Source organism: Lepus europaeus, unplaced genomic scaffold (assembly GCF_033115175.1).
Source record: "Lepus europaeus isolate LE1 unplaced genomic scaffold, mLepTim1.pri SCAFFOLD_41, whole genome shotgun sequence".
NCBI classification, from domain to species: Eukaryota; Metazoa; Chordata; class Mammalia; order Lagomorpha; family Leporidae; genus Lepus; species Lepus europaeus.
Window position 1 is genome coordinate 38648 of NW_026909285.1, and position 144179 is coordinate 182826.

Genomic DNA, 144179 nt, shown 5'->3' on the forward strand with positions numbered 1-144179 from the left:
GAGAAAAGAAAGTCTTTTGGTTAGGCAAGTGCATAAAATGTCATCTATACAAACAGAAATATCATCTTTGTTTGCTGCAATTCCTCTAGCTTTCGCCTAGAAAATACAAATATGTAGAGCTGGTGTATCCATGTGGAAACAATGAGTGTCCCCAAGCACAAAATTAAATGTTCCCTGATAAAAAATATTCAAAACCATAAAGTCTGTGGATAATATCAGGAATACACAAACACAGAGGCTGTAGCAATATCTGGGATTGAATTAGAAAAATGAAAGCGGATATTTCCGGTTTTATCCAGTCATATCCGGAAAAAGTATTGTGGAATTCGTATGCAAAGGACCGAGAAAATCTCAGTAAAAATGGTTTTGGGGAACAGCAAATTATTTTCGTTAGGCAAGTGCATAAAATGTCATCTATACAAACAGAAATGCCATGTTTGTTTGTCGCAGTTCCTCTAGATGTCATCTATACAAACAGAAATATCATGTTTGTTTGCCACAGTTCCTCTAGCTTTCTCCATAGAAAATACGAATGTGTAGAGCTGGTTTCCCCATGATGAACCAATTAGTGTTTCTACGGTACAAAATTAAATGTTCCCTGATAAAAACATTCAAAACAATAAAATCCATCCATAACATCCAGAAAACACAAACGCAGAAATTTTCACAGTATTTCACATTGAGTTAGCCAAAAGACAACCGGATATTTCTGGTTTCATCTAGTCATTTCCGGACAAAGTGGTGTGGAATTCGTATGCAATGGACTGAGAAAATCACAGTAAAAATGGTTTTGGAGAAAAGCAAAGGCTTTTCGTTAGGCAAGTGCATCAAATGTCATCGATATAAACAAAAATATCATGTTTGTTTGCCGCAGTTCCTCTAGCTTTCTCCCTAGAAAATACGAATGTGTAGAGCTGGTGTCCACATGATGAACAAATTAGTGTTTCCAAAAACAAAATTAAATGTTCCCTGAAAAAAAAAAACATTCAAAAAAATAAAGTCCGTTGATAATATTAGGAATGAACAAACACAGTGGCTGTAGCTATATATGGGATTGAGTTAGGCAAAACAAAATCAGACATTTCCGGCTTCATGCAGTCATATCTGGACAAACTGGTGTGGAATTTGTATGAAATGGACCGAGAAAATCACAGTAAAAATGGTTTTGGAGAAAAGCAAAGTCTTTTCATTAGGCAAGTACATAAAATATCATCGATACAAACAGAAATATCATTTTTGCTTGCCGCAGTTCCTCTAGCTTTCTCCCTAGAAAATACGAATGTGTAGAGCTGGTGTCTCCATGTGGAAACAATTAGTGTTTCAACGGTACAAAATTAAATGTTCCTTGATAAAAAACATTCAAAACAATAAAGACCATCGATAAATCCAGAAAACACAAACACAGAGCCTGTAGCAATATCTGTGATTGAGTTAGCCAGAAGAAAACTGGATATTTCCGGTTTCATCCAGTCATATCCGGACAAACTGGTGTGGAATTCGTATGCAATGGACCGAGAAAATCACAGTAGAAATGGTTTTGGAGAAATGCAAAGTCTTTTCATTAGGCAAGTACATAAAATATCATCGATACAAACAGAAATATCATGTTTGTTTGCCGCCGCACCTGTACGATTCTCACTAGAAAATACGAATGTGTAGAGCTGGTGTCCCCATGATGAACCAATTAGTGTTTCCACGGTACAAAATTAAATGTTCCCTGATAAAAACATTCAAAACAATAAAGTCCAGAGATAATATCCAGAAAACCCAAACACAGATGCTGTAGCAATATTTGGGATTGAGTTAGCAAAAAAAAAAAAATAAATAAAAACCAGATATATCCGGTTTCATCCAGTCATATCCGGAGAAACTGGTGTGGAATTCGTATGCAATGGGCTGAGAATATCACAGTAAAAATGGTTTTGGAGAAAAGCAAAGTCTCTTCATCGCATAAATGCATAAAATGTCATCGATACACACAGAAATATCATGTTTGTTTGTAGCAGTTCCTCTAGCTTTCTCCCTAGAAAATACGAATGTGTAGAGCTGGTGTCTCCATTTGGAACCAATTTGTGTTTCGCAGCACAAAATTAAATGTTCCCTGATAAAAACATTCAAAACAATAAAGTCCATTGATAATATCCGGAAAGCACAAACACAGAGGCTTTCACAATATTTCGGATTGAGTTAGCGAAAACACAACTGGATATATCCGGTTTCATCCAGTCATACCCGGACAAAGTGGTGTGGAATTCGTATGCAATGGACCGAGAAAATCACAGGAAAAGTGGTTTGGAGAAAAGCAAAGTCTTTTTATTAGGCAAGTGCATAAAATATCATCCATACAAAGAGAAATATCATGTTTGTTTGCCGTAGTTCCTCTAGGTTTCTCCCTAGAAAATACGAATGTGTAGAGCTGGTGTCCCCATGATGAACCAATTAGTATTTTTGCAGCACAAAATTAAATGTTCCCTGATAAAAACATTCAAAACAATAAAGTCCGTTGATAATATTAAGAACACAAACACAGAGGCTTTCGCAATATTTCGGATTGAGTTAGCCAAAACACAACCGGATATTTCTCTTTTTATCCAGTCATATCTAGACAAAGTGGTGTGGAATTCATATGCAATGGACCGAGAAAATCACAGTAAAAATGGTTTTGCAGAAAAGCAAAGTATTTTCGCTAGGCAAGTGCATAAAATGTCATCGATACAAATAGAAATATCATGTTTGTTTGCTGCAGTTCCTCTAGCTTTCTATCTAGAAAATACAAATGTGTAGAACTCGTGTCCCCATGTGGAACCAATTAGTGTTTCTAATGTAGAAAATTATATATTCCCTAAGGAAAACATTGAAAACAATAATGTACATCGATAATATCCAGAAAACACAAACACAGAGGCTTTCATAATATTTCGGATTGAGTTAGCCAAAACACAACAGGATATTTCTGTTTTCATCCAGTCATACCAGATAAAGTGGTGTGGAATTTGTACAAAATGGACCGAGAAAATCACAGTAAAAATGGTTTTGGAGAAAAGCAAAGTCTTTTGGTTAGGCAAGTGCATAAAATGTCATCTATACAAACAGAAATATCATCTTTGTTTGCCACAGTTCCTCTAGATTTCTCCCTAGAAAATATGAATGTGTAGAGCTGGTGTCCCAGGGATGAACCAATTAGTGTTTCTACGGTAAAAAATGAAATGTTCCCTGAAAAAAATATTCAAAACAATAAAGTCTATCGATAATATCCAGAAAACACAAACACAGAGGCTTTCAGAATATTTCGATTTGAGTTAGCCAAAACAAAACCGGATATTTCCGGTTTCATCCAGTCATATCCGGAAAAAGTTGTTTGGAATTCAGATGCATTGGACTCAGAAAATCACAGTAAAAATGTTTTTGGAAAAAGCAATGTCTTTTCGTTAGGCAACTGCATAAAATGTCATCTACACAAACAGAAACATGATGTTTGTTTTCCGCAGTTCCTCTAGCTTTCTCCCTAGAACATAGGAATGTGAGGATCTGGTGTCTCCATGTGGAACCAATTAGTGTTTCCAAGCACAAATTAAATGTTCACTGATAAAAAACATTCAAAACAATAAAGTCCATTTATAATATTAGGAATATACAAACACAGAGGCTGTAGCAATATCTGGGATTGAGTTAGCCAAAACGAAACCAGATATTTTCGGTTTCCTCCAGTCATATCCCGTAACCTGGTGTGGAATTCATATGCAATGCACCGAGAAAATCACAGTAAAAATGGTTTTGGTGAAAAACAAAATCTTTTCATTAGAAAAGTACATAAAATGTCATCAATACAAACAGAAATATCATGTTTCTTTGCCGCAGTTCCTCTAGCTTCTCCCTAGAAAATACGAATTTGTAGAGCTGGTGTCCCCATGATGAACAAATTAGTGTTTCTAAGGTACAAAATCAAATGATCCCTGATAAAAAACATTCAAAACAATAAAGTCCGTGGATAATATCAGGAATACACAAACACAGAGGCTGTAGCAATATCTGGGATTGAGTTAGCCAAAACAAAACTGGATTTTTCCGGTTTCTTCCAGTGATATCCACAGAAACTGTTGTGGAATTCGTAGACATTAGACCGAGAAACTCACAGTAAAAATGGCTTTCGAGTAATCCAATATCTCTTCATTAGGCAGCAGCATAAAATGTCATCTATAGAAACAGAAATATCATGTTTGTTTGCCACAGTTCCTCTAGCCTTCTACCTAGAAAATACGAATATGTACAGCTGGTGTCTCCATGTGGAACCAATTACTGTATCCAAGCTCAAAATAAAACATTCCCCGATAAAAAACATTGAAAGCAGTAAGTCCATCGATAATATCCAGAAAACACAAACACAGAGGCTTTCACAATATTTCGGATTGAGTTAGCCAAAACAAAACTGGATTTTTCCGGTTTCTTCCAGTGATATCCACAGAAACTGTTGTGGAATTCGTAGACATTAGACCGAGAAACTCACAGTAAAAATGGCTTTCGAGTAATCCAATATCTCTTCATTAGGCAGCAGCATAAAATGTCATCTATAGAAACAGAAATATCATGTTTGTTTGCCACAGTTCCTCTAGCCTTCTACCTAGAAAATACGAATATGTACAGCTGGTGTCTCCATGTGGAACCAATTACTGTATCCAAGCTCAAAATAAAACATTCCCCGATAAAAAACATTGAAAGCAGTAAGTCCATCGATAATATCCAGAAAACACAAACACAGAGGCTTTCACAATATTTCGGATTGAGTTAGCCTAAACAAAACCGGTAATTTCCGGTTTCATCCTGTCATATCCGGTAAACTTATGTGGAATTCGTATGCAATGGACCGAGAAAATCACACTACAAATGATTTTGGAGAAAAGCAAAGTTTTTTCATTAGGCAAGTGCATAAAATGTCATCTATACAACCAGAAATATCATGTTTGTTTGCCACAGTTCCTCTAGCTTTATCCCAAGAAAATACGGATGTATAGAGCTGGTTTCTCCATGTGGAACCAATTAGTGTTTCCAAGCACAAAATTACATGTTCCCTGATAAAAAACATTCAAAACAATAAACTCGGTGGTTAATATCAGGAATACACATACAGAGAGGCTGTAGCAATATCTGGGATTGAGTTAGCCAAAACAAAGTGGATATTTCCGGTTTCATCCAGTCTTTCCGGACAAACTGCTGTTGAATTCGTATGCAATGGATTGAGAAAATCACAGTAAAAATGGTTTTGAGAATACCAAAGTCTTTTCGTTAGGGAAGTGCATAAAATGTCATCTATACAAACAGAAATATCAAGTTTGTTTGCCGCAGTTCCTCTAGCTTTCTGCCTAGAAAATACGAATGTGTAGAGCTGGTGTCTCCATGTGGAAGCAACTACTGTATCCAAGCTCAAAATAAAATGTTTTCTGATAAAAAACATCCAAAACAATCAAGTCCGTGGATAACCTCAGGAATACACAAACACAGTGGGTGTGGCCATATCTGGAATTGAGTTAGCCAAAACAAAGTGGATATTTCCGGTTTCATCCAGTCATATCCGGACAAACTGGTGTGGAGTTCATATGCAGTGTATCAAGAGAATCACAGAAAAATTGTTTGGGAGAAAAGGAAAGTCTCTTTGTTAGGCAAGTGCATAAAATGTCATCTATACAAACAGAAATATCATGTTTGTTTGCCGCAGTTCCTCTAGCTTTCTCCCTAGAAAATGGGAATGTGTAGAGCTGGTGTCCCCATGATGAACCAATTAGTGATTCTATGTTACAAAATTAAATGATCCCTGAGAAAAACATTCAAAACAATAAAATCCATTCATAATATCGTGAATACACACACACATAATCTTTCACAATATTTCACAGTGTGTTAGCCAAAACACAACCGGATATTTCTGGTTGTATCCAGTCATATGAGGACAATGTGGTATGGAATTCCTATGCAATGGAACGAGAAAATCACAGTAAAAACGGTTTTGGAGAAAAGCAATGTCTTTTGGTTCGGCAACTGCATAAAATGTCATCTATACAAACAGAAATATCATGTTTGTTTGCCGCAGTTCCTCTAGCTTTATCCGTAGAAAATACGATTGTGTAGAGCTGGTGTATCCATGTGGAACCAATTAGTGATTCCAAGCACAAAATTAAATATTCCCTGATAAAAAAACATTCAAAACAATTAACTTCGTTGATAATGTCCAGAAAACACAAACACAGAGGCTGTAGCAATATCTGGGATTCAGCTAGCCAAAAGAAAACCGGATATTGCCGGTTTCATCCAGTAATATCCAGACAAACTGGTGTGCAATTCGTATGCAATGGACCGAGAAAATCACAGTAAAAATGGTTTTGATGAAAAGCAAAGTCTTTACGTTAGGCAAGTGCATAAAATGTCATCTACACAAATGAAATATCAAATTTGTTTGCCACAGTTCCCCTAGCTTTCTCCCTAGAAAATACGAATGTGTAGAGCTGGTGTCTCCATGTGGAACCAATTAGTCTATCACAGCACAAAATTAAATGTTCCCTGATACAAACATTCAAAACTATAAAGTCCTTGGATAATATCAGGAATACACAAACAAAGAGGCTATAGCAATATTTCAGATTGAGTTAGCCAAAAGACAACCAGATATTTCTTGTTTCTTCCTGTCATATCCGGACAAAGTGGTGTGGAATTCGTATGCAATGGACCGAGAAAATCACAGTACAAATGTTTTGGAGAAAAGCAAGTATTTTCGTTAGGCAAGTGCATAAAATGTCATCTATACAAACAGAAATATCATGTTTGTTTGCTGCAATTCCTCTAGCTTTCTCCGTAGAAAATAGGGATGTGTAGAGCTGGTGTCCCCATGATGAACCAATTAGCGGTTACAAGAACAAAATTAAATATCCCTGATAAAAAACATTCAAAACAATAAATTCCGTGGATAATATAAGGAATACACAAACACAGAGGCTGTAGCAATGTCTGGGATTTAGTTAATCAAAACACAACAGGATATTTCTGTTTTCATCCAGTCATATACGGACAAAGTGTTTTGGAATTCCTATGCAATGGACGGAGAAAATCACAGTAAAAATGGTTTTGGAGAAAAGCATTCTTTTCGTTAGGCAAGTGCATAAAATATCATCTATACAAACAGCAATATCATGTTTCTTTGCCTCAGTTCCTCTCGCTTTTTCCCTAGAAAATACGAATGTGTATAGCTGGTGTCTCCATGTGGAAACAGTTAGTATTTAGCAGAACAAAATTAAATGTTCCCTGAAAAAAAATAACATTCAAAACACTAAAGTCCATCGATAATAACCAGAAAACACAAACACAGAGGCTGTAACAATATCTGGGATTCAGTTAGCCAAAATACAATCAGATGTGTCCCGTTTCATCCAGTTATATCTGGACAAACTGGTGTGGATTTCGTATGCAATTTAGCGAGAGAATCAGATTAAAAATGGTTTTGGAGAAAAGCAAAGTCTTTTTGTTAGGCAAGTGCATAAAATGTCATCTATACAAACAGAAATATCATGTTTCGTTGCCGCATTTCCTCTAGCTTTCTACCTAGAAAGTACAAATATGTACAGCTGGTGTCTCCTTTTGCAACCAGTTAGTGTTTCCAAGCACAAAGTTAAATTTTCCCTGATAAAAAACATTCAAAGCAATAAGGTCCGTTGATAATATCCAGAAAACACAAACACTGAGTCTGTAGCAATATCTGGGATTGAGTTAGCCCAAAGAACACTGGATATTTCCAGTTCCATCTAGTTATATCAGGAATACACAAACACAGTGGGTGTGGCAATATCTGGAATTGAGTTAGCCAAAACAAAGTGGATATTTCCGGTTTCATCCAGTCATATCCGGACAAACTGGTGTGGAGTTCATATGCAGTGTATCGAGAAAAATCACAGAAAAATGGTTTTGGAGAAAAGCAAAGTCTCTTTGTTAGGCAAGTGCATAAAATGTCATCTATACAAACAGAAATATCATGTTTGTTTGCCAAATTCCGCTAGCTTTCTCCCTAGAAAATACGAATGTGTAGAGCTGGTGTGTCCATGATGAACGAATTAGGGTTTCAACGGTACAAAATTAAATGTTCCCTGATAAAGAACATTCAAAACAATAAAGTCTGTGGATAATATAAGGAAGACACAAACACAGAGGCTTTTACTATATTTCGCATTTTGTTAGGCAAAACAAAACCAGATATTTCCGGTTTCATCCAGTCATATCCAAACAAACTGGTGTGGAATTCGTATGTAATGAATCGAGAAAATCACAGTTAAAATTGTTTTGGAGAAAAGCAAAGTGTTTTTCTTAGCCAAGTGCATAAAATTTCATCTATACAAACAGAAATATCATGTTTGTTTGCCACAGTTCCTCTAGCTTTCTCCCTGGAAAATACAAATGTGTAGAGCTGGTGTCTCCATGTGGAAACAATTAGTATTTCAATGGTACAAAATTAAATGTTCCCTGATAAAAAACATTCAACTCAATAAACTCTGTGGATAACATCAGGAATTCACAAACAAAGAGGCTTTAGCAATATCTGGGATTGAGTTAGCCAAAACACAACCAGATATTTCTCGTATCATCCAGTCATATCTGGACAAAGTGGTGTGGAATTCGTATGCAATGGAATGAGAAAATCACAGTAAAAATGGTTTTGGAGAAAAGGAAAGTCTTTTCATTAGGCAAGTGCATAAAATATCATCGATACAAATAGAAATATCATGTTTGATTGTCACTGTTCCTCTAGCTTTCTCCCTAGAAAATACGAATATGTAGAGCTGATATCTCCATGTGGAACCAATTAGTGTTTACAAGCACAAAATTAAATATACCCTAAAATAATCATTCAAAACAATAAAGTCCGTGGATAATATCAGGGATACACAAACACAGAGGCTGTAGCAATATCTGGGATTGAGTTAGCCAAAACAAAACCAGATATTTCTGGTTTCATCCAGTCATATGCGGACAAAGTGGTGTGGCATTCGTATGAAATGGAACGAGAAAATCAGAGTAAAAATGGTTTTGGAGAAAAGCAGTCTTTTCGTTAGGCAAGTGCACAAAATGTCATTACACAAACAGAAATATCATGTTTTTTTTGTCGCAATTCCTCTTGCTTTATCCCTAGAATATATGAATGTGTAGAGCTAGTGTCTCCATGTATAACCTATTACTCTATCAAAGCTCAAAATAAAGTAATCCCCGATAAAAAAAATTCAAAATAAAAAAGTCCATGGATAATATCAGAAAACATAAACACAGAAACTTTCACAATATTTCTGATTGAGTTAGCCAAAACACAACCAGATATTTCTGGTTTCATCCAGTCATATCTAAACAAACTGGTGTGGAATTCGTATGTAATGAATCGAGAAAATCACAGTTAAAATTGTTTTGGAGAAAAGCAAACTGTTTTTCTTAGGCAAGTGCATAAAATGTCATTTATACAAACAGAAATATCATGTTTGTTTGCCACAGTTCCTCTAGCTTTCTCCCTGGAAAATACAAATGTGTAGAGCTGGTGTCTCCATGTGGAAACAATTAGTGTTTCAACGGTACAAAATTAAATGTTCCCTGATATAAAACATGCAACTCAATAAACTCTGTGGATAATATCAGGAATTCACAAACACAGAGGCTGTAGCAATATCTGGGGTTGAGTTAGCCAAAACACAACCAGATATTTCTCGTATCATCCAGTCATATCCGGACAAAGTGGTGTGGAATTCGTATGCAATGGAACGAGAAAATCAGAGAAAAAATTGTTTTGGAGAAAAGCAGTCTTTTCGTTAGGCAAGTGCACAAAATGTCATTACACAAACAGAAATATCATGTTTTTTTGTCGCAATTCCTCTTGCTTTCTCCCTAGAATATATGAATGCGTAGAGCTAGTGTATCCGTGTATAACCTATTACTGCATCAAAGCTCAAAATAAAGTAATCCCCGATAAAAAAATTCAAAATAAAAAAGTCCATGGATAATATCAGAAAACATAAACACAGAAACTTTCACAATATTTCTGATTGAGTTAGCCAAAACACAACCAGATATTTCTGGTTTCATCCAGTCATATCCGGACAAACTGGTGGGGAATTAGTATGCAATGGACTGAGAAAATCACAGTAAAAATGGTTTTGGAGAAAAGCAATGTCTTTTCGTTAGGTAAGTGCATAAAATGTCTTTGATACAAACAAAAATAACATGTTTGTTTGCCGTAGTTCCTGAGCTTTCTCCCTAGATCATACGCATGTGTAGAGCAGGTGTCCCCATGATGAAGCAATTAGTGCTTCAACAGTACAAAATGAAAAGTTCCCTGATAAAACATTCAAAACAATAAAGTCCATCAATAATCTCCAGAAAACACAAACACAGTGGCTGTAGCAATATTTCGGATTGAGTTAGCCAAACACACAACCGGATATTTCTGGTTCCATCCAGTGATATCCAGACAAAGTGGTGTGGAATTCGTATTCAATGGAACGAGAAAATCACAGTGAAAATGGTTTTGGAGAAAAGCAAAGTCTTTTCGTTAGGCAAGTGCATAAAATGTCATCTAAAAAAACAGAAATATCACGTGTGTCTGCCGCAGTTCCTCTAGCTTTCTCCCTAGAAAATACGAATGTGTAGAGCTGGTGTCTCCATGTGGAACCAATTAGTGATTCAAGGCACAAAATTAAATATTCCCTGATAAAAAACATTCAAAACAATAAGGTCCGTTGATAATATCCACAAAACACAAACACTGAGTCTGTAGCAATATCTGGGATTGAGTTAGCCCAAAGAACACTGGATATTTCCAGTTCCATCTAGTTATATCGGGACAAACTGGTGTAGAAATCGTATGCAATGAGCCTAGAAAATCACAGTAAATATGGTTCTGGTCATAAGCAAAGTCTTTTCGTTAGGCAAGTGCATCAAATGTCATCTACACAAACAGAAATATCATGTTTGTTTGCGTAGTTCCAATAGCTTTCTACCTAGAAAATACGAATGTGTATTCTGTTGTACCCATGATGAACCAATGAGTGTTTCAATGGTACAAAATGAAATGTTCCCTGATAAAAACATTTAAAACAATAAAGTCCATCGATAATATCCAGAAAAAACAAACACAGAGGCTGTAGCAATATTTCGGATTGTGTTGGCCAAAACACAATCAGATATTTATGGTTTCATCCAGTCATATCCGGACAAACTGGTGTGGAATTCATATGCAATGGACCGAGAAAATCACAGGACAAATGGTTTTTCAGAAAGGCAAAGACTTTTCGTTAAGCAAGTGCATAAAATGTCATCTATACAAACAGAAATATCATGTTTGTTTGCCACAGTTCCTCTAGATTTCCCCCTAGAAAATACGAATGTGTAGAGATGGTGTCTCCATGTGGAACCAATTAGTGATTCCAAGATAAATTAAATTTTCCCTGATAAAAAACATTCAAAACTGTTAAGTCCGTGGATAATATCAGGAATACACCAACGCAGAGGCTGTAGCAATATCTGGGATTGAGTTAGCGAAAAAAAAAACCAGAATTTTGCGGTTTCATCCAGTCATATCCGGACAAAGTGGTGTGGAATTTGTATGCAATGGAGCGAGAAAATCACAGTAAAAATGGTTTTGGAGAAAAGCAACGTCTTTTCTTTAGGCAACTGCATAAAATATCATCTATACAAACAGAAATAACATGTTTGTTTGCCGCAGTTCCTCTAGCTTTCTCCCTAGAAAATAAGAATGTGTAGAGCTGGTGTCTCCATGTGGAACCAATTAGTGTTTCCAAGCACAAAATAAGGTGTTCCCTGATGTAAAACATTCAAAAAAATAAAGTCTGTGGATAATATCAGGAATACACAAACACAGAGGCTGTTGCAAAATCTGGGATTGAGTTCGCCAAAACAAAACCGGATATTTCCGGTTTCATCTTGTCATATCCGGACAAACTGGTGTGGAATTCGTATGCAATGGACCAAGAAAATCACAGTAAAATGTTTTTCGAGAAAAGCAAAGTCTTTTTGTTAGGCAAGTGCATAAAATGTCAATAATACAAACAGAAATATTATGTATGTTTATGGCAGTTCCTCTAGGTTTCTACCTAGAAAGTACGAATGTGTAGAGATGGTGTCCCCATGCTGAACCAATTACTGTTTCTATGGTAAAAAATTAAATGTTCCCTGATAAAAATATTGAAATCAATAAAGTCCATCAATAATATCCAGAAAACACAAACACAGAATCTTTCACAATACTTCGGATTGAGTTAGCCAAAACACAACCGTATATTTCTGTTTTCATCCAGTCATATCCGGACTAAGTGGTGTGAAATTCGTATGCAATGGACCGAGAAAATCAGAGTAAAAATGGTTTTGGAGAAAAGCAGTCTTTTCGTTAGGCAAGTGCATAAAATGTCATTATACAAACAGAAATATCATGTTTATTTCTCGCAATTCCTCTTGCTTTCTCCCTTGAAAATATGAATGCGTAGAGCTAGCGTCTCCGTATATAACCTATTACTAAATCAAAGCTCAAAATAAAATAATCCCTAATAAAAAAATTCAAAACAATAAATTCCATCGTTAATATCAGAAAACACAAACACAGAAACTTTCACAATATTTCTGATTGAGTTAGCCAAAACACAACCAGATATTTCTGGTTTCATCCAGTCATATCCGGACAAACTGGTGTGGAATTCGTATGCAATGGACCGAGAAAATCACAGTAAAAATGGTTTTGGAAAAAACAAAGTCTTTTCGTTAGGCAAGTGCATAAAGTGTCATCCATACAAACAGAAATATCATGTTTGTTTGCCGCAGTTACCCAGCTTTCTCCCTAGAAAATACGAATGTGTAGAGCAGGTGTCCCCATGATGAAGCAATTAGTTTTTCAACGGTACAAAATGAAATGTTCCCTGATAAAACATTCAAAACATTAAAGTCCATCGATAATATCCAGAAAACACAAACACAGAGGCTGTAGCAATATTTCGGATTGAGTTAGCCAAACACAAGCGGATATATCTGGTTTCATCCAGCGATATCCAGACTAAGTGGTGTGGAATTCGTATGCAATGGACCGAGAAAATCACAGTGAAAATGCTTTTGGAGAAAAGCAAAGTCTTTTCGTAGGGAAGTGCATAAAATGTCAACTATACAAACAGAAATATCATGTTTGTTTGCCGCAGTTCCTCTAGTTTCTCCCGAGAAAATACGAATGTGCAGAGCTGGTTTCTCCATGATGAACCAATTAGTGTTTCCAAGCACAAAGTTAAATTTCCCTGAAAAATAAACATTCAGAAAAATAAAAGCCGTGGGTAATATCAGGGCTACACAAACACAGAGGTTGTAGCAATATTTTGGATTGAGTTATCCAAAACACAACCAGATATTTCTGGTTTCATCCAGTCATATCCGGACATACTGGTGTGGAATTCATATGCAATGGACCCAGAAAACCACATATTAATGGTTTTGGAGAAAAGCAAAGTCTTTTCATAAGGCAAGTGCATAAAATGTCATCGATACAAACAGAAATATCATGTGTTATTGCCGCAGTTCCTCTAGCTTTCTCCCTAGAAAATACGAATGTGTAGAGCTGGTGTCTCCACGTAGAAACAATTAGTGTTTCAACCATACAAAATTAAATGTTCCCTGATAATAAACATTCAAAACAATAAAGTCTGTGGATAATATCAGGAATACACAAACACACAGGCTGTAGCAATATTTAGGATTGAGTTAGCCAAAACACAACCAGATATTTCTCGTTTCATCCAGTCATATCTGGACAAAGCTGTGTGGAATTCGTATACAATGGACCGAGAAAATCACAGTACAAATGATTTTGGAGATAAGCAAAGTCTTTTAATTAGGCAAAGTGATAAAGTATCATCGATACAAACAGAAATATCATGTTTGTTTGCCGCAGTTCCTCTAGCTTTCTCCCTAAAAAATACGAAACTCTAGAGCTGGTGTCTCCATGTGGAACTAATTAGTGTTTCCAAGCACAAAATTAAATGTTCCCTGATAAAGAATATTCAAAACAATAAAGTCTGTGGATAATATCAGGAATGCGCAAACACAGAGGCTGTAGCAATATCTGGGATTGAGTTATCGAAAACAAAACCAGATATTTCCGGGTTCATCCAGTCATATATGGACAAAGTGGTGTGGAATTCATATGCAATGGACCGAGAAAATCACAGTACAAACGGTTTTGGAGAAAAGCAAAGTCTTTTTGTTAGGCAAGTGCATAAAATGTCATTTACACAAACAGAAATATCATGTTTGTTTGCCGCAGTTCCTCTAGATTTCCCCCTAGAAAATACGAATGTGTAGAGATGGTGTCTCCATGTGGAACCAATTAGTGATTCCAAGATAAATTAAATTTTCCCTGATAAAAAACATTCAAAACTGTTAAGTCCGTGGATAATATCAGGAATACACCAACGCAGAGGCTGTAGCAATATCTGGGATTGAGTTAGCGAAAAAAAAAACCAGAATTTTGCGGTTTCATCCAGTCATATCCGGACAAAGTGGTGTGGAATTTGTATGCAATGGAGCGAGAAAATCACAGTAAAAATGGTTTTGGAGAAAAGCAACGTCTTTTCTTTAGGCAACTGCATAAAATATCATCTATACAAACAGAAATAACATGTTTGTTTGCCGCAGTTCCTCTAGCTTTCTCCCTAGAAAATAAGAATGTGTAGAGCTGGTGTCTCCATGTGGAACCAATTAGTGTTTCCAAGCACAAAATAAGGTGTTCCCTGATGTAAAACATTCAAAAAAATAAAGTCTGTGGATAATATCAGGAATACACAAACACAGAGGCTGTTGCAAAATCTGGGATTGAGTTCGCCAAAACAAAACCGGATATTTCCGGTTTCATCTTGTCATATCCGGACAAACTGGTGTGGAATTCGTATGCAATGGACCAAGAAAATCACAGTAAAATGTTTTTCGAGAAAAGCAAAGTCTTTTTGTTAGGCAAGTGCATAAAATGTCAATAATACAAACAGAAATATTATGTATGTTTATGGCAGTTCCTCTAGGTTTCTACCTAGAAAGTACGAATGTGTAGAGATGGTGTCCCCATGCTGAACCAATTACTGTTTCTATGGTAAAAAATTAAATGTTCCCTGATAAAAATATTGAAATCAATAAAGTCCATCAATAATATCCAGAAAACACAAACACAGAATCTTTCACAATACTTCGGATTGAGTTAGCCAAAACACAACCGTATATTTCTGTTTTCATCCAGTCATATCCGGACTAAGTGGTGTGAAATTCGTATGCAATGGACCGAGAAAATCAGAGTAAAAATGGTTTTGGAGAAAAGCAGTCTTTTCGTTAGGCAAGTGCATAAAATGTCATTATACAAACAGAAATATCATGTTTATTTCTCGCAATTCCTCTTGCTTTCTCCCTTGAAAATATGAATGCGTAGAGCTAGCGTCTCCGTATATAACCTATTACTGAATCAAAGCTCAAAATAAAATAATCCCTAATAAAAAAATTCAAAACAATAAATTCCATCGTTAATATCAGAAAACACAAACACAGAAACTTTCACAATATTTCTGATTGAGTTAGCCAAAACACAACCAGATATTTCTGGTTTCATCCAGTCATATCCGGACATACTGGTGTGGAATTCATATGCAATGGACCCAGAAAACCACATATTAATGGTTTTGGAGAAAAGCAAAGTCTTTTCATAAGGCAAGTGCATAAAATGTCATTATACAAACAGAAATATCATGTTTATTTCTCGCAATTCCTCTTGCTTTCTCCCTTGAAAATATGAATGCGTAGAGCTAGCGTCTCCGTATATAACCTATTACTGAATCAAAGCTCAAAATAAAATAATCCCTAATAAAAAAATTCAAAACAATAAATTCCATCGTTAATATCAGAAAACACAAACACAGAAACTTTCACAATATTTCTGATTGAGTTAGCCAAAACACAACCAGATATTTCTGGTTTCATCCAGTCATATCCGGACATACTGGTGTGGAATTCATATGCAATGGACCCAGAAAACCACATATTAATGGTTTTGGAGAAAAGCAAAGTCTTTTCATAAGGCAAGTGCATAAAATGTCATCGATACAAACAGAAATATCATGTGTTATTGCCGCAGTTCCTCTAGCTTTCTCCCTAGAAAATACGAATGTGTAGAGCTGGTGTCTCCACGTAGAAACAATTAGTGTTTCAACCGTACAAAATTAAATGTTCCCTGATAATAAACATTCAAAACAATAAAGTCTGTGGATAATATCAGGAATACACAAACACACAGGCTGTAGCAATATTTAGGATTGAGTTAGCCAAAACACAACCAGATATTTCTCGTTTCATCCAGTCATATCTGGACAAAGCTGTGTGGAATTCGTATACAATGGACCGAGAAAATCACAGTACAAATGATTTTGGAGATAAGCAAAGTCTTTTAATTAGGCAAAGTGATAAAGTATCATCGATACAAACAGAAATATCATGTTTGTTTGCCGCAGTTCCTCTAGCTTTCTCCCTAAAAAATACGAAACTCTAGAGCTGGTGTCTCCATGTGGAACTAATTAGTGTTTCCAAGCACAAAATTAAATGTTCCCTGATAAAGAATATTCAAAACAATAAAGTCTGTGGATAATATCAGGAATGCGCAAACACAGAGGCTGTAGCAATATCTGGGATTGAGTTATCGAAAACAAAACCAGATATTTCCGGGTTCATCCAGTCATATATGGACAAAGTGGTGTGGAATTCATATGCAATGGACCGAGAAAATCACAGTACAAACGGTTTTGGAGAAAAGCAAAGTCTTTTTGTTAGGCAAGTGCATAAAATGTCATTTACACAAACAGAAATATCATGTTTGTTTGCCGCAGTTCCTCTAGATTTCCCCCTAGAAAATACGAATGTGTAGAGATGGTGTCTCCATGTGGAACCAATTAGTGATTCCAAGATAAATTAAATTTTCCCTGATAAAAAACATTCAAAACTGTTAAGTCCGTGGATAATATCAGGAATACACCAACGCAGAGGCTGTAGCAATATCTGGGATTGAGTTAGCGAAAAAAAAAACCAGAATTTTGCGGTTTCATCCAATCATATCCGGACAAAGTGGTGTGGAATTTGTATGCAATGGAGCGAGAAAATCACAGTAAAAATGGTTTTGGAGAAAAGCAACGTCTTTTCTTTAGGCAACTGCATAAAATATCATCTATACAAACAGAAATAACATGTTTGTTTGCCGCAGTTCCTCTAGCTTTCTCCCTAGAAAATAAGAATGTGTAGAGCTGGTGTCTCCATGTGGAACCAATTAGTGTTTCCAAGCACAAAATAAGATGTTCCCTGATGTAAAACATTCAAAAAAATAAAGTCTGTGGATAATATCAGGAATACACAAACACAGAGGCTGTTGCAAAATCTGGGATTGAGTTCGCCAAAACAAAACCGGATATTTCCGGTTTCATCTTGTCATATCCGGACAAACTGGTGTGGAATTCGTATGCAATGGACCAAGAAAATCACAGTAAAATGTTTTTCGAGAAAAGCAAAGTCTTTTTGTTAGGCAAGTGCATAAAATGTCAATAATACAAACAGAAATATTATGTATGTTTATGGCAGTTCCTCTAGGTTTCTACCTAGAAAGTACGAATGTGTAGAGATGGTGTCCCCATGCTGAACCAATTACTGTTTCTATGGTAAAAAATTAAATGTTCCCTGATAAAAATATTGAAATCAATAAAGTCCATCAATAATATCCAGAAAACACAAACACAGAATCTTTCACAATACTTCGGATTGAGTTAGCCAAAACACAACCGTATATTTCTGTTTTCATCCAGTCATATCCGGACTAAGTGGTGTGAAATTCGTATGCAATGGACCGAGAAAATCAGAGTAAAAATGGTTTTGGAGAAAAGCAGTCTTTTCGTTAGGCAAGTGCATAAAATGTCATTATACAAACAGAAATATCATGTTTATTTCTCGCAATTCCTCTTGCTTTCTCCCTTGAAAATATGAATGCGTAGAGCTAGCGTCTCCGTATATAACCTATTACTAAATCAAAGCTCAAAATAAAATAATCCCTAATAAAAAAATTCAAAACAATAAATTCCATCGTTAATATCAGAAAACACAAACACAGAAACTTTCACAATATTTCTGATTGAGTTAGCCAAAACACAACCAGATATTTCTGGTTTCATCCAGTCATATCCGGACAAACTGGTGTGGAATTCGTATGCAATGGACCGAGAAAATCACAGTAAAAATGGTTTTGGAAAAAACAAAGTCTTTTCGTTAGGCAAGTGCATAAAGTGTCATCCATACAAACAGAAATATCATGTTTGTTTGCCGCAGTTACCCAGCTTTCTCCCTAGAAAATACGAATGTGTAGAGCAGGTGTCCCCATGATGAAGCAATTAGTTTTTCAACGGTACAAAATGAAATGTTCCCTGATAAAACATTCAAAACATTAAAGTCCATCGATAATATCCAGAAAACACAAACACAGAGGCTGTAGCAATATTTCGGATTGAGTTAGCCAAACACAAGCGGATATATCTGGTTTCATCCAGCGATATCCAGACTAAGTGGTGTGGAATTCGTATGCAATGGACCGAGAAAATCACAGTGAAAATGCTTTTGGAGAAAAGCAAAGTCTTTTCGTAGGGAAGTGCATAAAATGTCAACTATACAAACAGAAATATCATGTTTGTTTGCCGCAGTTCCTCTAGTTTCTCCCGAGAAAATACGAATGTGCAGAGCTGGTTTCTCCATGATGAACCAATTAGTGTTTCCAAGCACAAAGTTAAATTTCCCTGAAAAATAAACATTCAGAAAAATAAAAGCCGTGGGTAATATCAGGGCTACACAAACACAGAGGTTGTAGCAATATTTTGGATTGAGTTATCCAAAACACAACCAGATATTTCTGGTTTCATCCAGTCATATCCGGACATACTGGTGTGGAATTCATATGCAATGGACCCAGAAAACCACATATTAATGGTTTTGGAGAAAAGCAAAGTCTTTTCATAAGGCAAGTGCATAAAATGTCATCGATACAAACAGAAATATCATGTGTTATTGCCGCAGTTCCTCTAGCTTTCTCCCTAGAAAATACGAATGTGTAGAGCTGGTGTCTCCACGTAGAAACAATTAGTGTTTCAACCATACAAAATTAAATGTTCCCTGATAATAAACATTCAAAACAATAAAGTCTGTGGATAATATCAGGAATACACAAACACACAGGCTGTAGCAATATTTAGGATTGAGTTAGCCAAAACACAACCAGATATTTCTCGTTTCATCCAGTCATATCTGGACAAAGCTGTGTGGAATTCGTATACAATGGACCGAGAAAATCACAGTACAAATGATTTTGGAGATAAGCAAAGTCTTTTAATTAGGCAAAGTGATAAAGTATCATCGATACAAACAGAAATATCATGTTTGTTTGCCGCAGTTCCTCTAGCTTTCTCCCTAAAAAATACGAAACTCTAGAGCTGGTGTCTCCATGTGGAACTAATTAGTGTTTCCAAGCACAAAATTAAATGTTCCCTGATAAAGAATATTCAAAACAATAAAGTCTGTGGATAATATCAGGAATGCGCAAACACAGAGGCTGTAGCAATATCTGGGATTGAGTTATCGAAAACAAAACCAGATATTTCCGGGTTCATCCAGTCATATATGGACAAAGTGGTGTGGAATTCATATGCAATGGACCGAGAAAATCACAGTACAAACGGTTTTGGAGAAAAGCAAAGTCTTTTTGTTAGGCAAGTGCATAAAATGTCATTTACACAAACAGAAATATCATGTTTGTTTGCCGCAGTTCCTCTAGATTTCCCCCTAGAAAATACGAATGTGTAGAGATGGTGTCTCCATGTGGAACCAATTAGTGATTCCAAGATAAATTAAATTTTCCCTGATAAAAAACATTCAAAACTGTTAAGTCCGTGGATAATATCAGGAATACACCAACGCAGAGGCTGTAGCAATATCTGGGATTGAGTTAGCGAAAAAAAAAACCAGAATTTTGCGGTTTCATCCAGTCATATCCGGACAAAGTGGTGTGGAATTTGTATGCAATGGAGCGAGAAAATCACAGTAAAAATGGTTTTGGAGAAAAGCAACGTCTTTTCTTTAGGCAACTGCATAAAATATCATCTATACAAACAGAAATAACATGTTTGTTTGCCGCAGTTCCTCTAGCTTTCTCCCTAGAAAATAAGAATGTGTAGAGCTGGTGTCTCCATGTGGAACCAATTAGTGTTTCCAAGCACAAAATAAGGTGTTCCCTGATGTAAAACATTCAAAAAAATAAAGTCTGTGGATAATATCAGGAATACACAAACACAGAGGCTGTTGCAAAATCTGGGATTGAGTTCGCCAAAACAAAACCGGATATTTCCGGTTTCATCTTGTCATATCCGGACAAACTGGTGTGGAATTCGTATGCAATGGACCAAGAAAATCACAGTAAAATGTTTTTCGAGAAAAGCAAAGTCTTTTTGTTAGGCAAGTGCATAAAATGTCAATAATACAAACAGAAATATTATGTATGTTTATGGCAGTTCCTCTAGGTTTCTACCTAGAAAGTACGAATGTGTAGAGATGGTGTCCCCATGCTGAACCAATTACTGTTTCTATGGTAAAAAATTAAATGTTCCCTGATAAAAATATTGAAATCAATAAAGTCCATCAATAATATCCAGAAAACACAAACACAGAATCTTTCACAATACTTCGGATTGAGTTAGCCAAAACACAACCGTATATTTCTGTTTTCATCCAGTCATATCCGGACTAAGTGGTGTGAAATTCGTATGCAATGGACCGAGAAAATCAGAGTAAAAATGGTTTTGGAGAAAAGCAGTCTTTTCGTTAGGCAAGTGCATAAAATGTCATTATACAAACAGAAATATCATGTTTATTTCTCGCAATTCCTCTTGCTTTCTCCCTTGAAAATATGAATGCGTAGAGCTAGCGTCTCCGTATATAACCTATTACTGAATCAAAGCTCAAAATAAAATAATCCCTAATAAAAAAATTCAAAACAATAAATTCCATCGTTAATATCAGAAAACACAAACACAGAAACTTTCACAATATTTCTGATTGAGTTAGCCAAAACACAACCAGATATTTCTGGTTTCATCCAGTCATATCCGGACAAACTGGTGTGGAATTCGTATGCAATGGACCGAGAAAATCACAGTAAAAATGGTTTTGGAAAAAACAAAGTCTTTTCGTTAGGCAAGTGCATAAAGTGTCATCCATACAAACAGAAATATCATGTTTGTTTGCCGCAGTTACCCAGCTTTCTCCCTAGAAAATACGAATGTGTAGAGCAGGTGTCCCCATGATGAAGCAATTAGTTTTTCAACGGTACAAAATGAAATGTTCCCTGATAAAACATTCAAAACATTAAAGTCCATCGATAATATCCAGAAAACACAAACACAGAGGCTGTAGCAATATTTCGGATTGAGTTAGCCAAACACAAGCGGATATATCTGGTTTCATCCAGCGATATCCAGACTAAGTGGTGTGGAATTCGTATGCAATGGACCGAGAAAATCACAGTGAAAATGCTTTTGGAGAAAAGCAAAGTCTTTTCGTAGGGAAGTGCATAAAATGTCAACTATACAAACAGAAATATCATGTTTGTTTGCCGCAGTTCCTCTAGTTTCTCCCGAGAAAATACGAATGTGCAGAGCTGGTTTCTCCATGATGAACCAATTAGTGTTTCCAAGCACAAAGTTAAATTTCCCTGAAAAATAAACATTCAGAAAAATAAAAGCCGTGGGTAATATCAGGGCTACACAAACACAGAGGTTGTAGCAATATTTTGGATTGAGTTATCCAAAACACAACCAGATATTTCTGGTTTCATCCAGTCATATCCGGACATACTGGTGTGGAATTCATATGCAATGGACCCAGAAAACCACATATTAATGGTTTTGGAGAAAAGCAAAGTCTTTTCATAAGGCAAGTGCATAAAATGTCATCGATACAAACAGAAATATCATGTGTTATTGCCGCAGTTCCTCTAGCTTTCTCCCTAGAAAATACGAATGTGTAGAGCTGGTGTCTCCACGTAGAAACAATTAGTGTTTCAACCATACAAAATTAAATGTTCCCTGATAATAAACATTCAAAACAATAAAGTCTGTGGATAATATCAGGAATACACAAACACACAGGCTGTAGCAATATTTAGGATTGAGTTAGCCAAAACACAACCAGATATTTCTCGTTTCATCCAGTCATATCTGGACAAAGCTGTGTGGAATTCGTATACAATGGACCGAGAAAATCACAGTACAAATGATTTTGGAGATAAGCAAAGTCTTTTAATTAGGCAAAGTGATAAAGTATCATCGATACAAACAGAAATATCATGTTTGTTTGCCGCAGTTCCTCTAGCTTTCTCCCTAAAAAATACGAAACTCTAGAGCTGGTGTCTCCATGTGGAACTAATTAGTGTTTCCAAGCACAAAATTAAATGTTCCCTGATAAAGAATATTCAAAACAATAAAGTCTGTGGATAATATCAGGAATGCGCAAACACAGAGGCTGTAGCAATATCTGGGATTGAGTTATCGAAAACAAAACCAGATATTTCCGGGTTCATCCAGTCATATATGGACAAAGTGGTGTGGAATTCATATGCAATGGACCGAGAAAATCACAGTACAAACGGTTTTGGAGAAAAGCAAAGTCTTTTTGTTAGGCAAGTGCATAAAATGTCATTTACACAAACAGAAATATCATGTTTGTTTGCCGCAGTTCCTCTAGATTTCCCCCTAGAAAATACGAATGTGTAGAGATGGTGTCTCCATGTGGAACCAATTAGTGATTCCAAGATAAATTAAATTTTCCCTGATAAAAAACATTCAAAACTGTTAAGTCCGTGGATAATATCAGGAATACACCAACGCAGAGGCTGTAGCAATATCTGGGATTGAGTTAGCGAAAAAAAAAACCAGAATTTTGCGGTTTCATCCAGTCATATCCGGACAAAGTGGTGTGGAATTTGTATGCAATGGAGCGAGAAAATCACAGTAAAAATGGTTTTGGAGAAAAGCAACGTCTTTTCTTTAGGCAACTGCATAAAATATCATCTATACAAACAGAAATAACATGTTTGTTTGCCGCAGTTCCTCTAGCTTTCTCCCTAGAAAATAAGAATGTGTAGAGCTGGTGTCTCCATGTGGAACCAATTAGTGTTTCCAAGCACAAAATAAGGTGTTCCCTGATGTAAAACATTCAAAAAAATAAAGTCTGTGGATAATATCAGGAATACACAAACACAGAGGCTGTTGCAAAATCTGGGATTGAGTTCGCCAAAACAAAACCGGATATTTCCGGTTTCATCTTGTCATATCCGGACAAACTGGTGTGGAATTCGTATGCAATGGACCAAGAAAATCACAGTAAAATGTTTTTCGAGAAAAGCAAAGTCTTTTTGTTAGGCAAGTGCATAAAATGTCAATAATACAAACAGAAATATTATGTATGTTTATGGCAGTTCCTCTAGGTTTCTACCTAGAAAGTACGAATGTGTAGAGATGGTGTCCCCATGCTGAACCAATTACTGTTTCTATGGTAAAAAATTAAATGTTCCCTGATAAAAATATTGAAATCAATAAAGTCCATCAATAATATCCAGAAAACACAAACACAGAATCTTTCACAATACTTCGGATTGAGTTAGCCAAAACACAACCGTATATTTCTGTTTTCATCCAGTCATATCCGGACTAAGTGGTGTGAAATTCGTATGAAATGGACCGAGAAAATCAGAGTAAAAATGGTTTTGGAGAAAAGCAGTCTTTTCGTTAGGCAAGTGCATAAAATGTCATTATACAAACAGAAATATCATGTTTATTTCTCGCAATTCCTCTTGCTTTCTCCCTTGAAAATATGAATGCGTAGAGCTAGCGTCTCCGTATATAACCTATTACTGAATCAAAGCTCAAAATAAAATAATCCCTAATAAAAAAATTCAAAACAATAAATTCCATCGTTAATATCAGAAAACACAAACACAGAAACTTTCACAATATTTCTGATTGAGTTAGCCAAAACACAACCAGATATTTCTGGTTTCATCCAGTCATATCCGGACATACTGGTGTGGAATTCATATGCAATGGACCCAGAAAACCACATATTAATGGTTTTGGAGAAAAGCAAAGTCTTTTCATAAGGCAAGTGCATAAAATGTCATCGATACAAACAGAAATATCATGTGTTATTGCCGCAGTTCCTCTAGCTTTCTCCCTAGAAAATACGAATGTGTAGAGCTGGTGTCTCCACGTAGAAACAATTAGTGTTTCAACCGTACAAAATTAAATGTTCCCTGATAATAAACATTCAAAACAATAAAGTCTGTGGATAATATCAGGAATACACAAACACACAGGCTGTAGCAATATTTAGGATTGAGTTAGCCAAAACACAACCAGATATTTCTCGTTTCATCCAGTCATATCTGGACAAAGCTGTGTGGAATTCGTATACAATGGACCGAGAAAATCACAGTACAAATGATTTTGGAGATAAGCAAAGTCTTTTAATTAGGCAAAGTGATAAAGTATCATCGATACAAACAGAAATATCATGTTTGTTTGCCGCAGTTCCTCTAGCTTTCTCCCTAAAAAATACGAAACTCTAGAGCTGGTGTCTCCATGTGGAACTAATTAGTGTTTCCAAGCACAAAATTAAATGTTCCCTGATAAAGAATATTCAAAACAATAAAGTCTGTGGATAATATCAGGAATGCGCAAACACAGAGGCTGTAGCAATATCTGGGATTGAGTTATCGAAAACAAAACCAGATATTTCCGGGTTCATCCAGTCATATATGGACAAAGTGGTGTGGAATTCATATGCAATGGACCGAGAAAATCACAGTACAAACGGTTTTGGAGAAAAGCAAAGTCTTTTTGTTAGGCAAGTGCATAAAATGTCATTTACACAAACAGAAATATCATGTTTGTTTGCCGCAGTTCCTCTAGATTTCCCCCTAGAAAATACGAATGTGTAGAGATGGTGTCTCCATGTGGAACCAATTAGTGATTCCAAGATAAATTAAATTTTCCCTGATAAAAAACATTCAAAACTGTTAAGTCCGTGGATAATATCAGGAATACACCAACGCAGAGGCTGTAGCAATATCTGGGATTGAGTTAGCGAAAAAAAAAACCAGAATTTTGCGGTTTCATCCAGTCATATCCGGACAAAGTGGTGTGGAATTTGTATGCAATGGAGCGAGAAAATCACAGTAAAAATGGTTTTGGAGAAAAGCAACGTCTTTTCTTTAGGCAACTGCATAAAATATCATCTATACAAACAGAAATAACATGTTTGTTTGCCGCAGTTCCTCTAGCTTTCTCCCTAGAAAATAAGAATGTGTAGAGCTGGTGTCTCCATGTGGAACCAATTAGTGTTTCCAAGCACAAAATAAGATGTTCCCTGATGTAAAACATTCAAAAAAATAAAGTCTGTGGATAATATCAGGAATACACAAACACAGAGGCTGTTGCAAAATCTGGGATTGAGTTCGCCAAAACAAAACCGGATATTTCCGGTTTCATCTTGTCATATCCGGACAAACTGGTGTGGAATTCGTATGCAATGGACCAAGAAAATCACAGTAAAATGTTTTTCGAGAAAAGCAAAGTCTTTTTGTTAGGCAAGTGCATAAAATGTCAATAATACAAACAGAAATATTATGTATGTTTATGGCAGTTCCTCTAGGTTTCTACCTAGAAAGTACGAATGTGTAGAGATGGTGTCCCCATGCTGAACCAATTACTGTTTCTATGGTAAAAAATTAAATGTTCCCTGATAAAAATATTGAAATCAATAAAGTCCATCAATAATATCCAGAAAACACAAACACAGAATCTTTCACAATACTTCGGATTGAGTTAGCCAAAACACAACCGTATATTTCTGTTTTCATCCAGTCATATCCGGACTAAGTGGTGTGAAATTCGTATGCAATGGACCGAGAAAATCAGAGTAAAAATGGTTTTGGAGAAAAGCAGTCTTTTTGTTAGGCAAGTGCATAAAATGTCATTATACAAACAGAAATATCATGTTTATTTCTCGCAATTCCTCTTGCTTTCTCCCTTGAAAATATGAATGCGTAGAGCTAGCGTCTCCGTATATAACCTATTACTGAATCAAAGCTCAAAATAAAATAATCCCTAATAAAAAAATTCAAAACAATAAATTCCATCGTTAATATCAGAAAACACAAACACAGAAACTTTCACAATATTTCTGATTGAGTTAGCCAAAACACAACCAGATATTTCTGGTTTCATCCAGTCATATCCGGACATACTGGTGTGGAATTCATATGCAATGGACCCAGAAAACCACATATTAATGGTTTTGGAGAAAAGCAAAGTCTTTTCATAAGGCAAGTGCATAAAATGTCATCGATACAAACAGAAATATCATGTGTTATTGCCGCAGTTCCTCTAGCTTTCTCCCTAGAAAATACGAATGTGTAGAGCTGGTGTCTCCACGTAGAAACAATTAGTGTTTCAACCGTACAAAATTAAATGTTCCCTGATAATAAACATTCAAAACAATAAAGTCTGTGGATAATATCAGGAATACACAAACACACAGGCTGTAGCAATATTTAGGATTGAGTTAGCCAAAACACAACCAGATATTTCTCGTTTCATCCAGTCATATCTGGACAAAGCTGTGTGGAATTCGTATACAATGGACCGAGAAAATCACAGTACAAATGATTTTGGAGATAAGCAAAGTCTTTTAATTAGGCAAAGTGATAAAGTATCATCGATACAAACAGAAATATCATGTTTGTTTGCCGCAGTTCCTCTAGCTTTCTCCCTAAAAAATACGAAACTCTAGAGCTGGTGTCTCCATGTGGAACTAATTAGTGTTTCCAAGCACAAAATTAAATGTTCCCTGATAAAGAATATTCAAAACAATAAAGTCTGTGGATAATATCAGGAATGCGCAAACACAGAGGCTGTAGCAATATCTGGGATTGAGTTATCGAAAACAAAACCAGATATTTCCGGGTTCATCCAGTCATATATGGACAAAGTGGTGTGGAATTCATATGCAATGGACCGAGAAAATCACAGTACAAACGGTTTTGGAGAAAAGCAAAGTCTTTTTGTTAGGCAAGTGCATAAAATGTCATTTACACAAACAGAAATATCATGTTTGTTTGCCGCAGTTCCTCTAGATTTCCCCCTAGAAAATACGAATGTGTAGAGATGGTGTCTCCATGTGGAACCAATTAGTGATTCCAAGATAAATTAAATTTTCCCTGATAAAAAACATTCAAAACTGTTAAGTCCGTGGATAATATCAGGAATACACCAACGCAGAGGCTGTAGCAATATCTGGGATTGAGTTAGCGAAAAAAAAAACCAGAATTTTGCGGTTTCATCCAGTCATATCCGGACAAAGTGGTGTGGAATTTGTATGCAATGGAGCGAGAAAATCACAGTAAAAATGGTTTTGGAGAAAAGCAACGTCTTTTCTTTAGGCAACTGCATAAAATATCATCTATACAAACAGAAATAACATGTTTGTTTGCCGCAGTTCCTCTAGCTTTCTCCCTAGAAAATAAGAATGTGTAGAGCTGGTGTCTCCATGTGGAACCAATTAGTGTTTCCAAGCACAAAATAAGATGTTCCCTGATGTAAAACATTCAAAAAAATAAAGTCTGTGGATAATATCAGGAATACACAAACACAGAGGCTGTTGCAAAATCTGGGATTGAGTTCGCCAAAACAAAACCGGATATTTCCGGTTTCATCTTGTCATATCCGGACAAACTGGTGTGGAATTCGTATGCAATGGACCAAGAAAATCACAGTAAAATGTTTTTCGAGAAAAGCAAAGTCTTTTTGTTAGGCAAGTGCATAAAATGTCAATAATACAAACAGAAATATTATGTATGTTTATGGCAGTTCCTCTAGGTTTCTACCTAGAAAGTACGAATGTGTAGAGATGGTGTCCCCATGCTGAACCAATTACTGTTTCTATGGTAAAAAATTAAATGTTCCCTGATAAAAATATTGAAATCAATAAAGTCCATCAATAATATCCAGAAAACACAAACACAGAATCTTTCACAATACTTCGGATTGAGTTAGCCAAAACACAACCGTATATTTCTGTTTTCATCCAGTCATATCCGGACTAAGTGGTGTGAAATTCGTATGCAATGGACCGAGAAAATCAGAGTAAAAATGGTTTTGGAGAAAAGCAGTCTTTTCGTTAGGCAAGTGCATAAAATGTCATTATACAAACAGAAATATCATGTTTATTTCTCGCAATTCCTCTTGCTTTCTCCCTTGAAAATATGAATGCGTAGAGCTAGCGTCTCCGTATATAACCTATTACTGAATCAAAGCTCAAAATAAAATAATCCCTAATAAAAAAATTCAAAACAATAAATTCCATCGTTAATATCAGAAAACACAAACACAGAAACTTTCACAATATTTCTGATTGAGTTAGCCAAAACACAACCAGATATTTCTGGTTTCATCCAGTCATATCCGGACATACTGGTGTGGAATTCATATGCAATGGACCCAGAAAATCACAGTAAAAATGGTTTTGGAGAAAAGCAGTCTTTTCGTTAGGCAAGTGCATAAAGTGTCATCCATACAAACAGAAATATCATGTTTGTTTGCCGCAGTTACCCAGCTTTCTCCCTAGAAAATACGAATGTGTAGAGCAGGTGTCCCCATGATGAAGCAATTAGTTTTTCAACGGTACAAAATGAAATGTTCCCTGATAAAACATTCAAAACATTAAAGTCCATCGATAATATACAGAAAACACAAACACAGAGGCTGTAGCAATATTTCGGATTGAGTTAGCCAAACACAAGCGGATATATCTGGTTTCATCCAGTGATATCCAGACTAAGTGGTGTGGAATTCGTATGCAATGGACCGAGAAAATCACAGTGAAAATGCTTTTGGAGAAAAGCAAAGTCTTTTCGTAGGGAAGTGCATAAAATGTCAACTATACAAACAGAAATATCATGTTTGTTTGCCGCAGTTCCTCTAGTTACTCCCGAGAAAATACGAATGTGCAGAGCTGGTTTCTCCATGATGAACCAATTAGTGTTTCCAAGCACAAAGTTAAATTTCCCTGAAAAATAAACATTCAGAAAAATAAAAGCCGTGGGTAATATCAGGGCTACACAAACACAGAGGTTGTAGCAATATTTTGGATTGAGTTATCCAAAACACAACCAGATATTTCTGGTTTCATCCAGTCATATCCGGACATACTGGTGTGGAATTCATATGCAATGGACCCAGAAAACCACATATTAATGGTTTTGGAGAAAAGCAAAGTCTTTTCATAAGGCAAGTGCATAAAATGTCATCGATACAAACAGAAATATCATGTGTTATTGCCGCAGTTCCTCTAGCTTTCTCCCTAGAAAATACGAATGTGTAGAGCTGGTGTCTCCACGTAGAAACAATTAGTGTTTCAACCGTACAAAATTAAATGTTCCCTGATAATAAACATTCAAAACAATAAAGTCTGTGGATAATATCAGGAATACACAAACACACAGGCTGTAGCAATATTTAGGATTGAGTTAGCCAAAACACAACCAGATATTTCTCGTTTCATCCAGTCATATCTGGACAAAGCTGTGTGGAATTCGTATACAATGGACCGAGAAAATCACAGTACAAATGATTTTGGAGATAAGCAAAGTCTTTTAATTAGGCAAAGTGATAAAGTATCATCGATACAAACAGAAATATCATGTTTGTTTGCCGCAGTTCCTCTAGCTTTCTCCCTAAAAAATACGAAACTCTAGAGCTGGTGTCTCCATGTGGAACTAATTAGTGTTTCCAAGCACAAAATTAAATGTTCCCTGATAAAGAATATTCAAAACAATAAAGTCTGTGGATAATATCAGGAATGCGCAAACACAGAGGCTGTAGCAATATCTGGGATTGAGTTATCGAAAACAAAACCAGATATTTCCGGGTTCATCCAGTCATATATGGACAAAGTGGTGTGGAATTCATATGCAATGGACCGAGAAAATCACAGTACAAACGGTTTTGGAGAAAAGCAAAGTCTTTTTGTTAGGCAAGTGCATAAAATGTCATTTACACAAACAGAAATATCATGTTTGTTTGCCGCAGTTCCTCTAGATTTCCCCCTAGAAAATACGAATGTGTAGAGATGGTGTCTCCATGTGGAACCAATTAGTGATTCCAAGATAAATTAAATTTTCCCTGATAAAAAACATTCAAAACTGTTAAGTCCGTGGATAATATCAGGAATACACCAACGCAGAGGCTGTAGCAATATCTGGGATTGAGTTAGCGAAAAAAAAAACCAGAATTTTGCGGTTTCATCCAGTCATATCCGGACAAAGTGGTGTGGAATTTGTATGCAATGGAGCGAGAAAATCACAGTAAAAATGGTTTTGGAGAAAAGCAACGTCTTTTCTTTAGGCAACTGCATAAAATATCATCTATACAAACAGAAATAACATGTTTGTTTGCCGCAGTTCCTCTAGCTTTCTCCCTAGAAAATAAGAATGTGTAGAGCTGGTGTCTCCATGTGGAACCAATTAGTGTTTCCAAGCACAAAATAAGATGTTCCCTGATGTAAAACATTCAAAAAAATAAAGTCTGTGGATAATATCAGGAATACACAAACACAGAGGCTGTTGCAAAATCTGGGATTGAGTTCGCCAAAACAAAACCAGATATTTCCGGTTTCATCTTGTCATATCCGGACAAACTGGTGTGGAATTCGTATGCAATGGACCAAGAAAATCACAGTAAAATGTTTTTCGAGAAAAGCAAAGTCTTTTTGTTAGGCAAGTGCATAAAATGTCAATAATACAAACAGAAATATTATGTATGTTTATGGCAGTTCCTCTAGGTTTCTACCTAGAAAGTACGAATGTGTAGAGATGGTGTCCCCATGCTGAACCAATTACTGTTTCTATGGTAAAAAATTAAATGTTCCCTGATAAAAATATTGAAATCAATAAAGTCCATCAATAATATCCAGAAAACACAAACACAGAATCTTTCACAATACTTCGGATTGAGTTAGCCAAAACACAACCGTATATTTCTGTTTTCATCCAGTCATATCCGGACTAAGTGGTGTGAAATTCGTATGCAATGGACCGAGAAAATCAGAGTAAAAATGGTTTTGGAGAAAAGCAGTCTTTTCGTTAGGCAAGTGCATAAAATGTCATTATACAAACAGAAATATCATGTTTATTTCTCGCAATTCCTCTTGCTTTCTCCCTTGAAAATATGAATGCGTAGAGCTAGCGTCTCCGTATATAACCTATTACTGAATCAAAGCTCAAAATAAAATAATCCCTAATAAAAAAATTCAAAACAATAAATTCCATCGTTAATATCAGAAAACACAAACACAGAAACTTTCACAATATTTCTGATTGAGTTAGCCAAAACACAACCAGATATTTCTGGTTTCATCCAGTCATATCCGGACATACTGGTGTGGAATTCATATGCAATGGACCCAGAAAACCACATATTAATGGTTTTGGAGAAAAGCAAAGTCTTTTCATAAGGCAAGTGCATAAAATGTCATCGATACAAACAGAAATATCATGTGTTATTGCCGCAGTTCCTCTAGCTTTCTCCCTAGAAAATACGAATGTGTAGAGCTGGTGTCTCCACGTAGAAACAATTAGTGTTTCAACCGTACAAAATTAAATGTTCCCTGATAATAAACATTCAAAACAATAAAGTCTGTGGATAATATCAGGAATACACAAACACACAGGCTGTAGCAATATTTAGGATTGAGTTAGCCAAAACACAACCAGATATTTCTCGTTTCATCCAGTCATATCTGGACAAAGCTGTGTGGAATTCGTATACAATGGACCGAGAAAATCACAGTACAAATGATTTTGGAGATAAGCAAAGTCTTTTAATTAGGCAAAGTGATAAAGTATCATCGATACAAACAGAAATATCATGTTTGTTTGCCGCAGTTCCTCTAGCTTTCTCCCTAAAAAATACGAAACTCTAGAGCTGGTGTCTCCATGTGGAACTAATTAGTGTTTCCAAGCACAAAATTAAATGTTCCCTGATAAAGAATATTCAAAACAATAAAGTCTGTGGATAATATCAGGAATGCGCAAACACAGAGGCTGTAGCAATATCTGGGATTGAGTTATCGAAAACAAAACCAGATATTTCCGGGTTCATCCAGTCATATATGGACAAAGTGGTGTGGAATTCATATGCAATGGACCGAGAAAATCACAGTACAAACGGTTTTGGAGAAAAGCAAAGTCTTTTTGTTAGGCAAGTGCATAAAATGTCATTTACACAAACAGAAATATCATGTTTGTTTGCCGCAGTTCCTCTAGATTTCCCCCTAGAAAATACGAATGTGTAGAGATGGTGTCTCCATGTGGAACCAATTAGTGATTCCAAGATAAATTAAATTTTCCCTGATAAAAAACATTCAAAACTGTTAAGTCCGTGGATAATATCAGGAATACACCAACGCAGAGGCTGTAGCAATATCTGGGATTGAGTTAGCGAAAAAAAAAACCAGAATTTTGCGGTTTCATCCAGTCATATCCGGACAAAGTGGTGTGGAATTTGTATGCAATGGAGCGAGAAAATCACAGTAAAAATGGTTTTGGAGAAAAGCAACGTCTTTTCTTTAGGCAACTGCATAAAATATCATCTATACAAACAGAAATAACATGTTTGTTTGCCGCAGTTCCTCTAGCTTTCTCCCTAGAAAATAAGAATGTGTAGAGCTGGTGTCTCCATGTGGAACCAATTAGTGTTTCCAAGCACAAAATAAGATGTTCCCTGATGTAAAACATTCAAAAAAATAAAGTCTGTGGATAATATCAGGAATACACAAACACAGAGGCTGTTGCAAAATCTGGGATTGAGTTCGCCAAAACAAAACCGGATATTTCCGGTTTCATCTTGTCATATCCGGACAAACTGGTGTGGAATTCGTATGCAATGGACCAAGAAAATCACAGTAAAATGTTTTTCGAGAAAAGCAAAGTCTTTTTGTTAGGCAAGTGCATAAAATGTCAATAATACAAACAGAAATATTATGTATGTTTATGGCAGTTCCTCTAGGTTTCTACCTAGAAAGTACGAATGTGTAGAGATGGTGTCCCCATGCTGAACCAATTACTGTTTCTATGGTAAAAAATTAAATGTTCCCTGATAAAAATATTGAAATCAATAAAGTCCATCAATAATATCCAGAAAACACAAACACAGAATCTTTCACAATACTTCGGATTGAGTTAGCCAAAACACAACCGTATATTTCTGTTTTCATCCAGTCATATCCGGACTAAGTGGTGTGAAATTCGTATGCAATGGACCGAGAAAATCAGAGTAAAAATGGTTTTGGAGAAAAGCAGTCTTTTCGTTAGGCAAGTGCATAAAATGTCATTATACAAACAGAAATATCATGTTTATTTCTCGCAATTCCTCTTGCTTTCTCCCTTGAAAATATGAATGCGTAGAGCTAGCGTCTCCGTATATAACCTATTACTGAATCAAAGCTCAAAATAAAATAATCCCTAATAAAAAAATTCAAAACAATAAATTCCATCGTTAATATCAGAAAACACAAACACAGAAACTTTCACAATATTTCTGATTGAGTTAGCCAAAACACAACCAGATATTTCTGGTTTCATCCAGTCATATCCGGACATACTGGTGTGGAATTCGTATGCAATGGACCCAGAAAACCACATATTAATGGTTTTGGAGAAAAGCAAAGTCTTTTCATAAGGCAAGTGCATAAAATGTCATCGATACAAACAGAAATATCATGTGTTATTGCCGCAGTTCCTCTAGCTTCCTCCCTAGAAAATACGAATGTGTAGAGCTGGTGTCTCCACGTAGAAACAATTAGTGTTTCAACCGTACAAAATTAAATGTTCCCTGATAATAAACATTCAAAACAATAAAGTCTGTGGATAATATCAGGAATACACAAACACACAGGCTGTAGCAATATTTAGGATTGAGTTAGCCAAAACACAACCAGATATTTCTCGTTTCATCCAGTCATATCTGGACAAAGCTGTGTGGAATTCGTATACAATGGACCGAGAAAATCACAGTACAAATGATTTTGGAGATAAGCAAAGTCTTTTAATTAGGCAAAGTGATAAAGTATCATCGATACAAACAGAAATATCATGTTTGTTTGCCGCAGTTCCTCTAGCTTTCTCCCTAAAAAATACGAAACTCTAGAGCTGGTGTCTCCATGTGGAACTAATTAGTGTTTCCAAGCACAAAATTAAATGTTCCCTGATAAAGAATATTCAAAACAATAAAGTCTGTGGATAATATCAGGAATGCGCAAACACAGAGGCTGTAGCAATATCTGGGATTGAGTTATCGAAAACAAAACCAGATATTTCCGGGTTCATCCAGTCATATATGGACAAAGTGGTGTGGAATTCATATGCAATGGACCGAGAAAATCACAGTACAAACGGTTTTGGAGAAAAGCAAAGTCTTTTTGTTAGGCAAGTGCATAAAATGTCATTTACACAAACAGAAATATCATGTTTGTTTGCCGCAGTTCCTCTAGATTTCCCCCTAGAAAATACGAATGTGTAGAGATGGTGTCTCCATGTGGAACCAATTAGTGATTCCAAGATAAATTAAATTTTCCCTGATAAAAAACATTCAAAACTGTTAAGTCCGTGGATAATATCAGGAATACACCAACGCAGAGGCTGTAGCAATATCTGGGATTGAGTTAGCGAAAAAAAAAACCAGAATTTTGCGGTTTCATCCAGTCATATCCGGACAAAGTGGTGTGGAATTTGTATGCAATGGAGCGAGAAAATCACAGTAAAAATGGTTTTGGAGAAAAGCAACGTCTTTTCTTTAGGCAACTGCATAAAATATCATCTATACAAACAGAAATAACATGTTTGTTTGCCGCAGTTCCTCTAGCTTTCTCCCTAGAAAATAAGAATGTGTAGAGCTGGTGTCTCCATGTGGAACCAATTAGTGTTTCCAAGCACAAAATAAGATGTTCCCTGATGTAAAACATTCAAAAAAATAAAGTCTGTGGATAATATCAGGAATACACAAACACAGAGGCTGTTGCAAAATCTGGGATTGAGTTCGCCAAAACAAAACCGGATATTTCCGGTTTCATCTTGTCATATCCGGACAAACTGGTGTGGAATTCGTATGCAATGGACCAAGAAAATCACAGTAAAATGTTTTTCGAGAAAAGCAAAGTCTTTTTGTTAGGCAAGTGCATAAAATGTCAATAATACAAACAGAAATATTATGTATGTTTATGGCAGTTCCTCTAGGTTTCTACCTAGAAAGTACGAATGTGTAGAGATGGTGTCCCCATGCTGAACCAATTACTGTTTCTATGGTAAAAAATTAAATGTTCCCTGATAAAAATATTGAAATCAATAAAGTCCATCAATAATATCCAGAAAACACAAACACAGAATCTTTCACAATACTTCGGATTGAGTTAGCCAAAACACAACCGTATATTTCTGTTTTCATCCAGTCATATCCGGACTAAGTGGTGTGAAATTCGTATGCAATGGACCGAGAAAATCAGAGTAAAAATGGTTTTGGAGAAAAGCAGTCTTTTCGTTAGGCAAGTGCATAAAATGTCATTATACAAACAGAAATATCATGTTTATTTCTCGCAATTCCTCTTGCTTTCTCCCTTGAAAATATGAATGCGTAGAGCTAGCGTCTCCGTATATAACCTATTACTGAATCAAAGCTCAAAATAAAATAATCCCTAATAAAAAAATTCAAAACAATAAATTCCATCGTTAATATCAGAAAACACAAACACAGAAACTTTCACAATATTTCTGATTGAGTTAGCCAAAACACAACCAGATATTTCTGGTTTCATCCAGTCATATCCGGACATACTGGTGTGGAATTCATATGCAATGGACCCAGAAAACCACATATTAATGGTTTTGGAGAAAAGCAAAGTCTTTTCATAAGGCAAGTGCATAAAATGTCATCGATACAAACAGAAATATCATGTGTTATTGCCGCAGTTCCTCTAGCTTTCTCCCTAGAAAATACGAATGTGTAGAGCTGGTGTCTCCACGTAGAAACAATTAGTGTTTCAACCGTACAAAATTAAATGTTCCCTGATAATAAACATTCAAAACAATAAAGTCTGTGGATAATATCAGGAATACACAAACACACAGGCTGTAGCAATATTTAGGATTGAGTTAGCCAAAACACAACCAGATATTTCTCGTTTCATCCAGTCATATCTGGACAAAGCTGTGTGGAATTCGTATACAATGGACCGAGAAAATCACAGTACAAATGATTTTGGAGATAAGCAAAGTCTTTTAATTAGGCAAAGTGATAAAGTATCATCGATACAAACAGAAATATCATGTTTGTTTGCCGCAGTTCCTCTAGCTTTCTCCCTAAAAAATACGAAACTCTAGAGCTGGTGTCTCCATGTGGAACTAATTAGTGTTTCCAAGCACAAAATTAAATGTTCCCTGATAAAGAATATTCAAAACAATAAAGTCTGTGGATAATATCAGGAATGCGCAAACACAGAGGCTGTAGCAATATCTGGGATTGAGTTATCGAAAACAAAACCAGATATTTCCGGGTTCATCCAGTCATATATGGACAAAGTGGTGTGGAATTCATATGCAATGGACCGAGAAAATCACAGTACAAACGGTTTTGGAGAAAAGCAAAGTCTTTTTGTTAGGCAAGTGCATAAAATGTCATTTACACAAACAGAAATATCATGTTTGTTTGCCGCAGTTCCTCTAGATTTCCCCCTAGAAAATACGAATGTGTAGAGATGGTGTCTCCATGTGGAACCAATTAGTGATTCCAAGATAAATTAAATTTTCCCTGATAAAAAACATTCAAAACTGTTAAGTCCGTGGATAATATCAGGAATACACCAACGCAGAGGCTGTAGCAATATCTGGGATTGAGTTAGCGAAAAAAAAAACCAGAATTTTGCGGTTTCATCCAGTCATATCCGGACAAAGTGGTGTGGAATTTGTATGCAATGGAGCGAGAAAATCACAGTAAAAATGGTTTTGGAGAAAAGCAACGTCTTTTCTTTAGGCAACTGCATAAAATATCATCTATACAAACAGAAATAACATGTTTGTTTGCCGCAGTTCCTCTAGCTTTCTCCCTAGAAAATAAGAATGTGTAGAGCTGGTGTCTCCATGTGGAACCAATTAGTGTTTCCAAGCACAAAATAAGATGTTCCCTGATGTAAAACATTCAAAAAAATAAAGTCTGTGGATAATATCAGGAATACACAAACACAGAGGCTGTTGCAAAATCTGGGATTGAGTTCGCCAAAACAAAACCGGATATTTCCGGTTTCATCTTGTCATATCCGGACAAACTGGTGTGGAATTCGTATGCAATGGACCAAGAAAATCACAGTAAAATGTTTTTCGAGAAAAGCAAAGTCTTTTTGTTAGGCAAGTGCATAAAATGTCAATAATACAAACAGAAATATTATGTATGTTTATGGCAGTTCCTCTAGGTTTCTACCTAGAAAGTACGAATGTGTAGAGATGGTGTCCCCATGCTGAACCAATTACTGTTTCTATGGTAAAAAATTAAATGTTCCCTGATAAAAATATTGAAATCAATAAAGTCCATCAATAATATCCAGAAAACACAAACACAGAATCTTTCACAATACTTCGGATTGAGTTAGCCAAAACACAACCGTATATTTCTGTTTTCATCCAGTCATATCCGGACTAAGTGGTGTGAAATTCGTATGCAATGGACCGAGAAAATCAGAGTAAAAATGGTTTTGGAGAAAAGCAGTCTTTTCGTTAGGCAAGTGCATAAAATGTCATTATACAAACAGAAATATCATGTTTATTTCTCGCAATTCCTCTTGCTTTCTCCCTTGAAAATATGAATGCGTAGAGCTAGCGTCTCCGTATATAACCTATTACTGAATCAAAGCTCAAAATAAAATAATCCCTAATAAAAAAATTCAAAACAATAAATTCCATCGTTAATATCAGAAAACACAAACACAGAAACTTTCACAATATTTCTGATTGAGTTAGCCAAAACACAACCAGATATTTCTGGTTTCATCCAGTCATATCCGGACTAAGTGGTGTGAAATTCGTATGCAATGGACCGAGAAAATCACAGTAAAAATGGTTTTGGAGAAAAGCAGTCTTTTCGTTAGGCAAGTGCATAAAGTGTCATCCATACAAACAGAAATATCATGTTTGTTTGCCGCAGTTACCCAGCTTTCTCCCTAGAAAATACGAATGTGTAGAGCAGGTGTCCCCATGATGAAGCAATTAGTTTTTCAACGGTACAAAATGAAATGTTCCCTGATAAAACATTCAAAACATTAAAGTCCATCGATAATATACAGAAAACACAAACACAGAGGCTGTAGCAATATTTCGGATTGAGTTAGCCAAACACAAGCGGATATATCTGGTTTCATCCAGTGATATCCAGACTAAGTGGTGTGGAATTCGTATGCAATGGACCGAGAAAATCACAGTGAAAATGCTTTTGGAGAAAAGCAAAGTCTTTTCGTAGGGAAGTGCATAAAATGTCAACTATACAAACAGAAATATCATGTTTGTTTGCCGCAGTTCCTCTAGTTACTCCCGAGAAAATACGAATGTGCAGAGCTGGTTTCTCCATGATGAACCAATTAGTGTTTCCAAGCACAAAGTTAAATTTCCCTGAAAAATAAACATTCAGAAAAATAAAAGCCGTGGGTAATATCAGGGCTACACAAACACAGAGGTTGTAGCAATATTTTGGATTGAGTTATCCAAAACACAACCAGATATTTCTGGTTTCATCCAGTCATATCCGGACATACTGGTGTGGAATTCATATGCAATGGACCCAGAAAACCACATATTAATGGTTTTGGAGAAAAGCAAAGTCTTTTCATAAGGCAAGTGCATAAAATGTCATCGATACAAACAGAAATATCATGTGTTATTGCCGCAGTTCCTCTAGCTTTCTCCCTAGAAAATAAGAATGTGTAGAGCTGGTGTCTCCATGTGGAACCAATTAGTGTTTCCAAGCACAAAATAAGATGTTCCCTGATGTAAAACATTCAAAAAAATAAAGTCTGTGGATAATATCAGGAATACACAAACACACAGGCTGTAGCAATATTTAGGATTGAGTTAGCCAAAACACAACCAGATATTTCTCGTTTCATCCAGTCATATCTGGACAAAGCTGTGTGGAATTCGTATACAATGGACCGAGAAAATCACAGTACAAATGATTTTGGAGATAAGCAAAGTCTTTTAATTAGGCAAAGTGATAAAGTATCATCGATACAAACAGAAATATCATGTTTGTTTGCCGCAGTTCCTCTAGCTTTCTCCCTAAAAAATACGAAACTCTAGAGCTGGTGTCTCCATGTGGAACTAATTAGTGTTTCCAAGCACAAAATTAAATGTTCCCTGATAAAGAATATTCAAAACAATAAAGTCTGTGGATAATATCAGGAATGCGCAAACACAGAGGCTGTAGCAATATCTGGGATTGAGTTATCGAAAACAAAACCAGATATTTCCGGGTTCATCCAGTCATATATGGACAAAGTGGTGTGGAATTCATATGCAATGGACCGAGAAAATCACAGTACAAACGGTTTTGGAGAAAAGCAAAGTCTTTTTGTTAGGCAAGTGCATAAAATGTCATTTACACAAACAGAAATATCATGTTTGTTTGCCGCAGTTCCTCTAGATTTCCCCCTAGAAAATACGAATGTGTAGAGATGGTGTCTCCATGTGGAACCAATTAGTGATTCCAAGATAAATTAAATTTTCCCTGATAAAAAACATTCAAAACTGTTAAGTCCGTGGATAATATCAGGAATACACCAACGCAGAGGCTGTAGCAATATCTGGGATTGAGTTAGCGAAAAAAAAAACCAGAATTTTGCGGTTTCATCCAGTCATATCCGGACAAAGTGGTGTGGAATTTGTATGCAATGGAGCGAGAAAATCACAGTAAAAATGGTTTTGGAGAAAAGCAACGTCTTTTCTTTAGGCAACTGCATAAAATATCATCTATACAAACAGAAATAACATGTTTGTTTGCCGCAGTTCCTCTAGCTTTCTCCCTAGAAAATAAGAATGTGTAGAGCTGGTGTCTCCATGTGGAACCAATTAGTGTTTCCAAGCACAAAATAAGATGTTCCCTGATGTAAAACATTCAAAAAAATAAAGTCTGTGGATAATATCAGGAATACACAAACACAGAGGCTGTTGCAAAATCTGGGATTGAGTTCGCCAAAACAAAACCGGATATTTCCGGTTTCATCTTGTCATATCCGGACAAACTGGTGTGGAATTCGTATGCAATGGACCAAGAAAATCACAGTAAAATGTTTTTCGAGAAAAGCAAAGTCTTTTTGTTAGGCAAGTGCATAAAATGTCAATAATACAAACAGAAATATTATGTATGTTTATGGCAGTTCCTCTAGGTTTCTACCTAGAAAGTACGAATGTGTAGAGATGGTGTCCCCATGCTGAACCAATTACTGTTTCTATGGTAAAAAATTAAATGTTCCCTGATAAAAATATTGAAATCAATAAAGTCCATCAATAATATCCAGAAAACACAAACACAGAATCTTTCACAATACTTCGGATTGAGTTAGCCAAAACACAACCGTATATTTCTGTTTTCATCCAGTCATATCCGGACTAAGTGGTGTGAAATTCGTATGCAATGGACCGAGAAAATCAGAGTAAAAATGGTTTTGGAGAAAAGCAGTCTTTTCGTTAGGCAAGTGCATAAAATGTCATTATACAAACAGAAATATCATGTTTATTTCTCGCAATTCCTCTTGCTTTCTCCCTTGAAAATATGAATGCGTAGAGCTAGCGTCTCCGTATATAACCTATTACTGAATCAAAGCTCAAAATAAAATAATCCCTAATAAAAAAATTCAAAACAATAAATTCCATCGTTAATATCAGAAAACACAAACACAGAAACTTTCACAATATTTCTGATTGAGTTAGCCAAAACACAACCAGATATTTCTGGTTTCATCCAGTCATATCCGGACTAAGTGGTGTGAAATTCGTATGCAATGGACCGAGAAAATCAGAGTAAAAATGGTTTTGGAGAAAAGCAGTCTTTTCGTTAGGCAAGTGCATAAAGTGTCATCCATACAAACAGAAATATCATGTTTGTTTGCCGCAGTTACCCAGCTTTCTCCCTAGAAAATACGAATGTGTAGAGCAGGTGTCCCCATGATGAAGCAATTAGTTTTTCAACGGTACAAAATGAAATGTTCCCTGATAAAACATTCAAAACATTAAAGTCCATCGATAATATCCAGAAAACACAAACACAGAGGCTGTAGCAATATTTCGGATTGAGTTAGCCAAACACAAGCGGATATATCTGGTTTCATCCAGTGATATCCAGACTAAGTGGTGTGGAATTCGTATGCAATGGACCGAGAAAATCACAGTGAAAATGCTTTTGGAGAAAAGCAAAGTCTTTTCGTAGGGAAGTGCATAAAATGTCAACTATACAAACAGAAATATCATGTTTGTTTGCCGCAGTTCCTCTAGTTACTCCCGAGAAAATACGAATGTGCAGAGCTGGTTTCTCCATGATGAACCAATTAGTGTTTCCAAGCACAAAGTTAAATTTCCCTGAAAAATAAACATTCAGAAAAATAAAAGCCGTGGGTAATATCAGGGCTACACAAACACAGAGGTTGTAGCAATATTTTGGATTGAGTTATCCAAAACACAACCAGATATTTCTGGTTTCATCCAGTCATATCCGGACATACTGGTGTGGAATTCATATGCAATGGACCCAGAAAACCACATATTAATGGTTTTGGAGAAAAGCAAAGTCTTTTCATAAGGCAAGTGCATAAAATGTCATCGATACAAACAGAAATATCATGTGTTATTGCCGCAGTTCCTCTAGCTTTCTCCCTAGAAAATAAGAATGTGTAGAGCTGGTGTCTCCATGTGGAACCAATTAGTGTTTCCAAGCACAAAATAAGATGTTCCCTGATGTAAAACATTCAAAAAAATAAAGTCTGTGGATAATATCAGGAATACACAAACACACAGGCTGTAGCAATATTTAGGATTGAGTTAGCCAAAACACAACCAGATATTTCTCGTTTCATCCAGTCATATCTGGACAAAGCTGTGTGGAATTCGTATACAATGGACCGAGAAAATCACAGTACAAATGATTTTGGAGATAAGCAAAGTCTTTTAATTAGGCAAAGTGATAAAGTATCATCGATACAAACAGAAATATCATGTTTGTTTGCCGCAGTTCCTCTAGCTTTCTCCCTAAAAAATACGAAACTCTAGAGCTGGTGTCTCCATGTGGAACTAATTAGTGTTTCCAAGCACAAAATTAAATGTTCCCTGATAAAGAATATTCAAAACAATAAAGTCTGTGGATAATATCAGGAATGCGCAAACACAGAGGCTGTAGCAATATCTGGGATTGAGTTATCGAAAACAAAACCAGATATTTCCGGGTTCATCCAGTCATATATGGACAAAGTGGTGTGGAATTCATATGCAATGGACCGAGAAAATCACAGTACAAACGGTTTTGGAGAAAAGCAAAGTCTTTTTGTTAGGCAAGTGCATAAAATGTCATTTACACAAACAGAAATATCATGTTTGTTTGCCGCAGTTCCTCTAGATTTCCCCCTAGAAAATACGAATGTGTAGAGATGGTGTCTCCATGTGGAACCAATTAGTGATTCCAAGATAAATTAAATTTTCCCTGATAAAAAACATTCAAAACTGTTAAGTCCGTGGATAATATCAGGAATACACCAACGCAGAGGCTGTAGCAATATCTGGGATTGAGTTAGCGAAAAAAAAAACCAGAATTTTGCGGTTTCATCCAGTCATATCTGGACAAAGTGGTGTGGAATTTGTATGCAATGGAGCGAGAAAATCACAGTAAAAATGGTTTTGGAGAAAAGCAACGTCTTTTCTTTAGGCAACTGCATAAAATATCATCTATACAAACAGAAATAACATGTTTGTTTGCCGCAGTTCCTCTAGCTTTCTCCCTAGAAAATAAGAATGTGTAGAGCTGGTGTCTCCATGTGGAACCAATTAGTGTTTCCAAGCACAAAATAAGATGTTCCCTGATGTAAAACATTCAAAAAAATAAAGTCTGTGGATAATATCAGGAATACACAAACACAGAGGCTGTTGCAAAATCTGGGATTGAGTTCGCCAAAACAAAACCGGATATTTCCGGTTTCATCTTGTCATATCCGGACAAACTGGTGTGGAATTCGTATGCAATGGACCAAGAAAATCACAGTAAAATGTTTTTCGAGAAAAGCAAAGTCTTTTTGTTAGGCAAGTGCATAAAATGTCAATAATACAAACAGAAATATTATGTATGTTTATGGCAGTTCCTCTAGGTTTCTACCTAGAAAGTACGAATGTGTAGAGATGGTGTCCCCATGCTGAACCAATTACTGTTTCTATGGTAAAAAATTAAATGTTCCCTGATAAAAATATTGAAATCAATAAAGTCCATCAATAATATCCAGAAAACACAAACACAGAATCTTTCACAATACTTCGGATTGAGTTAGCCAAAACACAACCGTATATTTCTGTTTTCATCCAGTCATATCCGGACTAAGTGGTGTGAAATTCGTATGCAATGGACCGAGAAAATCAGAGTAAAAATGGTTTTGGAGAAAAGCAGTCTTTTCGTTAGGCAAGTGCATAAAATGTCATTATACAAACAGAAATATCATGTTTATTTCTCGCAATTCCTCTTGCTTTCTCCCTTGAAAATATGAATGCGTAGAGCTAGCGTCTCCGTATATAACCTATTACTGAATCAAAGCTCAAAATAAAATAATCCCTAATAAAAAAATTCAAAACAATAAATTCCATCGTTAATATCAGAAAACACAAACACAGAAACTTTCACAATATTTCTGATTGAGTTAGCCAAAACACAACCAGATATTTCTGGTTTCATCCAGTCATATCCGGACTAAGTGGTGTGAAATTCGTATGCAATGGACCGAGAAAATCAGAGTAAAAATGGTTTTGGAGAAAAGCAGTCTTTTCGTTAGGCAAGTGCATAAAGTGTCATCCATACAAACAGAAATATCATGTTTGTTTGCCGCAGTTACCCAGCTTTCTCCCTAGAAAATACGAATGTGTAGAGCAGGTGTCCCCATGATGAAGCAATTAGTTTTTCAACGGTACAAAATGAAATGTTCCCTGATAAAACATTCAAAACATTAAAGTCCATCGATAATATACAGAAAACACAAACACAGAGGCTGTAGCAATATTTCGGATTGAGTTAGCCAAACACAAGCGGATATATCTGGTTTCATCCAGTGATATCCAGACTAAGTGGTGTGGAATTCGTATGCAATGGACCGAGAAAATCACAGTGAAAATGCTTTTGGAGAAAAGCAAAGTCTTTTCGTGAGGGAAGTGCATAAAATGTCAACTATACAAACAGAAATATCATGTTTGTTTGCCGCAGTTCCTCTAGTTTCTCCCGAGAAAATACGAATGTGCAGAGCTGGTTTCTCCATGATGAACCAATTAGTGTTTCCAAGCACAAAATTAAATTTCCCTGAAAAATAAACATTCAGAAAAATAAAAGCCGTGGGTAATATCAGGACTACACAAACACAGAGGTTGTAGCAATATTTTGGATTGAGTTATCCAAAACACAACCAGATATTTCTGGTTTCATCCAGTCATATCCGGACATACTGGTGTGGAATTCATATGCAATGGACCCAGAAAACCACATATTAATGGTTTTGCAGAAAAGCAAAGTCTTTTCATTAGGCAAGTGTATAAAATGTCATCGATACAAACAGAAATATCATGTGTTATTGCCGCAGTTCCTCTAGCTTTCTCCCTAGAAAATACGAATGTGTAGAGCTGGTGTCTTCACGTAGAAACAATTAGTGTTTCAACCGTACAAAATTAAATGTTCCCTGATAATAAACATTCAAAACAATAAAGTCTGTGGATAATATCAGGAATACACAAACACACAGGCTGTAGCAATATTTAGGATTGAGTTAGCCAAAACACAACCAGATATTTCTCGTTTCATCCAGTCATATCTGGACAATGCTGTGTGGAATTCGTATACAATGGACCGAGAAAATCACAGTACAAATGATTTTGGAGATAAGCAAAGTCTTTTAATTAGGCAAAGTGATAAAGTATCATCAATACAAACAGAAATATCATGTTTGTTTGCCGCAGTTCCTCTAGCTTTCTCCCTAAAAAATACGAAACTGTAGAGCTGGTGTCTCCATGTGGAACCAATTAATGTTTCCAAGCACAAAATTAAATGTTCCATGATAAAAAACATTCAAAACAATAAAGTCCATGGATAATATCCAGAAAAAAACAAACAGAGACCCTGTAGCAATATCTGGGATTGAGTTAGCCAAATCAAAACCGGATATTTCTGCTTTCATCCAGTGATATCCAGACTAAGTGGTGTGGAATTCGTATGCAATGGACCGAGAAAATCATAGTGAAAATGCTTTTGGAGAAAAGCAAAGTCTTTTCATTAGGCAAGTGCATAAAATGTCATCGATACAAACAGAAATATCATGTTTGTTTGCCGCAGTTCCTCTAGCTTTCTCCCTAGAAAATACGAATGTGTAGAGCTTGTGTCTCCATGTGGAACAAATTAGTGTTTCCAAGCACATAATAAAATGTTCCCTAAAAAAAATCATAAAAATTATGTCCGTGGATAATATCAGGAATACACAAACACAGAGTCTGTAGCAATATCTGGGATTGCGTTAGCCAAAAAAAACCTGGAATTTTGTGGTTTCATCCAGTCATATCCGGACAAAGTGGTGTGGAATTTACATGCAATGGAGCCAGAAAACCACATATTAATGGTTTTTGAGAAAAGAAAGTCTTTTCATTAGGCAAGTGCATAAAATGTCATCGATACAAACAGAAGTATCATGTGTTATTGCCGCAGTTCCTCTAGCTTTCTCCCTAGAAAATACGAATGTGTAGAGCTGGTGTCTCCATGTGGAAACAATTAGTGTTTCAACCGTACAAAATTAAATGTTCCCTGATAATAAACATTCAAAATAATAAAGTCTGTGGATAATATCAGGAATACACAAACACAGAGGCTGTAGTAATATTTAGGATTGAGTTAGCCAAAACACAACCAGATATTTCTCGTTTCATCCAATCATATCTGGACAAACTTGTGTGGAATTCGTATACAATGGGCCAAGAAAATCACAGTATAAATGATTTTGGAGAAAAGCAAAGTCTTTTAATTAGGCAAAGTGATAAATATCATTGATACAAACAGAAATATCATGTTTGTTTGCTGCAGTTCCTCTAGCTTTCTCCCTAGAAAATACGAATGTGTAGAGCTGGTGTCTCCATGTGGAACAAATTAGTGTTTCCAAGCACATAATAAAATGTTCCCTAAAAAAAAAATCATAAAAATTATGTCCGTGGATAATATCAGGAATACACAAACACAGAGTCTGTAGCAATATCTGGGATTGCGTTAGCCAAAAAAAACCTGGAATTTTGTGGTTTCATCCAGTCATATCCGGACAAAGTGGTGTGGAATTTACATGCAATGGAGCCAGAAAACCACATATTAATGGTTTTTGAGAAAAGAAAGTCTTTTCATTAGGCAAGTGCATAAAATGTCATCGATACAAACAGAAGTATCATGTGTTATTGCCGCAGTTCCTCTAGCTTTCTCCCTAGAAAATACGAATGTGTAGAGCTGGTGTCTCCATGTGGAAACAATTAGTGTTTCAACCGTACAAAATTAAATGTTCCCTGATAATAAACATTCAAAACAATAAAGTCTGTGGATAATATCAGGAATACACAAACACAGAGGCTGTAGCAATATTTAGGATTGAGTTAGCCAAAACACAACCAGATATTTCTCGTTTCATCCAATCATATCTGGACAAACTTGTGTGGAATTCGTATACAATGGGCCAAGAAAATCACAGTATAAATGATTTTGGAGAAAAGCAAAGTCTTTTAATTAGGCAAAGTGATAAATATCATTGATACAAACAGAAATATCATGTTTGTTTGCTGCAGTTCCTCTAGCTTTCTCCCTAGAAAATACGAATGTGTAGAGTTGGTGTCTCCATGTGGAACCAATTAGTGTTTCCAAGCACAAAATTAAATGTTCCCTGATAAAGAACATTCAAAACAAAAAAGTCTGTGGATAATATAAGGAATACACAAACACAGAGGCTTTTACAATATTTCGCATTGAGTTAACCAAAACATACCCAGATATTTCCGGTTTCATCCAGTCATATCCGGTCAAACTGGTGTGGAATTCATATGTAATGAACCCAGAAAATCACAGTAAAAACGGTTTTGGAGAAAAGCAAAGTGTTTTTGTTAGGCAAGTGCATAAAATGTCATCTATACAAACAGAAATATCATGTTTGTTTGCCGCAGTTCCTCTAGCTTTCTCCCTGGAAAATACGAATGTGTAAATGTGTAGAGCTGGTGTCCCCATGATGAACTAATTAGTGTTTCTAAGGTACAAAAATAAATGTTCTGTGATAAAAATATTGAAAACAATAAAGAACATCAATAATATCCAGAAAACACAAACAGATAGGCTTTGACAATATTTCAAATTGAGTTAGCCAAAACACAACCGGATATTTCTGTTTTCATCCAGTCATATCCGGGCAAACTGGTGTCGAATTCGTTTCAATGGACCAAGATTATCACAGTAAAAATGGTTTTGGAGAAAAGTAAAGTCTTTTCGATAGGCAAGTGCATAAAATGTCATCGATACAAACATTAATATCATGTTTTTGGCCGCAGTTCCTCTAGATTTCTCCCTAGAAAATACGAATATGTAGAGCTGGTGTCACCATGAATAAACAATTAGTGATTCCAAGCACAAAATATAATGTTCCAGATAAAAAATATTCAAAACAATAAAGTCCATGGATAATATCCAGAAAACACAAACACAGAGGCTGTAGAAATATCTGGGATTGAGTTATCCAAAACACAACCGGATATTTCCGGTTCCATCCAGTAATATCGGGACAAACTGGTGTGGAATTCGTATGCAATGGACCGAGAAAATCACAGTAAAAAAGTTTTTGGAGAAAAGCAAAGTCTTTTCGTTAGGCAAGTGCATAAAATGTCATCGATACAAACAGAAATATCATGTTTGTTGGCCGCAGTTCCTCTAGCTTTCTCCCTAGAAAATACGAATATGTAGAACTGTTGTCTCCACGTGGAACCAATTGCTGTATCCAAGCTCAAAATAAAATATTCGCCAATCAAAAACTTTCAGAACAATATAGTCCATTGATAATATCCAGAAAACACAAACACAGAAGCTGTAGCAATATCTCGGATTGAGTTATCCAAAACACAACCGGATATTTCCGCTTTCATCCAGTCATATGTGGACAAACCAGTGTGGAATTCGGATCCAATGGACTGAGAAAGCCACAGTAAAAATGATTTTGGAGAAAAGCAAAGTATTTTCGTTAGGCAAGTGCATAAAATGTCATCGATACAAACAGAAATATCATGTGTTATTGCCGCAGTACCTGTAGCTTTCTCGCTAGAAAATACGAATGTGTAGAGCTGTTGTTCCCATGATGAACCAATTAGTGTTTCAATGGTTCAAAATTAAATGTTCCCTGATAAAAATGTTCAAAGCAATAAAGTCCACCGATAATATCCAGAAAACACAAACACAGAGGCTGTAGCAATATCTGGGATTGAGTTAGCCAAAATAACCGGATATCTCTGGTTTCATCCAGTCATATATGGGCAAAATGGTGTGGAATTCGTGTGCAATGGACCGATAAAATCACAGTAAAAAAGTTTTTGGAGAAAAGCAAAGTCTTTTCGTTAGGCAAGTGCATAAAATGGCATCGATACAAACAGAAATATCATGTTTGTTTGCCACATTTCCTCTAGCTTTCTCCCTAGAATATAAGAATGTGTGGAGCTGGTGTTCGCATGATGAACCAATTAGTGTTTCAAGGCTACAAAATTATATGTTCCCTGATAAAAAACATTCAAAACAATAAAGTCCATGGATAATATCCAGAAAAAAACAAACACAGAGGCTGTAGAAATATCTGGGATTGAGTTATCCAAAACACAACCGGATATTTCCGCTTTCTTCCAGTCATATCCGGACAAAGTGGTGTGGAATTCGTATGCAATGGACCGAGAAAATCACAGTAAAAATGGTTTTGGAGAAAAGCAACGTATTTTCGTTAGGCAAGTGCATAAAATGTCATCTATAAAAAACAGAAATATCATGTTTGTTTGTCGCAGTTCCTCTAGCTTTCTCCCTAGAAAATACGAATGTGTAGAGCTGTTGTCCCCATGATGAACTAATTACTGTTTCAATGGTAGAAAATTAAATGTTCCCTGATAAAAACATTCAAAACAATAAAGTCCATCGATAATATCCAGAAAACACAAACACAGAGGCTTTCACAATATTTCGCATTGAGTTAGGCAAAATACAACCAGATATTTCTGGTTCCATCCAGTCATATGCGGACAAAGAGGTTTGGAATTCGTATGCAATGGACCGAGAAAACCAAGTAAAAATGGTTTTGGAGAAAAGCAAAGTCTTTTCGTTAGGCAAGTGCATAAAATGTCATCTATACAAACAGATGTATCATATTTGTTTGCCACATTTCTTCTAGCTTTCTCCCTAGAATATACGAATGTGTAGAGCTGGTGTCTCCGTGTGGAACCAATTAGTGTTTCCAAGAACAAAATTAAATGTTGCCCGATAAAAAACATTCAAAACAATAAAGTCCGTGGATAATATCAGGAGACCACAAACACATAGTCTGTAGCAATATCTGGGATTGAGTTAGCCAAAACAAAACCGGATATTTCCGGTTTCATCCAGTCATATCTGGACAAAGTGGTGTGGAATTCGTATGCAATGGACAGAGAAAATCACAGTAAAAATGGTTTTGGAGAAAAGCAAAGTCTTCTCGTTAGGCAAGTGCATAAAATGTCAACGATACAAACAGAAATATCATGTTTGTTTGCCGCAGTTCCTCTAGCTTTCTGCCTAGAAATTACGAACCTGTAGAGCTGGTGTCTCCATGTGGAACCAATTACTGTATCCAAGCTCAAAATAAAATGATCCCCGATAAAAACATTCAAAACAATAAAGTCTGTGGATAATATCCAGAAAAAACAAACACAGAGGCTGTAGCGATATCTGGGATTGAGTTAGCCAAAACAAAACCAGATATTTCCGGTTTCATCCAGTCATATCCGGACAAAGTGGTGTGGAATTCGTAAGCAATGGACCGAGAAAATCACAGTGAAAATGGTTTTGGAGAAAAGCAAAGTCTTTTCATTAGGGAAGTGCATAAAATGTCCTCTATAGAAACAGAAGTATCATGTTTGTTTGCCGCAGTTCCTCTAGCTTTCTCCCTAGAAAATACGAAGGTGCAGATCTGGTGTCTCCATGTGGAAACAATTAGTGTTTCAACGGTACAAAATTAAATGTTCCCTGATAACAAACATTGAAAACTTTAAATCTGTGGATAAGATAAGGAATACACAAACACAGAGTCTTTATCTATATTAGGGATTGAGTTAGGCAAAAGAAAACCGGATATTTCCGGTTTCATGCAGTCATATCCGCAAAAAGTTGTGTGGAATTCATATGCAATGGACCGAGAAAATCACAGTAAAAATGGTTTTGGAGAAAAGCAAAGTCTTTTTGTTAGGCAAGTGCATAAAATGTCATAGATACAAACAGAAATATCATGTTTGTTTGCCGCAGTTCCTCTAGCTTTCTCCCTAAAAAATACGAAACTGTAGAGCCGGTGTCTCCATGTGAAACCAATTAATGTTTCCAAGCACAAAATTAAATGTTCCATGATAAAAAACATTCAAAACAATAAAGTCCATGGATAATATCCAGAAAAAAACAAACAGAGAGTCTGCAGCAATATCTGGGATTGAGTTAGCCAAATCAAAACCGGATATTTCTGCTTTCATCCAGTGATATCCAGACTAAGTGGTGTGGAATTCATATGCAATGGACCGAGAAAATCATAGTGAAAATGCTTTTGGAGAAAAGCAAAGTCTTTTCGTTAGGCAAGTGCATAAAATGTCATCGATACAAACAGAAATATCATGTTTGTTTGCCGCAGTTCCTCTAGCTTTCTCCCTAGAAAATACGAATGTGTAGAGCTTGTGTCTCCATGTGGAACAAATTAGTGTTTCCAAGCACATAATTAAATGTTCCCTAAAAAAAATTCATAAAAATTATGTCCGTAGATAATATCAGGAATACACAAACACAGAGTCTGTAGCAATATCTGGGATTGCGTTAGCCAAAAAAAACCCGGAATTTTGTGGTTTCATCCAGTCATATCCGGACAAAGTGTTGTGGAATTTACATGCAATGGAGCCAGAAAACCACATATTAATGGTTTTTGAGAAAAGAAAGTCTTTTCATTAGGCAAGTGCATAAAATGTCATCGATACAAACAGAAGTATCATGTGTTATTGCCGCAGTTCCTCTAGCTTTCTCCCTAGAAAATATGAATGTGTAGAGCTGGTGTCTCCATGTGGAAACAATTAGTGTTTCAACCGTACAAAATTAAATGTTCCCTGATAATAAACATTCAAAACAATAAATTCTGTGGATAATATCAGGAATACACAAACACAGAGCCTGTAGTAATATTTAGGATTGAGTTAGCCAAAACACAACCAGATATTTCTCGTTTCATCCAATCATATCTGGACAAACTTGTGTGGAATTCGTATACAATGGGCCAAGAAAATCACAGTATAAATGATTTTGGAGAAAAGCAAAGTCTTTTAATTAGGCAAAGTGATAAAATATCATTGATACAAACAGAAATATCATGTTTGTTTGCCGCAGTTCCTCTAGCTTTCTCCCTAGAAAATACGAATGTGTAGAGCTGGTGTCTCCATGTGGAACCAATTAGTGTTTCCAAGCACAAAATTAAATGTTCCCTGATAAAGAACATTCAAAACAAAAAAGTCTGTGGATAATATAAGGAATACACAAACACAGAGGCTTTTACAATATTTCGCATTGAGTTAACCAAAACATACCCAGATATTTCCGGTTTCATCCAGTCATATCCGGTCAAACTGGTGTGGAATTCATATGTAATGAACCCAGAAAATCACAGTAAAAATGGTTTTGGAGAAAAGCAAAGTGTTTTTGTTAGGCAAGTGCATAAAATGTCATCTATACAAACAGAAATATCATGTTTGTTTGCCGCAGTTCCTCTAGCTTTCTCCCTGGAAAATACGAATGTGTAAATGTGTAGAGCTGGTGTCCCCATGATGAACTAATTAGTGTTTCTAAGGTACAAAAATAAATGTTCCGTGATAAAAATATTGAAAACAATAAAGAACATCAATAATATCCAGAAAACACAAACAGATAGGCTTTGACAATATTTCAAATTGAGTTAGCCAAAACACAACCGGATATTTCTGTTTTCATCCAGTCATATCCGGGCAAACTGGTGTCGAATTCGTTTCAATGGACCAAGATTATCACAGTAAAAATGGTTTTGGAGAAAAGTAAAGTCTTTTCGATAGGCAAGTGCATAAAATGTCATCGATACAAACATTAATATCATGTTTTTGGCCGCAGTTCCTCTAGATTTCTCCCTAGAAAATACGAATATGTAGAGCTGGTGTCACCATGAATAAACAATTAGTGATTCCAAGCAGAAAATAAAATGTTCCAGATAAAAAATATTCAAAACAATAAAGTCCATGGATAATATCCAGAAAACACAAACACAGAGGCTGTAGAAATATCTGGGATTGAGTTATCCAAAACACAACCGGATATTTCCGGTTCCATCCAGTAATATCGGGACAAACTGGTGTGGAATTCGTATGCAATGGACCGAGAAAATCACAGTAAAAAAGTTTTTGGAGAAAAGCAAAGTCTTTTCGATAGGCAAGTGCATAAAATGTCATCGATACAAACAGAAATATCATGTTTGTTGGCCGCAGTTCCTCTAGCTTTCTCCCTAGAAAATACGAATATGTAGAACTGTTGTCTCCACGTGGAACCAATTGCTGTATCCAAGCTCAAAATAAAATATTCGCCAATCAAAAACTTTCAGAACAATATAGTCCATTGATAATATCCAGAAAACACAAACACAGAAGCTGTAGCAATATCTCGGATTGAGTTATCCAAAACACAACCGGATATTTCCGCTTTCATCCAGTCATATGCGGACAAACCAGTGTGGAATTCGGATCCAATGGACTGAGAAAGCCACAGTAAAAATGATTTTGGAGAAAAGCAAAGTATTTTCGTTAGGCAAGTGCATAAAATGTCATCGATACAAACAGAAATATCATGTGTTATTGCCGCAGTTCCTGTAGCTTTCTCGCTAGAAAATACGAATGTGTAGAGCTGTTGTTCCCATGATGAACCAATTAGTGTTTCAATGGTTCAAAATTAAATGTTCCCTGATAAAAATGTTCAAAGCAATAAAGCCCACCGATAATATCCAGAAAACACAAACACAGAGGCTGTAGCAATATCTGGGATTGAGTTAGCCAAAATAACCGGATATCTCTGGTTTCATCCAGTCATATATGGGCAAAATGGTGTGGAATTCGTGTGCAATTGACCGAGAAAATCACAGTAAAAAAGTTTTTGGAGAAAAGCAAAGTCTTTTCGTTAGGCAAGTGCATAAAATGGCATCGATACAAACAGAAATATCATGTTTGTTTGCCACATTTCCTCTAGCTTTCTCCCTAGAATATAAGAATGTGTGGAGCTGGTGTTCGCATGATGAACCAATTAGTGTTTCAAGGCTACAAAATTATATGTTCCCTGATAAAAAACATTCAAAACAATAAAGTCCATCGATAATATCTAGAAAACACAAACACAGAGGCTGTAGAAATATCTGGGATTGAGTTATCCAAAACACAACCGGATATTTCCGCTTTCATCCAGTCATATCCGGACAAAGTGGTGTGGAATTCGTATGCAATGGACCGAGAAAATCACAGTAAAAATGGTTTTGGAGAAAAGCAACGTATTTTCGTTAGGCAAGTGCATAAAATGTCATCTATAAAAAACAGAAATATCATGTTTGTTTGTCGCAGTTCCTCTAGCTTTCTCCCTAGAAAATACGAATGTGTAGAGCTGTTGTCCCCATGATGAACTAATAACTGTTTCAATGGTAGAAAATTAAATGTTCCCTGATAAAAACATTCAAAACAATAAAGTCCATCGATAATATCCAGAAAACACAAACACAGAGGCTTTCACAATATTTCGCATTGAGTTAGGCAAAATACAACCAGATATTTCTGGTTCCATCCAGTCATATGCGGACAAAGAGGTTTGGAATTCGTATGCAATGGACCGAGAAAACCAAGTAAAAATGGTTTTGGAGAAAAGCAAAGTCTTTTCGTTAGGCAAGTGCATAAAATGTCATCTATACAAACAGATGTATCATATTTGTTTGCCGCAATTCCTCTAGCTTTCTCCCTAGAAAATACGAATGTGTAGAGCTGGTGTCTCCGTGTGGAACCAATTAGTGTTTCCAAGAACAAAATTAAATGTTGCCCGATAAAAAACATTCAAAACAATAAAGTCCGTGGATAATATCAGGAGACCACAAACACATAGTCTGTAGCAATATCTGGGATTGAGTTAGCCAAAACAAAACCGGATATTTCCGGTTTCATCCAGTCATATCTGGACAAAGTGGTGTGGAATTCGTATGCAATGGACAGAGAAAATCACAGTAAAAATGGTTTTGGAGAAAAGCAAAGTCTTCTTCTTAGGCAAGTGCATAAAATGTCAACGATACAAACAGAAATATCATGTTTGTTTGCCGCAGTTCCTCTAGCTTTCTGCCTAGAAATTACGAACCTGTAGATCTGGTGTCTCCATGTGGAACCAATTACTGTATCCAAGCTCAAAATAAAATGATCCCCGATAAAAACATTCAAAACAATAAAGTCTGTGGATAATATCCAGAAAAAACAAACACAGAGGCTGTAGCGATATCTGGGATTGAGTTAGCCAAAACAAAACCAGATATTTCCGGTTTCATCCAGTCATATCCGGACAAAGTGGTGTGGAATTCGTAAGCAATGGACCGAGAAAATCACAGTGAAAATGGTTTTGGAGAAAAGCAAAGTCTTTTCATTAGGGAAGTGCATAAAATGTCCTCTATATAAACAGAAGTATCATGTTTGTTTGCCGCAGTTCCTCTAGCTTTCACCCTAGAAAATACGAAGGTGCAGATCTGGTGTCTCCATGTGGAAACAATTAGTGTTTCAACGGTACAAAATTAAATGTTCCCTGATAACAAACATTGAAAACTTTAAATCTGTGGATAAGATAAGGAATACACAAACACAGAGTCTTTATCTATATTAGGGATTGAGTTAGGCAAAAGAAAACCGGATATTTCCGGTTTCATGCAGTCATATCCGCAAAAAGTTGTGTGGAATTCATATGCAATGGACCGAGAAAATCACAGTAAAAATGGTTTTGGAGAAAAGCAAAGTCTTTTTGTTAGGCAAGTGCATAAAATGTCATAGATACAAACAGAAATATCATGTTTGTTTGCCGCAGTTCCTCTAGCTTTCTCCCTAGAAAATACAAATATGTGGAGCTGGTGTCTCCATGTGGAACCAATTAGAGTTTAGAAGCACAAAATAAAATGTTCCCTGATAAAAACATTCAAAACAATAAAGTCCATCGATAATATCCAGAAAATGCAAACACAGAGGCTGCAGCAATATCTGGGATTGAGTTAGCCAAAACAAAACCGGATATTTCTTTTTTCATCCTGTCATATCCGTACAAAATGGTATGGAATTCGTATGCAATGGACTGAGAAAACCAAGTAAAAATGGTTTTGGAGGAAAGCACAGTCTTTTTGTTAGGCAAGTGCATAAAATGTCATCTATACAAACAGAAATATCAGGTTTGTTTGCCACAGTTCCTCTAGCTTTCTCCCTAGAAAATACGTATTGGTAGGGCTGGTGTCCCCTGCTGAACCAATTAGTGTTTCTACGGTAAAAATTGAATGTTCCCTGATAAAAAAATTCAAAATAATAAAGCCCATCAATAATATCCATAAAACACAAACACAGAGGCTGTAGCAATATCTGGGATTGAGTTAGCCAAAACAAAATCGGATGTTTCCAGTTTCATCCAGTCATATCCAATAAACTGGTGTGGAATTCGTGTGCAATGGACCGAGAAAATTACAGTAAAAATGGTTTTGGAGAATAGCAAAGTCTTTTTGTTAGGCAAGTGCATAAAATGTCATCTATACAAACAGAAATATCATGTTTGTATGCCACAGTTCCTCTATCTTTCTTCCTAGAAAATACGAATATGTTCAGCTGGTGTCTCCATGTGGGACTAATTACTGTATCCAAGCTCAAAATAAAATGTTCCCCGATAAAGAACATTCAAAAAATAAAGTCCGTTGATAATATCCAGAAAAGACAAATACAGAGGCTGTAGCAATATCTGGGATTGAGTTAGACAAAACAAAATGAGATATTTCCGGTTTCATCCCATCATTTCCAGACAAAATTGTTTGGAATTCGTATGAAGTGTACCGAGAAAATCACAGAAAAATGGTTTTGGAGAAAAGCAAAGTATTTTCGTTAGGCAAGTGCATAAAATGTCATTGATACAAACAGAAATATCAGGTTTGTTTTCCGCAGTTCCTCTACGTTTCTCCCTGGAAAATATGAATGTGTAGAGCTGGTGTCCCCATGCTGAACCAATTAGTGTTTCTAAGGTACAAAATTAAATGTTCCCTGATAAAAATATTTAAAACAATAAAGTCCATCGATAATATCCAGAAAACGCAAACACAGAGGCTTTCACAATATTTTGGATTGAGTTAGCCAAAACACAACTGGATATTTCTGTTTTCATCCACTCTTATCAGGACAAATTGGTGTGGAATTTGTATGGAATGGGCCGAGAAAGTCAGAGTAAAAATGGTTTTGGAGAAAAGCAAAGTCTTTTCGTTAGGGAAGTGCATAAAATGTCATCTATACAAACAGAAATATCATGTTTTTTTGCCGCAGTTCCTCTAGCTTTCTCCCTAGAAAATACGAATGTGTGGAGCTGGTGTTCCCATGATTAACCAATTAGTGTTTCAAAGGTACAAAATTAAATGTTCCCTCATAAAAACTTTCAAAACAATAAAGTCCATCGATAATATCCAGAAACAGAAACACAGAGGCTGCAGCAATATCTGGGATTGAGTTAGCCAAAACACAACTGGATATTTCTGTTTTCATCCAGTCATATCCGGACAAAGTGGTGTGGAATTCGTATGCAATGGGCCGAGAAAATCACAGTAAAAATGGTTTTGGAGAAAAGCAACGTATTTTTGTTAGGTAAGTGCATAAAATGTCATCTATACAAACAGAAATATCATGTTTGTTTGCCGCAGTTCCTCTAGCTTTCTCCCTAGAAAATTCGCATATGTTCAGCTGGTGTCTCCATGTGGAACCAATTACTGTATCCAAGCTCAAAATAAAATGTTCCCCGATAAAAAACATTCAAAAGAATAAAGTCCGGATATGAAATTAGGAGAGCGGCAAGATGGCGGAATAGGCAGGGAACACACTATTTGTCCGGGGGAGAGACAGTTTAATATAAATGGGGATACTGCAGGGAAAAGGAAGAGTAGGGGATGAAACAGCAGAGGAAACAGTTCCAGAACTAGTGATTCACAGTGGACATGCGTGGAGAGCGTGGGAGCCCAAGTTTGTGACACCAGCGGCAGACTCAACACACCATCGCTGGAACGTGAGGTGAGCTGAACCTCAATAGCCCGAGACACCAGCGGGCAAGTGGAAAGAGGAGGCTAGAGGGAACGAGGCTTGAAACTCCGTGGGGAAAAATTCACCAGGCTAACTAGAAGAGAGAGAGGAAAAAAATCAAAAAAGTGACCGATACGGACACAAGTTTCTGTCTCTCCGCTCACCTCTCAAAGGTGAGCAAGACAGAGCAGGCGCCATTTTGGACATACGTCATTAGCAGGGTGACCTCAGGTCTGCACTGGCCCGGAGCCTAGCAGAAACACCTGACTCTGGGGGGAGGGGTGAAATAACAGGAGGTTAGGATCTAACTTGGCAACCCAGTGGGAGACTGCAGGAGAATTGGAGCGCACATTGAGGGCAGCACAGATTCCCTGTGTGGTCCTTGGGAAAGAGCTTCCGATCTCTGGCTCCTGTGGGTATATCATTTGCCTGCTAACTACCTCCAATTATGTTCAGCTGTGCGGAATTACTTCCCTTTTGAATCAAAAAAAGAAAGAGACATTTGCCACACCAAACCTGGGAGTGTCATCTTTGACACACCCTCAGCCCTGAGGAACCAAACACAGCTCTCAGTCCACACTCATCTCAAGCCTCTAAGGCTCCACTGAAAGCAGACAGTCCACTTAATATAGAGCCATAGTGTAACAAGATAAAACACCACAGTGAAGAAACCAAATATCTCCAACATGCCAAACAACAAATGCAAAAACCGAGGTAACAAGAACAAGGAAGACACTATGATGCCCCCAAATGAAAAAGACACCCCAATGCAAGATTATGCAGATGATGAGATCGAAGAAATGCAAGAAGCGGATCTCAAAAAATTGATAAGAACATTAAGAAGTTCTCAAAAACAAATTCTTGAACTACAGAAATCCTTCATGGACAAGATAGAAAATCTCTCTCGTGAAAATGAAATATTAAGGAGGAATCAAAATGAAATGAAACAACTAGTGGAACAAGAAACTGTGATAGTGATGAGAAATCATAATGAAATGAAGAATTCAATAGATCAAATGGCAAACACATTAGAGAGCCTTAAAAACAGAATGGGCGAGGCAGAAGAGAGAATATCAGACTTAGAAGACGGAGAACAGGAAATTAAACAGCAAACCAAAGAAAAGAAGAAGAAATCAGAAATCTAAATAATATTGTCAGGAATCTACAGGATACTATTAAAAAAACCAACATTCGGGTTCTAGGAGTTCCTGAAGGCATGGAGAGGGAGAAAGGATTAGAAGGCATTTTCAGTGAGATACTAGCAGAAAATTTCCCATGTTTGGAGAAGGACAGAGGCATCTTAGTATAGGAAGCTTATAGAACCCCTAGTAAACATGACCAAAAGAGATCCTCACCACGACATGTTGTAATCAAACTCACCACATGAAACATAAAGAAAAGATCCTAAAATGTGCAAGAGAGAAACGTCAGATTATTCTTAGAGGATCTCCAATTAGACTCACAGCAGACTTCTCATCAGAAACCCTACAAGCTAGAAGGGAATGGCGAGACATAGCCCAGGTACTAAGAGAGAAAAACTGCCAGCTCAGAATACTATATCCTGCAAAGCTCTCATTTGTGAATGAAGGTGAAATTAAGACTTTTCATAGCAAACAGAAACTGAAAGAATTTGTTGCCACTCATACTGCCCTGCAAAAGATGCTTAAAGATGTGTTACACACAGAAACACAGAAACACGGTCACCAATATGAAAGAAGGTAAAGGAAGGAAACCTCACAGCAAAAGATCACAGGAAGCTCAGTTTCTCTTTGACATAGAATTAAACTCAGATGCTCTGTTAAAGCAATGTGTTAAAGTAATCTATTATGTGCTCTTGATGTCTGTTAAATTCGAATTGTTCAAAAACAGCTGAATTTTTATTAAGAGCTATGGGTTATTTAAATATGTGCTTATTTTCAAAGAGTGAATAGTCACCTTGTAACAATGATCAAATTTGGTCTATGTTATGTCATGCTTTTAAGGAATCTTATTTCAACCAGATATTTTGGATTTTGAGCCTTCTTGGCATTCTTGACAGGCATTCAAAAAATCAAAGTTTCAAACAATCTGGTCTCTAAAATTTCCAGTAAATCCTGGACTTTGGTTTGTCCAGTTTGGGCCCAACTGAAAAAATCGAAGGACCTATGTCTCTCATCTTATAGAGACACCAACTAAGCAGGCTATTTGGATTATATTAGAAGGACTGTCAGGATGTGATGTGGTACCAGACTTTAAGTTTCTATAATGGAAAATGCTATCAATACAAATGTTTGAGAATTAAAAAGTCTAATGATCTTGTTACTAGACATGATAGTTATCTTAATGAGAATGCCCCAGAGGCCTAAAGGGTTAAATACTTGTCAAATCCTACAGGTGCTTTCAAAAATACTGTGAAGTAAGCAAGTGCCTCCTGTTGGTTGATGAGTTTATAATTTTAAACATGGCGACTTAAAGTCTTTTGTCATCCACAGTTATATATGATGTGCTGCTCATAAAACTAAAGCATTGTTGGTTCTGTGTTTAGCTGTCCTCCTTTAGGTTCCTAAGGACTTTTTCCAGCTACTTTTATTGTATTCAGTACTTTGGGATGGCTCTGTAAACAGATGAAGCCAATAATGTATTAACAGTACCAACTGAGAGAAAGTATGGTTAACTGACGTTACTAAAAACAAAAAGCAATTCAAATCCGTTGGCAATCTAGAAAAAGAGTTAAAGATTTTAAAAGCTATTATTAAAATTGCTGTATTGGTCTATTATGCTATGTTATATGTGTGCACATATTGTACGTCCACATGGGGAAATTTTATGAAGAGTTTTATTTTAAATGGCTTATAGATAAGATTGTCCATAAATTTAAGCTGCTAAAATCAATCAAAGATACATTTTAATTGGTGTGACCTGAATCTCTGTATCATATGTTTTATACTTGTTGGTAGAAAGAAACTAAAAACATTTTAGATGGTTGTGCTTAAGTTTACTGGCTAAACAAACTACACCATGTTAGATATTTAAGAGGTGTTTTCAAATACATGATTCTTAAAATTTATAGAAGGCGTTGGACCTTCTGGTAAATGTTTTCTTAAGTTGTTATCTAATGGTTGAAACGGTTTGCTAAGTATTCATGTAATATTGCTATTGTCAGCAAGCGATCTAGGACTTGCTCCCTCATTTCTCTATTCTAAGCCCAACTTGTTCTTTCATTTCTCTATTCTCTTCAAGGTTGGAAACTAATTCTATTATAAAGGAATCTGTGGATGCACAATTTAATCTTTAGACCTTATAAAAGAGATGGCTAACATTTTTCTGTAATAGTATAGCCAAAATAAGAAATTAAATAATAATCTCATAGTAGATTCACTTTGCCATCAGTGAAGTATACAGTAAGTAGAAAAAACCTCCCTTTCACACCAAAGGGAAAGAAACTTCTAATGTGAGAACATAATTTTCCTCATGGGCATTGTCTACCTTAGAAAAACTACTGCAGAACATGCCTGTAACTATAGACTTGTAGTTCAGGCTGCAGAAGATTAGAGACGGGACTTGGGCACTCCCTTGACTTGCATCCTCAGGTCTGCTTTAACACAAACCAGGAGGAAAAGAAAGCTCGGCATCAGAAGCAATGGGTGGCAGGCCTATTAATGGCTGATCTGTACAGTGATCTGCCCTCAAGGAGACCCAACAGGCCAGTCCACTGCAGTGGCTTTCAATGTGGTAAGCCTGGGCTTCAGCAGAAGTCAGCCTGTGAAGAGCCCTGGTAGCTCTGCCAAGAGTTGCATCACTGGAAATGGACCTGCCCGGAGTCGAAGGATGCCCAGGTCAGAGCCACAGATCTTATTGGCTCTAAGCTGAAAAGCCCTTCACTCATCCCAGCTTCCAAAGTGACCACTGCAGCTGAGGGTATGGTCAAGTAGGGTCAGCAACATTGCAGGCAGAACTGTAAATTTCTTGTTAGAGATGCCCACTGCCTTTACCTGGCCAGCTCTCCTCCCAGGCCAGCCAAGTAATGAAAGTCAACAGAGTGCCTTCCCCTAGGAGGTTCACACCTCCCTTAGGATATACCCCATGTGAAGAGATAGATAGGTCTGGGCCTCTTAACTTACAAGGCCTAAAGCCCACCAGATTATTATCAAGCCCCTTCTATCAGGTTCTATTTGCCTCTAGATCAGAAAAATTACTTGTAGCTTAGACAGCACCTTTCTTAGCTCCTCTAAAAATGACTCTGTCCTTTGTTCTCTGCCCTGTCTTGCGTACTTGGGCCTCATTCCTTTGTAATCATAACCTCTACTCTACCACCATTGGCTCTACTCCCAACCTGTGTGTACTGATGGTCCTCTTCCCCACTTAATGCTGTATAATTGTTCAAACCTGGTAAATGCCACTCTTAGGATCCTTGGTTACTATCCTCACTCTATCTTTTATGACTTTGTCTAAATAGGATCAGAGTCGGTAAACTTGGAAGGCTTCCATAGCCTTGGCAACTCATGATGAGAGCCTAGGATGGTTACTGGCGCCATAAACTAGAGTGTCAATTTGTTGGGTCAACAACAGGAGCCACTGTGCACTTGCTCCTCATGTGGGATCTCTGTCCTTAATGTGCTGCACATTGTGATTTAATGCTATAACTAGTACTCCAACAGTATGTTTCACTTTGTGTTTCTATGTGGGTGCAAACTGTTGAACTTCTGTATATAAAGAGAATTGAAAATGAATCTTGATGTGAATAGAAAGGGAGAGGGAGCGGGAGACGGGAGGGTTGTGGGTGGGAGGAAAGTTTTGGGAGGGAGAAGCCATTGTAATCCATAAGCTGTACACTAGAAATTTATATTCATTAAATAAAAGTTAAAAAAAACAAAAAAAATAAATGTTCCCTGATAAAAACATTCAAAACAATATAGTCCATCGAAAAGATCCGGAAAACACAAACACAGAGGCTGTAGCAATATTGGGATTGAGTTAGCCAAAAAAAAACCAGATATTTCCGGTTTCATCCAGTCATATCCGGACAAAGTGGTGTGGAATTCATAGGCAATCGACCGAGAAAATCAGAGTAAAAATGGTTTTGGAGAAAAGCAAAGTCTTTTCATTAGGCAAGTGCATAAAATGTCATCTATACAAACAGAAATATCAAGTTTGTTTGCCACAATTCCTCTAGCTTTCTCCCGAGAAAATACGAATATGTAGAGGTGCTGTCTCCATGTGAAAACAATTACTGTATCAAAGATCAAAATGAAATGTTCCCCGATAAAACATATTCAAAAAAATAAAGTCCATTGATAGTATCCAAAAAAAAAAAAACAAACACAGAGGCTGTAGCAATATTTCAGATTGAGATAGCAAAAAAAAAAACCGGATATTTCTGGTTTTATCCAGTCATATCCGGACAAACTGGTGTGGAATTCGTATGCAATGGACCGAGAAAATCACAGTAGAAATGGTTTTGGAGAATAGCAAAGTCTTTTCATTTGGCAAGTGCATAAAATGTCATCTATACAAACTGAAATATCATGTTTCTTTGCCGCAGTTCCTCTAGCTTTCTCCCTAGAAAATAAGAATATGTAGATCTTGTGTCTCCATGTGAAACCAATTACTGTATCCAAGCTCAAAATAAAATGTTCCCCAATAAAAAACACTCAAAACAATAAAGTCTATGGATAATATCCAGAAGAAACAAACATAGAGCCTGTAGCAATATCTGGGATTGAGTTAGCCAAAACACAACCGGATATTTCCGGTTTCATCCATTCATTTCCGGACAACTCCTGTGGAATTCGTATGCAATGGACCGAGAAAATCAGAGTAAAAATGGTTTTGGAGAAAAGCAAAGTCTTTACGTTAGGCAAGTGCATAAAACGTCATCTATACAAACAGAAATATCATGTTTATTTGAAGCAGTTCCTCTAGCTTTCTCCTTAGAAAATACGAATGTGTAGAGCTGATGTCTCCATGTGGAACCAATTAGTGTTTCCAAGCACAAAATTAAATGTTCCCTGAAAAAAACATTCAAAATAATAAAGTCCGTGGATAATATCAGGAATACAAAAACCAGAGGCTCGTAGCAATATCTGGGATTGAGTTATCCAAAACACAACCAGATATTTCTGGTTTCATCCAGTCATATGTGGACAAAGTGGTGTGGAATTCGTATGCAATGGACCGAGAAAATCACAGTAAAAATGGTTTTGGAGAAAAGCAAAGTTTTTTCATTAGGCAAGTGCATAAAATGTCATTTATAGAAACAGAAAAATATGTTTGTTTGCTGCAGTTCCTCTAGCTCTCTCCTTAGAAAATATGAATGTGTAGATCTGGTGTTCCCATAATGAAACAATTAGTGTTTCAACAGTACAAAATTAAATGTTCCCTGATAAAAACATTGAAAACATTAAAGTCCATCGATAATATCCAGAAAACACAAACACAGAGGCTTTCACAATATTTCGGGTTGAGTTAGCCAAAACACAACCGGATATTTCCAGTTTCATCCAGTCATATCCGGACAAAGTGGTGTGGAATTCGTATGCAGTGGACCCAGAAAATCACAATAAAAATGGTTTTGTAGAAAAGCAAAGTCTTTTCGTTAGGCAAGTGCATAAAATGTCATCTATACAAACAGAAATATCATGTTTGTTTGCCGCAGTTCCTCTAGCTTTCTCCCTAGAAAGTACGAATGTGTAGAGCTGTTGTCTCCATGTGGAACCAAATAGTGATCCCAAGATAAATGAAATCTTCCCTGATAAAAAACATTCAAAACAATAAAGTCCGTGGATAATATCAGGAATACACAAACACAGAGGCTGTAGCAATATCTGGGATTGAGTTAGCCAAAAAAAAACCGGATATTTGCGGTTTCATCCAGTCATATCCGGACAAAGTGGTGTGGATTTCGTATACAATGGACCGAGAAAATCACATTAAAGATGGTTTTGGAGAAAACCAATGTCTTTTCATTAGGCAACTGCATAAAATGTCATCTATACAAACAGAAATATCATGTAGTTTGCCACACATCCTCTAGCTTTCTCCCTAGAAAATACGAATGTGTAGACCTGGTGTCTCCATGTGGAAACAATTAGTGTTTCAACCGTACAAAATTAAATGTTCCCCGATAAAGAACATTCAAAACAATAAAGTCCTTGGATAATATCAGGAATACACAAACACAGAGGCTGTAGCAATATTTGGGATTGAGTTAGCCAAACCAAACCGGATATTTCTGGTTTCAACCAGTCATATCCGGACAAAGTGGTGTGAAAATCGTATGCAATGGGCCAAAAAAATCAGAGTAAAAATGGTTTTGGAGAAAAGCAAAGTCTTTTCGTTGGCCAAGTGCATAAAATGTCATCTATACAAAAAGAAATATCATGTTTGTTTGCCGTAGTTCCTCTAGCTTTCTATCTAGAAAATACGAATGTGTAGAGCTGGTGTCTCCATGTGGAACCAATTAGTGTTTCCAAACACAAAATTAAATGTTCCCTGATAAAAAAATTCAAAACAATAGAGTCCATCAATCATATCCAGAAAACACAAACACGGAGGCTGTAGCAATATCTGGGATTGAGTTAGCCAAAACAAAACCGGATATTTCCGTTTTCATCCAGTCATATCCGCACAAAGTGGTGTGGAATTCGTATACAATGGACCGAGAAAATCACAGTAAAAATGGTTTTGAAGAAAAGCAAAGGCTTTTCGTTAGGCAAATGCATATAATGTCATCTATAAAAACAGAAATATCATGATTGTTTGCCACAGTTCCTCTAGCTTTCTCCCTAGAAAATAGGAATGTGTAGAGTTGGTGTTTCCATGTGGAACCAACTAGTGTTTCCAAGATCAAAATAAAATGTTCCCTGATAAAAAACATTCAAACAATAAAGTCCGTGGATAATATCAGGAATACACAAACAGGGAGGGTGTAGCAATATCTGGGATTGAGTTAGCCAAAACAAAACCGGATATTTACGGTTTCATCCAGTCATATCCGGACAAACTGATGTGGAATTCGTATGCAATGAACTGAAATATTCACAGTAAAAATGGTTTTGGAGAAAAGAAAAGTCTTTTTCTTAGGCAAGAGCATAAATTGTCATCAATACAAACAGAATTACCATGTTTGTTTGCGGCAGTTCCTCTAGCTTTCTCCCTAGAAAATACGAATGTGTAGAGCTGGTGTCTAATTGTGGAACCAATTAGGGCTTCAACAGTTCAAAATGAAATGTTCCCTGATCAAAATACTCAAAACAATAAAGTCCATCGATAATATCCAGAAACAACAAACACAGTGTCTTTCCAATATTTCCGATAGAGATAGCCAAAACACAACCGGATATTTCTGGTTTCATGCAGTCATTTCTGGAAAAAGTCTTTTGGGATTCGGATGCAATGGACCGAGAAAATCACAGTAAAAATGGTTTTCGAGAAAATCAAAGTCTTGTCCTTCGGCAAGTGCATAAAATGTCATCTATACAAACATAAATATCATGTTTGTTTGCCGCAGTTCCTCTAGCTTTCTCCCTAGAAAATAAGAATGTGTAGAGCTGGTGTCTTCATGTGGAACCAATTCCTGTGTCCAAGCTCAAAATAAAATATTCCCCGATAAAAGCTTTCAAAAAAATAAAGTCCGTTGATAATATCCAGAAAACACAAACACAGAGGCTGTAGCAATATTTGGGATTGAGTTAGCAAAAAAAAAAAAAAAAAAAACAATTTCCGATTTCATGCAGTCATATCCGGACAAACTGGTGTGGAATTCGTTTATAATGGACCGATAAAATCACAGTAAAAATGGTATTGGAGAATAGCAAAGTCTTTTCGTTAGGCTATTGCATGAAATGTCATCTATACAAACAGAAATATCATGTTTGTTTGCCGCAGTTCCTCTAGCTTTCTCCTAGAAAATATGAATGTGTAGAGCTGGTGCTCCCACGATGAACCAGTTAGTGTTTCAATGGTACAAAATTAAATGTTCCCTGATAAAAACATTCAAAACAGTAAAGTCTGTAAATAATATCTGGAAAACACAAACACAGAGGCTGTAGCAATATCTGGGATTGAGTTAGCCAAAACACAACCGGATATTTCTGTTTTCATCCAGTTATATCCGGACAAAGTGGTGTGGAATTCGTATGCAATGGACCGAGAAAATCACAGTAAAAATGGTTTTGGTGAAGCAAAGTCTTTTCTTTAGGCAAGTGCATAAAATGTAATCTATACACACAGAAATATCATGTTTGTTAGCCGCAGTTCCTCTAGCTTTCTCCCTATTAAATACGAATGTGTAGAGCTGGTGTCTCCATGTGGAACCAATTAGTGTTTCTACGGTACAAAATCAAATGTTCCCTGATAAAAAACATTCAAAACAATAAAGTCTGTCGATAATATCGGGAAAACAGAAACATAGAGCCTGTAGCAATATGTGGGATTGAGTTAGCCAAAACATACCCGGATATTTCTGTTTTCATCCAGTTATATCCGGACAAACTTGTGTGGAATTCGTATGCAATGGACGGAGAAAATCACAGTCAAAATGGTTTTGGAGAAAAGCAAAGTGTTTTCATTAGGCAAGTGCATGAAATGTCATCTAGACAAACAGAAATATCATGATTGTTTGCTGCAGTTGCTCTAGCTTTCTCCCTATAAAATACGAATGTGTAGAGCTGGTGTCTCCATGTGGAACCAATTAGTGTTTCCAAGCACAAAATTAAATGTTCCCCGATAAAAAACATTCAAAACAATAACGTCCGTGGATAATATCAGGAAAACACAAACACAGAGGCTGTAGCAATATCTGGGATTGAGTCAGCCAAAACAAAACCGGATATTTCTGTTTGCATCCAGTCATATCTGGACAAAGTGGTGTGGAATTCGTATGCAATGGACCGAGAAAATCACAGTAGAAATTGTTTTGGAGAAAAGCAAAGTCTTTTTGTTAGGCAAGTACATAAAATGTCATCGATACAAACAGAAATATCATGTTTGTTTTACGCAGTTCCTCTAGCTTTCTCCCTAGAAAATACGAATGAGTAGAGCTGGTGTCTCCATGTGGAACCAATTAGTGTTTCCAAGCACAAAATTAAATGTTCCCCGATAAAAAACATTCAAAACAATAACGTCCGTGGATAATATCAGGAAAACACAAACACAGAGGCTGTAGCAATATCTGGGATTGAGTTAGCCAAAACAAAACCGGATATTTCTGTTTGCATCTAGTCATATCTGGACAAAGTGGTGTGGAATTCGTATGCAATGGACCGAGAAAATCACAGTAGAAATTGTTTTGGAGAAAAGCAAAGTCTTTTTGTTAGGCAAGTACATAAAATGTCATCGATACAAACAGAAATATCATGTTTGTTTGCCGCAGTTCCTCTAGCTTTCTCCCTAGAAAATACGAATGAGTAGAGCTGGTGGCTCCATGATGAACTAATTAGTGTTTCAACGGTACAAAATTAAATGTTCCCTGATAAAAACATTCAAAACAGTAAAGTCTGTAAATAATATCTGGAAAACACAAACACAGAGGCTGTAGCAATATCTGGGATTGAGTTAGCCAAAACACAACCGGATATTTCTGTTTTCATCCAGTTATATCCGGACAAAGTGGTGTGGAATTCGTATGCAATGGACTGAGAAAATCACAGTAAAAATGGTTTTGGAGAAAAGCAAAGTCTTTTCTTTAGGCAAGTGCATAAAATGTAATCTATACACACAGAAATATCATGTTTGTTAGCCGCAGTTCCTCTAGCTTTCTCCCTATAAAATACGAATGTGTAGAGCTGGTGTCTCCATGTGGAACCAATTAGTGTTTCTACGGTACAAAATCAAATGTTCCCTGATAAAAAACATTCAAAACAATAAAGTCTGTGGATAATATCAGGAAAACAGAAACATAGAGCCTGTAGCAATATGTGGGATTGAGTTAGCCAAAACATACCCGGATATTTCTGTTTTCATCCAGTTATATCCGGACAAACTGGTGTGGAATTCGTATGCAATGGACGGAGAAAATCACAGTCAAAATGGTTTTCGAGAAAAGCAAAGTGTTTTCATTAGGCAAGTGCATGAAATGTCATCTAGACAAACAGAAATATCATGATTGTTTGCCGCAGTTGCTCTAGCTTTCTCCCTAGAAAATACGAATGTGTAGAGCTGGTGTCTCCATGTGGAACCAATTAGTGTTTCCAAGCACAAAATTAAATGTTCCCCGATAAAAAAAACATTCAAAACAATAAAGTCCATCGATAATATCAGGAAAACACAAACACAGAGGCTGTAGCAATATCTGGGATTGAGTTAGCCAAAGCAAAACTGGATATTTCCGGTTTCATCCAGTCATATCCTGAGATAATCCTGTGGAGTTCATATGCAATGGACCGAGAAAATCACAGTAAAAATGGTTTTGGAGAAAAGCAAAGTCATTTCTTTAGGCAAGTGCATAAAATGTCATCTATACAAACAGAAATATCACGTTTGTTTGTCGTAGTTCCTCTAGCTTTCTCCCTAGAAAATACGAATATGTAGAGCTGGTGTCCCCATGATGAACCAATTAGTGTTTCAAGTTACAAAATTAAATGTTCCCTGAAAAAACATTCAAAAAAATAAAGTCCATCGATAATATCAGGAAAACACAAACACAGAATCTTTCACAATATTTCGGATTGAGTGAGCCAAAACACAACCGGATATTTCTGTTTTCATCCAGTTATATCCGGACAAAGTGGTGTGGAATTCGGATGTAATGGACCGAGAAAATCACAGTAAAAATGGTTTTGGAGAAAAGCAAAGTCTTTTTGTTAGGCAAGTACATAAAATGTCATCGATACAAACAGAAATATCATGTTTGTTTTACGCAGTTCCTCTAGCTTTCTCCCTAGAAAATACGAATGAGTAGAGCTGGTGTCTCCATGTGGAACCAATTAGTGTTTCCAAGCACAAAATTAAATGTTCCCCGATAAAAAACATTCAAAACAATAACGTCCGTGGATAATATCAGGAAAACACAAACACAGAGGCTGTAGCAATATCTGGGATTGAGTTAGCCAAAACAAAACCGGATATTTCTGTTTGCATCTAGTCATATCTGGACAAAGTGGTGTGGAATTCGTATGCAATGGACCGAGAAAATCACAGTAGAAATTGTTTTGGAGAAAAGCAAAGTCTTTTTGTTAGGCAAGTACATAAAATGTCATCGATACAAACAGAAATATCATGTTTGTTTGCCGCAGTTCCTCTAGCTTTCTCCCTAGAAAATACGAATGAGTAGAGCTGGTGGCTCCATGATGAACTAATTAGTGTTTCAACGGTACAAAATTAAATGTTCCCTGATAAAAACATTCAAAACAGTAAAGTCTGTAAATAATATCTGGAAAACACAAACACAGAGGCTGTAGCAATATCTGGGATTGAGTTAGCCAAAACACAACCGGATATTTCTGTTTTCATCCAGTTATATCCGGACAAAGTGGTGTGGAATTCGTATGCAATGGACTGAGAAAATCACAGTAAAAATGGTTTTGGAGAAAAGCAAAGTCTTTTCTTTAGGCAAGTGCATAAAATGTAATCTATACACACAGAAATATCATGTTTGTTAGCCGCAGTTCCTCTAGCTTTCTCCCTATAAAATACGAATGTGTAGAGCTGGTGTCTCCATGTGGAACCAATTAGTGTTTCTACGGTACAAAATCAAATGTTCCCTGATAAAAAAACATTCAAAACAATAAAGTCTGTCGATAATATCAGGAAAACAGAAACATAGAGCCTGTAGCAATATGTGGGATTGAGTTAGCCAAAACATACCCGGATATTTCTGTTTTCATCCAGTTATATCCGGACAAACTTGTGTGGAATTCGTATGCAATGGACGGAGAAAATCACAGTCAAAATGGTTTTCGAGAAAAGCAAAGTGTTTTCATTAGGCAAGTGCATGAAATGTCATATAGACAAACAGAAATATCATGATTGTTTGCCGCAGTTGCTCTAGCTTTCTCCCTAGAAAATACGAATGTGTAGAGCTGGTGTCTCCATGTGGAACCAATTAGTGTTTCCAAGCACAAAATTAAATGTTCCCCGATAAAAAAACATTCAAAACAATAAAGTCCATCGATAATATCAGGAAAACACAAACACAGAGGCTGTAGCAATATCTGGGATTGAGTTAGCCAAAGCAAAACTGGATATTTCCGGTTTCATCCAGTCATATCCTGAGATAATCCTGTGGAGTTCATATGCAATGGACCGAGAAAATCACAGTAAAAATGGTTTTGGAGAAAAGCAAAGTCATTTCTTTAGGCAAGTGCATAAAATGTCATCTATACAAACAGAAATATCACGTTTGTTTGTCGTAGTTCCTCTAGCTTTCTCCCTAGAAAATACGAATATGTAGAGCTGGTGTCCCCATGATGAACCAATTAGTGTTTCAAGTTACAAAATTAAATGTTCCCTGAAAAAACATTCAAAAAAATAAAGTCCATCGATAATATCAGGAAAACACAAACACAGAATCTTTCACAATATTTCGGATTGAGTGAGCCAAAACACAACCGGATATTTCTGTTTTCATCCAGTTATATCCGGACAAAGTGGTGTGGAATTCGGATGTAATGGACCGAGAAAATCACAGTAAAAATGGTTTTGGAGAAAAGCAAAGTCTTTTTGTTAGGCAAGTACATAAAATGTCATCGATACAAACAGAAATATCATGTTTGTTTTACGCAGTTCCTCTAGCTTTCTCCCTAGAAAATACGAATGAGTAGAGCTGGTGTCTCCATGTGGAACCAATTAGTGTTTCCAAGCACAAAATTAAATGTTCCCCGATAAAAAACATTCAAAACAATAACGTCCGTGGATAATATCAGGAAAACACAAACACAGAGGCTGTAGCAATATCTGGGATTGAGTTAGCCAAAACAAAACCGGATATTTCTGTTTGCATCTAGTCATATCTGGACAAAGTGGTGTGGAATTCGTATGCAATGGACCGAGAAAATCACAGTAGAAATTGTTTTGGAGAAAAGCAAAGTCTTTTTGTTAGGCAAGTACATAAAATGTCATCGATACAAACAGAAATATCATGTTTGTTTGCCGCAGTTCCTCTAGCTTTCTCCCTAGAAAATACGAATGAGTAGAGCTGGTGGCTCCATGATGAACTAATTAGTGTTTCAACGGTACAAAATTAAATGTTCCCTGATAAAAACATTCAAAACAGTAAAGTCTGTAAATAATATCTGGAAAACACAAACACAGAGGCTGTAGCAATATCTGGGATTGAGTTAGCCAAAACACAACCGGATATTTCTGTTTTCATCCAGTTATATCCGGACAAAGTGGTGTGGAATTCGTATGCAATGGACTGAGAAAATCACAGTAAAAATGGTTTTGGAGAAAAGCAAAGTCTTTTCTTTAGGCAAGTGCATAAAATGTAATCTATACACACAGAAATATCATGTTTGTTAGCCGCAGTTCCTCTAGCTTTCTCCCTATAAAATACGAATGTGTAGAGCTGGTGTCTCCATGTGGAACCAATTAGTGTTTCTACGGTACAAAATCAAATGTTCCCTGATAAAAAAACATTCAAAACAATAAAGTCTGTCGATAATATCAGGAAAACAGAAACATAGAGCCTGTAGCAATATGTGGGATTGAGTTAGCCAAAACATACCCGGATATTTCTGTTTTCATCCAGTTATATCCGGACAAACTTGTGTGGAATTCGTATGCAATGGACGGAGAAAATCACAGTCAAAATGGTTTTCGAGAAAAGCAAAGTGTTTTCATTAGGCAAGTGCATGAAATGTCATATAGACAAACAGAAATATCATGATTGTTTGCCGCAGTTGCTCTAGCTTTCTCCCTAGAAAATACGAATGTGTAGAGCTGGTGTCTCCATGTGGAACCAATTAGTGTTTCCAAGCACAAAATTAAATGTTCCCCGATAAAAAAACATTCAAAACAATAAAGTCCATCGATAATATCAGGAAAACACAAACACAGAGGCTGTAGCAATATCTGGGATTGAGTTAGCCAAAGCAAAACTGGATATTTCCGGTTTCATCCAGTCATATCCTGAGATAATCCTGTGGAGTTCATATGCAATGGACCGAGAAAATCACAGTAAAAATGGTTTTGGAGAAAAGCAAAGTCATTTCTTTAGGCAAGTGCATAAAATGTCATCTATACAAACAGAAATATCACGTTTGTTTGTCGTAGTTCCTCTAGCTTTCTCCCTAGAAAATACGAATATGTAGAGCTGGTGTCCCCATGATGAACCAATTAGTGTTTCAAGTTACAAAATTAAATGTTCCCTGAAAAAACATTCAAAAAAATAAAGTCCATCGATAATATCAGGAAAACACAAACACAGAATCTTTCACAATATTTCGGATTGAGTGAGCCAAAACACAACCGGATATTTCTGTTTTCATCCAGTTATATCCGGACAAAGTGGTGTGGAATTCGGATGTAATGGACCGAGAAAATCACAGTAAAAATGGTTTTGGAGAAAAGGAAAGTCTTTTCGTTAGGCAAGTGCATTGTTGTTCATGAGCGAGTATGAACAAAGGAGCTCCACACATTAATAAAATTTGATGGTCCTTTATTTGCCAGCGGTGGAGAGTGGGCACATTCCCTAAAGAACTCTCGACCCTGAAGCCTAAACCAACAGGGTTTATAAAGGCAAAAACCACAATATCGGGAGGGGAATTCATGGTTGCTAGGAACAGGGGGAATACATGGTTACCGGGTTCAAGCCGACCTAACACCTATGCGAAACTAGTATCAATTATAATCTTGACAATACCAGTGACAATCTTATAATCCTGACATTAATCCAGGTATTGGTTTTAATTATATGTAGGACATAGACAAATTACATTTGTATCATTAACCCAGGTGCAACCTTTCTTCTTTCAAGCTTGAACAATTATGCTAGGGGGATCCTATGCTCTGCCAAGTGTGAGGTAGTGGACTGCTATTGTTCTACTGTTTTAGATCATAGTTTCAGACCAAAGTCTCACAGTGGGGGGGGGGGTGCTTTCCCAGAATGGATTCTTAAGTGCTCCAAAATGGAGTCTCTTCTGTCAAGGTGCCACTTCATTCCCCCCTTTTTCTTTTGAGACTAATCAAATCCTTGATTTAGTTACATTATATGGATTAGGAAGGATATTCACAGTAGAGTAATAGGTAACAGATTTGGCGCTGGCTGATGTTGGCATCTGGGAAGTACTTAGCTCACCCAGAACCAAGGATGCTGTGCTGAGGGCAGCAGTGCCTTCCACACTGAACCCAACTAGGACCAGAAGTAACCCGGGGCCTTTTGGTGACAACTGGAATGGGAGGTGCTAAGAGCTGATGCTTGCTTTGGTGGACCCAGCCCCCTATTGCTAGTTTTGGGTACAGAATATCACAGTGGGAAGAGTTGGGATCAGGTCTCAGAGTAAATCTTTTCTTTACAACTTACAGTCTGTATGTACAAGACATTTTGTTAAAGCCTGAGAGGCCCACAGACACTTAGCCCAACCAGAGAGCCTCAATCCTCCCCTTCTTTAAATCCACACCCTACTATTGTAGGGACCCAGGGCGTCGATCTCATTTTGGCTACTTCCTGCTGACAGGGGGTCATTGTCCTGGGGGCCCCTTAGGATGTGGAGTAGGGAGTGGCAGTCGAAACAGGGTTCCAACAGGAGGTGGTCTTTGAGGAGGCTGCAGTGGCAGCTTGTAGAAACTGCTTCCATCCAAGATTTCATGTGCGTGGCCATCAAGAGTTGTACTGCTTTAAACCTGGAGAAAACAAATCTACCAAGCAGATTAAATACACAGGATCTAAAACAAAGGACAGGGTCATTATTAATTACATGGGGTACAGGAAGACTCATCATAAAGGAGGTGTGAACCTCCTTAGGGCAGGCACCCTGTTGACTCCCAGTTCCTAGCTGGCCTGCGAGCACAGCAGGACTGAATAGGAGGTCAGTATGGAATAGGCAGAATCTCTGAAAGCAAATCTATAACTTTGTCTACAATGTTACTGACCCTGGGCTGTCCCCCTGATGGCGGTGGTTACTTTGGAAGCTGAGCAGAGTGAAGGGCTTTTCAGCTTAGAGCCAACAAGGTCTGCGGCTCTGACCTAGGAGTCCTTCGACTCCAGGGCAGTTCCGTTTCTAGTGACCCAGCTCTCAGCTGGCAGAGCTGCTGGAGCTCTCTAGAGGCTGGCTTCTGTCGTGACTGCTGTCTGTCCAAAGCCCTGGCTTTCCACATCGAAAACCAATGCCATTTAGGGTGGACTGGCCTGTTGGGTCTCCTTGATGGCAGATCGCTGTGTACAGCTGTTATTAATTGGCTGTCACCTGTCCTTAGGTTGCTCCTGTTGTCCAGCTCACTCCTTTTTCCTGTCCTTGTTAAAGTAGACCACAGAGGCTTTAGGATGTTAGCCAAGGGGGTGCTCAATCCGATCACTAAGCTTTGGTGGCCTGGGCTAGAAATGTGTTGTCACAGGCATGTATAAGATCAAACATGAAGACCACTTCATCCAAACCATTTTTAACCAATTAGCATTTCTACATTAGTTTGGTTTGAAAAGGGAGGTTTTGCCTGTTTACTGTATTCATAGCAAAATAAATCTAGCAGTTTATTTTGTGGCCAGGCACAATGAAAAATGTTAGCCATTACTTTAATAAGTTTTTAAGATCAAACTGTATGTCCTGATGGAGAATTCAAAATAGAATCAGTTTCTCATCTTGAAGAGAATACAGGCTTTTTAGATTACTTATTGTTAATAATTTAATATTAGTAAGTAATTTTAATTGTTAAATAACAACTTATGAAAGTATTTACCAAAAAGTTTAAAGTCTTTTTTTAAATTATAAGAGTAACTTATTTGACAAGCCAACCCAAGCATAAACATGTCAATGACTTTAAAAATTTTTGATTTCTCTGAAACACCAAGTTTAAAACACCTGAGACAGAGATTTATTTAGGTCAAAAATGTATTTTGGGTTAACCTAGTAGTTTAAATTTATGAGCAATCTTAGCTATTAATAAATTATTTATGTAGACATACAATATGTACACACAAATAACATGTAGCATATATTACAGGATAGAACAATAAAGTAGTCTTAGTAACAGCTTTTTAACATCTTTAACTGTTTTTTATTACTAATTAATTAGAATTGCTTTTTGTTTTTAGTAACCTGAGTTAACCATACTTTTTTAGTTGAAACCTGTTAAACTTTGGCTTTATCTATTTGTAGAGCCATACTAAAGTACTGAATATAATAAAGGTAGGAAAAAGAAGTCCTTTGAAACCTAAAAGAGAACACATTTAAACACACAACCAACAATGTTTTAATTTTTATGAGTAGTAACTGTGACTGACAAAAGGCTTTAAGTGGTCATGGTTAAAATTATAAAACTTACTAGACAACAAGAAGAGGCACTTGTTTACTTTACACACTATTTTAGAAAGTACCTGTAAGATTTTATTAATAATTTATTTCTTTTTAGTTCTTTGGGCCTCCTTTTATTAAGATAGCCATCGTGACTGATAACACAGCAAAATTATTAGACATTTGTAACTTTTGCACATTTGTATGAGTAGACCTGATTTTGTTACAAAGTGAACATTTAAATGTTTTAGAATGAGTATATATTTAAACCATATTTTTTAATAAAAACACAGCTGTTTTTAAACTATCAGAATTAAAAGAGAGACAGAACACCAATAGGATACAAAATTGATGTTTCTTTGTCAATAAAATGGGAAATAAAATCCTTAAATACAAGATAGACCATGGACTCATTTCATAACTTGGAACAACTGTAACAGAGTCAGAACCAGGAAAAAGAAGAGAGCTTACTGGATCCAGCTAGAAAATGGCAGAGTCACCAATTAAATAAAAAATACTAAAAGAATATTTTAATTAATAGTTTTTGTATTTAGAAAATTTTTATTACCTTTTGTGACCTTTTTACACTTTTTACAACTTAAATTTAAAACCTCTTTTTACAATTGAAAACTGTTTTTTTTTTTCTTACCAAGAACAGTTTTATACTTGTGGCCTTTTTATTTTAATATAAGTCCTGAATTCAGTAAATAATTTTTAAAAAATTTGTAAATTAAGACAACTTTTTTAGAATAAGATAACACATCAAATTTTAACCTTAGTTACTTTTAAGCAGTTTTGAATTATTTTTTATATATGGACTCTAATGAAGACATTTTTGTTAGACACATTTATCTCATTTACCTTTACCCAATTTATATTTAGCAGTTACACCTCAGTGACTTAACATGTTGATATTGTATCATACCTTTATCTGAATTAGGGTCAAAATTACATTTACATGGAATTTTACTTTGTTTCTAAAACTCCAGCTAGAAATTAATGACATAAACCAGAGATTGAAAAATCCACATCAGGGCTGATCACCCATTGTTATTTTTCATCCAGATCTGTAAAAACCAAGTCACAAATCGTTGGCAAGTTACAAGGCAATTGTTAAGGCAGCAATCTTTTTAGATTTAAAAGAGAGAAAATTTTGAACATACATTGAAAAGGTGTCCCTTAGACTGAGCAGAGCCCATGCTCAGGGAAGGGACAGAGACTCCAGAGACAAGGGAATAAAGGAGACAAACAGGCAGCACAGGGAGAAGAGTTTACCTCCCAGCATTATGGATGCAGACGGTGCATCAGAAAGTGGCCACGAGACAGGAACAGAAACCAGTACATCCAGGACAGGCCTTTCTTTAACCAGACCAGAGTCTCCCGTCCTAACGCCATCACACTCAAATGGAACGGAGACTGTATTGGCGTCTCGTCAGACCTCCAATACCCAGAAGGCGCCACCAGAAAACAGGAGTCAACTTACCAGAGGACCTAAGGCCAATTGGTTGGTGAAGAGGTCGAGCCGAGAATCCCAGGTCGATGAATCGGGACACGGGGCCCTGGAACATCATCAGGGGGCCCCTCCCCTATGGCCAGAGCACCAACCTGGAAGGATTGGAGCGAGGTCTTCCCGGAGGTGGTCTCCATATCTCGCTGGGGCCTCCAAAATGTTGTACCTAAGCGAGTATGAACAAAGGAGCTCCACACATTAATAAAATTTGATGGTCCTTTATTTGCCAGCGGTGGAGAGTGGGCTCATGCCCTAAAGAACTCTCGACCCTGAAGCCTAAACCAACAGGGTTTATAAAGGCAAAAACCACAAAATCGGGAGGGGAATTCATGGTTGCTAGGAACAGGGGGGAATACATGGTTACCTGGGTCAAGCCGACCTAACACCTATGCGAAACTAGTATCAATTATAATCTTGACAATACCAGTGACAATCTTATAATCCTGACATTAATCCAGGTATTGGTTTTAATTATATGTAGGACATAGACAAATTACATTTGTATCATTAACCCAGGTGCAACCTTTCTTCTTTCAAGCTTGAACAATTATGCTAGGGGGATCCTATGCTCTGCCAAGTGTGAGGTAGTGGACTGCTATTGTTCTACTGTTTTAGATCATAGTTTAAGACCAGAGTCTCACAGTGGGGGGGGGGGGTGCTTTCCCAGAATGGAGTCTTAAGTGCTCCAAAATGGAGTCTCTTCTGTCAAGGTGCTACTTCAGCATAAAATGTCATCTATAGAAACACAAATATCATGCTTGCTTGCCACAGTTCCTCTAGCTTTCTCCATAGAAAATACGTAAGTGTAGAACTGGTGTCTCCATGTGGAACCAATTAGTGTTTCTACGGTACAAAATTAAATGTTCCCTGACAAAAACATTCAAAACAATAAAGTCCATCGATAATATCCAGAAAACACAAACACAGAGACTTTTACAATATTACGGATTGATTAGCCAAAACACAACTGGATATTTCTGGTTTGATCCAGTCATATACAGACAAACTTGTGTGGAATGGACCAAGAAAATCATAGTAAAAATGGTTTTGGAGAAAAGCAAAGTCTTTTCGTTAGGCAAGTGCATAAAATATCATCTATACAAACAGAAATATCACCTTTGTTTTCTGGCAGTTCCTCTAGCTTGCTCCCTAGAAAATACGAATGTGTAGAGGTGGTGTCTCCATGTGGAACCAATTAGTGTTTCTACGGAACAAAATCAAATGTTCCCTGATAAAAACATTCAAAACAATAAACTGCATCGATAATATGCAGAAAACACAAACACAGAGGCTTTCACAATATTTCGGATTGAGTTAGCCAAAAAACAACCGGATATTTCTGGTTTCATCCAGGCATATCCGGAGAAAGTTGTGTGGAATTCATATGCAATGGACGGAGAAAATCACAGTAAAAATGGTTTTGGAGAAAAGCAAAGTCTTTTCGCTAGGCAAGTGCATAAAATGTCATATATACAAACAGAAATATGTTTGTTTGCCACAGTTCCTCTAGATTTCTCCCTAGAAAATACGAATGTGTAGAGCTGGTGTCTCCATGTGGAACCAATTAGTGTTTCAACAGTACCAAATTAAATGTTCCCTGACAAAAACATTCAAAACAATAAAGTCCATGGATAATATCCAGAAATAACAACCACAGAGGCTTTCACAATATTTCGGATTGAGTTAGCCAAAAAACAACCGGATATTTCTGTTTTCATCCAGTCATATCCGGAAAAAGCGGTGTAGAATTCTTATGCAATGGACCGAGAAAATCACATTAAAAATGGTTTTGGAGCAAAGCAAAGTCTTTTCCTTAGGCAAGTGCATAAAAGGTCATCTATACAAACAGAAATTTCATGCTTGGTTGCCGCTGTTCCTCTAGGTTTCTCCCTAGAAAATATGAATGTGTAGAGCTGGTTTCTCCATGTGGAACCAATTAGTGTTTCAAAGCACAAAATTAAATGTTCCCTGATAAAAAACATTCAAAACAATAAAGTCCATCGATAATATCCAGAAAACACAAACACAGACGCTGTAGAAATATCTGGGATGGTGTTAGCCAAAACAAAACAGGATATTTCTGGTTTCAACCAGTCATATCCGGACAAACTGGTGTAGAATTCGTATGCAATGGACCGAGAAAATCACAGTAAAAATGGTTTTGGAAAAAAGCAAAGTTTTTTCGTCAGGAAAGTGCCTAAAAAGTCATCTATACAAACATAAATATCATGTTTGTTTGCCGCAGTTCCTCTAGCTTTCTCCCTAGAAAATACGAATGTGTAGAGCTGGTGTCTCATTGTGTAACCAATTAGTGTTTCCAAGCACAAAATTAAACGTTCCCTGATAAAAACATTCAAAAAAATAAAGTCCGTGGATAATATCAGGAATACACCAACACAGAGGCTGTAGCAAAACCTGGGATTGAGTTAGCCAAAACACCACCAGATATTTCTGGTTTCATCCAGTCATATCTGGACAAACTGGTGTGGAATTCATATGAAATGGACAGAGAAAAGCACAGTACAAATGGTTTTGGAGTAAAGCAAAGTCTTTTCGCTAGGCAAGTGCATAAAATGTCATCTATACAAACAGAAATATCATGATTCTTTGCCACAATTGATCTAGATTTCTTTCTAGAAAATACAAATATGTAGCGCTGGTGTCTCCATGTGGAACCAATTAGTGTATCCAAGCACAAAATTAAATGTTCCCAGATAAAAAAAAAAAACATTCAAAACCAAAAAGTCCGTTAATAATAATTGGGAAACAAATACACAGAGCCTGTAGCAATATCTGGGATTGAGTTAACCAAAACCCAACTGGATATTTCTGGTTTCATCCAGGCATATCCAGAGAAAGTGGTGTGGAGTTCGTACGCAATGGACCGAGAAAATCACAGTAAAAATGGTTTTGGAGAAAAGCAAAGTCTTTTCGTTAGGCAAGTGCATAAAATGTCATCTAGACAAACAGAAATATGTTTGTTTCCCACTGTTGCTCTAGCTTTCTCCCTAGAAAATAAGAATCTGTAGAACTGGTGTCTCCATGTGGAACCAATTAGTGTTTCTACGGTACAAAATTAAATGTTCCCTGACAAAAACATTCAAAACATTAAAGTCCATCGATAATATCCAGAAAACAAACACAGAGGCTTTCACAATATTTCTGATTGAGTTAGCCAAAACACAACCAGATATTTCTCTTTTCATTCAGGCATATCCGGACAAAGCGGTGTGGAATTAGTATGCAATGGACTGAGAAATTCACAGTAAAAATGGTTTTGGAGCAAAGCAAAGTCTTTTCTTTAGGCAAGTGCATAAAATGTCATCTATACAAACAGAAATTTCATGCTTGGTTGCTGCAGATCCTCTAGCTTCCACCCTAGAAAATACGAATGTGTAGAGCTGGTGTCTGCATGTGGAACAAATTATTGTTTTTAAGAACAAAATTAAATGTTCCCCAATAAAAAACATTCAAAAAAATAAAGTCCGTTAATAAAAATCGGGAAACACAAACAAAAAGGCTGTAGCAATATCTGGGATTGAGATGGCTAAAACACAACTAGATATTTCTAGTTTCATGCAGGCATATCCAGAGAATGTAGTGTGGAATTCGTATGCAACGGACCGAGAAAATCACAGTAAAAATGGTTTTGGAGAAAAGCTAAGTCATTTCGTTAGGCAAATGCATAAAATGTCATCGATACACACAGAAATATCATGTTTGTTTGCCGCAGTTCCTCTAGCTATCTCCCTAGAAAATACGAATGTGTAGAGCTGGTATCCCCAAGATGAACCAATTAGTGATTCTACGGTAGAAAATTAAATGTTCCCTGAGAAAAAACCATTGAAAACAATAAAGTCCCTGGATAATATCAGGAAAACACAAACACAGAGGCTGTAGCAATATCTCAGATTGAGTTAGTCAAAATATCACCGGATATTTCCGGTTTTACCAGTCATATCTGGAAAAGCGCTGCGGAATTCGTATGCAATGGACCGAGAAAATCACAGTAAAAATGGTTTTGGAAAAAAGCAAAGTCTTTTCGTCAGGAAAGTGCCTAAAAAGTCATCTATACAAACATAAATATCATGTTTGTTTGCCGCAGTTCCTCTAGCTTTCTCCCTAGAAAATACGAATGTGTAGAGCTGGTGTCTCATTGTGTAACCAATTAGTGTTTCCAAGCACAAAATTAAACGTTCCCTGATAAAAACATTCAAAAAAATAAAGTCCGTGGATAATATCAGGAATACACCAACACAGAGGCTGTAGCAAAATCTGGGATTGAGTTAGCCAAAACACCACCAGATATTTCTGATTTCATCCAGTCATATCCGGACAAACTGGTGTGGAATTCATATGAAATGGACAGAGAAAAGCACAGTACAAATGGTTTTGGAGTAAAGCAAAGTCTTTTCGTTAGGCAAGTGCATAAAATGTCATCTATACAAACAGAAATATCATGATTCTTTGCCACAATTGATCTAGATTTCTTTCTAGAAAATACAAATATGTAGCGCTGGTGTCTCCATGTGGAACCAATTAGTGTATCCAAGCACAAAATTAAATGTTCCCAGATAAAAAAAAAAAACATTCAAAACCAAAAAGTCCGTTAATAATAATTGGGAAACAAATACACAGAGCCTGTAGCAATATCTGGGATTGAGTTAACCAAAACCCAACTGGATATTTTGGTTTCATCCAGGCATATCCAGAGAAAGTGGTGTGGAGTTCGTACGCAATGGACCGAGAAAATCACAGTAAAAATGGTTTTGGAGAAAAGCAAAGTCTTTTCGTTAGGCAAGTGCATAAAATGTCATCTAGACAAACAGAAATATGTTTGTTTCCCACTGTTGCTCTAGCTTTCTCCCTAGAAAATAAGAATCTGTAGAACTGGTGTCTCCATGTGGAACCAATTAGTGTTTCTACGGTACAAAATTAAATGTTCCCTGACAAAAACATTCAAAACATTAAAGTCCATCGATAATATCCAGAAAACAAACACAGAGGCTTTCACAATATTTCTGATTGAGTTAGCCAAAACACAACCAGATATTTCTCTTTTCATTCAGGCATATCCGGACAAAGCGGTGTGGAATTAGTATGCAATGGACTGAGAAATTCACAGTAAAAATGGTTTTGGAGCAAAGCAAAGTCTTTTCTTTAGGCAAGTGCATAAAATGTCATCTATACAAACAGAAATTTCATGCTTGGTTGCTGCAGATCCTCTAGCTTCCACCCTAGAAAATACGAATGTGTAGAGCTGGTGTCTGCATGTGGAACAAATTATTGTTTTTAAGAACAAAATTAAATGTTCCCCAATAAAAAAACATTCAAAAAAATAAAGTCCGTTAATAAAAATCGGGAAACACAAACACAAAGGCTGTAGCAATATCTGGGATTGAGATGGCTAAAACACAACTAGATATTTCTAGTTTCATGCAGGCATATCCAGAGAATGTAGTGTGGAATTCGTATGCAATGGACTGAGAAAATCACAGTAAAAATGGTTTTGGAGAAAAGCAATGTCTTTTCGTTAGGTAAGTGCTTAAAATGTCATCTAGACAAACAGAAATATCATGTTTGTTTGCAGCACTTCCTCTAGCTTTCTCCCTAGAAAATACGAATGTGTAGAGCTGGTGTCCCCATGGTGAACCAATTAGTGTTTCAACGGTACAAAATTAAATGTTCGTTTTTAAAAACATTCGAAACAATAAATTCAATCGATAATATCCAGAAATGACAAACACAGAGACTTTCACAATATTTCTGATTGAGTTAGCCAAAACACAACCGGATATATCTGATTTCATCCAGTCATATCTGGACAAAGTGGTGTGGAATTCGTATGCAATGGACCGAGAAAATCACAGTAAAAATGGTTTCGGAGAAAAGCAAAGTCTTTTCATTAGTCAAGTGCATAAATTGTCATCCATACAAACAGAAATTTCATGCTTGTTTGCCGCAGTTCCTCTAGCTTTCTCCCTAGAAACTACAAATGTGTAGAGCTGTTTCTCCATGATGAACAAATTAGTGTTTCAACGGTAGAAAATAAAATATTCCCTGATAAAAAATTTCAAAACAATAAAGTCCATCGATAGTATCCAGAAAAAAAAAAAACATAGAATCTTTCACAATGTTTCGGATTGAGTTAGCCAAAACAGAACAGGATATTTCCGGTTTCATTCAGTCATATCCGAAAAAACTGGTGTGGAATTCGCATGCAATAGACCGAGAAAATCACAGTAAAAATTGTTTTGGAGAAAAGCAAAGTCTTTTCGTTAGGCAAGTGCATTAAATGTCATCTATACAAACAGAAATATCATGTTTGTTTGCCGCAGTTCCTCTAGCATTCTCCCTAGAAAATACGAATGCTTAGAGCTGGTGTCCCCATGATGAACCAATTAGTGTTTCAATGGTAAAAATTTAAATATTCCCTGAAAAAACATTCAAAACAATAAAGTCCCTCGATAATATCCAGAAAACACGTACACAGAGGCTTTCACAATATTACGGATTTAGTTAGCCAATATACAAATGGATATTTCTGGTTTCATCCAGTCATATCCGGACATAGTGGTGTGGAATTCATATGCAATGGACTGAGACAATCACAGTAAAAATGGTTTTGGAGTAAAGCAAAGTCTTTTCGTTAGGCAAGTGCATAAAATGTCATCTATACACACAGAAATATCATGTATGTTTGCTGCAGTTCCTCTAGTTTTCTCCCTAGAAAATACGAATGTGTGGAGCATGTGTTCCCATGATGAACCAATTACTGTATCCAAGCTCAAAATAAAATGTTCCCTGATAAAAAACATTCAAATCATAAAGTCCATTGATAATATCAGGAAAACACAAACACAGAGGCTGTAGCAATATCTGGGATTGAGTTTGCCAAAAGAAAACCGGATATTTCCAGTTTCATCCAGTCATATTGGGACAATGTGGTGTGGAATTCGTATGCAATGGACTGAGACAATAACACTACAAATTGTTTTGGAGAAAAGCAAAGTCTTTTCATTAGGCAAGTGCATAAAATGTCATCGATACAAACAGAAATATGTTTGTTTGCCACAGTTCCTCTAGATTTCTCACTAGAAAATACGAATGTGTAGAACTGGTGTCTCCATGTGGAACCAATTAGTGTTTCTACGGTAAAAAATTAAATGTTCCCTGACAAAAATATTCAAAACAATAAAGTCCATGGATAATATCCAGAAAACACAAACACAGAGGCTTTCACAATATTTCGGATTGAGTTAGCCAAAAAACAACCGGTTATTTCTGTTTTCATCCAGTCATATCCAGATAAACTGGTGTGGAATTCTTTACAATGGACTGAGAAAATCACAGTAAAAATGCTTTTGGTGAAAAGCAAAGTCTTTTCGTTAGGCAAGTGCATAAAATGTCATCGATACAAACAGAAATATCATGTTTCTTTGCTGCAGTTCCTCTAGCTTTCTCCTTAGAAAATACGAATATATAGAGCTGGTGTCTCCATGTGGAATGAGTTTGTGTTTCAACGGTACAAAATCAAATGTTCCCTGATAAAAACTTTCAAAACAATAAAGTCCATCGACAATATCCAGAGAACACAAACACAGAGCATGTAGCAATATCTGGGATCAAGTTACCCAAAAGAAAACCAGATATTTCTGTTTTCATCCAGTCATATCCGGACAAAGTGGTGTGGAATTCTTATGCAATGTACTGGGAAAATAACAGTAAAATGGTTTTGGAGAAAAGCAAAGTCTTCTCCCTAGGCAAGTGCATAAAATGTCATCTATACAAACAGAAATATCATGTTTGTTTACCGCAGTTCCTCTAGCTTTCTCCCTAGAAAATAAGAATGTGTAGAGTTGGTGTCCCCATGTGGAACCACTTAGTTTTTCTACGGTACAAAATTAAATGTTCCCTTATAAAAATATTCAAAACAATAAAGTCCATCGATAATATCCAGAAAACACAAACACAGAGGCTTTCACAATATTTCGGTTTGAGTTAGCCAAAACACAACCAGATATTTCCGGTTTCATCCAGGCAAATCCAGAAAAAGTGGTGTGTAATTCGTATACAATGGAACGAGAAATCACAGTAAAAATGGTTTTGGAGAAAAGCAAAGTCTTTTCGTGAGGCAAGTGCATAAACTGACATCTATACAAACAGAAATATCAAGTTTGTTTGCCGCAATTCCTCTAGCTTTCTCCCTAGAAAATAAGGATGTGAAGAGCTGGTGTCTCCATGTGGAACCAATTAGTGTTTCTACGGTACAAAATCAAAAGTTCCCTGATAAAAAACATTCAAAACAATAAAGTCTATGGATAATATCAGGAATACACAAACACAGAGGCTGTAGCAATACTTGGGACTGAGTTAGCCAAAACACAACCGGATATTTCCTGTTTCATCCAGTCATATCCGGACAAAGTAGTGTGGAATTCACATGCAATGTACTGAGAAAATCGCAGTAAAATGGTTTTGGAGAAAAGCAAAGTCTTTTCGTTAGGCAAGTGCATAAAATGTCATCTATACAAACAGAAATGTCATGTTTGTTTACCACAGTTCCTCTAGATTTCTCCTTAGAAAATAAGAATGTGTAGAGTTGGTGTCCCCTTGTCGATCCAATTTGTTTTTCTACGGTACAAAATTAAATGTTCCCTTATAAAAACATTCAAAACAATAAAATCCATCGATAATATCCAGAAAACACAGACACATAGGCTTTCACAATATTTCCGAATTGAGTTAGCCAAAACACAACCAGATATTTCCGGTTTCATCCAGTCATATCCAGACAAAGTGGTGTGTAAATCGTAAAAAAGGGACTGAAAAAATACAGTAAAAATGGTTTTGGAGAAAAGCAAAGTCTTTTCGTTTGGCAAGTGCATAAAATGTCATCGAAACAAACAGAAATATCATGTTTGTTTGCCGCAGTTCCTCTAGCTTTCTCCCTAGAAAATACAATGTGTAGAGCTGGTGTTCCCCTGATGAAGCAATTAGTGTTTCACAGCACTAAATTAAAAATTCCCTGATAAAAAACATTCAAAACAATAAAGTGTGTGGATAATATCAGGAATACACAAACACAGAGGCTGTATCAATACCTTGGATTGAGTTAGCAAAAAAAAATCCGGATATTACCAGTTTCATCCAATCATATCTTGAAAAAGTCGTTTGGAATTCATATGCAATGGACCGAGAAAATCACAGTAAAATTTCTTTTGGAGAACAGGAAAGGGTTTTCGTTAGGCAAGTGCATAAAATGTCATCGATACAAACCGAAGTATGATGTTTCTTTGTCACAATTCCTCTAGCTTTCTCCCTAGAAAATACGAATATGTAGAGCTGGTGTCCCCATGATGAACCAATTACTATTTCTATGGTACAAAATTAAATGTTCCCTGATAAAAAAAATTCAAAACAATAAAGTCCATCGATAAAATCCAGAAAACACAAACCCAGAGGCTTTAATAATATTTCGGATTCAGTTACCCAAACATAACCGGATATTTCTGGTTTCATGCGGTCATATCGGGAGAAAGTGGTGTGGAATTCGTATGCAATGGACCGAGAAAATGACAGTAAAAATGGTTTTGGAGAAAAGCAAAGTCTTTTCGTTAGGCAAGTGCATAAAATATCATCTATACAAACAGAAATTTCATGCTTGGTTGCCGCAGTTCCTGTAGATTTCTCCCTAGAAAATACAAATATGTAGAGCTGGTGTCTCCATGTGGAATAATTAGTGTATCTAAGGTCAAAATTAAATGTTCCCTAAGAAAAAACATTGAAAACAATAAAGTCCCTTGATAATATCCGAAAAACACAAATACAGAGGCAGTAGCAATATCTGGGATTGAGTTAGCCAATACAAAACCGTATATTTGCTGTTTCTTTCAGTCATATTCAGACAAACTGGTGTGGAATTCATATGCAATGGACCGAGAAAATCACAATAAAAATGGGTTTGGAGAAAGCAAAGACTTTTCGTAAGGCAAGTGCATAAAATGCCATCTATACAAATGTAAATATCATGTTTGTTTGTCACAGTTCCTCTAGCTTTCTCCCTAGAAAATACGAATGTGTAGAGCTGGTGTCTCCATGTGGAACTAATTAGTGTTTCCAAGCACAAAATTAAATGTTCCCTAAAAAAAACCATTCAAAAAAATAGAATCCGTGGATAATATCAGCAATACACAAACACAGAGGCTATAGCAATATCTGGGATTGAGTTAGCCAAAACAACACCAGATATTTCCGGTTTCATCCAGTCATATCCGTTAAACTGGTGGGGAATTCATATGCACTGGACCGAGAAAATCACAGTATAATTGGTTTTGGAGAAAAGCAAAGTCTTTTCGTTAGGCAAGTGCCTAAAAAGTCATCTACACAAACATAAATATCATGTTTGCCGCAGTTCTTCTAGCATTCTGCTTGAAAATACAAATGCATAGAGCTGGTGTCTCCATGTGGAACCAATTAGTGTTTCAATGGTAAAAAAATAAATGTTCCCTGATAAAAACATTCAAAACAAGAAAGTCCATTGGTAATATCCAGAAAACACAAACAGAGAAGCTTTCACAATATTACGGATTGAGTTAGCCAAAACACAACCAGATATTTCTGGTTTCATCCAGTCATATCCAGACAAAGTGGATTGGAATTCATATGCAATGGACCGAGAAAATCACAGAAAAAATGATTTTGGAGAAAAGCAAAGTCTTTTCGTTAGGCAAGTGCATAAAATGTCATCTATACAAACAATAATCATGTTTGTTTGCTGCAGTTCCTCCAGCTTTCTCCCTAGAAAATATGAATGTGTACAGCTGGTGTCCCCATGATGAAACAATTAGTGTTTCAATGGTACAAAATTAAATGTTCGGTGATAAAAAACATTCAAAACAATAAAGTCCGTGGATAATATCAGGAATACACAAACACAGAGGATTTAGCAATATCTGCGATTGAGTTAGCCAAAACAATTCTGGTTGCATCTGTTTTCATCCAGTCATATCCGGAAAAAGTGGTGTGGAATTCGTATGCAATGAACCAAAAAAATCACAGTAGAAATTGTTTTGGAGAAAAGCAACATCTTTTCCTTAGGCAAGTGCATAAAATGTCATCGATACAAACAGAAGTATCATGTTTGTTTGCTGCAGTTCCTCTAGCTTTCTCCCTAGAAAATACGAATGTGTAGCGCTGGTGTTCCCATGATGAACCAATTAGTGTTTCAACGGTACAAAATGAAATGTTCCCTGATAAAAACATTCAAAACAATAAAGTCCGTTGATAATATCCAGAAAATACAAACACAGAGGCTTTCACAATATTTCGGATTGAGTTAGCCAAAACACAACCAGATAGTTCTGGTTCCATCCAGTCATATCCGGACAAAGTAGTGTGGAATTCATATGCAATGGAAGAAGAAAATCACAGAAAAAATGGTTTTGGATAAAAGCAAAGTCTTTTCGTTAGGCAAGTGCATAAAATGTCATCTATACAAACAGAAATATCATGATTGTTTGTCGAAATTCCTCTAGCTTTCCTTCTAGAAAATACGAATTTGTAGAGCTGGTGTCCCCATGATGAACCAATTAGTATTTCAACGGTACAAAATTAAATGTTCCCTGATAAAAAACATTCAAAACAATAAACTCCATGGATAATATCAGGAATAAAGAAACACGGAGGCTGTAGCAATATCTGGGATTGAGTTAGACATAAAAAAAACGGATATTTCCTTTTATATCCAGTCATATCCTTACAAACTGGTGTGGAATTCGTATGCAATGGACAGAGAAAATCACAGTAAAAATGGTTTTGCTGAAAAGCAAAGTCTTTACGTTAGGCAAGTGCATAAAATGTAATCTCTAGAAACAGAAATATCATGTTTGTTTGCCGCAGTGCTTCTTAATTTCTCCCTAGAATATATGAATTTGTAGAGCTGGTGTCCCCATGAACCAATTCGTGTTTGCAAGATAAAACTAAATGTTCCCTGATAAAAAACATTCAAAACAATAAAGTCTGTGGATAATATCAGGAATACACAAACACAGAGGCTGTAGCAATGTCTGGGATTCAGTTAGCCAAAACAAAACCAGATATTTCTGGTTTCTTCCAGTCATATGCAGACAAAGTGGGGTGGAATTCGTATGCAATGCACCGAGAAAATCACAGTAAAAATGGTTTTGGAGAAAAGCAAAATCTTTTCGTTAGGCAAGTGTATAAAATGTCATCTATACAAACAGAAATATGATGTTTGTTTGCCACAGTTCCTCTTGCTTTCTTCCTAGAAAATACGAATACGTAGAGCTGGTGTCTACATGTGGAAACAATTACTGTATCCAAGCTCAAAATAAAATGTTCCCCGATAAAAAACATTCAAAAAAATAAAGTACGTGGATAATATCAGGAATACACAAACACAGAGGTTGCAGCAATATCTGGGATTGAGTTAGCCAAAACAAAGCAGATATTTCCGGTTTCATCCAGTCATATCTGGACAACCTGGTGTGGAATTTGTATTCAATGTTCCGAGAAAATCACAGTAAAAATGGTTTTGGAGAAAAGCAAAGTCTTTTCGTTAGAAAAGTGCAGAAAATGTCATCTATACATACAGAAATATCGTGTTTGTTTGCCGCAATTCATATAGCTTTCTACCTAGAAAATACGAATATGTGGAGCTGGTGTCTCCATGTGGAACCAATTACTGTCTCCAAGGTCAAAATAAAATGTTCCCCAATAAGAAGCATTCAAAACAATAAAGTCCATAGATAATATCCAGAAAACACAAACACAGAGGCTTTCACAATATTTCGGATTGAATTAGCCAAAACACAACCAGATATTTCTGTTTCATCCTGTCATATCTGGACAAACTGACGTGGAATTCGAATGCAATGGACCGAGAAAATCACAGTAAAAATGGTTTTGGAGAAAAGCAAAGCCTTTTCGTTAGGCAAGTGCATAAAGTGTCATTGATACAAACAGAAATATTATCTTTGTTTGTTGCAGTTCCTCTAGCTTTCTCCCTAGAAAATACGAATGTGTAGAGCTGGTGTCCCCATGATGAACCAATTAGTGTTTCAACGGTACAAAAATAAGTGTTCCCTGTTAAAAACATTCAAAACAATAAAGTCCATTGATTGTATCCAGAAAACACAAACACAGAGGCTGTAGCAATATTTCGGATTGAGTTAGCCAAAACACAAGCGGATATTTCTGGTTTCATCCAGTGATATCCAGACTAAGTGTTGTGGAATTCGTATGCAATGGACCGAGAAAATCACAGTGAAAATGCTTTTGGAGAAAAGCAAAGTCTTTTCGTTAGGCAAATGCATAAAATGTCATCTATACAAACAGAAATATCATGTTTGTTTGCCGCAGTTCCTCTAGCTTTCTTCCTAGAAAATAGGAATATGTAGAGCTGCTGTATCCATGTGGAATCAATTACTGTTTCCAAGAACAAATTATATATTCCCTGATAAAAAACATTCAAAACAATAAAGTCCATGGATAATATAAGGAACACACAAACACAGAGGCTGTAGCAATATCTGGGATTGAGTTAGCCAAAACAAAACTGGATATTTCTGGTTTCATCCAGTCATATCCGGACAACGTGGTGTGGAATTCGTACGCAATCGACCGAGAAAATCACAGTAAAAATGATTTTGGAGAAAAGCAAAGTTTTTTCGTTAGGTAAGTGCATAAAATGTCATCTATATAAACAGAAATATCATGTTTGTTTGTTACAGTTCCTCTAGCTTTTTCCCTAGAAAATAGGAATGTGTGGATCTGGTGTCTCCATGTGGAACCAATTAGTGTTTCCAAGATGAAAATTAAATGTTCCCTGATAAAAAGCATTCAAAACAATAAAGTCAGTGGATAATATCAGGAATACACAAACACAGAGGCTGTAGCAATATCTGGGATTGAGTTAGCCAAAATAAAACCGGATATTTCTGTTTTCATCCAGTCATATCCGGTAAACTGGTGTGGAATTCGTATGCAATGGAACGAGAAAATCACAGTAAAATGGCTTTGGAGAAAACCAATGTCTTTTCGTTAGGCAACTGCATAAAATGTCATCTATACAAACAGAAATATCATGTTTGTTTGCCGCAGTTCCTCTAGGTTTCTACCTAGAAAATACGAATACATAGAGCTGGTGTCTCCATATGGAACCAATTACTGTATCCAAGCTCAAAATAAAATGTTCCCAAATAAAAAACATTCAAAACAATAAAGTCCATCGATAATAACCAGAAAACATAAACACAGAGGCTGTAGCAATATCTGGGATTGAGTTAGCCAAAACAAAGGCGAATATTTCTGTTTTTATCTAGTCATATGCGGAGACACTGGTGTGGAATTCGTATGCAATCGACCAAGAAAATCACATTAAAAATGGTTTAGGAGAAAATCAAAGTCTTTTCGTTAGGCAAGTGCATAAAATGTCATCGATACAAACAGAAATATCATGTTTGTTTGCCACAGTTCCTCTAGCTTCCTCCCTAGAAAATACGAATATGTTTAGCTGGTGTCTCCACCAGCTGGTGTATCCAAGCTCAAAATAAAATGTTCCCCGACAAAAAACATTCAAAAAAGTAAAGTCCATTGATAATATCCAGAAAACACAAACATAGAGGCTGTAGCAATATCTGGGATTGAGTTAGCCAAAAAAAAAACCGGATATTTCCTATTACATCCCATCATATCCGGACAAACTGGTGTGGAATTCATATGCATTGTAACGAGAAAATCACAGTAAAAACGGTTTTGAAGAAAAAAAGGCTTTACGTTAGGCAAGTGCATAAAATGTCATCTATACATACAGAAATATGATGTTTGTTTGCCGCAGTTCCTCTAGCTTTCTCCCTAGAAAATAAGAATATGTAGAACTGGTGTCCCCATGATGAACCAATTAGTGTTTCAACGGTACAAAATTAAATGTTCCCTGATAAAAACATTCAAAACAATAAAGTCCATTGATAATACACAGAAAACACAAACACAGAGGCTGGATCAATATCTGGGATTGAGTTAGCCAAAACGAAACCGGATTGTCCGGTTTCATCCAGTCATATCCGGGCAGCGTGGTGTAGAATTCGTATGCAATGGACCGAGAAAATCACAGTAAAAATAGTTTTGGAGGAAAGCAAAGTCTTTTTGTTAGGCAAATGCATAAAATGTCATCTATACAAACAGAAATATCACGTGTGTTTGCCGTAGTTCCTCTAGATTTCTCCCTAGAAAACACGAATGTGTAGAGCTGGTGTCTCCATGTGGAACCAATTCATCATTCCAAGCACAAAATTAAATATTCCCTGAAAAAAACATTCAAATTAATAAAGTCCGTCGTAATATCAGGAATACACAAACACAGAGGCTGTAGCAATATCTGGGATTGAGTTAGCCAAAACAAAACCGGATATTTCCGGTTTCATCCCGTCATATCCAGTAAACTTGTGTGGAATTCGTATGCAATGGGGCTAGAAAAATCACAGTAAAAATGGTTTTGGAGAAAAGCAAAGTCTTTTCGTTAGGAAAGTGCAAAAATGTCATTTATACAAACATAACTATCATGTTTGTTTTCCGCAGTTCCTCTAGCTTTCTCCCTAGAAAATACGAATGTGTAGAGCTGGTGTTCCTATGATGAACCAATTAGTGTTTCAATGGTACAAAATTATATGTTCCCTGATAAAAACATTCAAAACAATAAGTCCATCAATAATATCGGGAATACACAAACACAGGTTGTGGCAATATCTGGGATTGAGTTATGCAAAACAAAACCGGATATTTCCGGTTTCATCCAGTCATATCCGGACAAAGTGTTGTGGAATTCTTATGTAATGGACTGAGAAAATCACAGTAAAATGTTTTGGAGAAAAGCAAGTCTTTTCATTAGGCAAGTGCATAAAATGTCATCTATATAAACAGAAATACCATGTTTGTTTGCCGCAATTCCTATAGGTTTCTCTGTAGAAATTACGAATGTAATTACTGACGCCATTAACAAGAGTGTCAAATTGTTAAGTCAGCAACAGGAGTCACTGTGTTCTTACCTCCCATGTGGGATCTGTCCTTAATGTGTTGTCTAATGTGCAGTGATGCTATAACTAGTACTGAAACAGTATTTTTACACTTTGTGTTTCTGCGTGGGTACAAACTGATGAGATCTTTACTAATTATATACTGAATCGATCTTCTGTATACAAAGATAATTGGAAATGAAAAAAAAAAAACCTGGTGTTAAATTGGAAATAGCATAGAAAAATAATTAATTTTTTAAAAAAATATTATGTAGGATCTCTGCCTTTAATGTGCTGTATACTCTTTTTTAATGCTATAACTAGTACTCCAACAGTATTTTTTTTTTCAGTTTGTGTTGCTATATGGGGGCAAACTGTTGAAATCGTTACCTAATTTATACTAAACTGATCTTTTGTATATAGAGAGAATTGAAAATGAATCATGATGTGATTGGAAGTGGAGAGGGAGCATGAAAGGGGAGGGTTGTGGGTGGGAGGGAAATTTTGGGAGAGGGAAGCAATTATAGCCCATGAGCTGGACTTTGGAAATTTATATTCATTAAATAAAAGTTAAAAAAAAAAGAAATTACGAATGTGTAGAGCTGGTGTCTCCATGTGGAAACAATTAGTGTTTCAACCGTACAAAATTAAATGTCCCTGATAAAAAACATTCAAAATAATAAAGTCTGTTGATAATATCAGGAATACACAAACACAGAGGCTGTAGCAATATCTGGGATTGAGTTAGCCAAAACACAAGCAGATATCTCTGGTTTCATCCAGTCATATCTGGACACAGTGGGGTGCAACTGGTATGCAATAGAAAGAGAAAATCAGAGTAAAAATTGTTTTGGAGAAAAGCAAAGTTTTTTCATTAGCAAGAGCATAAAATATTATGGATACAAACAGAAATATCATGTTTGTTTGCCACAGTTCCTCTAGCTTTCTCCCTAGAATATACGAATATGTAGAGCTGGTGTCTCCATGTGGAACCAATTAGTATTTCCAAGCACAAAATTAAATGTTCTCTGATGAAAAACATTCAAAAAAATAGAGCCCGTGGATAATATCAGGAATACACAAACACAGAGGCTGTAGCAATATCTGGGATTGATTTAGCCAAAACAAAACCAGATATTTCAGGTATCATCCAGTCATATGCGGACAAAGTGGTGTGGAATTCATATGCAATGGACGGAGAAAATCACAGTACATATGGTTTTGGAGAAAAGCAAAGTCTTTTCATTAGGCAAGTGCATACAATATCATTGATACAAACGGAAATATCATGTTTGTTTGCCGCAGTTCCTCTAGCTTTCTCCCTAGAATATACGAATATGTAGAGCTGCTGTCTCCATGTGGAACCAATTAGTGTTTCCTAGCACAAAATTAAATATTCCCTGATGAAAACATTCAAAACAATAAAGTCTGTGGATTATATCCAGAAAAAACAAACACAGAGGCTGCAGAAATATCTGGGATTGAGTTAGCAAAAAGAAAACCAGATATTTCTGTTTTCATCCAGTCATATACGGACAAAGTGGTGTGGAATTTCTATGCAATGGACCAAGAAAATAACAGTAAAATGGTTTTGGTGAAAAGCAAAGTCTTTACATTAGGCAATTGCATAAAATGCCATCTATACAAACAGAAATATCATGTCTGTTTACGGCAGTTCCTCTAGCTTTCTACCTAGAAAGTATGAATGTTTAGAGTTGGTGTCCCCATGCTGAACCATTTAGTGTTTTATGATAAAAAATTAAATGTTCCCTGATAAAAACATTCAAATCAATAAAGTCCATCAATAATATCCAGAAAACACAAACACAGATTCTTTCACAATACTTCGGATTGATTTAGCCAAAACACAACCGTATATTTCTGTTTTCATCCAGTCATATCTGGACAAAGGGCTGTGGAATTCGTATGCAATGGACCAAGAAAATCAGAGTAAAAATTGTTTTGGAGAAAAGCAGTCTTTTCGTTAGGCAAGTGCATAAAATGTCATTATACAAACAAATATCATGTTTATTTCTCGCAATTCCTCTTGCTTTCTCCCTAGAAAATATGAATGCGTAGAGCTAGTGTCTCCGTGTAAAACCTATTACTGTATCAAAGCTCAAAATAAAATAATCGCCAATAAAAAAATTCAAAACAATAAAGTCCATCGATAATATCAGAAAAAACAAACACAGAAACTTTCACAATATTTCTGATTGAGTTAGCCAAAACATAACCAGATATTTCTGGTTTCATCCAGTCATATCCGGACAACGTGGTGTGGAATTCGTATGCAATGAACCGAGAAAATCACAGTAAAAATGGTTTTGGTGAAAACAAAGTCTTTTCGTTAGGCAAGTGCATAAAATGCCATCGATACAAACAGAAATATCATGTTTGTTGGCCGGAGTTCCTCTAGCATTCCCCCTAGAAAATACGAATGTGTAGAGCTGGTGTCCCCATGATGAAGCAATTAGTGTTTCCAAGCACAAAATGAAATGTTCCCTGATAAAAACATTCAAAACAATAAAGTCCATCGATAATATCCAGAAAACACAAACAGAGAGGCTGTAGCAATATTTCGGATTGATTAGCCAAAACACAAACGGATATTTCTGGTTTCATCCAGTGATATCCAGATTAAGTGGCGTGGAATTCGTATGCAATGGACCGAGAAAATCACAATGAAAATGCTTTTGGAGAAAAGCAAAGTCTTTTCGTTAGGCAAATGCATAAAATGTCATCTATACTAATAGAAATATCATGTTTGTTTGCCGCAGTTCCTCTAGCTTTCTCCCTAGAAAATACGAATGTGTAGAGCTGGTGTCTCCATGTTGAACCCATTAGGGATTCCAAGCAGAAAATGATATGTTCCCTGATAAAAAACATTCAAACAATAAAGTCCGTGGATAATATCAGGAATACAGAAACACAGAGGCTGTAGCAATATCTGGGATTGATTTAGCCAAAACAAAACCAGATATTTCTGGTTTCATCAAGTCATATCCGGACAAACTGGTGTGGAATTCGTATGCAATGGACCCAGAAAACCACATATTAATGGTTTTGGAGAAAAGCAAAGTCTTTATGTTAGGCAAGTGCATAAAATATCATCGATACAAACAGAAATATCATGTTTGTTTGCCGCAGTTCCTCTAGCTTTCTCCCTATAAAATACGAATGTGTAGACCTGGTGTCTCCATGTGGAACCAATTACTGTTTCCAAGCACAAAATTAAATATTCACTGAAAAAAAATAACATTCAAAACACTAAAGTCCATTGATAATAACCAGAAAACACAAACACAGAGGCTGTACCAATATCTGGGAATGAGTTAGCCAAATACAATCAGATATGTCCCGTTTCATCCAGTCATATCTGAACAAACTGGTGTGGAATTCGTATGCAATTTAGTGAGAAAATCAGATTAAAAATGGTTTTGGAGAAAAGCAAAGTCTTTTCGTTAGTCAAGTGCATAAAATGTCATCTAAAAAAACAGAAATATCATGTTTGTTTGCCGCAGTTCCTCTAGCTTTCTCCATAGAAAATACGAATGTGTAGAGCTGGTGTCCCCATGATGAACCAATTAGTGTTTCAATGGTACAAAATTAAATGTTCCCTGATAAAGAACATTCAAAACAATAAAGTCTGTGGATAATATAAGGAATACACAAACACAGAGGCTTTACAGCATTTCGCATTGAGTTAACCAAAACAAAAGCAGATATTTCTGGTTTCATCCAGTCATACCCTACACACTGGTGTGGAAATCGTATGTAATGAATCGAGAAAATCACAGTAAAAATGGTTTTGGAGAAAAGCAAAGTGTTTTTGTTAGGCAAGTGCATAAAATGTCATCTATACAAACAGAAATATCATGTTTGTTTGCCGCAGTTCCTCTAGCTTCCTCCCTGGAAAATACGAATGTGTAGAGCTGCTGTCTCCATGTGGAAACAATTAGCGTTTCAACCGTACAAAATTAAATGTTCCCTGATAAAAAACATTCAACTCAATAAACTCTGTGGATAATATCAGGAATTCACAAACACAGAGGCTGTAGCAATATCTGGGATTGAGTTAGCCAAAACACAACCAGATATTTCTCGTTTCATCCAGTCATATCCGGACAAACCGGTGTGGAATTAGTATGCAATGGAACGAGAAAATCAGAGTACACATGGTTTTGGAGAAAAGCAAAGTCTTTTCGTTAGGCAAGTGCATAAAATGTCATCTGTACTAACAGAAATATCATGTTTGTTTGCCGCAGTTCCTCTAGCTTTCTCCATAGAAAATACGAATATGTAGAGCTGGTGTCTCCATGTGGAACCAATTACTGTATAGAAGATCAAAATATAATGTTCCCCGATAAAAAAACATTCAAAACAATAAAGTCCATTGATAATATCCAGAAAACACAAACACAGAGGCTGTAGCAATATCTGGGATTGAGTTATCCAAAACACAACCAGATATTTCTGGTTTCATCCAGTCATATCCGGTCAAACTGGTGTGGAATTCATATGCAATGGACCGAGAAAATTACAGTAAAAATGGTTTTGGAGAAGAGCAAAGTCTTTTCGTTTGGCAAGTGCATAAAATGTCATCTATACAAACAGATACATCATGTATGTTTGCCCCAGTTCCTCTAGCATTCTCCCTAGAATATATGAATGTGTAAATGTGTAGAGCTGGTGTACCATGATGAACTAATTAGTGTTTCTAAGGTACAAAAATAAATGTTCCCTGATAAAAATATTCAAAACAATAAAGAACATCAATAATATCCAGAAAACACAAACACAGAGGCTTTGACAATATTTCGAATTGAGTTAGCCAAAACACAACCGGATATTTCTGTTTTCATCCAGTCATATCCGGACAAACTGGTGTCGAATTCGTTTCAATGGACCAAGAATATCACAGTAAAAATGGTTTTGGAGAAAAGCAAAGTCTTTTTGATATCAAGTGCATAAAATGTCATCTATACAAACAGAAATATCTTGTTTGTTGGCCGGAGTTCCTCTAGCTATCACCCTAGAAAATACGAATGTGTAGAGCTGGTGTCACCATGAAGAACCAATTAATGATTCCAAGCACAAAATAAAATGTTCCCCGATAAAAAAACATTCAAAAAAATAAAGTCCGTTGATAATATCCAGAAATCACAAATACAGAGGCTGTAGCAATATCTGGGATTGAGTTAGCCAAAACAAAACCAGATATTTCTGGTTTCATCCCATCATATCCAGACAAAATTGTGTGGAATTCATATGAAGTGTACCGAGAAAATCACAGAAAACTGGTTTTGGAGAAAAGCAAAGTCTTTTTGTTAGGGAAGTTCATAAAATGTCATCTATACAAACAGAAATATCATGTTTGTTTGCCGCAGTTCCTCTAGCTTTCTCCCTAGAAAATACGAATGTGTAGAGCTGGTCTCTCCATGTGGAACCCATTAGGGATTCCAAGGAGAAAATGAAATGTTCCCTGATAAAAAACATTCAAACAATAAAGTCCGTGGATAATATCAGGAATACAGAAACACAGAGGCTGTAGAAATTTCTGGGATTGAGTCAGTCAAAACAAAACCGGATATTTCCGGTTTCATCCAGTCATATCCAGTAAACTGGTCTGGAATTCGTATGGAATGGTCCGAAGTATTCACAGTAAAAATGGTTTTGGAGAAAAGCAAAGTCTTTTCGTTAGGCAAGTGCATAAAATGTCATCTATACAAACAGAAATATGATGTTTGTTTGCCGCAGTTCCTCTAGCTTTCTCCCTAGAAAATACGAATGTGCGGAGCTGGTGTTCCCATGATGAACCAATTAGTGTTTCAAAGGTACAAAATTAAATGTTCCCTGATAAAAACATTCAAAACAATAAAGTCCATCGATAGTACCCAGAAAACACAAACACAGAGGCTGTAGCAATACTTGGGATTGAGTTAGCCAAAACAAAACTGGATATTTCTGGTTTCATCCAGTCATATCCGGACAAAATGGTATGGAATTCATATGGAATGGACTGAGAAAACCAAGTAAAAATGGTTTTGGAGAAAAGCACAGTCTTTTTGTTAGGCAAGTGCATAAAATATTATCTATACAAACAGATATATCATGTTTGTTTGTCGCAGTTCCTCTAGCTTTCTCCCTAGAATATAGGAATGTGTAGAGCTGGTGTCTCCATGTGGAATCAATTAGTGTTTCCAAGATCAAAATTAAATGTTCCCTGATAAAAAACATTCAAAACAATAAAGTCCGTGGATAATATCAGGAATACACAAACACAGAAGCTGTATCAATATCTGGGATTGAGTTAGCGAAAACAATACAGGATATTTCCAGTTTCATCCAGTCATATCCGGACAACGTGGTGTGGAATTCGTATGCAATGGACCGAGAAAATCACAGTAAAAATGGTTTGGAGAAAAGCAAAGTCTTTTTGTTAGGCAAGTGCATAAAATGTCATAGATACAAACAGAAATATCATGTTTGTTTGCCGCAGTTCCTCTAGCTTTCTCCCTAGAAAATACGTCTGTGTAGAGCTGGTGGCTCCATCAGGAACCAATTAGTGTTTCCAAGCTCAAAATAAAATGTTCCCTGAGAAAAAATCATTCAAAAAAATAAAGTCCGTAGATAATATCCGGAAAACACAAACACAGAGGCTGTAGTAATACTTGGGATTGAGTTAGCCAAAACACACCCGGATAATTCTGTTTCATCCAGTCATATCCGGGAATAACTGGTGTGGAATTCATATGCAATGGACTGAGAAAATCACAGTACAAATGGTTTTGGAGAAAAGCACAGTCTTTTCATTAGGCAATAGCATAAAATGTCATCTATACAAGGAGACCCAACAGTCCAGTCCACTGCAGTGGCTTTCAATGTGGTAAGCCTGGGCTTCAGCAGAAGTCAGTTTGTGAAGAGCCTTGGTAGCTCTGCCAAGTGTTGGATCACTGGAAATGGACCTGCCCTGGAGTCGAAGGATGCCCAGGTCAGAGCCACAGATCTTATTGGCTCTAACCTGAAAAGCCCTTCACTAAGCCCAACTTCCAAAGTGACCACTGCAGCTGAGGGTTTGGTCAAGAAGGGTCAGCATCATTGCAGGCAGAACTGTAAATTTCTTGTTAGAGATGCCACCTGCCTTTACCTGGCCAGCGCTCCTCCCAGGCCAGCCAAGTAATGAAAGTCAACAGAGTGCCTTCCCTTAGGAGGTTCACACCTCCCTTAGGATATACCCCATGTGAAGAGATAGATAGGTCTGGGCCTCTTAACTTACAAGGCCTAAAGCCCAACAGATTATTATCAAGCCCCTTCTATCAGGTTCTATTTGCCTCTCAATCAGAAAAATTACTTGTAGCTTAGACAGCACCTTTCTTAGCTCCTCTAATAATGACTCTGTCCTTTGTTCTAGGCCCTGTCTAGTGCACTTGGGCCTCATTCCTTTGTAATCAAAACCTCTACTCTACCACCAATGGCTCTACTCCCAACCTGTGTGTACTGATGGTCCTCATCCCCACTTAATGCTGTACAATTGCTCAAACCTGGTAAATGCCACTCTTAGGATCACTGGTTACTAGCCTCACTCTGTCTTTTATGACCTTGTCTAAATATGATCAGAGTTGGCAAACTTGGATGGCTTCCATAGCCTTGGCAATTCATGATGGCAGCCTAGGATGGTTATTGGCGCCATAAACTAGAGTGTCAATTTGTTGGGTCAACAACAGGAGCCACTCTGCACTTGCTCCTCATGTGGGTTCTCTGTCCTTAATGTGTTGTACATTATGATTTAATGCTATAACTAGTACTCCAACAGTATGTTTCACTTTGTTTTTCCATGTGGGTGCAAACTGTTGAAATCTTTACTTCATATATACTAAATTGGTCTTCTGTATATAAAGAGAATTGAAAATGAATCTTGATGCAAATGGAAGGGGAGAAGGAGCGGGAGAGGGGAGGGTTGCAGGTGGGAGGGAAGTTATGGGAGGGGGAAGCCATTGTAATGCATAAGCTGTACACTGGAAATTTATATTCATTAAATAAAAGTTAAAAAAAAATAAAGTCCATTGATAATATCCAGAAAAGACAAACACAGAGGCTTTCACAATATTTCGGATTGAGTTAGCCAAAACACATCCGTATATTTCTGGTTTCATCCAGTCATATCCAGCCAAACTGGTGTGGAATTCGTATGCAATGAACCAAAAAAATCACAGTAAAAATGGTTTTGGAGAAAAGCAAAGTCTTTTCGTTAGGCAAGTGCATAAAATGTCATCTATACAAACAGAAATATCATGTTTGTTTGCTGCAGTTCCTCCAGCTTTCTCCCTAGAAAATACCAATGTGTAGAGCTGGTGTCTCCATGTGGAAACAATTACTGTTTCCAAGATCAAAATTAAAAGTTCCCTAATAAAAAGAATTCAAAACAATAAAGTCCGTGGATTATATCAGGAATAAAGAAACACAGAGGCTGTAGCAATATCTGGGATTGAGTTAGCCAAAAAAACCCCAGATATTTCTGGTTTCATCCAGTCATATCCAGACAAACTGGTGTGGAATTCGGATGCAACGGACCGAGAAAATCATAGTAAAAATGGTTTGGAGAAAAGCAAAGTCTTTTCGTTAGGCAAGTGCATAAAATGTCATCTATACAAACACAAATATCATGTTTGTTTGCCGCAGTTCCTCTAGCTTTCTCAATAGACAATAAGAAAGTGTAGAGCTGGTGTCTCCATTGGGAACCAATTAGTGATTTCAAGATCAAAATTAAATGTTCCCTGATAAAAAACATTCAAAACAATAAAGTCCGTGGATAATATCAGGAATACAGAAACACAGAGGCTGTAGCAATATCTGGGATTGAGTTAGCCAAAACAAAATCGGATATTTACAGTTTCAACCAGTCATATCCAATAAACTGGTGGGGAATTCGTATGCAATGGGCCGAGAAAATTACAGTACAAATGGTTTTGGAGAATAGCAAAGTCTTTTTGTTAGGCAAGTGCATAAAATGTCATCTATACAAACAGAAATATCATGTTTGTATGCCGCAGTTCCTCTATCTTTCTGCCTAAAAAATATGAATATGTTCAGCTGGTGTCTCCATGTGGGACTAATTACTGTATCCAAGCTCAAAATAAAATGTTCCCCGATAAAAAACATTCAAAAAAATAAAGTCAGTTGATAATATCCAGAAAACACAAATACAGAGGCTGTAGCAATATCTGGGATTCAGTTAGCCAAAACAAAACCAGATATTTCCAGTTTCATCCCGTCATATCCAGACAAAATTGTGTGGAATTCATATGAAGTGTACCGACAAAATCACAGAAAAATAGTTTTGGAGAAAAGCAAAGTCTTTTTGTTAGGCAAGTACATAAAATCTCATCGATACAAATAGAAATATCATGTTTGTTTTCGGCAGTTCCTCTAGGTTTCTCCCTGGAAAATACGAATGTGTAGAGCTGGTGTCCCCATGCTGAACTAATTAGTGTTTCTATGGTACAAAATTAAATGTTCCCTGATAAAAATATTTAAAACTATAATATCCAGAAAACACAAACATAAGGCTTTCACAATATTTCAGGTTGAGTTAGCCAAAACACAACTGGATATTTCTGTTTTCATCCACTCTTATCCGGACAAAGTGGTGTGGAATTTGTATGCAATGGTCCGAGGTATTCACAGTAAAAATGGTTTTGGAGAAAAGCAAAGTCTTTTCGTTAGGCAAGTGCATAAAATGTCATCTATACAAACAGAAATATCATGTTTGTTTGCCGCAGTTCCTCTAGCTTTCTCCCTAGAAAATACGAATGTGTAGAGCTGGTCTCTCCATGTGGAACCCATTAGGGATTCCAAGCAGAATATGAAATGTTCCCTGATAAAAAAAAAACATTCAAACAATAAAGTCCTTGGATAATATCAGGAATACAGAAACACAGAGGCTGTAGAAATTTCTGGGATTGAGTCAGCCAAAACAAAACCGGATATTTCCGGTTTCATCCCATCATATCCAGTAAACTGGTCTGGAATTCGTATGCAATGCTCCGAGGTATTCACAGTAAAAATGGTTTTGGAGAAAAGCAAAGTCTTTACATTAGGCAAGTGCATAAAATGTCATCTATACAAACAGAAATATCATGTTTGTTTGCCGCAGTTCCTCTAGCTTTCTCCCTAGAAAATACGAATGTGTGGAGCTGGTGTTCCCATGATGAACCAATTAGTGTTTCAAAGGTACAAAATTAAATGTTCCCTGATAAAAACATTCAAAACAATAAAGTCCATCGATAGTACCCAGAAAACACAAACACAGAGGCAGTAGCAATATCTGGGATTGAGTTAGCCAAAACACAACCTGATATTTCTTTTTTCATCCATTCATATCCGTACAAAATGCTATGGAATTCGTATGGAATGGACTGAGAAAACCAAGTAAAAATGGTTTTGGAGAAAAGTAAAGTCTTTTCGTTAGGCAAGTGCAAAAAATGTCATCTATACAAACAGAAATATCATGTTTGTTTGCCGCAGTTCCTCTAGCTTTCTCCCTAGAAAATAGGAATGTGTAGAAATTGTGCCTCCATGTGGAACCAATTACTGTTTCAAGATCAAAATTAAAAGTTCCCTGATAAAAAGCATTCAAAACAATAAAGTCCGTGTATAATATCAGGCATACAGAAACACAGAGGCTGTAGCAATATCTGGGATTGAGTTAGCAAAAAAAAAAAAAAAACCCGGAAATTTTCTCCAAAAATCACAGTAGAAATTGTTTTGGAGAAAAGCAAAGTCTTTTCTTTAGGAAAGTCATAAAATGTCATCTATACAAACAGAAATATCATGTTTGTTTGTCGCAGTTCCTCTAGCTTTCTCCCTAGAAAATACGAATGTGTAGAGCTGGTGTTCCCATGATGAACCAATTAGTGTTTCAACGGTACAAAATTTTATGTTCCCTGATAAAAACATTGAAAACAATAAAGTCCTTCGTTAATATCCAGAAATCAAAAACATAGAGACTTTCACAACATTTCGGATTGAGTTAGCCAAAATACAACCGGATATTTCTGTTTTCATCCAGTCATATCCAGACAAACTGGTGTGGAATTCGTATGCAATGGACTGAGAAAATCGCAGTAAAAATGGTTTTGGAGAAAAGCAAAGTCTTTTCGTTAGGCAAGTGCATAAAATGTTATCGATACAAACAGAAATATCATGTTTGTTTGCCACAGTTCCTCTAGCTTTCTCCCTAGAAAATACGAATGTCAGGATCTCGAATCTCCATGTGGAACCAATTAGTGTTTCCAGATCAAAATAAAATGTTCCCTGATAAAAAACATTCAAAACAATAAAGTCCGTGGATAATATCCGGAATACACAAACACAGAGGCTGTAGCAATATCTGGGATTGAGTTAGGCAAAACACAACCGGATATTTCCAGTTTCATCCAGTCATATCCAGACAAACTCTTGTGGAATTCGTATGCAATGGACCGAGAAAATTACAGAAAAATGGTTTTGGAAACAAGCAAAGTCTTTTCGTTAGGCAAGTGCATAAAATGTCATCTATACAAACAGAAATATCATGTTTGTTTGCCGCAGTACCTCTAGATTCTACCTAGAAAATACGAATGTGTAGAGCTGCTGTCTCCATGTGGAAACAATTAGAGTTTCCAAGCACAAAATTAAATATTCCCTGATAAAAACATTCAAAACAATAAAGTCCATCGATAATATCCAGGAAACACAAATACAGAGGCTTTCACAATATTTCGGATTGAGTTAGCCATAACACACCCGGATATTTCTGGTTCCATCCAGTCATATCCGCACAAAGTGTTGTGGAATTTGGATGCAATGGACCGAGAAAAATCACAGCAAAAATGGTTTTGGAGAAAAGCAAAGTCTTTTCCTTAGGCAAGTGCATAACATGTCATTTATACAAACAGAAATATCATGTTTGTTTGCCGCAGATCCTCTAGTTTTCTCCCTAGAAAATACGAATGTGTAGAGCTTGTTTTCCCATGATGAACCAATTGGTGTTTCTACGGTACAAAATTAAATTTTACCTGATAAAAACATTCAAAACAATAAAGTCCATCGATAATATCCAGAAAACACAAACACAGAAGCTTTCAGAATATTTCAGATTGAGTTAGAAAAAAAGAACCAGATATTTCCGGTTTCATCCAGTCATAGCCGGACAATGTGGTGTGGAATTCGTATGCAATGGACCAGAAAATCACAGTAAAAATGATTTTGGAGGAAACCAAAGTCTTTTCGTTAGGCAAGTGCATAAACTGTCATCTATACAAACAGAAATATCATGTTTGTTTGCTGCAATTCATCTAGCTTTCTCCCTAGACAATACGAATGTGTAGAGCTGGTGTCTCCATGGGGATCCAATTAGAGTTTCCAAGCACAAAAGTAAATGTTCTCTGAAAAAACATTCAAAACAATAAAGTCCGTGGATAATATCAGGAATACACATACACAGAGGCGGTAGCAATATCTGGGATTGAGGTAGCCAAAAGAGATCCGGATATTTCCGGTTTCATCCAGTCGTATCCGGATAAACGGTGTGGAATTCCTATGCAATGGACCGAGAAAATCACTGTAAAAATGGTATTGGAGAAAAGCAAAGTCTTTTCGTTAGGCAAGTACATAAAATGTCATCGATACAAACAGAAATCTCATGTTTGTTTGCCTCAGTTCCTCTAGCTTTCTTCCTAGAAAATACGAATGTGTAGAGCTGGTTTCCCAATGAAGAAACAATTAGTGTTTCTACGGTACAAAATTAAATGTTCCCTGATAAAAATCTTCAAAACAATAAAATCCATCAATAATATCCAGAAAACACAAACACAGAGGCTGTAGCAATATCTGGGATTGATTTAGCCAAAACACAACCGGATATTTCCGGTTTCATCCAGTCATATCCAGAAAAACTGGTGCGGAAGTGATATGCAATGGACCGAGAAAATCACAGTACAAATGGTTTTGGAGAAAAGCAAAGTCTTTTCGTTAGGCAAGTGCATAAAATGTCATCTATACAAACAGAAATATCATGTTTGTTTGCCGCAGTTCCTCTAGCGTTCTACCTAGAAAATACGAATGTGTAGAGCTGGTGTCTCCATGTCTAACCAATTACTGTATCCTAGCTAAAAATAAAATTTTGTCCGATAGAAAACATTCAAAACAATAAAGTCTGTTGATAATATCCAGAAAACACAAACACAGAGGCAGTAGCAATATCTGGGATTGAGTTAGACAAAACAAAACTGGATATTTCCGGTTTCATCCAGTCATATCCGGACAAACTGGTGTGGAATTCGCATGCAATGGAACGAAAACATCACAGGAAAAGTGGTGTGGAGAAAAGCAAAGTCTTTTCTTAGGCAAGTGCATAAACTATCATCGATATAAACAGAAATATCATGTTTGTTTGCTGCAGTTCCTCTAGCTTACTCCCTAGAAAATACGAATGTGTAGAGCTGGTGTCTCCACGTGGAACCAATTCGTATTTTCGCAGCACAAAATTAAATATTCCCTGATAAAAACATTCAAAACAATAAAGTCCATCGATAATATCCAGAAAACACAAACACAGAGGCGTTCCCAATATTTCGGGTTGAGTTAGCCAAAACACAACCGGATATTTCTGTTTTCATCCAGTCATATCCGGACAAAGTGGTGTGGAATTCGTATGCAATGGACCGAGAAAATCACAGTAAAAATGGTTTTGGAGAAAAGGAAAGTCTTTTCATTAGGCAAGTCCATAAAATGTCATCGATACAAACAGAAATATCATGTTTGTTTGTCACAGTTCCTCTAGCTTTCTCCCTAGAAAATACGAATGTCAAGATCTCGAATCTCCATGTGGAACCAATTAGTGTTTCCAAGATCAAAATAAAATGTTCTCTGATAAAAAACATTCAAAACAATAAAGTCCGTGGATAATATCAGGAATACACAAACACAGAGTATGTAGCAATATCTGGGATTGAGTTAGCCAAAAAAATATCGGATATTTCCGGTTTCATCCAGTCATATCCGGATAAACTCCTGTGGAATTCGCATGCAATGGACTGAGAAAATCACAGTAAAAATGGTTTTGGAGAAAAGGAAAGTCTTTTCGTTAGGCAAGTGCATAAAATGTCATCGATACAAACAGAAATATCATGTTTGTTTGCCGCAGATCCTCTAGCTTTCTCCCTAGAAAATACAAAAGTGTAGAGCTGGTGTCCACATGATGAACCAATTAGTGTTTCTAAGGTACAAAATTAAATGTTCCCTAACAAAAACATTCAAAACAATAAAGTCCATTGATAATATCCAGAAAACACAAACACAGAGACTTTCAAAATATTTCGAATTGAGTTAGGCAAAACACAACCGAATTTTTCTGGTTTCATCCTGTCATATCCGGACAAACTGGTGTGGAATTCGCTTGCAATGGACCGAGAAAATCACAATAAAATTGGTTTTGGAGAAAAGCAAAGTCTTTTCGTAAGGCAAGTGCACAAAATGTTAGCTATACAAACAGAAATCTCATGTATGTTTGTCACAGTTCCTCTTGCTTTCTCCATAGAAAATACGAATATGTAGAGCTGGTGTCTCCATGTGGAACCAATTACTCTATCCTAGCTAAAAATAAAATGTTCCCCGATAAAAAACATTCAAAACAATAAAAACCGTTGATAATATCCAGAAAACACAAACAAAGAGGCTTTCACAATATTTCGGATTCAGATAGCGAAAACACAACCGGATATATCCGATCTCATCCATTCATATTTGGACAAACTGGTGAGGAATTCCTATGCAGTGGAACGAGAACATCACAGGAAAAGTGGTGTGGAGAAAACCAAAATCTTTTCGTTAGGCAAGTGCATAAAATGTCATCGATACAAACAGAAATATCATTTTTGTTTGCCCCAGTTCCTCTAGCTTTCTCCCTAGAAAATACAAATGTGTAGAGCTCATGTCTCCATGTGGACCAATTAGTATTTTCACAGCACAAAATTAAATGTTCCCTGATAAAAACATTCAAAACAATAAAGTCCATTGATAATATCCAGAAAACACAAACACAGAGGCTTTCACAGTATTTCGGATTGAGTTAGCCAAAACACAACCGGATATTTCTCCTTTTTATCCAGTCATATCCGAACAAACTGGTGTGGAATTCCTATGCAATGGTCCGAGAAAATCACAGTAAAAATGGATTTGTAGAAGAGCAAAGTCTTTTCGTTAGGCAAGTGCATAAAATGTCATTTTTCAAACAGAAATATCATGTTTGTTTGCCGCAGTTCCTCTAGCAATGTCCCTAGAAAATAAGAATGTGTAGAGATGGTGTCCCCATGATGAACCAATGAGTGTTTCGAACGTAGAAAATTATATATTCCCTAATGAAAACATTGAAAACAATAATGTCCATCGATAATATCCAGAAAAACACAAGCACAGAGGCTTTCCCAATATTTCGGGTTGAGTTAGCCAAAACACAACTGGATATTTCTGTTTTCATCCAGTCCTATCTGGACAAACTGGTGTGGAATTCGTATGCAAGGGACCGAGAAAATCACAATAAAATTCGTTTTGGAGAAAAGCAAAGTCTTTTCGTAAGGCAAGTGCACAAAATGTTAGCTATACAAACAGAAATCTCATGTATGTTTGTCACAGTTCCTCTTGCTTTCTCCATAGAAAATACGAATATGTAGAGCTGGTGTCTCCATGTGGAACCAATTACTCTATCCTAGCTAAAAATAAAATGTTCCCCGATAAAAAACATTCAAAACAATAAAAACCGTTGATAATATCCAGAAAACACAAACAAAGAGGCTTTCACAATATTTCGGATTCAGATAGCGAAAACACAACCGGATATATCCGATCTCATCCATTCATATTTGGACAAACTGGTGAGGAATTCCTATGCAGTGGAACGAGAACATCACAGGAAAAGTGGTGTGGAGAAAACCAAAATCTTTTCGTTAGGCAAGTGCATAAAATGTCATCGATACAAACAGAAATATCATGTTGTTTGCCGCAGTTCCTCTAGCTTTCTCCCTAGAAAATGCGAATATGTAGAGCTGGTGTCTCCATGTGGAACCAATTACTGATTTCAAGCTCAAAATAAAATATTCAGCCTATAAAAAGCATTCAAAACAATAAATATTCATTGATAGTATCCAGAAAAAACAAACACGGAGGCTGTAGCAATATCTGGGATTGAGTTAGCCAAAACAAAATCGGATGTTTGCCGCAGTTCCTCTAGATTTCTACCCAGAAAATACGAATGTGTAGAGCTGGTTTTCCCATGATGAATCAATTGGTGTATCTACGGTACAAAATTAAATGTTCCCTGATAGAAATTTTCAAAACAATAAAGTCCATCGATAATATCCAGAAAATACAAACACAGAGGCTTTCACAGTATTTCGGATTGAGTTAGCAAAAACACAACTGGATATTTCTGGTTTCATCCAGTCATATCCAGACAAACTGGTGTGGAATTCGTAGGCAAAGTACCGGAAAATCACAGTACAAATGTTTTTGGAGAAAAGCAAAGTCTTTTTGTTAAGCAAGTGCATAAAATGTTATCTATACAAACAGAAATATCATGTCTGTTTGCCACAGTTCCTCTAGCTTTCTCCCTAGAAAATACAAATGTGTAGAGCAGTTATCTGCATGTGGAACCAATTAGTGTTTACAATCTCAAAATAAAATGTACCCTGATAAAAAACATTCAAATCAATAAAGTCCGTGGATAATATCAGGAATACACAAACACAGAGGCTGTAGCAATACCTGAGATTGAGTTAGCCAAAACAAAACCAGATATTTCCGGTTTCATACAGTCATATCTAGACATACTGCTGTGGAATTCGTATGCAGTGTATCGAGAAAATCACAGAAAATGGTTTTTGAGAAAAGCAAAGTCTTTTCGTTAGGCAAGTGCATAAAGTGTCATCTATACAAACAGAAATATCATGTTTGTTTGCCGCAGTTCCTCTAGCTTTCTCCCTAGAAAATACAAATATATAGGTTGGTGTCCCCATGTTGAACCAATTAGTGTTTCAACGGTACAAAATGAAATGTTCCCTGAAAAAACATTCAAAACAATAAACTCCATGGATAATATCAGGAATACACATACACAGAGGTAGTAGCAATATCTGGGATTGAGTTAGCCAAAACAGATCCAGATATTTCCGGTCATCCAGTCATATCCGGACAAACTCCTGTGGAATTCTGCATGCAATGGACCGAGAAAATCACAGCAAAAATGGTTTTGGAGACAAGCAAAGTCTTTTCGTTAGGCAAGTGCATAAAATGTCATCGATACAAACAGAAATATCATGTTTGTTTGCCGCAGTTCCTCTAGCTTTCTCCCTAGAAAATATGAATGTGTAGAGCTGGTGTACCCATGATGAACCAATTAGTGTTTCTACGGTACAAAATTAAATGTTCCCTGATAAAAATATTGAAAACAATAAAGTCCATCGATAATATCCAGAAAACACAAACACAGAGACTTTCAAAATATTTCGAATTGAGTTAGCCAAAAAACAACTGGATATTTCTGTTTTCATCCAGTCGTATCCGGACAAAGTGGTGTGGAATTTGTATGCAATGGACCGAGAAAGTCATAGTAAAAATGGTTTTGGATAATAGCAAAGTCCTTTCGTTAGGCAAGTGCATAAAATGAAATCAATGCAAACAGAAATATCATGTTTGTTTGCCGCACTTCCTTAGCTTTCTCCCTAGAAAATACGAGTATGTACAGCTGGTGTCTCCATGTGGAATCAATTACAGTATCGAAGCTCAAAAGAATATGTTCCCCAATAAAAAGCATTCAATGCAATAAAATCCTTTGATAGTATCCAGAAAAATGAAACACAGAGGCTGTAGCAATATCTGGGATTGAGTTAGCCAAAACCAAACCGGATATTTCCGGTTTCATCCAGTCATATCCGGACAAACTGTTGTGGAATTCTGATGAAGTGTACCGAGAAAATCACAGTATAAATGGTTTTGGAGAAAATCAAAGTCTTTTCTTTAGGCAAGTGCATAAAATGTCATCTATACAAACAGAAATATCATGTTTGTTTGCCGCAGTTCCTCTAGCTTTCTCCCTAGAAAATACGAATGTGTAAAGTTGGTGTCTCCATGTGGAAACAATCAGTGTTTCGCAGCACAAAATTAAATGTTCCCTGATTAAAAACTTTCAAAACAATAAAGTCTGTGGATAATATCAAGAAAACACAAACACAGAGGCTTTCACAATATTTCGGGTAGAGATAGCCAAAACAAAACTGGATATTTCTGTTCTCATCCAGTCATACCCGCACAAACTCTTGTGGAATTCGCATGCAATGGACTGAGAAAATAACAGTAAAAATGGTTTTGGAGAAAAGCAAAGTCTTTTATTTAGGCAAGTGCATAAAATGTCATATATACAAACAGAAATATCATGTTTGTTTTCCGCAGGTCTTCAAGCTTTCTCCCTAGACAATACAAATGTGTAGAGCTGGTTTCTCCTTGTGGAAACAATAAGTGTTTTCAGCACAAAATTAAATGTTCCCTGATTAAAAACATTCAAAACAATAAAGTCTGTAGATAATATCAGGGATACACAAACTCAGAGGCCGTAACAATATCTGGGATTCAGTTAGCCAAAACAAAACCGGATATTTCCGGTTTCATCCAGTCATATCCGAACAAACTCCTATGGAATTCGCATGCAATGGACCGAGAAAATCACAGTAAAAATGATTTTGGATAAGAGCATAGTCTTTACGTTAGGTAAGTGCATAAAATGTCATCTATACAAACAGAAATATCATGTTTTTTGGCGCAGTTCCTCTAGCTTTCTCCCAAGAAAATACGAATGTGTAGAGCTGGTGTTCCCATGATGAACCAATTAGTGTTTGCAAGTTCAAAATTAAATGTTCCCTGATAAAAACATTCAAAAAAATAAAGTCCATAGATAATATCCAGAAAACACAAACACAAAAACTTTCACAATATTTCAGATTGAGTTAGACAAAACACAATCGGATATATCTGGACAACGTGGTGTGGAATTCATATGCAATAGACCAAGAAAATCACAGTAAAAATGGTTTTGGAGAATAGGAAAGTCTTTTCGTTAGGCAAGTGCATAAAATGTCATCTATACAAACAGATATATCATGTTTGTTTGCTGCAGTTCCTCTAGCTTTCTCCCTAGAAAATACGAATGTGTAGAGCTGGTGTCTCCATGGGGAACCAATTAGTGTTTCCAAGCTCAAAAAAATGTTAGTTGATATAAGCATTCAAAACCATAAAGTCAATTGATAATAGCCGGAAAACACAAACACAGAGGCTGTAGCAATATCTGGAATGAGTTAGCCAAAAAAAAACCATATATTTTTGGTTTTATCCAGTCATATCCAGACAAACTTGTGTGGAATTCGTATGCAATGGACCGAGAAAATCACAGTAAAAATGGTATTGGGGAATAGCAAAACTTTTCGTTAGGCAAGTGCATAAAATGTCATCGATACAAACAGAAATATCATGTTTGTTTGCCGCAGTTCCTCTAGCTTTCTCCCTAGAAAATACGAATGTGTAGAGCTGGTGTCTCCATGATGAACCAATTAGTGTTTCCAAGCACAAATTAAATGTTCCTAGACAACAAAAATTCAAAGCAATAAAGTCCGTGGATAATATCAGGAATACAGAAACACAGAGGCTGTAGCAATATATGGGATTAAGTTAGCCAAAAGAAAACCAGATATTTCCGGTTTCATCCAGTCATATCCGGACAAACTGTTGTGGAATTCGTATGCAATGGACCGAGAACTTCACAGTAAAAATGGTTTTGGAGAATAGCATAGTCTTTTCGTTAGGCAAGTGCATAAAATGTCATCTATACAAACAGAAATATCATGTTTTTTTGCCGCAGTTCCTCCAGTTTTCTCGCTAGAAAATATGAATGTGTAGAGCTGGTTTCCCCATGATGAACCAATTAGTGTTTCTATGGTACAAAATTAAATGTTCCCTAATAAAAACATTCAGAACAATAAAGTCCATCAATAATATCTTGAAAACACAAACACAGAAACTTTCACAATATTTCACATTGAGTTAGCCAAAAAACAACCGGATATATCCGTTTTCATTCAGTCATACCTGGACAACGTAGTGTGGAATTCATATGCAATGGATGGAGAACTTCACAGCAAAAATGGTTTTGGAGAAAAGCAAAGTCTTTTCGTTAGGCAAGTGCATAAAATGTCACCTAGACAAACAGAAATATCATGTTTGTTTGCCGCAGTTCCTCCAGCTTTCTCCCTAGAAAATACGAATGTGTAGAGCTCATGTCCCCATGATAAACGAATTAGTGTTTCTAAGGTACAAAATTAAATGTTCCTGATAAAATCATTCAAAAAAATAAAGTCCATAAATAATATCCAGAAAACACAAACACAGAAACTTTCACAATATGTCGGATTGAGTTAGCCAAAACACAACCGGATTTTTCTGGTTTAATCCAGTCATATCAAGACAAAGTGGTGTGGAATTCGTATGCAATGGACCGAGAAAATCACAGTAAAAATGGTTTGGAGAATAGCAAATACTTTTCGTTAGGCAAGGGCATAAAATATCATTGATACAAACAGAAATATCATGTTTGTCGCTTTTCCTCTAGCTTTCTCCCTAGAAAATACGAATATATAGAGCTGGTGTCTCCATGTGGAACAAGTTTGTGTTTCAATGGCACAAAATTAAATGTTCCCCGATAAAAAACATTCAAAACAATAAAGTCTGTGGATAATAGCAGGAATAAACAAACACAGAGTTTGTAGCAATATCTGGGATTGAGTTAGCCAAAACAAACCGGATATTTCCGGTTTCATCCAGTCATATCTGGAAAAAGTGGTGTGGAATTCGTATGGAATGGGCTTAGAAAATCAGAGTAGAAATGCTTTTGGAGAAAAGCAAAATCTTTTCGTTAGGCAAGTGCATAAAATATCATTGATACAAACAGAAATATCATGTTTGTTTGCTGCAGTTCCTCTAGCTTTCTCCCTAGAAATTAGGAGTGTGTAGAGCTGGTGTCTCCGTGTGGTACCAATTACTGTATCCAAGCTCAAAATAAAATGTTCACTGATAAAAACATTGAAAACAATAAATCCATTGATAATATCCAGAAAACGTAAACACAGAGGCTGTAGCAGTATCTGGGATTGAGTAAGCCAAAACACAACTAGATATTTCCGGTTTCATCCAGTCATATCCGAACAAAGTGCTGTGGAATTCCTATGCAATGGACTGAGAACTTCACAGTAAAAATGGTTTTGGAGAATAGCAAAGTCTTTTCATTAGGCAAGTGCATACAATGTCATTTATACAATGAGAAATATCATGTTTGTTTGCCGCAGTTCCTCTAGCTTTCTCCCTAGAAAATACGAATGTGTAGAGCTGGTGTTCCCATGATGAACCAATTAGTGTTTCAACGGTAAAAAATTAAATGTTCCCTGATAAAAACATTCAAAACAATAAAGTCCATCGATAATATCCAGAAAACACAAACACAGAAACTTTCACAATATTTCGTATTGAGTTAGCCAAAACACAACTGGATATTTCCGGTTTCATCCAGTCATATCCGGACAATGTGCTGTGGAATTCGTATGCAATGGACGGAGAAAATCACAGTAAATTGGTTTTGGAGATAAGAAAATCTTTTCGTTAGGCAAGTGCATAAAATATCATCTATACAAACAGAAATATGTTTGTTTGCCGCAGTTCCTCTAGTTTTCCCCATTAAAATTATGAATGTATAGAGCTGGTGTCTCCATGTGGAACCAATTAGTGTTTACAAGCACAAATTAAATGTTCCCTGATAAAAACATTCAAAACAATAAAGTCCATGGATGATATCAGGAAGACACATACACAGAGGTAGTAGGAATATCTGGGATTGAGTTAGCCAAAAGAGATCCGGATAATTCCGGTTTCATCCAGTCATATCCGGACAAAGTGGTGTGGAATTCGTATGCAATGGACGGAGAAAATCACAGTAAAAATGGTTTTGGAGAAAAGCAAAGTCTTTTCGTTAGGCAAGTGCATAAAATGTTATCGATACAAACAGAAATATCATGTTTGTTTGCCACAGTTACTCTAGCTTTCTCCCTAGAAAATATGAATATGTTCAGCTGGTGTCTCCATGTGGAACCAATTACTGTATCCAAGCTCAAAATAAAATGTTCCCTGCTAAAAAATATTCAAAACAACAAAGTCTGTGGATAATATCAGGAATACACAAACACAGAGGATTTAGCAATATCTGGGATTGAGTTAGCCAAAACAAACCGGATATTTCCGGTTTCATCCAGTCATATCCGGAAAAAGTGGTGTGGAATTCGTATGGAATGGGCTTAGAAAATCAGAGTAGAAATGCTTTTGGAGAAAAGCAAAATCTTTTCGTTAGGCAAGTGCATAAAATATCATTGATACAAACAGAAATATCATGTTTGTTTGCTGCAGTTCCTCTAGCTTTCTCCCTGAAAATAGGAGTGTGTAGAGCTGGTGTCTCCATGTGGTACCAATTACTGTATCCAAGCTCAAAATAAAATGTTCACTGATAAAAACATTGAAAACAATAAATCCATTGATAATATCCAGAAAACGTAAACACAGAGGCTGTAGCAATATCTGGGATTGAGTAAGCCAAAACACAACTAGATATTTCCGGTTTCATCCAGTGATATCCGAACAAAGTGCTGTGGAATTCCTATGCAATGGACTGAGAACTTCACAGTAAAAATGGTTTTGGAGAATAGCAAAGTCTTTTCATTAGGCAAGTGCATACAATGTCATTTATACAATGAGAAATATCATGTTTGTTTGCCGCAGTTCCTCTAGCTTTCTCCCTAGAAAATACGAATGTGTAGAGCTGGTGTTCCCATGATGAACCAATTAGTGTTTCAATGGTAAAAAATTAAATGTTCCCTGATAAAAACATTCAAAACAATAAAGTCCATCGATAATATCCAGAAAACACAAACACAGAATCTTTCACAATATTTCGTATTGAGTTAGCCAAAACACAACTGGATATTTCCGGTTTCATCCAGTCATATCCGGACAATGTGCTGTGGAATTCGTATGCAATGGACGGAGAAAATCACAGTAAATTGGTTTTGGAGATAAGAAAATCTTTTCGTTAGGCAAGTGCATAAAATATCATCTATACAAACAGAAATATGTTTGTTTGCCGCAGTTCCTCTAGTTTTCCCCATTAAAAATATGAATGTATAGAGCTGGTGTCTCCATGTGGAACCAATTAGTGTTTACAAGCACAAATTAAATGTTCCCTGATAAAAACATTCAAAACAATAAAGTCCATGGATGATATCAGGAAGACACATACACAGAGGTAGTAGGAATATCTGGGATTGAGTTAGCCAAAACAGATCCGCATAATTCCGGTTTCATCCAGTCATATCCGGACAAAGTGGTGTGGAATTCGTATGCAATGGACGGAGAAAATCACAGTAAAAATGGTTTTGGAGAAAAGCAAAGTCTTTTCGTTAGGCAAGTGCATAAAATGTTATCGATACAAACAGAAATATCATGTTTGTTTGCCACAGTTACTCTAGCTTTCTCCCTAGAAAATATGAATATGTTCAGCTGGTGTCTCCATGTGGAACCAATTACTGTATCCAAGCTCAAAATAAAATGTTCCCTGCTAAAAAATATTCAAAACAACAAAGTCTGTGGATAATATCAGGAATACACAAACACAGAGGATTTAGCAATATCTGGGATTGAGTTAGCCAAAACAAACCGGATATTTCCGGTTTCATCCAGTCATATCCGGAAAAAGTGGTGTGGAATTCGTATGGAATGGGCTTAGAAAATCAGAGTAGAAATGCTTTTGGAGAAAAGCAAAATCTTTTCGTTAGGCAAGTGCATAAAATATCATTGATACAAACAGAAATATCATGTTTGTTTGCTGCAGTTCCTCTAGCTTTCTCCCTAGAAAATAGGAGTATGTAGAGCTGGTGTCTCCATGTGGTACCAATTACTGTATCCAAGCTCAAAATAAAATGTTCACTGATAAAAACATTGAAAACAATAAATCCATTGATAATATCCAGAAAACGTAAACACAGAGGCTGTAGCAATATCTGGGATTGAGTAAGCCAAAACACAACTAGATATTTCCGGTTTCATCCAGTCATATCCGAACAAAGTGCTGTGGAATTCCTATGCAATGGACTGAGAACTTCACAGTAAAAATGGTTTTGGAGAATAGCAAAGTCTTTTCATTAGGCAAGTGCATACAATGTCATTTATACAATGAGAAATATCATGTTTGTTTGCCGCAGTTCCTCTAGCTTTCTCCCTAGAAAATACGAATATGTAGAGCTGGTGTTCCCATGATGAACCAATTAGTGTTTCAACGGTAAAAAATTAAATGTTCCCTGATAAAAACATTCAAAACAATAAAGTCCATCGATAATATCCAGAAAACACAAACACAGAAACTTTCACAATATTTCGTATTGAGTTAGCCAAAACACAACTGGATATTTCCGGTTTCATCCAGTCATATCCGGACAATGTGCTGTGGAATTCGTATGCAATGGATGGAGAAAATCACAGTAAATTGGTTTTGGAGAAAAGAAAATCTTTTCGTTAGGCAAGTGCATAAAATATCATCTATACAAACAGAAATATGTTTGTTTGCCGCAGTTCCTCTAGCTTTCCCCCTTTAAAATATGAATCTATAGAGCTGGTGTCTCCATGTGGAACCAATTAGTGTTTACAAGCACAAATTAAATGTTCCCTGATAAAAACATTCAAAACAATAAAGTCCATGGATAATATCAGGAAGACACATACACAGAGGCGGTAGCAATATCTGGGATTGAGTTAGCCAAAACAGATCCGCATAATTCCGGTTTCATCCAGTCATATCCGGACAAAGTGGTGTGGAATTCGTATGCAATGGACAGAGAAAATCACAGTAAAAATGGTTTTGGAGAAAAGCAAAGGCTTTTCGTTAGGCAAGGGCATAAAATGTCATCTATACAAACAGAAATATCATGTTTGTTTGCTGCAGTTCCTCTAGCTTTCTCCCTAGAAAATATGAATATGTTCAGCTGGTGTCTCCATGTGGAACCAATTACTGTATCCAAGCTCAAAATAAAATGTTCCCTGCTAAAAAATATTCAAAACAACAAAGTCTGTGGATAATATCAGGAATACACAAACACAGAGGATTTAGCAATATCTGGGATTGAGTTAGCCAAAACAAACCGGATATTTCCGGTTTCATCCAGTCATATCTGGAAAAAGTGGTGTGGAATTCGTATGGAATGGGCTTAGAAAATCAGAGTAGAAATGCTTTTGGAGAAAAGCAAAATCTTTTCGCTAGGCAAGTGCATAAAATATCATTGATACAAACAGAAATATCATGTTTGTTTGCTGCAGTTCCTCTAGCTTTCTCCCTAGAAAATAGGAGTGTGTAGAGCTGGTGTCTCCATGTGGTACCAATTACTGTATCCAAGCTCAAAATAAAATGTTCACTGATAAAAACATTGAAAACAATAAATCCATTGATAATATCCAGAAAACGTAAACACAGAGGCTGTAGCAATATCTGGGATTGAGTAAGCCAAAACACAACTAGATATTTCCGGTTTCATCCAGTCATATCCGAACAAAGTGCTGTGGAATTCCTATGCAATGGACTGAGAACTTCACAGTAAAAATGGTTTTGGAGAATAGCAAAGTCTTTTCATTAGGCAAGTGCATACAATGTCATTTATACAATGAGAAATATCATGTTTGTTTGCCGCAGTTCCTCTAGCTTTCTCCCTAGAAAGTACGAATGTGTAGAGCTGGTGTTCCCATGATGAACCAATTAGTGTTTCAACGGTAAAAAATTAAATGTTCCCTGATAAAAACATTCAAAACAATAAAGTCCATCGATAATATCCAGAAAACACAAACACAGAAACTTTCACAATATTTCGTATTGAGTTAGCCAAAACACACCTGGATATTTGCGGTTTCATCCAGTCATATCCGGACAATGTGTTGTGGAATTCGTATGCAATGGACGGAGAAAATCACAGTAAATTGGTTTTGGAGAAAAGAAAATCTTTTCGTTAGGCAAGTGCATAAAATATCATCTATACAAACAGAAATATGTTTGTTTGCCGCAGTTCCTCTAGCTTTCCCCCTTAAAAATATGAATGTATAGAGCTGGTGTCTCCATGCGGAACCAATTAGTGTTTACAAGCACAAATTAAATGTTCCCTGATAAAAACATTCAAAACAATAAAGTCCATGGATAATATCAGGAAGACACATACACAGAGGCGGTAGCAATATCTGGGATTGAGTTAGCCAAAACAGATCCGCATAATTCCGGTTTCATCCAGTCATATCCGGACAAAGTGGTGTGGAATTCGTATGCAATGGACAGAGAAAATCACAGTAAAAATGGTTTTGGAGAAAAGAAAATCTTTTCGTTAGGCAAGTGCATAAAATATCATCTATACAAACAGAAATATGTTTGTTTGCCGCAGTTCCTCTAGCTTTCCCCCTTAAAAATATGAATGTATAGAGCTGGTGTCTCCATGCGGAACCAATTAGTGTTTACAAGCACAAATTAAATGTTCCCTGATAAAAACATTCAAAACAATAAAGTCCATGGATGATATCAGGAAGACACATACACAGAGGTAGTAGGAATATCTGGGATTGAGTTAGCCAAAAGAGATCCGGATAATTCCGGTTTCATCCAGTCATATCCGGACAAAGTGGTGTGGAATTCGTATGCAATGGACGGAGAAAATCACAGTAAAAATGGTTTTGGAGAAAAGCAAAGGCTTTTCGTTAGGCAAGTGCATAAAATGTTATCGATACAAACAGAAATATCATGTTTGTTTGCCACAGTTACTCTAGCTTTCTCCCTAGAAAATATGAATATGTTCAGCTGGTGTCTCCATGTGGAACCAATTACTGTATCCAAGCTCAAAATAAAATGTTCCCTGCTAAAAAAATATTCAAAACAACAAAGTCTGTGGATAATATCAGGAATACACAAACACAGAGGATTTAGCAATATCTGGGATTGAGTTAGCCAAAACAAACCGGATATTTCCGGTTTCATCCAGTCATATCCGGAAAAAGTGGTGTGGAATTCGTATGGAATGGGCTTAGAAAATCAGAGTAGAAATGCTTTTGGAGAAAAGCAAAATCTTTTCGTTAGGCAAGTGCATAAAATATCATTGATACAAACAGAAATATCATGTTTGTTTGCTGCAGTTCCTCTAGCTTTCTCCCTAGAAAATAGGAGTGTGTAGAGCTGGTGTCTCCATGTGGTACCAATTACTGTATCCAAGCTCAAAATAAAATGTTCACTGATAAAAACATTGAAAACAATAAATCCATTGATAATATCCAGAAAACGTAAACACAGAGGCTGTAGCAATATCTGGGATTGAGTAAGCCAAAACACAACTAGATATTTCCGGTTTCATCCAGTCATATCCGAACAAAGTGCTGTGGAATTCCTATGCAATGGACTGAGAACTTCACAGTAAAAATGGTTTTGGAGAATAGCAAAGTCTTTTCATTAGGCAAGTGCATACAATGTCATTTATACAATGAGAAATATCATGTTTGTTTGCCGCAGTTCCTCTAGCTTTCTCCCTAGAAAATACGAATATGTAGAGCTGGTGTTCCCATGATGAACCAATTAGTGTTTCAACGGTAAAAAATTAAATGTTCCCTGATAAAAACATTCAAAACAATAAAGTCCATCGATAATATCCAGAAAACACAAACACAGAAACTTTCACAATATTTCGTATTGAGTTAGCCAAAACACAACTGGATATTTCCGGTTTCATCCAGTCATATCCGGACAATGTGCTGTGGAATTCGTATGCAATGGATGGAGAAAATCACAGTAAATTGGTTTTGGAGAAAAGAAAATCTTTTCGTTAGGCAAGTGCATAAAATATCATCTATACAAACAGAAATATGTTTGTTTGCCGCAGTTCCTCTAGCTTTCCCCCTTAAAAATATGAATCTATAGAGCTGGTGTCTCCATGTGGAACCAATTAGTGTTTACAAGCACAAATTAAATGTTCCCTGATAAAAACATTCAAAACAATAAAGTCCATGGATAATATCAGGAAGACACATACACAGAGGCGGTAGCAATATCTGGGATTGAGTTAGCCAAAACAGATCCGCATAATTCCGGTTTCATCCAGTCATATCCGGACAAAGTGGTGTGGAATTCGTATGCAATGGACAGAGAAAATCACAGTAAAAATGGTTTTGGAGAAAAGCAAAGGCTTTTCGTTAGGCAAGGGCATAAAATGTCATCTATACAAACAGAAATATCATGTTTGTTTGCTGCAGTTCCTCTAGCTTTCTCCCTAGAAAATATGAATATGTTCAGCTGGTGTCTCCATGTGGAACCAATTACTGTATCCAAGCTCAAAATAAAATGTTCCCTGCTAAAAAATATTCAAAACAACAAAGTCTGTGGATAATATCAGGAATACACAAACACAGAGGATTTAGCAATATCTGGGATTGAGTTAGCCAAAACAAACCGGATATTTCCGGTTTCATCCAGTCATATCTGGAAAAAGTGGTGTGGAATTCGTATGGAATGGGCTTAGAAAATCAGAGTAGAAATGCTTTTGGAGAAAAGCAAAATCTTTTCGCTAGGCAAGTGCATAAAATATCATTGATACAAACAGAAATATCATGTTTGTTTGCTGCAGTTCCTCTAGCTTTCTCCCTAGAAAATAGGAGTGTGTAGAGCTGGTGTCTCCATGTGGTACCAATTACTGTATCCAAGCTCAAAATAAAATGTTCACTGATAAAAACATTGAAAACAATAAATCCATTGATAATATCCAGAAAACGTAAACACAGAGGCTGTAGCAATATCTGGGATTGAGTAAGCCAAAACACAACTAGATATTTCTGGTTTCATCCAGTCATATCCGAACAAAGTGCTGTGGAATTCGTATGCAATGGACTGAGAACTTCACAGTAAAAATGGTTTTGGAGAATAGCAAAGTCTTTTCATTAGGCAAGTGCATACAATGTCATTTATACAATGAGAAATATCATGTTTGTTTGCCGCAGTTCCTCTAGCTTTCTCCCTAGAAAGTACGAATGTGTAGAGCTGGTGTTCCCATGATGAACCAATTAGTGTTTCAACGGTAAAAAATTAAATGTTCCCTGATAAAAACATTCAAAACAATAAAGTCCATCGATAATATCCAGAAAACACAAACACAGAAACTTTCACAATATTTCGTATTGAGTTAGCCAAAACACACCTGGATATTTCCGGTTTCATCCAGTCATATCCGGACAATGTGCTGTGGAATTCGTATGCAATGGACGGAGAAAATCACAGTAAATTGGTTTTGGAGAAAAGAAAATCTTTTCGTTAGGCAAGTGCATAAAATATCATCTATACAAACAGAAATATGTTTGTTTGCCGCAGTTCCTCTAGCTTTCCCCCTTAAAAATATGAATGTATAGAGCTGGTGTCTCCATGCGGAACCAATTAGTGTTTACAAGCACAAATTAAATGTTCCCTGATAAAAACATTCAAAACAATAAAGTCCATGGATAATATCAGGAAGACACATACACAGAGGCGGTAGCAATATCTGGGATTGAGTTAGCCAAAACAGATCCGCATAATTCCGGTTTCATCCAGTCATATCCGGACAAAGTGGTGTGGAATTCGTATGCAATGGACAGAGAAAATCACAGTAAAAATGGTTTTGGAGAAAAGCAAAGGCTTTTCGTTAGGCAAGGGCATAAAATGTCATCTATACAAACAGAAATATCATGTTTGTTTGCTGCAGTTCCTCTAGCTTTCTCCCTAGAAAATATGAATATGTTCAGCTGGTGTCTCCATGTGGAACCAATTACTGTATCCAAGCTCAAAATAAAATGTTCCCTGCTAAAAAATATTCAAAACAACAAAGTCTGTGGATAATATCAGGAATACACAAACACAGAGGATTTAGCAATATCTGGGATTGAGTTAGCCAAAACAAACCGGATATTTCCGGTTTCATCCAGTCATATCTGGAAAAAGTGGTGTGGAATTCGTATGGAGTGGGCTTAGAAAATCAGAGTAGAAATGCTTTTGGAGAAAAGCAAAATCTTTTCGTTAGGCAAGTGCATAAAATATCATTGATACAAACAGAAATATCATGTTTGTTTGCTGCAGTTCCTCTAGCTTTCTCCCTAGAAAATAGGAGTGTGTAGAGCTGGTGTCTCCATTTGGTACCAATTACTGTATCCAAGCTCAAAATAAAATGTTCACTGATAAAAACATTGAAAACAATAAATCCATTGATAATATCCAGAAAACGTAAACACAGAGGCTGTAGCAATATCTGGGATTGAGTAAGCCAAAACACAACTAGATATTTCCGGTTTCATCCAGTCATATCCGAACAAAGTGCTGTGGAATTCGTATGCAATGGACTGAGAACTTCACAGTAAAAATGGTTTTGGAGAATAGCAAAGTCTTTTCATTAGGCAAGTGCATACAATGTCATTTATACAATGAGAAATATCATGTTTGTTTGCCGCAGTTCCTCTAGCTTTCTCCCTAGAAAATACGAATGTGTAGAGCTGGTGTTCCCATGATGAACCAATTAGTGTTTCAACGGTAAAAAATTAAATGTTCCCTGATAAAAACATTCAAAACAATAAAGTCCATCGATAATATCCAGAAAACACAAACACAGAAACTTTCACAATATTTCGTATTGAGTTAGCCAAAACACAACTGGATATTTCCGGTTTCATCCAGTCATATCCGGACAATGTGCTGTGGAATTCGTATGCAATGGACGGAGAAAATCACAGTAAATTGGTTTTGGAGAAAAGAAAATCTTTTCGTTAGGCAAGTGCATAAAATATCATCTATACAAACAGAAATATGTTTGTTTGCCGCAGTTCCTCTAGCTTTCCCCCTTAAAAATATGAATCTATAGAGCTGGTGTCTCCATGTGGAACCAATTAGTGTTTACAAGCACAAATTAAATGTTCCCTGATAAAAACATTCAAAACAATAAAGTCCATGGATAATATCAGGAAGACACATACACAGAGGCGGTAGCAATATCTGGGATTGAGTTAGCCAAAACAGATCCGCATAATTCCGGTTTCATCCAGTCATATCCGGACAAAGTGGTGTGGAATTCGTATGCAATGGACAGAGAAAATCACAGTAAAAATGGTTTTGGAGAAAAGCAAAGTCTTTTCGTTAGGCAAGTGCATAAAATGTCAACGATACAAACAGAAATATCATGTTTGTTTGCCGCAGTTCCTCTAGCTTTCTCCCTAGAAAATATGAATATGTTCAGCTGGTGTCTCCATGTGGAACCAATTACTGTATCCAAGCTCAAAATAAAATGTTCCCTGCTAAAAAATATTCAAAACAATAAAGTCTGTGGATAATATCAGGAATACACAAACACAGAGGATTTAGCAATATCTGGGATTGAGTTATCAAAACAAACCGGATATTTCCGGTTTCATCCAGTCATATCCTGAAAAAGTGGTGTGGAATTCGTATGGAATGGGCTTAGAAAATGAGAGTAGAAATGCTTTTGGAGAAAAGCAAAATCTTTTCGTTAGGCAAGTGCATAAATATCATTGATACAAACAGAAATATCATGTTTGTTTGCCACAGTTCCTCTAGCTTTCTCCCTAGAAAATAGGAATATGTTCAGCTGGTGTCTCCATGTGGAACCAATTACTGTATCCAAGCTCAAAATAAAATGTTCCCTGCTAAAAAATATTCAAAACAATAAAGTCTGTGGATAATATCAGGAATACACAAACACAGAGGATTTAGCAATATCTGGGATTGAGTTAGCCAAAACAAACCGGATATTTCCGGTTTCATCCAGTCATATCCGGAAAAAGTGGTGTGGAATTCGTATGGAATGGGCTTAGAAAATCAGAGTAGAAATGCTTTTGGAGAAAAGCAAAATCTTTTCGTTAGGCAAGTGCATAAAATATCATTGATACAAACAGAAATATCATGTTTGTTTGCTGCAGTTCCTCTAGCTTTCTCCCTAGAAAATAGGAGTGTGTAGAGCTGGTGTCTCCATGTGGTACCAATTACTGTATCCAAGCTCAAAATAAAATGTTCACTGATAAAAACATTGAAAACAATAAATCCATTGATAATATCCAGAAAACGTAAACACAGAGGCTGTAGCAATATCTGGGATTGAGTAAGCCAAAACACAACTAGATATTTCCGGTTTCATCCAGTCATATCCGAACAAAGTGCTGTGGAATTCGTATGCAATGGACTGAGAACTTCACAGTAAAAATGGTTTTGGAGAATAGCAAAGTCTTTTCATTAGGCAAGTGCATACATTGTCATTTATACAATGAGAAATATCATGTTTGTTTGCCGCAGTTCCTCTAGCTTTCTCCCTAGAAAATACGAATGTGTAGAGCTGGTGTTCCCATGATGAACCAATTAGTGTTTCAACAGTAAAAAATTAAATGTTCCCTGATAAAAACATTCAAAACAATAAAGTCCATCGATAATATCCAGAAAACACAAACACAGAAACTTTCACAATATTTCGTATTGAGTTAGCCAAAACACAACTGGATATTTCCGGTTTCATCCAGTCATATCCGGACAATGTGCTGTGGGATTCGTATGCAATGGACGGAGAAAATCACAGTAAATTGGTTTTGGAGAAAAGAAAATCTTTTCGTTAGGCAAGTGCATAAAATATCATCTATACAAACAGAAATATGTTTGTTTGCCGCAGTTCCTCTAGCTTTCCCCCTTAAAAATATGAATCTATAGAGCTGGTGTCTCCATGTGGAACCAATTAGTGTTTACAAGCACAAATTAAATGTTCCCTGATAAAAACATTCAAAACAATAAAGTCCATGGATAATATCAGGAAGACACATACACAGAGGCGGTAGCAATATCTGGGATTGAGTTAGCCAAAACAGATCCGCATAATTCCGGTTTCATCCAGTCATATCCGGACAAAGTGGTGTGGAATTCGTATGCAATGGACAGAGAAAATCACAGTAAAAATGGTTTTGGAGAAAAGCAAAGTCTTTTCGTTAGGCAAGTGCATAAAATGTCAACGATACAAACAGAAATATCATGTTTGTTTGCCGCAGTTCCTCTAGCTTTCTCCCTAGAAAATATGAATATGTTCAGCTGGTGTCTCCATGTGGAACCAATTACTGTATCCAAGCTCAAAATAAAATGTTCCCTGCTAAAAAATATTCAAAACAATAAAGTCTGTGGATAATATCAGGAATACACAAACACAGAGGATTTAGCAATATCTGGGATTGAGTTATCAAAACAAACCGGATATTTCCGGTTTCATCCAGTCATATCCTGAAAAAGTGGTGTGGAATTCGTATGGAATGGGCTTAGAAAATGAGAGTAGAAATGCTTTTGGAGAAAAGCAAAATCTTTTCGTTAGGCAAGTGCATAAATATCATTGATACAAACAGAAATATCATGTTTGTTTGCCACAGTTCCTCTAGCTTTCTCCCTAGAAAATAGGAATATGTTCAGCTGGTGTCTCCATGTGGAACCAATTACTGTATCCAAGCTCAAAATAAAATGTTCCCTGCTAAAAAATATTCAAAACAATAAAGTCTGTGGATAATATCAGGAATACACAAACACAGAGGATTTAGCAATATCTGGGATTGAGTTAGCCAAAACAAACCGGATATTTCCGGTTTCATCCAGTCATATCCGGAAAAAGTGGTGTGGAATTCGTATGGAATGGGCTTAGAAAATCAGAGTAGAAATGCTTTTGGAGAAAAGCAAAATCTTTTCGTTAGGCAAGTGCATAAAATATCATTGATACAAACAGAAATATCATGTTTGTTTGCTGCAGTTCCTCTAGCTTTCTCCCTAGAAAATAGGAGTGTGTAGAGCTGGTGTCTCCATGTGGTACCAATTACTGTATCCAAGCTCAAAATAAAATGTTCACTGATAAAAACATTGAAAACAATAAATCCATTGATAATATCCAGAAAACGTAAACACAGAGGCTGTAGCAATATCTGGGATTGAGTAAGCCAAAACACAACTAGATATTTCCGGTTTCATCCAGTCATATCCGAACAAAGTGCTGTGGAATTCGTATGCAATGGACTGAGAACTTCACAGTAAAAATGGTTTTGGAGAATAGCAAAGTCTTTTCATTAGGCAAGTGCATACATTGTCATTTATACAATGAGAAATATCATGTTTGTTTGCCGCAGTTCCTCTAGCTTTCTCCCTAGAAAATACGAATGTGTAGAGCTGGTGTTCCCATGATGAACCAATTAGTGTTTCAACAGTAAAAAATTAAATGTTCCCTGATAAAAACATTCAAAACAATAAAGTCCATCGATAATATCCAGAAAACACAAACACAGAAACTTTCACAATATTTCGTATTGAGTTAGCCAAAACACAACTGGATATTTCCGGTTTCATCCAGTCATATCCGGACAATGTGCTGTGGGATTCGTATGCAATGGACGGAGAAAATCACAGTAAATTGGTTTTGGAGAAAAGAAAATCTTTTCGTTAGGCAAGTGCATAAAATATCATCTATACAAACAGAAATATGTTTGTTTGCCGCAGTTCCTCTAGCTTTCCCCCTTAAAAATATGAATGTATAGAGCTGGTGTCTCCATGTGGAACCAATTAGTGTTTACAAGCACAAATTAAATGTTCCCTGATAAAAACATTCAAAACAATAAAGTCCATGGATAATATCAGGAAGACACATACACAGAGGCGGTAGCAATATCTGGGATTGAGTTAGCCAAAACAGATCCGCATAATTCCGGTTTCATCCAGTCATATCCGGACAAAGTTGTGTGGAATTCGTATGCAATGGACGGAGAAAATCACAGTAAAAATGATTTTGGAGAAAAGCAAAGTCTTTTCGTTAGGCAAGTGCATAAAATGTCAATGATACAAACAGAAATATCATGTTTGTTTGCCACAGTTCATCTAGCTTTCTCCCTAGAAAATATGAATATGTTCAGCTGGTTTTTCCATGTGGATCCAATTACTGTATGCAAGCTCAAAATAAAATGCTCCCTGATAAAAAAAAAAACATTCAAAACAATAAAGTCCGTAGATAGTATCCAGAAAACACAAACACAGAGGCTTTCACAATATTTCGGATTGAGTTAGCCAAAACAAAACCAGATATTTCCGGTTTCATCCAGTCATATCCGGACAAACTGCTTTGGAATTCGTATGCAGTGTATGGAAAAAATCACAGAAATATGAATGAATTAGTGTTTCTACGGTACAAAATTAAATATTCCTTGATAAAATACATTGAAATCAATAAAGTCCATTGATAATATCCAGAAAACACAAACACAGAAGCTTTCACAATATTTCGGATTCAGTTAGCCAAAACACAACCGGATATTTCCAGTTTCATCCAGTCATATCCGGAGAAACCGGTGTGTAATTTGTATGCAATGGAATGAAAAAATCACAGTAAAAATGGTTTTGGAGAAAAGCAGTCTTTTCGTTAGGCAAGTGCATAAAATATCATCACTACAAACAGAAATATCAAGTTTGTTTGCCGCAGTTCCTCTAGCTTTCTCCCTAGAAAATACGAATGTGTAGTGCTGGTGTCTCCATGTGGAATGAATAACTGTATCCTAGCTCAAAATAAAATGGTCTCCGATAAAAAACATCCAAAACAATAAAGTCTGTTGATAATATCCCGAAAACACAAACACAGAGGCTGAAGCAATATCTGGGATTGAGTTAGCCAAAACAAAACCAGATATTTCCGGTTTCATCCAGTCATATCCGGAAACTGGTGTGGAATTCATATGCAGTGTATGGAGAAAATCACAGAAATATGATTTTGGAGAAAAGCAAAGTCTTTTCGTTAGGCAAGTGCATACAATGTCATCTAAACAAACAGAAATATCATGTTTGTTTGCTGCAGTTCCTCTAGCTTTCTCCCTAGCAAATATGAATGTGTAGAGCTGGTGCTCCCATGATGAACCAATTAGTGTTTCGCAGCACAAAATTAAATGTTCCCTGATGAAAACATTCAAAACATAATGTCCGTGGATAATATCATGAATACACAAACACAGAGGCTGTAGCAATATCTGGAATTAAGTTAGCCAAAACACAACCAGATATTTCCGGTTTCATCCAGTCACATCCGCACAAAGTGGTGTTGAATTCATATACAATCGACTGAGAAAATCACAGTAAAAACGGTTTTGGAGAAAAGAAAGATTTTCGTTAGGCAAGTGCATAAAATGTCATCGATACAAACAGAAGTATCATGTTTGTTTGCAGCAGTTCCTCTAGCTTTCTCCCTAGAAAATTCAAATGTCTAGAGCTGCTGTCTCTATGATGAAGCAATTTTTGTTTCTACAGTACAAAATGAAATGTTCCTTGATAAAATACATTGAAATCAATAAAGTCCATCGATAATATCCAGAAAACACAAACACAGAGGCTTTCACAATCTTTCAAATTGAGTTAGCTAAAATACAACCGGCTATTTCAGGTTTCATCCAGTCATATCTGGAAGAAGTCGTTTGGATTTCGGATGTAATGGACTGAGAAAATCACAGTAAAAATGGTTTTGGAGAAAAGCAAAGGCTTTTCGTTAGGCAAGTGCATAAAATATCATCAATACAAACAGAAATCCCATGTTTGTTTGCCGCAGTTCCTCTAGCTTTCTCCCTAGAAAATACGAATATATAGAACTGTTGTCTCCATGTGGAACCAATTACTGTATCCAAGTTCAAAAAAAAATATTCCCAGATAAAAAACATTCAAAATAATAAAGTCCATGAATAATATCCAGAAAACACAAACACAGAGGCTGCAGCAATATCTGGGATCGAGTTAGCCAAAACAAAACCGGATATTTCCGGTTTCACCCAGTCATATCCGGACAAAGTGGTGTGGAATTCGTATACAATGGACCGAGAAAGGCACAGTAAAAATGCTTTTGGAGAAAAGCAAAGGCTTTTCAATTAAGCAAGTGCAGAAAAAGTCATCGATACAAACAGAAATATCATATTTGTTTCCCGCAGTTCCTCTAGCTTTCTCCTTAGAAAATTCAAATGTCTAGAGCTGGTGTCTCTATGATGAAGCAATTTTTGTTTCTACGGTACAAAATTAAATGTTCCCTGATAAAAATATTCAAAACAATAAAGTCCATCGATAATATCCAGAAAACAAAAACAAAGAGGCTTTCACAATATTTCGAATTGAGTTAGCCAAAACAAAACCAGATATTTCAGGTTTCCTCCAGTCATATCTGGAAAAAGTCGTTTGGAAATCGGATGCAATGGACCGAGAAAATCACAGTAAAAATGGTTTTGGAGAAAAGCAAAGTCTTTTCTTTAGGCAAGTGCATAAAATATCATGTATACACACAGAAATATCATGTTTTTTTGCCGCAGTTCCTCTAGCTTTCTCCCTAGAAAATAAGAATGTGTAGAGCTGGAGTCTCCATGATGAACCAATTAGTGTTTCTATGCTACAAAAGTAAATGTTCCCTGATAAAAACTTTCTAAACAATAAAGTCCATCGATAATATCCAGAAAACACAAACACAGAGACTTTCACAACATTTCGGAAGGAATTAGCCAAAACACAACCGGATATTTCTGTTTTCATACAGTCATATCCGGACAAAGTTGTGTGGAATTCATTTGCAATGGGCTGAGAAAATGAGAGTAAAAATGGTTTTGGAGAAAAGCAAAGTCTTTTCGTTAGGCAAGTGCATAAAATATCATCAATACAAACAGAAGTATCATGTTTGTTTGCCGCTGTTCCTCTAGCTTTCTCCCTAGAAAATGCGAATATATAGAGCTGTTTTCTCCATGTGGAACCAATTACTGTATCCAAGCTCAAAATAAAATATCCCCCAATAAAAAACATTCAAAATAATAAAGTCCATGAATAATATCCAGAAAACACAAACACAGAGGCTGCAGCAATATCTGGGATTGATTTAGCCAAAAAAAAAACCCGAACATTTCCGGTTTCTTCCAGTCATATCCGAACAAACTGTTGTGGAATTCGTATACAGTGGAAGGAGAAAATCACAGTACAAATGGTTTTGGAGAAAAGCAAGGTCTTTTTGTTACGCAAGTGAATAAAATGTCATCTATGCAAACAGAAATATCATCTTTGTTTGCCGCAGTTCCTCTAGCTTTCTCCCTAGAAAATACGAATGTGTAGAGCTGGTAGCTCCATGTGGAAACAATTTGTGTTTTGCAGTTTAAAATTAATGTTTCCTGATAAAAAACATTCAAAACAATAAAGTCTGTGGATAATATCAGAAATACAAAAACACAAAGTCTGTAGCAATATCTGGGATTGAGTTAGCCAAAACGAAACCGGATATTTACGGTGTCATCCAGTCATATCCGGACAAACTTGTGTGGAATTCGTATGCAATGGACCGAGAAAATCACAGTAAACATGGTTTTGGAGAAAAGCAAAGTCTTTTCATTAGGCAAGTGTATAAAATGCCATCGATACAAACAGAAATATCATGTTTGTTTGCCGCAGTTCCTCAGATTTCTCCCTAGAATATACGAATGTGTACAGGTGGTGTCTCCATGATGAACCGATTAGTGTTTCAATGGGACAAAATTAAATATTCCCTAATAAAGAACATTCAAAACAATAAAGTCCATCGATAATATCCAGAAAAACCAACACAGAGGATTTCACAATATTTCGTATGGAGTTAGCCAAAACACAACCAGATATTTCTGGTTTCATCCAGTCATATCCAGACAAACTTGTATGGAATTCATATGCAATGGTCCCAGAAAATCACAGTAAAAATGGTTTTGGAGAAAAGCAAAGTCTTTTCGTTAGGCAAGTGCATAAAATGTCATCTATACAAACAGAAATATCATGTTTGTTTACCGCAGTTCCTCTAGCTTTCTCCCTAGAAAATACGATTGTGTAGAGCTGGTAGCTCCATGTGGAAACAATTTGTGTTTCAATGGGACAAAATTAAATATTCCCTGATAAAAACATTCAAAACAATAAAGTCTATTGATAGTATCCGGAAAAAAAAAACACAGAGGCGGTAACAATATGTGGGATTGAGTTAGCCAAAACAAAACTGGATATTTCTGGTTTCATCCAGTCATATCTGAACAAACTGGTATGGAATTCAAATGCAATAGAACAAGAAAATCACAGTAAAAATGGTTTTGGAGAAAAGCAAAGTCTTTTCGTTAGGCAAGTGCATAAAATGTCACCTATACAAACAGAAATATCATGTTTGCATGCTGCAGTTTCTGTAGCTTTCTACCTAGAAAATACGAATACGTAGAGTTGGTGTCTCCATGTGGATATAATTACTGTATCCAAGGTCAAAATAAAATGTTCTCTGATAAAAAACATTCAAAACAATAAAGTCCATCGATAATATCCAGAAAACACAAACATAGGATTTCACAATATTTCGGATTGAGTTAGACAAAACAAACCGGATATTTCTGTTTTCATCCAGTCATATCCGAACAAACTCGCATGGAATTCAAATGCAATGGAACAAGAAAATCACAGTAAAAATGGTTTTGGAGAAAAGCAAAGTCTTTTCGTTAGGCAAGTGCATAAAGTGTCATCTATACAAACAGAAATATCATGTTTGCATGCTGCAGTTCCTCTAGCTTTCTCCCTAGAAAATACAAATGTCTAGAGCAGGTGTCCCCATGATGAACCAATTAGTGATTCAATGGTACAAAATTAAATGTTCCCTGATAAAAATATTCAGAACAATAAAGTCCATCGATAATATCCAGAAAACACAAACACAGAGGCTTTCAAAATGTTTCGGATTGAGTTAGCCAAAACACAACCGGATATTTCTGGTTTCATCCAGTCATATCCGGACAAACTGGTGTGGAATTCGTATGCAATGGACCAAGAAAATCACAGTAAAAATGGTTTTGGAGAAAAGCAAAGTCTTTTCGTGAGACAAGTGCATAGAATGTCATCTATACAAACAGAAATATCATGTTTGTTTGTCACAGTTCTTCTAGCTTTCTACCTAGAAAATACGAATATGTAGAGCTGGTGTTTCCATGTGGAACCAATTACTGTATGCAAGCTCATAATTAAATGTACCCGAAAAAAAGCATTCAAAACAATAAAGTCCATTGATAGTATCCAGAAAAAACAATCATAGAGGCTGCAGCAATATCTGGGACTGAGTTAGCCAAAACAAAACTGGATATTTCCGGTTTCATCCAGTCATATCCGGACAACTCCTGTGGAATTCCTATGCAATGCACGGAGAAAATCACAGGACAAATGGTTTTGGAGCAAAGCAAAGTCTTTGCATTAGGCAACTGCATAAAATGCCATCGATACAAACAGAAATATCATGTTTGTTTGCCGCAGTTCCTCTAGCTTTCTCCCTAGAAAATACGAATGTGTAGAGCTGGTGACTCCATGATGAACCAATTAGTGTTTCAATGGGACAAAATTAAATGTTCCCTGATAAAAACATTCAAAATAATAAGTCCCTCGAAAATATCCAGAAAACACAAATACATAGGCTGTAGCAATATCTGGGATTGAGTTAGCCAAAACACAACCGGATATTTCTGGTTTCATCCATTCATATCCGGACAAAGTGGTGTGGAATTTGTATGCAATGGACCGAGAAAAGTGCAGTAAAAACCGTATGGAGAAAAGCAAAGACTTTTCGTTAGGCAAGTGCATAAAATGTCATCTATACAAACAGAAATATAATGTTTCCTTGCCGCAGTTCCTCCAGTTTTCTACCTAGAAAATACGAGTATGTAGAGCTGGTGTCTCCATGTGGAACCAATTAGTGTTTCCAAGAACAAAATTAAATGTTCCCTGAAAAAAAAAACATTCAAAACAATAAATTCCGTAGATAATATCAGGAATATACAAACACAGAGGCTGTAGTAATATCTGGGATTGAGTTAATCAAAACACAACTGGATATTTCTGGTTTCATCCATTCATATCTGAAAAAGGGGTTTGGAATTCGTATGCATTGGACTGAGAAAATCACAGTAAAAATGGTTTTGGAGAAAAGCAAAGTCTTTTCGTTGGGCAAGTGCATAAAATGTCATCTATACAAACAGAAATATCATGTTTGTTTGTCCCAGTTCCTCTAGCTTTCTCCCTAAAAAAAACATGAATGTGTAGAGCTGGTGTTTCCATGTGAAACCAATTAGTGTTTCGACGGTACAACATGAAATGCTCCCTGAAAAAAACATTCAAAACAATAAAGTCCCTCGATAATATCCAGAAAACACAATCACAGAGGCTGTAGCAATATCTGGGATTGAGTTAGCCAAAGCAGTACCGGATATTACTGGATTCATCCAGTGATATCCGGACAAAGTGGTTTGGAATTCGTATGCAATGGTCCGAGAATATCACAGTAAAAATGGTTTTGGAGAAAAGCAAAGTCTTTTTGTTAGGCAAGTGCATAAAATGTCATCTATACAAACAGTAATATCATGTTTGTTTGCCGGATTTCCTCTAGCTTTCTACCTATAAAATCTGAATGTGTAGAGCGGGTGTCCCATGTGAATATAATTCGTGTTTTGCAGCACAAAATAAAATGTTCCCCGATTAAAAACATTCAAAACAATAAAGTCTAGGGATAATATCAGGAATACACAAACACAGAGTCTGTAGCAATATCTGGGATTGAGTTAGCCAAAACAAAACCGGATATTTCCTGTTTCATCCAGTCATATCCGGACAAACTGTTGTGGAATTCACATGCAATGGAACAAGAAAATCACAGTAAAAATGGTTTTGGAGAAAAGCAAAGTCGTTTCGTTAGGCACGTGCATAAAACGTCATCGATACAAACAGAAATATCATGTTTGTTTGCCACAGTTCCTCTAGAATTCTACCTAGAAAATACGAATGTGTAGAGCTGGTGTCTCCATGTGGAACCAATTAGTTTTTCCAAGCTCAAAATAAAATGTTCCCTGATAAAAAATATTCAAAACAATCAAGTCCGTGGATAATTTCAGGAATACACAAACACAGAGGCTGTAGCAATATGTGGGATTGAGTTAGCCAAAACAAACCGGATATTTCCGGTTTCATCCAGTCATATTCGGACAAACTGGTGTAGAATTCGTATGCAATGGAATGAGAAAATCACAGTAAAAATGTTTTTGGAGTAAAGCAATGTCTTTTCCTTAGGCAACTGCATAATATGTCATCTATACAAACAGAAATATCATGTTTGTTTGCCACAGTTCCTCTAGTTTTCTACCTAGAAAATACGAATACATAGAGCTGGTGTCTCCATGTGGAACCAATTACTGTATCCAAGCTCAAAATAAAGTGTTCCCCGATTAAAAAAAATATTCAAAACAAGAAAGTCCATGGATAATATCAGGAATACACAAGCACAGAGGCTGTAGCAATATCTGGGATTGAGTTAGCAAAAACAAAACCGGATATTTTTGGTTTCATCCAGTCGTATCCGGACAAAGTGGTCTGGAATTCATATGCAATGGACAGAGAAAATCACAGTAAAAATGGTTATGGTGAAAAGCTAAGTCTTTTCGTTAGGGAAGTGCCTAAAATGTCATCTGTACTAACAGAAATATGATGTTTGTTTGCCGCAGTTCCTCTAGCTTTCTCCTTAGAAAATCTGAATGTGTAGAGCTTGTCCACATGTGGAACCAATTAGTGTTTCAATGGCACAAAATTAAATGTTCCCTGATAAAAATACACAAAACAATAAATTCCATCGATAATATCCAGAAACACAAACACAGAGGCTTTCACAATGTTTCTGATTGAGTTAGCCAAAACACAACCGGATATTTCAGGTTTCATCCAGTCCTATCTGGACAAAGTGGTTTGGAATTCGTATGCAATGGAGCGAGAAAATTACAGCTAAAAATGGTTTTGGAGAAAAGCAAAGTCCTTTCGTTAGGCAAGTGCATAAAATGTCATCTATACAAACAGAAATATGATGTTTGTTTGCCGCAGTTCCTCTAGCTTTCTCCTTAGAAAATATGAATGTGTAGAGCTTCTCCACATGTGGAACTATTTAGTGTTTCAATGGTACAAAATTAAATGTTCCCTGATAAAAATACACAAAACAATAAATTCCATCGATAATATCCAGAAACAAAAACACAGAGGCTTTCACAATGTTTATGATTGAGTTAGCCAAAATACAACCGGATATTTCAGGTTTCATCCAGTCCTATCTGGACAAACTGGTTTGGAATTCGTATGCAATGGAGTGAGAAAATTACAGCTAAAAATGGTTTTGGAGAAAAGCAAAGACCTTTCGTTAGGCAAGTGCATAAGATGTCATCTATACAAACGGAAATACCATGTTTGTTTGTCGCAGTCCCTCTCTTTCTCCCTAGAAAATACGAATGTGTAGAGCTGGTGTCTCCATGTGGAACCAATTAGTGATTCCAAGCACAAAATTAAATATTCCCTGATAAAAAACATTCAAAACAATAAAATCTGTGGATAATATCAGGAATACACAAACACAGAGGCTGTAGCAATATCTGGGATTGAGTTAGCCAAAACAAAACCGGATTTTTCCGGTTTCATCCAGTCATATCCGGACAAACTGGTGTGGAATTCGTATGCAGTGTATCGAGAAAATCACAGAAAAATGGTTTCGGAGAAATGCAAAGTCTTTTCGGTGGCAAGTGCATAAAATGTCTTCTGTATTAAGAGAAATATCATGTTTGTTTTCTGCAGTTCCTCTAGCTATCTCCCTAGAAAATACGAATGGGTAGAGCTGGTGTCTCCATGTGGAACCAATTAGTGTTTCTACGGTATGAAATTAAATGTTCCCTGATAAAAACATTCAAAACAATAAAGTCTGTGGATAACATCAACAAAGTGGTGTGGAACTCCTATGGAATGGACCAAGAAAATCACAATAAAAATGGTTTTGGAGAAAAGCAAAGTCTTTTCATTAGGCAAGTGCACAAAATGTCATCTATACAAACAGAAATATCATGTTTGTTTGCCGCAGTTCCTCTAGCTTTCTCCCTAGAAAATGCAAATTTGTGGAGCTGGTGTCCCCATGATGAACCAATTAGTTTTTCAATGGTACAAAATTCAATGTTCCCTGAAAAAACATTCAAAACAATAAAGTCCATCGATAATATCCAGAAAACACAAACACAGAGGCTTTCACAATATTTCGGATTGAGTTAGACAAAACACAACCGGATATTTCTGCTTTCAACAGTCATATGCGGACAAACTGGTGTGGAATTGGTATGCAATGGATTGAGAAAATCACAGTACAAATCGTTTTGGAGAAAAGCAAAGTCTTTTCGTTAGGCAAGTGCATAAAATGTCATCTACACAAACAGAAATATCATGTTTGTTTGTCGGAGTCCCTCTAGCTTTCTCCGTAGAACATATGAATGTGTAGAGCTGGTGTCTCCATGTGGAAACAATTAGTGTTTCAATGGTACAAAATTAAATGTTCTCTGATAAAAAAAAATTCAAAACAACAAAGTCTGTGGATAATATCAGGAATACACAAACACAGAGGCAGTAGCAATATGTCGGATTGAGTTAGGCAAAAAAAAAACGGATATTTCCGGTTTCATGCAGTTATATCCGGACAAAGTGGTGTGGAACTCCTATGCAATGGACCGAGAAAATCACAATAAGAATGGTTTTGGAGAAAAGCAAAGTCTTTTCATTAGGCAAGTGCACAAAATGTCATCTATACAAACAGAAATATCATGTTTGTTTGCCGCAGTTCCTCTAGCTTTCTCCCTAGAAAATGCAAATGAGTGGAGCTGGTGTCCCCATGATGAACCAATTAGTGTTTCAACGGTACAAAATTAAATGTTCCCTGAAAGAAACATTCAAAATAGTAAAGTCCATCGATAATATCCAGAAAACACAAACACAGAGACTTTCACAATATTTCGGATTAGGTTAGGCAATACACAACCGTATATTTCTGGTTTCATCGAGTCATATCCGGACAAACTGGTGTGGAATTCCTATGCAATGGATTGAGAAAATCAGAATGAAAATGGTTTTGGAGAAAAGCAAAGTCTTTTCGTTAGGCAAGTGCATAAAATGTCATGTATGCAAACAGAAATATCATGTTTGTTTGCCGCATTTCCTCTAGCAGTCTCCCTAGAAAATACGAATGTGTAGAGCTGGTGAACCCATGATGAACCAATTAGTGTTTCGACGGTACAAAATTAAATGTTCCCTGATAAAAACATTCAAAACAGTAAGTCCATCGATAATATCCAGAAAACTCAAACACAGTGTCTGTAGCAATATTTCGGATTGAGTTAGCCAAAACACAACGGGATATTTCTGGTTTCATCCAGTCATATCCGGACAAAGTGGTGTGGAATTCGTATGCAATGGACCGAGAAAATCACAGTAAAAATGGTTTTGGAGAAAAGCAAAGTATTTTCGTTAGGCAAGTGCATAAAATGTCATGGATACAAACAGAAATATCATGTTTGTTTGCCGCAGTTCCTCTAGTTTTCTCCCTAGAAAATATGAATATGTAGAGCTGGTGTCTCCATGTGGAACCAATTACTGTATCCAAGCAGAAAATTAAATGTTCTCCTATAAAAAACATTCAAAACAATAAAGTCCATTGATAATATCCAGAAAACACAAACACAGTGGCTTTCACAATGTTTCGGATTGAGTTAGCCAAAACACAACTGGATATTTCTGTTTTCATCCAGTCATATCCGGACAAAGTTCTTTGGAATTCGTATGCAATGGACCGAGAAAAACACAATAAAAATTGTTTTGGGGAAATGCATTCTTTTCGTTAGGCAAGTGCACAAAATGTCATCTATATAAACAGAAATATCATGTTTGTTTGTCGCAGTTCCTCTAGCTTTCTCCGTAGAATATATGGATGTGTAGAGCTGGTGTCCCCATGATGAACCAATTAGTGTTTCAACGGTACAAAATTAAATGTTCCCTGATTAAAAAAAACATTCAAACAACAAAGTCTGTGGATAATATCAGGAATACACAAACACAGAGGCAGTAGCAATATGTCGGATTGAGTTAGGCAAAAAAAAAAAACCGGATATTTCCGGTTTCATCCAGTCATATCCGGAAAAAGTGGTGTGGAATTCATATGCAATGGACCGAGAAAATCACAGTAAAAATTGCTTTGGAGAAATGCATTCTTTTCGTTAGGCAAGTGCACAAAATGTCATCTATACAAACAGAAATATCATGTTTGTTTGTCACAGTTCCTCTAGCTTTCTCCGTAGAACATATGAATGTGTGGAGCTGGTGTCCCCATGATGAACCAATTAGTGTTTCAACGGTACAAAATTAAATGTTCCCTGATTAAAAAAAAATCATTCAAAACAACAAGGTCTGTGGATAATATCAGGAATACACAAACACAGAGGCAGTAGCAATATGTGGGATTGAGTTAGGCAAAAAATAACTGGATATTTCCCGTTTCATGCAGTTATATTCGGACAAAGTGGTGTGGAACTCCTATGGAATGGACCAAGAAAATCACAATAAAAATGGTTTTGGAGAAAAGCAAAGTCTTTTCATTAGGCAAGTGCACAAAATGTCATCTATACAAACAGAAATATCATGTTTGTTTGCCGCAGTTCCTCTAGCTTTCTCCCTAGAAAATGCAAATTTGTGGAGCTGGTGTCCCCATGATGAACCAATTAGTTTTTCAATGGTACAAAATTCAATGTTCCCTGAAAAAACATTCAAAACAATAAAGTCCATCGATAATATCCAGAAAACACAAACACAGAGGCTTTCACAATATTTCGGATTGAGTTAGACAAAACACAACCGGATATTTCTGTTTTCAACAGTCATATGCGGACAAACTGGTGTGGAATTGGTATGCAATGGATTGAGAAAATCACAGTACAAATCGTTTTGGAGAAAAGCAAAGTCTTTTCGTTAGGCAAGTGCATAAAATGTCATCTACACAAACAGAAATATCATGTTTGTTTGCCGCAGTTCCTCTAGCTTTCTCCCTAGAAAATACGAATATGTAGAGCTGGTGTCTCCATTTGCAACCAATTAGTGTTTCCAAGATCAAAGTTAAATGTTCCCTGATAAAAACATTAAAAACAATAAAGTCCATGGATAATATCATGAATACACAAACACAGAGGCTGTAGAAATATCTGGGATTGAGTTAGCCATAACAAAACCGGATATTTCTGGTTCCATCCAGTCATATCCAGATAAACTGGTGTGGAATTTGTATGCAATGCACCAAGAAAATCACAGTAAAAACGGTTTTGCAAAAAAGCAATGTCTTTTCATTAGGCAAGTGCATAAAATGTCATCTATAGAAACAGAAATATCATGTTTGTTTCTGCAGCTCCTCTAGCTTTCTCCCTAGAAAATATGAATGTGTAGAGCTGGTGTCTCCATGTGGACCAATTAGTGTTTCGAAGCACAAAATTAAATGTTCCCTGACAAAAAAAAACATTCAAAAAAATAAAGTCCGTGGATAATATCAGGAATACAGAAATACAGAGGCTTTAGCAATATGTGGGATTGAGTTAGCCAGTACAAAACCGGATATTTCTGGTTTCATCCAGTCATATCCAGACAAACTGGTGTGCAATTCGTATGCAATGGATGGAGAAAATCACAGTAAAAATGGCTTTGGAGAAAAGCAAAGTCTTTTCGTTAGGCAAGTGCATAAAATGTCATCTATACTAACAGAAATATCATGTTTGTTTGCCGCAGTTCCTCTAGCTCACTCCTTAGAAAATATGAATGTGTAGAGCTTGTCCCCATGATGAACCAATTAGTGTTTCAATGGTACAAAATTAAATGTTTCCTGATAAAAATATACAAAACAATTAATTCCATCGATAATATACAGAAACAGAAACACAGAGGCTTTCACAATATTTCCGATTGAATTAGCCAAAACACAACCGGATATTTCTCGTTTCATCCAGTCATATCCGGAGAATGTGGTGTGGAATTCGTATGCAATGGACCGAGAAAATCATAGTAAACATGGTTTTGGAGAAAAGCAAAGTCTTTTCGTTAGGCAAGTGCATAAAATGTCATCTATACAAACAGAAATATTATGTTTTTTTGCCCCAGTTCCTCTAGCTTTCTCCCTAGAAAATACAAATATGTAGATCTGGTGTCTCCATGTGGAACCAATTAGTGTTTCCAAGCAGATAATTAAATGTTCCCTGAAAAAAAAACATGAAAAACAATAAAGTCCGTGGATAATATCTAGAAAACACAAACACAGAGGCTGTAGCAATATCTGGGATTGAGTTAGCAAAACGAAACTGGATATTTCTGGTTTCATCCAATCATATCCGGACAATGTGGTGTGTAATTCGTATGCAATGGACCGAGAAAATCACAGTACAAATTGTTTTGGAGAAAAGCAAATATTTTCGTTAGGCAAGTGCATAAAATGTCAGCTATAGAAACAGAAATATCATGTTTGTTTTCCGCAATTCCTATAGGTTTCTCTGTAGAAATTACGAATGTAATTACTTACGCCGTGATCAAGAGCATCAAATTGTTAAGTCAGCAACAGGAGTCACTGTGTTCTTACCTCCCATGTGGGATCTGTCCTTAATGTGTTGTCTAATGTGCAGTGATGCTATAACTAGTACTGAAACAGTATTTTTACACTTTGTGTTTCTGCATGGGTACAAACTGATGAGATCTTTACTAATTATATACTGAATCGGTCTTCTGTATATAAAAATAATTGGAAATGAAAAAAAAAACCTGGTGATAAATTGGAAATGGCATAGTAAATTAATTAATTGTTAAAAAAATATTATGTAGGATCTCTGCCTTTAATGTGCTGTACACTATTATTTAATGCTATAACTAGTACTCCAACAGTATTTTTTTTTCACTTTGTGTTGCTATATGGGGACAAACTGTTGAAATCGTTACCTAATTTATACTAAACTGATCTTTTGTATATAAAGAGAATTGAAAATGAATCATGATGTGATTGGAAGGGGAGAGGGAGCGGGAAAGGGGAGGGTTGTGGGTGGGAGGGAAGTTTTGGGAGAGGAACCCATTGTAACCCATGAGCTGTACTTTGGAAATTTATATTCATTAAATACAAGTTTAATAAAAAAAGAAATTACGAATGTGTAGAGCTGGTGTCTCCATGTGGAAACAATTAGTGTTTCAACAGTACAAAATTAAATGTTCCCTGATAAAAAAAACATTCAAAACAATAAAGTCTGTGGACAATATCAGGAATACACAAACACACAGGCTGGAGCAATATCTGGGATTGAGTTAGCCAAAACAAAACTGGATATTTCCAGTTTCATGCAGTCATATCCGGACAAACTGGTGTGGAATTTGTATGCAATGGACTGAGAAAATCACAGTAAAAATGGTTTTGTAGAAAAGCAAAGGCTTTTCGTTAGGCAAGTGCATAACATGTCATCTATACAAACAGTAATATCATGTTTGTTTGCCGCAGTTCCTCTAGCTTTCCCCCTAGAAAATACGAATGTGTGGAGCTGGTGTCCCCATGATGAACCAATTAGTGTTTCTACGGTACAAAATCAAATGTTCCCTGATAAAAAAGATTCAAAACAATAAAATCTGTGGATGATATCAGGAATACACAAACACGGAGGCTGTAGCAATATGTGGGATTGAGTTAGCCAAAACAAAACCGGATATTTCCGGTTTCATGCAGCCATATCCGAACAAACTGGTGTGGAATTCATATGACATGCACCGAGAACAACACAGTAAAAATGGTTTTGTAGAAAAGCAAAGTCTTTTCGTTAGGCAACTGCATAAAATGTCATCGATACAAACAGAAATATCATGTTTGTTTGCCGCAGATCCTCTAGCTTTCTCCCTAGAAAATACGAATGTGTAGAGCTGGTGTCCCCATGATGAACCAATTATTGTTTCTACGGTACAAAATAAAGTGTTCCCTGAAAAAAAACATTCAAACAATAAGTCCATCGATAATATCCAGAAAACACAAACACAGAGGCTGTAGCAATATCTGGGATTGAGTTAGCCAAAACAAAACCAGATATTT